The 129,407-nt window shown below is 42.1% G+C and overlaps 2 protein-coding genes across 2 annotated transcripts in view; both read left to right on the forward strand.

Moving 5' to 3' along the window:
* The window catches only part of LOC148372974 (thrombospondin type-1 domain-containing protein 7A-like), a 339,221-nt gene extending 310,483 nt beyond the window's left edge, over positions 1-28,738 (forward strand). The window contains exons 24-29 of the mRNA XM_088327730.1: positions 7,148-7,321; positions 12,611-12,709; positions 17,749-17,831; positions 17,914-18,124; positions 22,413-22,500; positions 28,045-28,738. Coding sequence (XP_088183856.1) covers positions 7,148-7,321; positions 12,611-12,709; positions 17,749-17,831; positions 17,914-18,124; positions 22,413-22,500; positions 28,045-28,138 — 749 coding nt within the window. The 3' untranslated portion in view covers positions 28,139-28,738. The remainder of the gene's footprint in view (positions 1-7,147; positions 7,322-12,610; positions 12,710-17,748; positions 17,832-17,913; positions 18,125-22,412; positions 22,501-28,044) is intronic.
* A 15,901-nt stretch (positions 28,739-44,639) lies between these two features.
* On the forward strand, positions 44,640-118,216 carry LOC148372977 (neurexophilin-1). Its single transcript, XM_088328131.1, has 3 exons — positions 44,640-44,855; positions 111,333-111,708; positions 117,280-118,216. Exons 1-3 carry the CDS (start codon positions 44,808-44,810, stop codon positions 117,681-117,683), a joined length of 828 nt encoding a protein of 275 aa, XP_088184257.1. The 5' UTR covers positions 44,640-44,807; the 3' UTR covers positions 117,684-118,216.
* The last annotated feature ends 11,191 nt before the right edge of the window (positions 118,217-129,407 follow it).

Below are 129,407 nucleotides of genomic sequence, written 5' to 3' on the forward strand. Positions count from 1 at the left end.
AGGGAGAGAGCGTGAGAAACAAAAAAGATAAAAAGAGAAGTCGTGAGAGAGGGGAAAAGAAAGGGAGAGGAAGAAAGAAATCCAAAGAGAAATAGAAAGACAGAAGGAGAGAAAAGAGAAAAGAAAGCGCAAAGGGTAGGAAGAGAGAAAGAGAAAAGAGAGAAAAGGAAAAAATGAAGTTAGAGCAAAATAAGTTAAAAAGACCCAGAGAGTGAAAGAGACAAAGAGCAACAAAGGAAGATAAAAAGAGAGACACAGAGAGTGAAAGAGACAGAGAGTGGGAGAAAAGGGATGGAAGAGAGAGAGAGAGAGAGAGAGAGAAAGAAAGAGAGAGAGAGAGAGAAAAGGAAAAGAAGAGAGAGGGTGGGACAAAGAAAGACAGAGAGGGAGAGAGCGTGAGAAACAAAAGAGATAAAAAGTCATGAGAGAGGGGGAAAAGAAAGGGAGTGGAAGAAAGAAATCCAAAGAGAAATAGAAAGACAGAAGGAGAGAAAAGAGAAAAGAAAGCGCGAAGGGTAGGAAAAGAGAAAGAGAAAAGAGAGAATAGGAAAAAATGAAGTTAGAGCAAAAGAAGTTAAAAAGACCCAGAGAGTGAGAGACAAAGAGCAACAAAGGAAGATAAAAAGAGATACACAGAGAGTGAAAGAGACAGAGAGTGGGAGAAAAGGGATGGAAGAGAGAGAGAGAGAGAGAGAAATAAATACAAGTACAATGTCTTTTTGAGAGGCACCTGGCTTTGGCAACATCAAGTTGACATATTTCAACCTGCAGCTTGTTTTTCTCTTGCACTTCTCTGAGTGTTGTCTCGCGGGCCGCATTCAATCCCTTAGCGGGCCTGATCTGGCCCGCGGGCCTCCTGTTCGACATCTGTCGTGTAAAGTGTGTATTCACTTTCCTGTATTTCTTCCCCGCAAATCTTCTATCATGGGGATGACAGCCGCCTGTCACTTGTCAGCTTGTGACGGGTCTTTGCCCCCAAAAGCCCGCGGGGACACAGCAGCGGAATTAGTCATCCTTTTTCATTACGCGCATCAGCGTGATACAAGACAGCCGAGCCAAGAGCTAATTTAGCGCCCCGCTCGATAAGCAAGGTGAACGTTAACACGGCGCCGCTCGCCTTTAAGTCCGCGGTGTTGTGTCAGCAGCTCTCCCTGAAGGGAAATTAGCAACGAGATAGCGTTGCCAAAAAAAAGGCAAACACAAAACTGCTGCGGCTCCGTTTACAAAATGTTTAATTTCACTCGTCACGGATTGTTCAGTATTTTGGGGCGGAATAACACGACTGGGTTGTTTTAAGTAGGGAAAGGCGGTGAAAAAAGCAGGGACGGTAACATTTACTGCCAAGGTTGGGTAGGGTTACTTTAACTGGATTACTTTCAGTGACTTTTGGATTACTCCAATACCAAATATGCTAATAAAAGACAAAAGAAACTAAATATGAATAAAATTTCTCAATTTTGTGCAGGCTTGGGGCAAGCTGTTTGGATTTATTTTCATTTTGCTTCTGTCGCATTTTATGTTCGTTTTGCCGGAGATCAAAGCCAGGAGAGAAAGCTTACCACGTGTTGTGAGTCATCATTTGATTCATATTTAGTTTCTTTTGTCTTTTATTAGCATATTTGGTATTGGAGTAATCCAAAAGTCATTGAAAGTAATCCAGTTAAAGTAACCCTCCCCATCTCTGTTTGCTGCACAAAGTTCAAAGTACATCAGAGAATTGTACAGTTTTCTGAATAAGCTTACTGTTTTGGTTTTAGTAGGCATTTGAGCTGCATTCCTGAACCAGCTTTTTGTCCCCACATTGAGTTAATTCTTTGTAGCACCACCTTTTGCTGAGATCACAGCTGCAAGTCGCTCGGGGTATGTCTCTATCAGTTTTGCGCGTCGAGAAACTGCTATTTTGGCCCATTCCTCCTTGCAAAACAGCTCGAGCTCAGTGAGGTTGGATGGAAAGCGTTTGTGAACAGCAGTTTTCAGTTCTTCCCATAGATCCCAATTGGACTGAGGTCTGGACTTTGACTTGGCCATTCTAACATCCTGATATGTTTTTTGGTGAACCATTCCATTGTAGATTTTGCCTTATGTTTTGGATCATTGTCTCATTGGAACACAAATCTCCGTCCCAGTCTCGGGTCTTTTGCGGACTCCGTCAGGTTTTCTTCCAGAATTGGCTCCACCCATCTTCCCATCAATTTTAACCATCTTCCCTGTCCCTGCTGAAGAAAAGCAGACCCAAACCATGATGCTGCCACCACCATGTTTGACTCTGGGAAGGGTGTGTTGAGGGTGATGAGCTGTGCTGCTTTTACGCTAAACATAACATCTTGCATTGTTGCCAAAAAGTTCAATTTCGGTCTCATCTGACCAGAGCACCTTCTTCCACATGTTTGGTGTGTTTACAAGGTGGCTTGCGGCAAACTTTAAACGACACTTTTTATGGATATATTTATGAAATGGCTTCCTTATTGCCACTCTTCCATAAAGGCCAGATTTGTGCAGTAAACGACTGATTGTTGTCCTATGGAAAGATCTCTGATCAGTTTTCTTCTTGGTATGAGCTGAAAGTTTAGGGGGACGACACGATCTTGGTAGATTTGCAGTGGTCAGATACTCCTTCCATTTCAATATTATTGCTTGCACAGTGCTCCTTGGGATGTTTAAAGCTTGGGAAATCTTTTTGTATCCAAATCCAGCTTTAAACTTCTCCACAACAGTATCTCGCACCTGCCTGGTGTGTTCCTCGTTCTCCATGATGCTCTCTGCGTTTTAGACAGACCTCTGAGACGATCACAGTGCAGGTGCATTTATACAGAGACTTGATTACACACAGGTGGGTTCCATTTATCATCGTTAGTCATTGATCGTTAGTCAGGGGACAGACAGGACTGGGTACAAATAGTGACAGGGAGCCAATCAGAACCCGGTAATCATGACATTATGCCTTTTTGGCTGGTGCGATTTATACTTTGGAGAGACTTATACAGTATATGGTCTCTAAAAATAAAGATTGATCAAAGCAGTGCAAAAAGGGTTGAGAGGTTTTCTTCTTCCTAGGGGGGGCATGATAGAAAATAACTAAGAAACACTGCCTTATTATAAAAGTTGGCACTCTGGACCACCCGAAAGTTTTAGGGGTGAGAAAAAGGTTCCTCCTGGCGGGTAGGCGGCCAAACGGATCGAATTCGAGTTGCACGGGAATTCGAAAACACTCGTCCGTGAACCTTTGACCCGCTTTACTTTCTTTTCCTCATTTGAAAAGCCGCATTTGCCAGCTGTCGTCAATCCAACCTCCGCCACATCCATGTTCTTTTCTCCCTTTTTCTACTTCCCTCCCCCTTCGTCTGCTCGAATGAAAATCGAAAGATTCCGCTCACGTCTGGCCTCATTCATCTGTTTCCCACGCAGCTCACCTTCGCCGATCCCGCCTGTTAGCACGACGACAAGCTAAAAGAAACGAATAGAAGCGCGGGAGGGGGACGAAACCGGAGGCCCCCCCGACCAGTGTTCCCTCTAAGCTGCTCGCATATTCTCTGCGCACAAGAAAATCTAGCCAGCGCACAAAAATCAGGGCTCAAAATGACTAATTAAGAAGCGACTTAAGTCAAAGTTACAGTGCATGAAGGTAAAAATACACGGGTTCCCCTGACGTTGGGTCCTAAATGCGGTATTTTGAAGTCGAGTCGAAGTAGAACGAAGTTGAGTAAAGTGAGTAGAGTTTGTCGAGAACCGGCTCTTTCGGCTCGGCTCACTAAAAGGAACCGGCTCTTTCGGGTCCTAAACGGCTCTTCGGGTTGTTTTTGCTTCTTTATTCCCAAAAAATACACGGGTTCCCCTGACGTTGTGTCGTAAATGCGGTATTTTGAAGTCGAGTCGAAGTAGAACGAAGTTGAGTAAAGTGAGTAGAGTTTGTCAAGAACCGGCTTCTTCGGCTCGGCTCACTAAGAGGAACCGGCTCTTTCGGGTCCTAAACGGCTCTTCAGGTTGTTTTTGCTTCTTTATTCCGAAAAAATACACGGGTTCCCCTGACGTTGGGTCCTAAATGCGGTATTTTGAAGTCGAGTCGAAGTAGAACGAAGTTGAGTAAAGTGAGTAGAGTTTGTCGAGAACCGGCTTCTTCGGCTCGGCTCACTAAAAGGAACCGGCTCTTTCGGGTCCTAAACGGCTCTTCGGGTTGTTTTTGCTTCTTTATTCCCAAAAAATACACGGGTTCCCCTGACGTTGTGTCGTAAATGCGGTATTTTGAAGTCGAGTCGAAGTAGAACGAAGTTGAGTAAAGTGAGTAGAGTTTGTCGAGAACCGGCTTCTTCGGCTCGGCTCACTAAAAGTAACCGGCTCTTTCGGGTTCTAAACGGCTCTTCGGGTTGTTTTTGCTTCTTTATTCCCAACATGACCAAATATGATGTAAAACTATGCACAAAATGACTTAAAAGAAGGGGGGAATAGAAGAAAAAAATGCCATTTAGGACCCGAAATAGCCGGTTCCTCTTAATGAGCCGAAAAAAAGAAGGAACATTTTAGAAAAAAAGCCAGAAAAAAAGAGAAAGGAAAAAAGTAAATAGAGAAAAAAAAGTAACAGCTCGGAAAAAATAAACACAATGAGACTTTTTTTTTAAATAATTAAATAAAAAAGTAGAAAAAAAACGCGGAAAAAAGAAGAAAGAGTTTGTGTTGCATTCAAATAATTTAAAAATTTAATCAATTGAATCTTGTTGCCAACATTGTACTTCCACTAAAAAATGTGATTAAGTACAGTTCTGTATCTTGCAACTGACTAAATAAGCCCCCCAAAATGTTAATATTATGCAACAAAATCTCATCTCATCTCATTAGCTGCACCACTTATCCTCAGTAGGGTCGCGGGGGTGCTGGAGCCCATCCCAGCAATCATCGGGCAGTGGGCAGGGGACACCCTGAACTGGTTGCCAGCCAATCGCAGGGCACACAGGGACAGACAACACGCTCTCTCATTCACAACTAGGGACAATTTGGACCGGCCAATCCACCTGAAATGCATGTCTTTTGGATGTGGGAGGAAACCGGAGTGCCCAGAGGAAACCCACACAGGCACGGGGAGAACATACAAACTCCGCACAGGAAGTCCGGTAGCTGGATTTGAACCCACACAGGAGATTCCAAGACCTTAGAACTGTCCTGCACACGCGCTAACCACTGCACCGCCGTGCTGCCATGCGACAAAATATATCAGAAAAAAAAAGAAATGGATATCTTGTCAATTCATTCAAAAGAGAAAAATAATTTTGCATTGCCGGAAACTCAGCAAAATGTCAAGTTTTGGACATGTTTGATAATGAATTATCATGTCACACTTGGGATTGCCTTTGCTCGCTGTTGTTTCAAGCATTGCTCACCGACTTTGTGTGAACGCTCATACCCCTGGAAAATTACAGGGAACATTGCCCCCGACGTCCGTCTTCAATTATCTGCCAAAAGATTGGAGCTAATTGATTCTGTCCGCACTTTTTTTGCAAGCCATCGCTTGAGCCGCCGAGAATTGAAACACATAATTAACCTTTAAAGCAGTTAAGAGGCTGTGAAAGGTGGAAAAAACTGCAGCCGGTTAGGACGAGTAATCGTGCAGGCGGATATTTTCCTGGAGGTGTGTAACAGAATTGAAATTGCAGACATCAATAGCCTGACGCAAAGTTCAAAGATAAGAGTCGTAATTGCAGCGCTTTGTTTTGGACTTTAGTGCGCTCGCATAGTCAAACAATGGCTCATTATTGCTTAATAATTAGCTTTCTGTTTGATACAAAATAAATTAGCAGTTAGCATAGAGCATTGGTGTTGGTGGGTAAAACACGTTTAGGTATTTTCCTAGCTTTAATTTTGACAATTGTTAGGATTGAAACGAATATTTTTTTTTTACTACAATCAGTAAACAAATTTGCCTCTAGGTGTTGCTTTTGCTCCACCATAAATATTTTTCTCTGAAGAATGCTAGAATTCCCTACACTGATAAAAAAAAACTTCAATTACGTTATTACTTTGAGTTCTTTGAGTTCTGATATGAATTACCAATCCCAGGAAAATGAAATCAATGAACTAGGCCAATTGAAATAGAAAACACAATTTATTACCACAGACAATTATTGATAGGGAAAAAAAGGTGAGGGGAAGCGCAGGAGATTATGGGAGTTTTTGACCGCTGAAAATCTGGAAGTTACTAGCACAAAAAGCCCGAATTGATATCGGACAGATGGGGTCGATACCGGACACGAAGGGACAGACAGCATAGATAACGAATCAGGGTATCGAAGATTAACAGGAGAAACTAGAGGGGAACGAAAACAGGAGAAAATAATAAACAGGACAAAAATAGACGGAAACAAAACTACAAACCGAAATTAAACAGCACAAAATAAACGTGAACAATACCGGACACGAAAATCCAACAGGAAAACAGGACCGAGTCAGAACCCACGTCTTACGGGGCAGAGGTTCGTTGACGGGCTGACAAAGGAAGCAAGAGAGTGCTGAGCTCATTATAGACAGAAAGCCAATCTCTCAATGAGCCGCAGCTGGCACCACACGGGCGGGGCCAATTGGGCACCATGGCAACCGTGACACACACGGGCATGGCCAAATGGGTGCCATGGCAACCATGACAAGGTATATCTGTGGACCAGCAAAATTCATGATTTACACTCGATTTCTTCTTTTAATGGTGTGGAAAAATTTAAAAATTGGCTTGGAAAGTCCTTCAAAATGTGCTTGAATTTGGCTATTAAAAAGGTGTACGCCCCCTGAAACGGGCTGGACTACGGCTCTCCAGGTTTCTCCAGTGTAGATCTCCAAAACAGGGTTCTCTACTCAACATAAATAGGTCCTGGAACTGTAAAATTAGGATAAAGACTTTTTCAAATACTTTTTAACTCCGGTCATGTTAAAAACCTGCTTTAACTTGACTTTGAACATAGTTTTGCCATTAGGAAGTTCAAGGTTTACAGTTTCTTAGATTTAACTCAAATTACGACTCCAACAAGAAATTTTATGACAAAGATATTGTGGTTATTTTAATACCACAATATTCCTTTTATTATCATTGTCCCTGGATGAACCTAGAATCCAGATTCGACCGTTTTGGAATTAACGGTTTCTGAAACTGAAAAATAAAATATCTTCTCAGGTGAGTGCTATCTGATGGAGTGGTCCGACTGGAGTTCCTGCGTTAGCATCTGCGTCAAAGAAGCCGGCGTGGACTTCGGTTCGGTCCGGGTGCGGTCACGAGCCGTGGTGGCCCAGGAGCCGGAGAACTTGCAGCTGTGTCCGGACCAGGCCTGGGAATCTCAACCCTGCACAGGTATGCAGTCAATACCAATTCAAGCTGGATCTACAAAATCCATTGCCCAACCTCTCTCTGTTATGTTCTCGCTCTGTCTCCCCCTCTCAATCAATATATCCGTCTATCTATCTGTCTGTCTGTCTGTCTGTCTGTCTGTCTGTCTGTCTGTCTGTCGGTCTGTCTCCCTCTCTCACTCTCAATCAATCTATCTGTCTGTCGGTCCGTCCGTCCGTCCGTCGGTCCGTCCGATTGACCATCTGACCGACCGTCCGTCTGACCCTCTGACCGTTCGTCCATCTGACCGACCTCCCGCCCGCATACACAAATGACAAGAACAAGATTCAGAACTAAATTGTCAACTTCTACACCAGAAGTTTGTGACTCCTCCTTCTATGTGAAAAACTAACATTGTTGTCATTGTAGTCTTGTCCTCTGTCAAAACCTAGTATTGTGTTTTTTTTGCGACAAAAATGTGTTTCTCTTCCTAAACTTGAGCTAAGTGAGGCTTATTCTGCTTAAAGAGTCGTCGTCTTCTCGTCTGTCGGTCTGTCGGTCTCTCCGTCTGTCGGTCTGTCGGTCTGTCCGTCTGGCCGTCTGTCCGTCTGTCGGTCGGTCCGTCTGTCGGTCAGTCCGTCGGTCCGTCTGACCGTCTAACCGCCCGCCCACCCACATACACAAATGACAAGAACTAGATTCAGAACTAAATTGTCAACTTCTACACCAGAAGTTTGTGACTCCTCCTTCTATGTGAAAAACTAACATTGTTGTCATTGTAGTCTTGTCCTCTGTCAAAACCTAGTATTGTGTTTTTTTTGCGACAAAAATGTGTTTCTCTTCCTAAACTTGAGCTAAGTGAGGCTTATTCTGCTTAAAGAGTCGTCGTCTTCTCGTCTGTCGGTCTGTCGGTCTCTCCGTCTGTCGGTCTGTCGGTCTGTCCGTCTGGCCGTCTGTCCGTCTGTCGGTCGGTCCGTCTGTCGGTCAGTCCGTCGGTCCGTCTGACCGTCTAACCGCCCGCCCACCCACATACACAAATGACAAGAACTAGATTCAGAACTAAATTGTCAACTTCTACACCAGAAGTTTGTGACTCCTCCTTCTATGTGAAAAACTAACATTGTTGTCATTGTAGTCTTGTCCTCTGTCAAAACCTAGTATTGTGTTTTTTTTGCGACAAAAATGTGTTTCTCTTCCTAAACTTGAGCTAAGTGAGGCTTCTTCTGCTTAAAGAGTCGTCGTCTTCTCGTCTGTCGGTCTGTCGGTCTGTCGGTCTCTCCGTCTGTCGGTCTGTCGGTCTGTCGGTCGGTCCGTCTGTCAGTCGGTCCGTCTGTCAGTCGGTCCGTCGGTCCGTCTGACCGTCTAAACATACACAAATGACAAGAACTAGATTCAGAACTAAATTGTCAACTTCTACACCAGAAGTTTGTGACTTCTCCTTCTCTGTGAAAAACTAACATTGTTGTCATTGTAGTCTTGTCCTCTGTCAAAACCTAGTATTGTGTTTTTTTTGCGACAAAAATGTGTTTCTCTTCCTAAACTTGAGCTAAGTGAGGCTTATTCTGCTTAAAGAGTCGTCGTCTTCTCGTCTGTCGGTCTGTCGGTCTCTCCGTCTGTCGGTCTGTCGGTCTGTCGGTCTGTCGGTCTGTCGGTCTGTCGGTCTGTCGGTCTGTCCGTCTGTCCGTCTGTCCGTCTGTCCGTCTGTCCGTCTGTCCGTCTGTCCGTCTGTCGGTCTGTCGGTCTGTCGGTCTGTCCGTCTGTCCGTCTGTCCGTCTGTCCGTCTGTCCGTCTGTCCGTCTGTCCGTCTGTCCGTCTGTCCGTCTGTCCGTCTGTCCGTCTGTCCGTCTGTCCGTCTGTCCGTCTGTCCGTCTGTCCGTCTGTCCGTCTGTCCGTCTGTCTGTCCGTCTGTCCGTCCGTCTGTCCGTCCGTCTGTCCGTCCGTCTGTCCGTCTGTCTGTCCGTCTGTCTGTCCGTCTGTCCGTCCGTCTGTCCGTCTGTCCGTCTGTCCGTCTGTCCGTCTGTCCGTCTGTCCGTCTGTCCGTCTGTCCGTCTGTCCGTCTGTCTGTCTGTCCGTCTGTCCGTCTGTCCGTCTGTCCGTCTGTCTGTCCGTCTGTCTGTCTGTCTGTCTGTCCGTCTGTCCGTCTGTCCGTCTGTCCGTCTGTCCGTCTGTCCGTCTGTCCGTCTGTCCGTCTGTCCGTCTGTCCGTCTGTCCGTCTGTCCGTCTGTCCGTCTGTCCGTCTGTCCGTCTGTCTGTCCGTCTGTCTGTCTGTCTGTCCGTCTGTCCGTCTGTCCGTCTGTCCGTCTGTCCGTCTGTCTGTCTGTCCGTCTGTCCGTCTGTCCGTCTGTCTGTCTGTCCGTCTGTCTGTCTGTCCGTCTGTCCGTCTGTCTGTCTGTCCGTCTGTCTGTCTGTCCGTCTGTCTGTCTGTCCGTCTGTCCGTCGGTCCGTCGGTCCATCTGTCAGTCGGTCCGTCGGTCCGTCTAACCGCCCGCCCGCCCACATACACAAATGACAAGAACTACATTCAAAACTAAATTGTCAACTTCTACACCAGAAGTTTGTGACTCCTCCTTCTATGTGAAAAACTAACATTGTCGTCATTGTAGTCTTGTCCTCTGTCAAAACCTTGTATTGTGTTTTTTTTGCGACAAAAATGTGTCTCTCCTCCTAAACTTGAGCTAAGTGAGGCTTATTCTGCTTAAAGAGTCGTCGTCTTCTCGTCTGTCGGTCTGTCGGTCTGTCGGTCTGTCCGTCTGTCCGTCTGTCCGTCTGTTGGTCGGTCTGTCGGTCGGTCCGTCTGTCAGTCGGTCCGTCGGTCCGTCTGACCGTCTAAACGCCCGCCCGCCCACATACACAAATAACAAGAACTAGATTCAGAACTAAATTGTCAACTTCTACACCAGAAGTTTGTGACTCTTCCTTCCATGTGAAAAACTAACATTGTTGTCATTGTAGTCTTGTCCTCTGTCAAAACCTAGTATTGTGTTTTTTTGCGACAAAAATGTGTCTCTCCTCCTAAACTTGAGCTAAGTGAGGCTTCTTCTGCTTAAAGAGTCGTCTTCTTCTATGCGAAAAAAAAACATTGTATTCTTCTGCACAGAAAACTGTGTTTTCTTTCCCTACATCAGAGCGTAGTTGTCTCATATCATGAGAGGTACTTTCAATTTTCTCTATCAATTGTCACGACCGGAAAAAGCAGTGAACCCAAATGCGTAACATCTCACACAATGCTTTGTTAAGGGATCGGGAAGTCAGGGCAAAATCCACTGATATCTTCTCTCCTTATTGAGTGTCTACTTCGGTTCTTAAACTTAACAAATAACGCAATGAGTCTTTTTTTGAAAGCCAGCGTTTCCAATTTCAAGGACTGAATTTTCTACGAGTTGGCTAGGGACTATCAAGTCCCACCAGATCCAATTTCCAGCATTTCACCGGCGATGTCGGGCAAGGCTCAAGTGCCTCTCGATGACGGGCGCAGATAGCCGAGCCTGTCTTTTCGATGTCCAAGGTTAAATCGCTCATTTCCTCTTCGCGGAGTCTTCCGAGACAAAACCGATATTGTCTCTCGGCGTCGGCGATAGACACTCATTAAGACGAGGCTCGCGGATAAATATTAAAACACTCGGCTTCACTCTTGAAGTTCCAACCGTCACGCGGCCGCGGAATCTCATTTGCTTTGTGCGTACAGTGTTCCCCTCGCCATATCGAGAAAGGACTTTTGCATCCTTGGTGCATTTTTTTCTATTTATTTGGGTTTTTTTGCGTACATCGTGAGATTTTCGTGTCACTTCAATAGTGCCTGAACATTCAAACCCAGTCGTGTCACGACCAGAACGGAATCAGGACCCAATTGCGTAACGTTAACCACAAGTTTTATTGAAAGTCAAGTCATGTTTATTTGTATAGCCCTTAATCACAAAGAGTCTCAAAGGGATGCACAGATCAATTACTATTGCAAACTACAGACTATTATGACACCATCCCCTCATCTAAAACCTACATGAGGGCAAATAATACACATATTAATAAAAAGGAAGAGCTGCGGCAAGTCGCTCTCGCAAGTGGATCTTCCGTAGCGGGCGATGGCGGTGTCAGGGACGGAAAAACAGGTCGATAGCCGGGACAGGAGAGCAAAAAGTGGTCGGGGTCAGAAACGGGTCGTAAGCCGGGACGGGAGAGCAGACGTGGACGGGATCAAGTACAGGTTGAGCCGGAGACAAATGGGGAGATCAGGAACGGGCAGGTGGAAAAACAAGTGCAAAAACGGTTATCTATCTACCTAACTGTATCCATCTATTTCTCAATCTTTTTATCTATCTTTCTTTTGACTTTCTTTCTTTATCGCTGCCTCTTTCTTTCTCTCTCTCTGTCTCCATCTTTCTCTCTTTCTTTCTCTTCCTCTCTGTAGCTGTCTCTTTCTATAGCTCTCTGTCTTTACAGTATATCTATGACTCTCTCTGTGTCTTTCTCTTTCTCTCTCTCTTGCTGTCTCTCTCTCTGTCTTTCTTTCTGTGTCTTTCTCTCTTTCTTTCTTTCTTTCTCCCTCCTTCTCTCTCTCTAGCACTCTCTCTCTCTCTCTCTCTCTCTTGCTGTCTCTCTCTCTGTCTTTCTTTCTGTGTCTTTCTCTTTCTTTCTCTCTCTAGCTCTCGCTCTCTTTCTCTCTCTCTCTAGCTCTCTCTCTTTCTCTCTTTCTGTCTTTCTCTCTCTCTCTCTTTCTCTTTCTTTCTATCTCACTGTCCTTCTCTCTCTTTCTTTCTCTTTCTAGCTGTCTCTCTCTATAGCTCTCTCCGTGTATTTCCTTCTCTCTGTGTCTTTTTCTTTCTCTCTCTCTTACTGTTTCTCTCTGTCTTTCTTTCTGTGTCTTTTTCGTTTTCTTTCTCTCTCCCTCCTTATCTCTCTCTCTCTCTCTCTCTTTTCTCTGTCTTTCTATCTCTCTCTTTCTGCCTTTCTCTTTCTCTCTTTCTGTCTTTCTCTCTCTCTCTTTCTCTTTCTTTCTATCTCACTGTCTTTCTCTTTCTTTCTCTTTCTATCTCTAGCTGTCTCTCTCTATAGCTGTTTCTTTCCTGCTAATGCTCTCTCCGTGTCTTTCCTTCTCTCTGTGTCTTTCTCTTTCTCTCTCTCTCTCTTGCTGTTTCTCTCCCTCTGTCTTTCTCTCTCCGTCTTTCTCTCTCTCTCCCTCTCTTTCTCTCTAGCTCTTTTTCTCTCTCTCTCTCTCTCCCTCTTTTAGGTTATTAGACAGATTTACCGTGAAAATAAAGAGAATACCGTATTGGCCTTTAAGCGTCATTTCTCCTTTTCTTGCGGCTGGCGTTTTAGACGGCGAATGTTTAGAGTACAAGTGGGTGAGCAGCTTTCGGCCCAACTCCTCGCGACCTCTCATCTGGTGTCAGCGCTCTGACGGACTCAACGTCACTGGTAAGAACATTACAGTCAATCCCCGCAAAATGTTAAGAAGCTTCACTTTCGTAGCAACACTTTTCGACTTAAATTGGTCATCACAACATTGGTGAGCTGAGAAGTAAAGCACTTTTTGGAGCAAAATTGCTGGTTTCATTTTGATGACTACAAAGGAACACTAAAAATGCTAATAATATCGATATTGTAATGACAGAAATTTCAGAGTGATAAGTTTAGTCTGTTTTTCATATCGGATAGCTGACATCGGATACCAGTTTCTTATTTTGACTATTATATCTGACTGTTGTTTTGACTATTAGATAGATAGATGGATGGATGGTTGGAAGATGGATGGATGGAAGATGGATGGATGGATGGAAGATGGATGGATGGATGGAAGATGGATGGATAGATGGATGGATGGATGGATGGATGGAAGATGGATGGATAGATGGATGGATGGAGGATGGATGGATGGATGGATGGATGGATGGATGGAAGATGGATGGATGGAAGATGGATGGATTAAAGATGGATGGATGGAAGATGGAAGGAAGATGGATGGAAGGAAGATGGATGGATGGAAGGATGGATGGAAGATGGAAGGATGGATGGAAGATGGAAGGATGGATGGAAGATGGAAGGATGGATGGAAGATAGATAGATGGATGGATGGATGGAAGATAGATGGATGGATGGATGGATGGAAGATAGATAGATGGAAGATAGATAGATGGATGGATGGAAGATAGATAGATGGATGGATGGAAGATAGATAGATGGATGGATGGAAGATAGATGGATGGATGGATGGATGGAAGATAGATGGATGGATGGATGGAAGATAGATGGATGGATGGATGGAAGATAGATGGATGGATGGATGGAAGATAGATGGATGGATGGATGGATGGATGGAAGATAGATGGATGGAAGATAGATGGATGGAAGATAGATGGATGGAAGATAGATGGATGGAAGATAGATAGATAGATGGAAGATAGATAGATAGATAGATGGATGATAGATAGATGGATGATAGATAGATAGATAGATAGATAGATAGATAGATACTTTATTCATCCCCGTAGGGAAATTCACACTTCCAGCAGTCTACCCGGTTGTTTATTAACAGATTAACGTGATGCCCTAGGGGTGCTTGTAGCGGAGTGGATGACGTCACGCTAGTCCAAAAGTTCGACATCCCTGCGGCAGATGGAAATCTTTTTTGGTGAAAATCCAGGGATACACCACCTCGTGTTAGCGAGTCCGTCTCCTCTCCGATTGCCCCCTGCTTTCGTGTCTCTGTATAGCGGCGTTGAAGCCGGATAGCTCCGGGTAGCTACAGGTGGCTACACGTTAGCGTCCGGAATGCTAAACGTGAGCCACGTTTCCGCAAAACTCAGCAACTGCGCTCCCTGTGCGCTTCGATGTTTTCCACCAGCACTCGATGATCTTATTATTATGAACTGTTTACATCACTATCATCGTCACTGTCGGCCAATCGTGTTGCTGTTCTTTGAAACAGAAACAGTTTAGGGCGGATATGCTAACCTAGGCGATTTAATCAAAAGAAAAGGCTCAGAATTTCTAATGAGGGGGTTTCCATTAATGTCTCCTCTCCTAATTTTGAGTGTCTACTAAACTGACGTCAGTTTTTTTGAATGAAATAGTCATGTTTATTTGTGACGCCCTTAACCACAAAGAGTCTCAAAGGGCTGCTCAGATCAAAGACTATTGCAAACTACAGACGATTATGACACCATCCCCTGATCTAAAACATACATGAGGGCAAATAATACACAGATATTGTCAACATAAAATATAAGTTATTCATGTGATATATAATAGAAGTGTGTTTTAAGCTGAGATTTAAACATTTCCACTGAGGTTGCAGATCCAATCTCAAGAGACGAAGAGCATTCCACAGCAGTGGGGCCCGAATGGAGAACACTCTTAACCTGCGGATTTCTTCTTGGCTCTTGGGATCACTAGTAGGCTGCGGAGCGGAACATAGGGGCGGAATTAAATCTGAAATATATGAGGGAGCAAGTCCATGCATGATTTTGTGTAATACCAACAAAACCTTAAAATCACATCTTAAGCTAACAAGGAGCCAATGCAGGTTAGCTAAAATCGGGGTCATGTGATCAAATATTATATAGTTGGCCTGTGTACTGTATAAATTGAAATACACACACAAAAAAAGAATGTGCCCCGCCCTAAAACTGTTAAAAGTGAGAGCTACCACTTTAATAAAAATCACTAGTTTGATCTATTTATGGTGATCAGGTTATTGTGTTATTTTTGTGTTGTTATTATCGTGGTACCTCTCCTATTACACCTCCTGGGGGCAATAGCGAGAGAAGCGATTAATCGGTGCCCACTTATTCTTAGCATTTGAATGGTAAATGTGAAAATTGTCAAAAGTTGTCTTCATTTTCCTCATATTGAGGTTTTTGAGTTTTTCCTTGCCCTCGTGTAGGCTTTAGATCAGGGGATGGTGTCATAATAATCTGTGGTTTGCAATAATCTGTGGTCTGTACAGCCCTTAGAGAGTCCTTGTGATTAAGGGCGTCACAAATAAACATGACTTGACTTGACTTGACATGTTATGCACCTAGAGAGGTTAACTAACTTGGTTAAGTTGACTGCTAAAATTGGTCACCACAAAAACTTTGTCCTACAAAGTAAACGAAGATGGATGTTGATAAATCCACTAAAAAAATGCTTAATTTAATGGTGATTTTATTGATAAATACCAATATGCATTTCTCATCTCATCTCATTAGCTGTACCGCTTATCCTCAGTAGGGTCGCGGGGATGCTGGAGCCCATCCCAGCAATCATTGGGCAGTGGGCAGGGGACACCCTGGACTGGTTGCCAGCCAATCGCAGGGCACACAGGGACAGACAACTCACTCACTCAGTCACACCTAGGGACAATTTGGACCGGCCAATTCACCTGAAATGCATGTCTTTGGTATGTGCCCGGAGGAAACCCACGCAAGCACGGGGAGAACATGCAAACTCCGCACAGTAAGGCCGGGAGCTATGCATTTCTCAATTTCCTTGAAACTTTTTCATTGCTTATATTTTTTGCTCAGCAAGCTAGATGTGTTTACCTTTGGGCGAACAAATTGATGGCCCCTGAACTTCAAATATTCAAAATAAAAAATGACACTACGCATTTTATTTTGTATTATTTCGCACCTCCTAGTGGTAAAAATACGTAATTCATTAAAATGATCAATATTGATTTTAATAATTACCAAAAATTCATGAACTATCGTATAATTTGCATTTGTTTGGATAATTGTAGGTCAAGAAATTTTGTTATTTTTACATAACATGCAGCACGGTGGTTAGCGCGTGCGCGGCACAGTTCTAAGGTCTTAGGAACCTCTTGCTACCGGACTTACTGTGCGGAGTTTGTATGTTCTCCCCGTGCCTGCCTTGGTTTCCTCCCACATTCCAAAGACATGCATTTCAGGTGGATTGTCCGGTCCAAATTGTCCCTAGGTGTGAATGAGCGAGTGAGTTGTCTGTCCCTGTGTGCCCTGCGATTGGCTGGCAACCAGTTCAGGGTGTCCCCTGCCCACTGCCCGATGATTGCTGGGATGGGCTCCAGCCCCACCGCGACCCTACTGAGGATAAGCGGTGCAGCTAATGAGATGAGATGAGATGAGGTTTACTGAAAGAGAGTTGGCATGATTGTCCACCATCTTGTTCCTATGGCTACACCCAAAAACCAAAAAGCTTGCGAAAAGCTGGGCAAAAAAAAATCAAGAAAAATGGTTCAGTTCGGTCACTTTGAGTCTCGTGGTTTGTATTATTTTTGTGCTTTGCAGCATTCGATTTTCAGTTGCACTAAATAATGCAGCAATATCTAAAGGTCAAATGCAGTGGAACCTCGGTTTTCGAACACCTCTCAGTTCGAACAAATCGGTTTTCGACCAAAAATTTCGAGAAATTCTTGCTTCGCTGTTCGTTCAAAAAATCGGAGTTCGAACGCTAGGGTGCGATGCTGAGCGGCGTACGGGTGTAGATTGCCCCCACCCCCTTGTGAAGAACTGTTGTCAGGTGAGCGCGCACTCCTTTTTGCTTTCGTTATTAATATCGGTGAACGGAGTGTTTTAACCCCTAATTATGCCTCGGTGCAAGCAGCAAAGTTGCTACAGGTGAAAAAAGAAGAGTAGTCCGTACAACTATTGCATTTAAGAAAGAAATAATAGCAAAATATGAGGAAGGTATGTGAATTTCCAATCTTGCTATACATACAGCATGGCTTCTGCAGACCACCACAAAGGTAAGAAATCCTATTCATAAATCTTTTCTTCATCCTTTAACCGCTCACCACTTGTTGTGGAGACCCGGGTGCTAAATAACGTGTAAACGACCTGATTTTTTTATTTTTACACATTCATGTTAGCGTTATCTTTCGTACGGAAGATTACGCTAACGCGAACGTACGATTAGTCTGGGTTAGCTTCATCTTTACGTTCGTGGTGAACATTCAGGGTGATGGAACAGATTAAAACGATTTTACATTACTTTTAATGGGGCGGCAGTAGCTCAGGGGGTAGAGCGCTCGTCTTGGGATCAAGGGATCCCAGTTCGAATCCCGGCTCGTCCGTGTTACATGTCAAAGTGTCCTTGGGTAAGACACTGAACCCCTAATACCCCCCAATAAGCAGGTTAGCGCCTTACATGGCTGCACGGCCGCTATTGGGAAATGTGAAGCACACTGTAAAGCGCTTTGAAAAGTCTTGACTTGAAAAGCGCTATATAAATGCAGATCATTTCATTTTCATTTCATTTCAAAAACGATTTTCCGTGATCGACCAAATCGGTTTTCGAACAGGGTTCTGGATTACAGTCGAGAACCGAGGTTCCACTGTACTACACAGTGTCCCTTTAAGTGTCTCTATCTGCCCTGTCCCTGCCCAAAAAAGAAGACACAAAACCCTATAAAGGCAAATCCATTATCATTTACATAAAACGATGTTCATGTCCATTATTTTATTTCGGATTCTTCTTGAATTTGTCTTCTTTAGGAGGGTGTCTCCCCACCAGCCCAGTGATGGACGACAGTGCGTGCGACCCACCATGCATACCCCCAACATCTTACTGCAGTGAGGTCTGTCCACAGGAAATGAAAAACACAAGACAGGAAAGAAACCAGCAGCAAAAATTCACCAGTCCTTTACTGCCCTCTGCAGGCGGGCGTGTGCATGTGCGAGGAAGGCTACACAGAAGTGCTATCAGGCGGGCTCCTGGACCAGTGCGCCCCCATCCCGGTCTTGGAGATCCCTACTGCTGGGGACAAAAAAGGGGACGTCAAGACCAGCCGGGCCGTCAACCCCACGTTGACCACCACCACGCAGCCGGGGCGCTCGGGGAGAACCTGGTACCTGCAACCCTACGGACCAGGTCAGAAAAATTATTTACTATGATGAACATACCTGGCAACCTCAGGATTGGAATTCCCCTTACTAAGCGATAGTCTAAACCAGGGGTGTCAAACCCATTTTAACTTGGGGGCCACACGATAAAGTATTCTCCCGGGGGTCGGACTAGGAGATTAGAGGGAAAGAAAAAAAGAGAGAAAGAAATAAGAAAAAGAAAGAGAGAGGGTGGGACAAAGAATGAGGAGAGAGAGAGAGAAAACGTGAGAAAGGGGGAAGGAAGTGAAAGAAAGAAAGAAATCCAAAAGAGAAATAGAAAGTGAGGAGAGAAAAAGAGAAGGGGAGAAAGAAAAAGGGGAAAGCAAGAGTGAGAGAGAGAGAGAAAAGAGAGAAAAGAGAGCAAAATAGGGTAAAAAGACACACAGAGAGAAAGAGGCAAAGAGGAACAAAGAAAGAGACGGAGAGAGTGAAAGAGAAAGCGAGATAGAGTGAGAGAAAAAGAGAGCTAGAGACAGAGAGAGAGAGAGAAAGAGAGCTAGAGAGAGAGCTAGAGAGAGCTAGAGAGAGAGAGCTAGAGAGCTAGAGAGAGAGCTAGAGAGAGAGAGCTAGAGAGCTAGAGAGAGAGCTAGAGAGCGGGCTAGAGAGAGAGAGAGAGAGAGCTAGAGAGAGAGAGAGAGAGAGAGAGAGAGAGAGAGAGAGAGAGAGAGAGAGAGAGAGAGAACGTGAGAAAGGGGGAAAGAAAGTGAGAGAAAGAAAGAAATCCAAAAGAGAAATAGAAAGTGAGAAGAAGAGAAAAAGAGAAGCGGAGAAAGAAAAAGGGGAAAGCAAGAGTGAGCGAGAGAGAGAAAGAGAGCAAAATAGGGTAAAAAGACACACAGAGAGAAAGAGGCAAAGAGGAACAGAGAAAGAGACTTAGAGAGTGAAAGAGAGAGCGAGATAGAGTGAGAGAAAAAGAGAGAGAGAGAGAGAGACAGAGAGAGAGAGAGGCAAAGAGGAACAAAGAAAGAGACAGAGAGCGACATAGAGTGAGAGAGAGAAAGAAAATGTGAGAAACAAAAGAGATAAAAAGACAAATAGTGAGAAAGGGGGAAAGAGAGAGAAAAAAAAGAAATACAATGAGAAATAGAAAGAAAGGAGAGAAAAGGCAAAGGGGAGAAAGAGAGGGGAAAGAAGCAAGAGTGAGAGAGAGAACGAGAGAAAAGAGAGAGAAAAATAAGGTAAAAAGACACACAGAAAGAGGCAAAGAGGTACAAAGAAAGAGAAAAAGAGAGACAGAGAGCGAGATAGAGAGAGAGAGAGAACTACAGCGTCTTTGTGAGATGATTGAAAATAATGTATTCTCAATGTAAATGGTGAACACAATGCCACCATGAAATTTACAATATAATTATTAAATGTCCTTCAAAGTCCTGATTCATCATCAGATACACCAGAGTTGTTTTCCTCTATATGCTTATTGTGTTTCTTTATAGCTTCCATTCTCTGGTACCCTGATTAAAAATAGTGTGATAATAATATCAAATGGAATGCTTTATCGTAATATTATTTATATCACTGGTGGTTTCGTGGTTGAAATTCTGCACTCTCATCGCCGCAACCCGGGTTCGATTCTCGTCGCATTTAATGTTTCGTGGTCGTCAATATTTACGGTAAAATACAACCGTAAAACCCCATTGTCATATATTTGTGTATAATTTAATATATCATATGTTATGTGTAGGGCAGCACGGCGGTGCAGTGGTTAGCGCGTGTGCCGCACAGTTCTAAGGTCATGAAATCGAACCTTCCTGTGTGGAGTTTTCATGTTCTCCCTGTGCTTGTGTGGGTGTCCTCTGGGCACTCCGGTTTCCTCCCACATTCCAAAAACATGCATGTCAAGTTGATTGGCCAAACCAAATAGTCCCTAGGTGTGAATGAGCCAGCAAATTGTCTGTCCCTGTTCAGGGTGTCCCCTGCCCCCTGCCCAAAGATAGCTGGGATGGGCTCCAGCACCCCCGCGACCCTATTGAGGATAAGCGGTACGGATAATGGATGGATGGGGCCAGAAATAATAAATCCTGAGACAAGACAAAGACATCATCAAGAGAGTACACCCATGAATGACATGCGCATGTCAAGACCAGGACAGAGACAGGACCCACTTGCGTACGTTTCTCTCAGTTTTATTGGGAAGACGGGAAAGGATTGCACACACGATCCGGAGATCGCTGGTCACGGCGAGCAGGTTGCTCAGATGCGGAAGTGGTATTTCCGGGGCGAGCGATGGCGGTGTCGGGAACGGAAAAAACGGGTCAGTAGCTGGGACAGGAGAACAAAAAACGTGCTCGAGATCAGAAAATGGGTCGAAGCCGGGAAACAGACGGAGGCCAGAACAGGAGTGAGTCAGGGTCGAAAAGCTTGCCTAGCGTGAACTGAGGTTCGCAGACGGACTTACAACAGGTGACAGAAAGACGGGGGTTTAAATAGTGACAGGGAGCCAATCAGCGTCCGAGGCAGTTGGCGCCGAAAGAGCGGGCACAGGTGCCTCGCATCAGTAATCATGACAGCGCACAAATTTTGAGTTATTCTGAGGTAAAAAAATGAATAAATATAGTACCTGGGACTGAAAACAACCCATTTTTAAAGGTCCTTTAGTTTGTTTAGTATAGCACAATTCATACACAAGGCAATTCAAAGTGCTTTACAGAAATGGCAGTCAGGTTAAAAACACACAATAAAAGACATTGAAAATGTAAAATGTGGTGTGAGGGTCAAACAGAGTTGCTGGATACAACTGGAATGTTTGATGTTACATTACACATAGTCCAGTGTTTTTCCGAATTGCTCAGTCCACAATTGAATGGATTTGGGAGTACAGTCCATAAACATGCCCGATTAAAGTCACCGTCGACGATAAAGCTCCGTTGGGGTGTGCAAGCTGCTGTTTATTGATAGCAGCGGGCAGGAGATTTAGCGCTATGCTAACGTTAGCATCCGGTGAAACAGTAGCGGTGAAAAGTAAACAGCAAATTGGTTCATATGGGACCAACATGTCACAGATGTACTTTGGTGCTAAACCATGAAAAGACTTATACACCAGCAGAGCTGTTTTAAAGTCTATTCTCTGAGCGACAGGAAGCCAGTGCAGAGACCTGAGCGCAGGACTAAGATGGTCGTACTTCCTGGTTCTAGACAGGACCCGAGCAGCAGCGTTCTGGATGTTCTGCAGCTGTCTTACAGCTGGTTTAGAAAGTCCAGTCAGAAGGCCGTTACAGTAGTCTAACCTGCTAGAGATAAATGCATGGATAAGTTTCTGGTTTAGACAGTTTAGGTCTGAGTCCATTATTACCCCGAGATTTCTAACCTGATTTTTAGCTTTTAAACTAAGTGATGACTGATGACACTTTTTGTGGGCCAAAGACAATGACTTCAGTCTTGTCTGAGTTATACAGCTCCACTGACGACTATTGATAGATAGATAGATAGATAGATAGATAGATAGATAGATAGATAGATAGATAGATACCATAGATACCATAGATAGATAGATAGATACTTTAATCATCCCCGTAGGGAAATTCACACTTCCAGCAGTCTACCCCGTTGTTTATTAACAGATTAACATGATGCCCTAGGGGTGCTTGTAGCGGAGTGGATGACGTCACACGCTAGTCCAAAAGTTCGACATCCCTGCAGCAGATGAAAATCTTTTCTTTGTATCCAGGGATACACCACCTCGTGTTAGCAAGTCCGCCTCCTCTCCGATTCCCCCCGGCTTTCGTGTCTCTGTATAGCGGCGTTGAAGCCGGATAGCTCCGGGTGGCTACACGTTAGCGTCCGGAATGCTAAACGTGAGCCACGTTTCCGCAAAACACAGCAACTGCGCTCCCTGTGCGCTTCGATGTTTTCCACCCGCACTCGATGATCTTAAGTTGTCGTGAGTTCGCATTTACCATGATTACGGATGGTACCGAAGACTTATAACGCCGCTAGCCGCTTCGCTAGCTCCGGCTCTTCTTCCACGATAGGCCCCTTCATCACGCCAACACGAGAATTCTTCAGGGCAAGGAGTTGATTCCTTGAATAAACGCATTTTTGTGCGCTAAAACCCATGTCCATAGGATAGAAGTAATCCATAGTGTAGTTGTGAAAACGGGAAGAAAAACACCGAAGATGGGAGCAGACAATAAAACAATAGGGCAGCTGCTGGAAAAGGCAGCCGCTCGTGGCAGCGCCGCTGATGTGAAAAAATGTATTATAAGGTCCATTGGTTGTGACTTAATGATAAAAGATCATGAGTTGAGCCACTAACTTCTCCTGGTCTTGCTCCCCAGATGGTAAGTTGAAGATTTGGGTGTACGGCGTGGCAGCAGGGGCCTTTGTCTTGCTGGTCTTCATGGTCTCTATGATCTACCTGGCCTGGTGAGTACTCCCCATCTTTCTCCTCTTCATCCTCCTCCACCTCATCATCATCTTCCCGGTCATCTCCATGGAGGGCAGCAGTTACTGTGCCAGGCTTCACCGCTCGCTGGCCTCTCAGGAGCGCCTCGCCAACGGGGGGTCCGACCTGGCGGGGCGGAACGCTCACGAAATGGTGTATACTTGTCCCGATTGCCAAGAGCTAGCTCAGAATAGCGGCGGCTAATGAAAAAGGCCCCTCGCCTGAGAAAACCCTGCCTTCCTGCATGCCGGTCCTCAAGTGCCTGCAGCCCCAAACCCAATTCGCCATGCTTGCCTGATAGCAGAGTCAGCTGGTCGGAGAAGGTGAGGAAACTAGAGTAGGGTCAATTCCGTACGATATTACAATTCTAAACCAGTGGTCCCCCAACCAATGTTCCCTGTCATTTTCCTTACGGGTCTGAGCGTTCACACAAAGTCGGTGAGCAGCGCTTGAAACAACAGTGAGCAACCATAATCCCAAGTGTGGCAACTAATCCATTATCAAACATGTCCAAAACTTGACATCGAGTTACATTTTGCTGAGTTTCCGGCAATGCAAAATAATTTTTCTCTTTTGAATGAATTGACTCATGTACTATTGCAAACGTCGTTTGTTCTTACAATTCTTTCACAAGATATCCATTTCTTTTTATTTCCTGACATGTTTTGTCGCATAATATTAACATTTTTGGGGGCTTATTGAGTCGGTTGTAAGATACAGAACTGTACTTAATCACATTTTTTAGTGGAAGTACAATGTTGGCAACAAGATTCACTTGATATCATTGGAAATTATTGGAATGCAACACAAACTTTTTCTTCTTTTTTCCGTGTTTTTCTCTACCTTTTTTTAAATTCCTTTAAAAAAAATCTCATTGTGTTTATATTTTCCGAGCTGTTACTTTTTTCTTTTTGTTCTCTATTTACTTTTTTTCTACATTCCTTTCTTTTCTTTTTTTCTGTCTTTTTTCTACATCTTTCCTTCTTTTTTCTCTTCCTTTTGTTTCTTTTTTTTTCCTCAGCTTTTCACTACTTTTTCATTTTGGTATTTTTTTTTTTTTTGTTCTATTCTCCCCTTCCTTTAAGTCATTTTGTGCATACTTTTACATCATATTTGGTCATGTTGGGATTAAAGAAGCAAAAACAACCCGGCAGTAGCTCAGGAGGTAGAGCGCTCGTCTTGGGATCAAGGGATCCCAGTTCAAATCCCGGCTCGTCCGTGTTACATGTCGAAGTCTCCTTGGGTAAGACACTGAATCCCTAATACCCCCAATAAGCAGGTTAGCGCCTTACATGGCTGCAAGGCCGCTATTGGAAAATGTGGAGCACATTGTAAAGCGCTTTGGGAATTCATTGACGCGCTATATAAATGCAGATCATTTCATTTCATTTCAACCCGAAGAGCCGTTTAGAACCCGAAAGAGGCTCCTTTTAGTGAGCCGAGCCGAAGAAGCCGGTTCCCCGACAAACTCTACTAACTTTACTCAACTTCGTTCTCCTTCGACTCGACTTCAAAATACTGCATTTAGGACACAACGTCAGGGAAACCCGTGAAATTTTACCTTCATGCACTGTAACTTTGACTTAAGTCGCTTCTTAATTAGTCATTTTGAGCCCTGATTTTTGTGCGCTGGCTAGATTTTCTTGTGCGCAGAGAATGTGCGAGCAGTGCGCAATTGTACACGCGCGCAGCTTAGAGGGAACACTGCCCCCAACTACAACCTTTGGTCCACCTCCCTGAAAAATACCAGAGAACATTTCGATGCCTATGTCTTTTTTACATAGAAAATAAGTCCGAGTGTGCATTTTTGGTTGTAATGGGATTCAAACCCAGGTCACAACGGTGAGAGCACTGAGCTCTTACCACTGGTTGACCAGTGATATTCACCTTTAGCACACCATAACCACCTGACCAACAGCATTAAACCATAGAATTTCAGCTGGGCATTCTGTTGTCACCCTTGTCAAAATTGCTTTATTCATTTTAAGGTTTTTGAGTTTTTCCTTGCCCTCATGTAGGGTTCAGATCAAGGAATATTTTAATGGTGGTCTGTGCAGCCCTTTGAGATTTTTTTCTGATGAAGGGCTATACAAATAAAAATGACTGTGCTTGGTTTGGCATGTTCCATGGACTTTTTCTGTGTTCTTTGGTAGTTTTTCGTTCTACAGTATTCTGGCTTTTGTTCTGTGAAGAATCCAGAAGGGTTATTTGATTTTGGCTTTCTGGAAAATAAGATATTTTTTTTACTTAGTCACAGTTTTTCTGTCACTAACTGACCCCGGCCCCTCATCAAAGAGAAAAGTGAAGTGGCCCTCACAGGAATACGTTTGGGGACTCCTGGTTTAAACAAAAAATCTAGATCTAGATGTTGCTTTGCTGTCCTCGTGCGGTCGAATCATGCCATTGCATCTCCCTCCCATTCATCGTGTGTTGACTTCATTCTCCAGCAGGGGGGAGTATTGTCACTTTTGAGAAGTCAATGAAAAGCGCTTCATTAGCCTCACCCCAGAACTTTGATATTTATTGTTTTCATTTAGGATTGTCATGTCTATAAACTTGCCATTATTTGCTGTTTATACCTAAATTTTGTTAAAAAAATACAAATAAAACGATCCGAATATACGTTTTAAATATATAAAATCGGGATTGAACTAAAATGACCAATATTTAGATAAACACATGAATTCTAAATGAATAATTGAATAGATCACTGATTAAATGAATAACTAGAAAACTAAATAAATAATGGATAAATAAATTAATGGTGAAGAAAAATATTCAAAATAACCAAAATACAAATTAGTTATATATAAATAACTGAGTTGGTGAATAACTAAAAAAGTAACTACAGTATATTAATTAGCAAATATGTAAATAGATGGCGTAATAAACTCTACGTATATATAGATGATGGAAATGCATAAATTATAATAATAAGAAGAAGAATAACAATAAGAATGACATTAATTCATGTCTATTGTTGTGGATTAACTGTAAATCATTAGCCTTGGAGTTGACAATAGCCTATTGAGTGTAGACATCTGGCGGAAGTCATGGCAGGATGTAATTGCAGGAAGTCACGGGCTGTTGTGCTGAGCCATCAAACATAGTTTGTTTGGAACACACTATAAATGCCGACGTGAAGAGAGAAACGATGAACATTGCTCAAATATTGAATGCTGAATAAAGAGCGTTCCCTCTTTTCCATATCTCCTCTCTGCGTATATTTTGGGGCGATGCCCAACGACGTCCACTCCAAAACTACATTTATAAATAAACAAAAAGAGCATGTTTTAATATAACAATATTGAAAAACTCGTTCTAATGATGTGGAATGTAAACGAATTGGAAATTATGTATAAAATATGAAGGAATATACAAAAAACAAGTGTATTAATAATGCATTTCAAAAATAGTGAAACAAGAAAAATATTGTGAATTATAATTACCAGTACTAAAAAATACTGATAATTAAAACAAATCACAGGTTGCAAGCATTACTCAATGAAAAAAGGAAAAATATTTTAAGAAAAAACATGTACTATCTATGTAAAAGAAATATATAAATCTACATTGTGAAAAATATATTGATTTATAAAACTAAAGCGACATACAGTAGCGTATAAAAAGACGTTTATAAAACCATGTTAATTAAAAATAATATAAAACAAATATATTTTGCAACGCATGGAGCAAAGTTTTGCTTATAATAATCCATATTGCAAAATTACTTGAAGTTAGAATTTAGAAGACACTAAAAAAAGGAGACAACATCCATTGCTTTTGACAGTGCAAGGAGAAGAAGGGGGAACACGAACCTCGGATAAAATTTTGGAGAGATCGTCATTGGGCGTCGCCCCCAAAAATACGCAGAGAGGAGATATGGCAAAAAGGGAACGCTCTGTATTGCATTCGGACACGTTTAAAGTTCCAGATATTCAACATTGACCTTTATAGTGTTATAGTGATTGGCCGATAGTGACAGTGATGTAAACAATGCATGTTTGTCAAAACAACGAAAAACAGTGCGCAATAATAATCAAAATAACGAACCGGCATTGAACGCAGCCTCTTTTGTAGTAAAATAAACACAACAAACTTATTATTTTGTTTTTGTTTTAATTTTTCCAATATTTTGTAGAAAAGGCACTGTATGCAAGTGTACCTGATGTTGCATCCAACGCCAAAGACTGCATCGAATACAGGGGTGTCAAACTCATTTTAACTCGGGGGCCACACGATACAACAAACATTCTGTCGGGGGCCAGAATAGTAGATTAAAGAGAAAGAAAAAGAGAAAGAAAGAAATAAGAGAAAGAGGGAGGGAAAAGGAGAGATGGCGGGACTAAGAAAGAAAAAGAGAGAGCGGGAGAGAGCGGGAGAAACAAAAGATAAAAGTTGTGAGAGAGGGGGAAAAGAAAGGGAGCGGAAGAAAGAAATCCAAAGAGAAATAGAAAGACAGAAGGAGAAAAAAGAGAAAAGAAAGCGCCAAGGGTAGGAAAAGAGAAAGAGAAAAAGGAAGTAGGAGCAAAATAAGTTAAAAAGACACAGAGAGAGAAAGAGACAAAGAGCAACAAAGGAAGAGAAAAACAGAGACACAGAGAGTGACAGAGACAGAGTGGGAGAGAAGGGGTGAAAAAGAAAGAAAGAGAGAGAGAGAGAGCATGAGAAACAAAAGAGATGAAAAGAGGAGTTGTGAGAGAGGGGGAAAGAAAGGGAGAGGAAGAAAGAAATCCAAAGAGAAATAGAAAAACAGAAGGAGAGAAAAGAGAAAAGAAAAAATTGAAGTTAGAGCAAAAGGAGCTAAACAGAAACAGAGAGAGAAAGAGACAAAGAGCAACAAAGCAAGAGAAAAAGAAAGACACAGAGAGTGAAAGAGATGGAGACAGAGAGTGGGGGAAAAGGAGTGAAAAAGAAAGAGAGAGAGAGAGAGAGAGAGAGAGAGAGAGAGAGAGAGAGAGAGAGAGAGAGAGAGAGAGAGAGAGAGAGAGAGAGAGAGAGAGAGAGAGAGAGAGAGAGAGAGCATGAGAAACAAAAGAGAAGTCATGAGAGAGGGTGAAAGAAAGGGAGAGGAAGAAAGAAATCCAAAGAGAAATAGAAAGACAGAAGGAGAGAAAAGAAAGTGCAAAAGGTAGGAAGAGAGAAAGAGAAAAGGAAAAAATGAAGTTGGAGCAAAAGAAGTTAAAAAGAGAGGGAGAGAGAAAGAGACAAAGAGCAGCAAAGGAAGAGAAAAAGAGAGACACAGAGAGTGAAAGAGACAGAGACAGAGTGGGAGAAAAGGGGTGGAAGAGAGAGAGAGAAATAAACACAAGTACAGTGTCTTTGTTCGAGGCACCTGGCTTTGGCAACATCAAGTGGACACATTTCAACCTGCAGCTTGTTTTTCTCTTGCGCTTCTCAGAGTGTTGTCTCGCCGGATTCAATCCCTTAGCCTGATCTGGCCCGCGGGCCGCCTGTTTGACACCTGCGATCTAATAGTATGTTTTTTCTGTTTTTTTTCCCTCCCTCGTTTGTGCTATCGGCAGCAAAAAGCCAAAGCGGCCGGAGCGGGCGAGGCAGCAGCAAAACAACCGCCTCAAACCTCTCACGCTAGCCTACGACGGCGATACGGACATGTAATCGACCAATCGGACGGACTCGTGTCCTTTTTTATGATCACAGCATGAAGGCAAGACGGCAACTCCTCCTTTTCTCACTTTTTTCCACCTCCGTGACCTCTGCAAGTGTCGAGTCCACTGCCTTGAAATTTTTTTGAGTCAGGATACATCGCAGCATCCTCGCCCCGCCCCCTCCCGTGCTAAAAACGAGGAGGGGCAGTGCTAATCTCCCAATCAGGATTTGGAATCCCTTCCTCTACTCTGGACAAAAAATGGAGGAGACGCTCACTCTGACTCTCTTTTCCTCTCTCTTTTTTTTTTTTCCCTCTTGCGCTTTTGTGGTTGTTGTTGGGACTGTGGTATCCGTTGCCATGGAAACTGCATCCCTCTCTGTCTCCATCTCGCCTCCACCCTGGCTATGTTTCAGGCGCTAAAGTGCACTATATTAGTGCAAAACATGACCGCTGATGCCAAACAAAACAAATAGTCAAGAAAAAAAAAAACACGTGGAGCAAAGGAGCCTTAGGGCCACTCTTGAAAAATACAAATATTTACCCATTTAGTGACTTGCGAAACTGTTCGGCCCCCTTGAACTTTGTAACCATTTGCCACAGTTCAGACTTCAAAGATAAATATATAAAACTGTAATTTCTTGTGAAGCATCAACAATAAGTGGGACACAATCATCAAGTGGAACACACTTTATTGGATATTTTAAACTTTTTTAACAAATAAAAAACGAAAAAGTGGGTGTGCAAAATTATTCAGCCCCTTTGAGTTAATACTTTGTATCGCAACCTTTTGCTGCGATGACAGCTGCAAGTCGCTCGGGTTATGTCTCTATCAGTTTTGCACATCGAGAAACTGATATTTTTGCCCATTCCTCCTTGCAAAACAGTTCAAGCTCAGTGAGGTTGGATGGAAAGCGTGTGTGAACAGCAGTTTTCAGTTTTTTTCCACAGATTCTCTATTGGACTGAGGTCTGGACTTTGACTTGGCCATTCTAACATCCTGATATGTTTCTGGGTGAACCATTCCATTGTAGCTTTTGCTTTATGTTTTGGATCATTGTCTTGTTGGAAGACAAATCTCCGTCCCAGTCTCAGGTCTTTTGCGGACTCCATCAGGTTTTCTTCCAGACTGGTCCTGTGTTTGGCCCCATCCATCTTCCCATCGATTTTAACCATCTTCCCTGTCCCTGCTGAAGAAAAGCAGACCCAAACCATGATGCTGCCACCACCATGTTTGACTGTGGAGATGGTGTTTTGAGGGTGATGAGCTGTGCTGCTTTTACACCAAACATAACATCTCGCATTCTTGCCAAAAGTTTTGATTTTGGCCTCATCTGACCGGAGCACCTTCTTCCAAATGTTTGGTGTGTCTCCCAGGTGGTTTGTGGCAAACTTTAAACGACACCTTTTATGGATATCTTTAAGAAATTGCTTCCTTCTTGCCTCTCTTCCATAAAGGCCAGATTTGTGCAGTATACGACTGATTGTTGTCCTCTGGACAGATTCTCCCACCTCAGCTGTAGACCTCTGTAGTTCATCCCGAGTGATCAGTTGCCTCTTGGCTACATCTCTGATCAGTTTTCTCCTTGTATGAGCTGAAAGTTTTGGGTGGCGACCTGATCTTGGTAGATTTGCAGTGGTCTGATACTCCTTCCATTTCAATATTATTGCTTTCACAGTGCTCCTTGGGATGTTTAAAGCTTGGGAAATCTTTTTGTATCCAAATCCAGCTTTAAACTTCTCCACAACAGTATCTCGGGCCTGCCTGGTGTGTTCCTCGTTCTTCATGATGCTCTCTGCGCTTTAAACAGACCTCTGAGACCATCACAGTGCAGGTGTATTCATACACAGACTTGGTTACACACAGGTGAATTCTATTTATCCTAGTTAGTCATTTAGATCAACATTGAATCATTCAGAGATCCTTACTGAACTTCTGGAGAGAGTTTTAATAATTTTGCACACCCACTTTTTCATGTTTTATTCGTTAAAAAAAGTTTAAAATATCCAATAAAGTGCGTTCCACTTCATGATTGTGTCCAACTTATTGTTGATGCTTCACAAGAAGTGACAGTTTTATTTTTTTATGTTTGAAGTCTGAAATGTGGCAAAAAAGTCACAAAGTTCAAGGGGGCCAAATAGTTTTGCAAGCCACTGTATATTGCCCCATGAGGATATAATCCCACTACGATGACAAGGAAGATGAATTTTGTCACAGATATGTTTCAAAATTCCCCCAAACAACAAAAATAACACATTAACATTTTAAAAACAATTCTACTTTTGACAACAACAACAAAAAGTATATATGTTTATTCCCTAATGTGTGCTGTATTTTTTAAAATTTCCTAAAAATAAAAACGTTTTCCTTTAGTCATAAAGTCTTAGAATAAATAAACTTCCTAATTTCCTCTAAATAATAATCATAATTACTACTATATTATCATTTATTATTAGTATTATTCCAATGTTCTGTTTGTATTTTTTATTTAAGAAAAAACGTTTACATATAACTTTATTGATACTACTTTTTTTTAATCTTATAGTTACTGTACATATACTTAAATATTTATATTTAATATTTATTTTTGCTTCTACATATCATGCGTCAAAGACTTAGCCAATAGAATCCTTCCACCTGAGTTTTAAGCAAAAATTTTAAATAAATGATTTCAGTGTGGCCCTAATACACCTTTGTAGATAATGTTAAAATATTTATAGATTTTTTTTATTTAATTCTTAAAAAAAAGTACCTTTTTTTGTGTTTTGTTGAGGTCGTCTGGTTTTTCTGTGCCAGGATAAAACTTTGAACAAATATTTGTCTGAATTTCAGAAAATTGTGGCCCTGATTTTTGAAATTTGGTGGGTGGCTCATATTCATTCCAAAAATCAGATCTGCTTTCCAGTTTTAAGTTAGCTCAAACTCTTAGTGTCAATTTGTAATTGTATCATGGAGCAAACCACCAAAAACTCTCGAAAATCGCCTTTTTCTAACATTTTTGGGCAAAAATTAAAATATTGAAACGAAAGTAAAAGTTGGGCTGCTGCTAAAGCCAGGTAAATATGAAGTTTGGTAAGCTAGTCTATTTTGACCATCCATCCATCCATCCTCAGTAGGGTCGCGGGGGTGCTGGAGCCCATCCCAGCTATCTTCAGGCAGTGGGCAGGGGACACCCTGAACTTCTTGCCAGCCAATCAGAGGACACATAGAGACTGACAACCAATCAATCTCTCATTCACACCTAGGGACAGTTTGAACCGGACAATTAACCTGACACACATGTTTTTGGAATGTGGGAGGAAACCCACGCAAGCATGGGGAGAACATGCAAACTCCACACAGGAGGTCCAATCTCATGACCTCAAAACTGTACCGCACACGCGCTAACCACTTCGCCGCCGCGCTGCCCCTTTATTTTAACCAGACAAAACAAAAAGTTTAAAAAATCTGTGAGGTTCGTGTCAGGTGAGGCACAGTCAGATTTAGAAATGAATTAACCTAAATTGTATTCATTTTTTAATTGGCAGTGTAAGAAAACACCATATAAGCTGTAGCATGGAACCAAACACCTTAAAGGTGGTGGGTTAATAGCTTGAGGTGTCCTTAAATAGTTTAGAATTTAATTTATCTATTAAATATGTGTTAACAATGCCTAGCTGAGTTTAAAGAGCCTTTATATATATTTTAATCACCACGCCTATCTGTTTTATTTATACTTTTAATCGTTGGTGTTCCGACAACGAAGCGCATGACGCTGAAGAGAAGGAGGGGGTGTTATCACATCCGTGTTGGTTGTTTTCATTTATTCTGGGATGAAAATGGTGAAAGTAAGACAATGGCTGTTTCAAATACAGTCCTAATGCTAACCGAAACCCCCCCCAAAATATAAAAAAGGAAGAGCTTATTCGAGTGTGTCTAAGAATTTAACATACAGTGGAACCTCGGTTCTCGACCATAATCCGTTCCAGAACCCTGTTCGAAAACCGGTTTGTTCGATCACCGAAATCATTTTTCCCATTAAAAATAATGTAAATTGTATTAATCTGTTCCAACACCCTGAATGTTTACCTTGAATGTTTAACGTAAACATAAAGCTAAGAAAACAACGAGTTTCGTTTTGCTTGCTAATACTATCTCTAATTCTACTCTTTGTGGCTTTGGTGTCCGCCAAATCAGAATACTTGGTCTCACTATCGCCCTCTGCCTTGAGGCAAGAGGAGTGCGTGCCTCACTCTGCTTCTGCAGACATCCAGCACAGCACTAGATTGCATTATAATTTTATTGATATCATATATAATAAAGGGCAGCACGGCAGCGCAGTGATTAGCTCGTGTGCGGCACAGTTCTGAGGTCATGAGATCGAACTTCCTGTGTGGAGTTTGCATGTTCTCCCTGTGCTTGCGTGGGTTTCCTCTGGGAATTCAGGTTTTCCAAAGACATGCATGTTAGGTCAATTGGCCAGTCCAAACTGTCCCTAGGTGTGAATGGGCGAGTGATTGGTTGTCAGTCTCTGTATGCTCTGTGATTGGCTGGCAACCAGTTCAGGGTGCCCGAAGACAGCTGAGATGGGCTCCAGCACCCCCGCAACCCTACTGAGGATAAGCGGTGCAGATAATGGATGGATGAACATATAATACAATGTTTTTAAAGAAAATCTACAAATTGTGCGGGTAAATGAGAAAGAACTTCCACACTGAATACATATAACCATTATGTATGTTATTCATTTTATATTTACAGGTGAAGCACAGCCTCCCCTTGCCTCCCCTGACTGTCACTGGTTTAACATAAGCGCATAATGTTTGCTAGGTCTGTTTATCAGAGGCAGAGCCCTAAAAAGTCGCAAAAAGGTCTGCGCCTTGATGTGAAGCAGCCGTTGGACCATCGTCTTGGTTCCTCGGGTCCTCCAAAGACACTTTCCTCTTGTTTCTTTTGTGCGATTGTTTCTGGATTGAAAGCTAGCATCTTAAAGGGATTATAAAGTTTTCTTTTCTTCATGTGCAGGATGTGGCAACGTTCGCCGAGTTGCCATAGAACCCGTCTGTGCCCCCGTATGTCAGAAAAATGCAATAACTGTCAATGATCTTTTCTTTAATCTGCCTTACTGACGACCACTTGCAGTTTTCTACTTGATAGGGTCCAATTAACATGCAGTCACAGACAAAATGTTGTTTTTTGGGGGTTTTGTACAGGATATGCTTCACTTTTATTTTGAAGGTCGAACGTAACGAGAAAAAAAACGACCGTAGACATGGTTTACTTTGTTGGATTTGTAAAAACAAACAAAAAAAGGGATTTTTTTTATTTTTTCGTTTTCCTCGCGAAGGAAAAAAAAAGGTACATGTACATTTATTTTGTATTACACAGAAAATGTTTAGTTTCAATATTGGAGAAGTGGCTGTATGATATTTTTTGCTGTCCTGATGCAAGATCCGTGGTGAAAAAAAAAACAGAATGAGCAAGAAGATGACAAAAAATAAAAGAGAAAAGCTCGTCCCGTTTTTGTACAGGTTGTTTGTTTGTGCGGACAGAAAAGGCGAAAATAAACAAGGACACGGTTGTGACAACACAAACTGTTTTGTTTCTTTTTTTTTGTGTATGCTGGCGAAAAAAACGTGAATTTTGCTTTACTTTTTGTCTGGTTGTCAGACGCTCTCCTACTTCCGAACATTGGAGTTACGAAAAACTGTAAATAGGAACATTTTTTCCGGGATGTTGAAAAATATCCAGAAATTGCTGTAAGTTAAAGTTTGTATTGTGTGCACCTTTTTCCGAGTAGAGGACAGTACTGTAGTACTTCCTTCCGCCACTACCAGCGTGTGGCGCTGTGAGAGGTCACCCAGCATCCACCCCGAAGAAGAAATCCGCTTCCTCTTCCTAGTTGGTGTGTAAACATTCTATACTGTATCTCCAGCGCGCTAAGAACTTTGACATTTTTATTGTTTAATATCTCGTGCATTCATTCAATGCGATTTGTGTAAAGTGCAAAGAAGAGGCGAGCCCGTTTTATTTGAAATGAAAGTGGAATAAGAAAGCTTGATGCGGTTGAGAAAATGGGTGAATCGCGTTTTTTTCCGCCACTTTCTACCAGTGAGGAGGAAGTCGCCCAACTCTTGAAGCTCATCTTCCAAAAGTAAGTTAAACTTGAATTTATTTATCTTAATAGAGCGTATTATTTTATCAAATGTTTATTTTTCGGTACAAAACAATACAGGTTACCTGTACAAGCCTTAAACAGACATATCCAATCATTTCACATACAAAATATAGCACTGAAATAATCGTAAGTAGAGCAGCGCCTGGTACTATTGAGAACACAAATTGAACATTTTTGTAATACATGTACAACATTTAGATTTTAGAAAACACGCATACCATCCAAAAAGTGATACTTTTTAATAAAATTTCATTCAAGACATGTGAAATGGTTTTTAAAGGGACAGTGTGTAATTTTGTCCTGCTAGATGTATATCTGTATTGGTAGATCCATATAGTCCAGTGCGCCTTACATATAGGAAATATATCACAAAAGACTATGTTTGTGGGGTGCACCTTATAGTGCAGAAAATACGGTATATATTTGTTATTATATGTTTACCTCTTAGCTCAGGAGGTAGAGCGCTCGTCTTGGGATCAAGAAGTTTGCAAGTTTGATTCCCAGATCTCATCTCATTCTCATCTCATTAGCTGCACCGCTTATCCTCGGTAGGGTCGCGGGGGTGCTGGAGCCCATCCCAGCCATCTCCGGGCAGTGGGCAGGGGACACCCTGAAATGGTTGCCAGCCAATCGCAGGGCACATAGGGACAGACAACTCACTCGCTCGTTCACACCTAGGGACAATTTGAACCGGCCAATCCACCTGAAATGCATGTCTTTGGAATGTGGGAGGAAACCGGAGTGCCCGGAGGAAACCCACGCAAGCACGGGGAGAACATACAAACTCCGCACAGTAAGTCCGGTAGCTGGGTTTGAACCCACACAGGAGGTTCCCGAGACCTTAGAACTGTGCCGCACACGCGCTAACCACTGCGCCGCCCTGCTGCCCCGATTCCCAGATCCTCCGTCTTATGTCGAAGTGTCCTTGGGCAAGACACTGAATCCCAAATGCCCAATAAGCAGGTAGGTAACCTTGCATGGCTGACTCCCTATTGGTGTGTGAGTGTGTGTGTAAATGGGTAAGGATGAAAGCACATTGTAAAGTGCTTTGGGAGGTCTTCATTGACTTAATAAATGCAGACCATTTACATCTACCATATTTTACATTTTTAGTTTGCATTATTTTCTTCAAATTCATGTTTTATTACACATTTTCATTCAAATTTTCCCCCTTTTTTTCCTCAAAGGGACAGTGTGTATTGTTTTCCCCCTGGATGTTGCTGTGTTGGTAGAGCAACCAAAAACAAGTGCCAAAAAGCACAAGGAAGAATTCAAACTACGTAGACTTGAAGTGACCAAAACGCACCATTTTACTTCTCTTTTTTTTTTTTTTTTGCTCAGGGTTTTGAGGTTTTTGGCAACCCAGAGCAGCAAGATGACGGACAATTATGTCAGCTGCTTCTAAGGTGAGGCTCCTCCGCTGTACATCAAATTTAGGAACAGAATCGATGGTTAAGTTCAACTCACACTGGAAAAAAATCTGTCTCACTGCCAGCAATGTCAACCAAAATCTGGCACCCGTCCTCACAGACCGGATACAACTGTCCGATACCCCATACTCCCAAAGCACACTCTACAGGGATCCCTGAGAAACACAGTCAAATGTCTTCTCCATGTTCACGAAACACCTGTAGACTGGATGGGCAAACTCCCATACACCCGCAAGAACCCTACTAGGGTGTAGAGCTGGTCCATTGTTCCACGTTCTGAACGAAAACCACATTGCCCCTTCTGATTTGACTTCCTCACGGACCCTTCTCTCCAGTACCCCATAATAGACCCCACCAGGGAGGCTGAGGAGTGTAATTCCCCTGTAGTTCCAGTGCTAGTTCTTCTCCTTGAACAAGGAACCACCACCCAATTCTGCCACTCCAGAACACCAGAGCCTTAATGAACTCTGGGCAGATCTCATCCACCCCAAGGCCCTCATAGGGTGGCAGTGGCTCAGGAGGTAGAGCGCTCGTCTTGGGATCAAGAGATCGCAGTTCGAAACCCGGCTCCTCCGTGTTACATGTCGAAGTGTCCTTGGGTAAGACACTGAACCCCTAATACCCCCAATAAGCAGGTTAGCACCTGAATGGGGCGGCAGTAGCTCTCTCATTCACACCTAGGGACAATTTGGACCGGCCAATCCACCTGAAATGCATGTCTTTGGAATGTGGGAGGAAACCGGAGTGCCCGGAGGAAACTCACGCAAGCACGGGGAGAACATACAAACTCCGCACAGGAAGTCTGGTAGCTGGATTTGAACCCCACCAGGGAGGCTGAGGAGTGTAATTCCCCTGTAGTTCCAGTCCTAGTTCTCCTCCTTGAACAAGGAACCACCACCCAATTCTGCCACTCCAGAACACCAGAGCCTTAATGAACTCTGGGCAGATCTCATCCACCCCAAGGCCCTCATAGGGCGGCAGTGGCTCAGGAGGTAGAGCGCTCATCTTGGGATCAAGAGATCGCAGTTCGAAACCCGGCTCCTCCGTGTTACATGTCGAAGTGTCCTTGGGGAAGACACTGAACCCCTAATACCCCCAATAAGCAGGTTAGCGCCTGAATGGGGCGGCAGTAGCTCAGGAGGTAGAGCGCTCGTCTTGGGATCAAGTGATCGCAGTTCGAATCCCGGCTCCTCCGTGTTACATGTCGAAGTGTCCTTGGGTAAGACACTGAACCCCTAATGCCCCCAATAAGCAGGTTAGCGCCTTACGTGGCTGCACGGCCGCTATTGGGAAATGTGAAGCACACTGTAAAGCGCTTTGGGAAGTCTTGACCTGAAAAGCGCTATAGAAATGTAGATCATTTCATTTCGTTACCACCATGGAGCCTTTTAACCACCTTGGTAACTTCAACCCCAGAGATATGAAAGACAACCTCAAAGCCCCCATGCTCTGCTTCCTCACTGGAAAGACGTGTTGGTGGAATTGAGAAGGTCTTCAAAGTATCCAGCCCACTGCTTCACAACTTCTCAGGTCGCGGTTGGCAGTGCCCCATCTCCACTATACACTGTCAATGGCACACCATGTTCCTAACCCAACCCTTAGAAGCTGGTTGTTGGACCCGAATTTCCTCGAAGCTGTTCGGAAGTCGCCTTCCATAGCCTCGCCAAACCCCTCCATGCCAGAGTTTTTGCCTTTGTGACAGTCGAAGCTGCAATCCCCCTGGCCCGATTGCATGAGCGCATCCTGCTGGACACTTGCACCAACAGCAGGTTTGGTGTGTGATTTATTTTTGAATGGCGACTTTCAATTAAAAAATGGTGGTCTTAAATGCAACTACAGACGCCGCCCTACTTAAGAACGAGATCTTCCGGACGATTGTTTGTAAGTTGAATTCGTTCGTAAGTTGCTTCAGTCCTATATTTTGTATGTTTAAGGCTTGTATAAGTAACTTGTATTGTTTTGTACAGAAAAATAAACATTTAGTAAAATAATATGCTCTATAAAGATACATTTAGTAAAGTTAATTTACTTTTAGAAGATAAGCTTCAAGAGGTCCTCTGTGTTAGAGACCGAAAAATAGCGATCCAACCATTTTCTCAACCGCATCAAGCTTTCTTAATCCACTTTTATTTCAAAAGAAACAGCTCGCCTCTTCTTTATACTTCACACTAAAGGAAAATCAAAATACAAGCATTGAAGGAAATTAAAATATAAGCATAGAGTGTTTTGTTAGATCAGGGGTGTCAAAGTCATTTGAACTCGGGGGCCACACCATAGAACAAACATTCTGTCGGGGGCAGGACTAGTAGATTAAGGAGACAGAAAAAGACAGATAAAGAAAGAAGAGAAAGAGGGAGGGAAAAGGAGAGAGGGTGGGACAAAGAAAGAGAGAGGGGGAGAGAGCGTGAGAAACAAAAGAGATGAAAAGTCGTGAAAGAGGGGAAAAAGAAAGGGAGAGGAAGAAAAAAAATACAAAGAGAAATAGAAAGACAGAAGGAGAGAAAAGAGAAAAGAAAGCGTAAAGGGTAGGAAGATCGAAAAAGAAAAGAGAGAAAAGGAAAAAGGAAGTAAGAGCAAAAGAAGTTAAAAAGACACAGAAAGAGAAAGAGACAAAGAGCAACAAAGGAAGAGATAAAGAGAGACACGGAGAGTGACAGAGACTGAGAGTGGGAGAAAAGGGGGGGGGAAGAGAGAGGGAGAGAGAGATACAAGTACAGTGTCTTTGTGAGAGGCACCTGGATTTGGCAACATCAAGTTGACATATTTCAACCTGCAGCTTGTTTTTCTCTTGTGCTTCTCTCAGTGATGTCTTGCGGGCCGGATTCAATCCCTTAACGGGCCTGATCTGGCCCGCGGGCCGCCTCTTTGACACCTGTGTGTTAGATGATGCTGCTTATTGTATGAAAGTATGAGGATATTTGCATGAGCGCTTGACGGGTGGAACAGGATGTGAGGTGCGAAAAAGTGCAAGAATGGAATGTTCTAGAACAGACGGTAACTACCACAAACAGGGTGATGACTCAGAGGCAGTTGGTAAACAACTGCCAGGAAACCACAACTAGGAGGGGGCCATCACGAGATCCTGCAGGGGAGGAAAGACCAATCAGAGCGAGCTAAGGATAACTGCAATATACACATAGCCAATATTATTATGCTAGGATTTTTTTTTTTGCTGTACTATTTGCATATTGTATCGTATAAATTAATGCTGGGCTACTCGGATGAGGTGCGCCTGCTGGTGGGAACAGAGACGCACAAGATTGTGTTGAGAGGGACCTGAGACCCAGTTGCTTGTATTAGATTTGTGTGTTAGGAATACATCCACTCGTGTGTGAAATGCCGGCTTCCTGATGCCTTTCTGTTGCAGAACGAGCGCGCATATTGTTGGATGAGTTGCGTTTGGGTAAGGTCAGAAATTGGAGTCAGATTACTAATGTAAGTGTGTATTGATAAAGTAACAATTCCAACAACACCAACCATATTGAATGGATGCACGAGATATTAAAGAATAAAAACGTCAAAGTTCTTAGCGCGCTGGAGATATAGTATAAAGTATGTTTACACACGAATTAGAAAGAGAAAGCAGCACCACATGTCGGTAGCGGCGGAAAGAAGTACTACAGTAATGTCCAGTAAGGTTCACACTATACAAAATCTAACTTACGGCAATGTCCTGATCATTTTTGACATCTGGAAAAAATGTTCGTATCTACCGTTTTTCGTTAGTCGGATGGTCGTGAGTTGGGCAGCGTCTGTATGAAAAAAAAATCGTAATCTGAAAATTCACCGTCCATTCTGAGATATGATTTTCACTATGTCGCAGGTCTGTCTTTATCCTCTGCATAGAGCCAATAACAATACAGTGGTTCCCTCATATTGAAAGGAAGCAATTGGTCCTTAAATAACATTCGATTGAGTTGCAAGGTGACGTTTTCTGGCTCCCGTTAGCGTAGCCCAGATGCTATCGGGCCGCATTGGAGTGCGCGGCGTGGCCATTTAGCAGATTGATTTTGACCTTTGCGCTTATCTTTGCGCTTACTGCACTTCTTCAATTCCGTTTGTTTATCTAAAAGCTTTTGGCTAGCTTCCAGAATAACAAATTGAACGCGTGAGCATCCTTGTTTTCCGAACGTCCGTTGAAAATGATCGGGAATTCTACTCGGCGGTTGGGTTTTGTTAAAGATTTTTTTGCTTGTGTTGTGTGTTGTTAATTGGCTTTTTCGTGACGGGTCGTTTTTTGTGTTAAGATTGAAGGCCAGATATAACTTTATTGATTTACTTGTAGGGGCGGCATTGTAGAAAGACAAAGAAGGTCATGTAAGTGAACCGTTGGCATTGAATAAATACATGGATGGAACAGTATTTTGTGCATTCTAACCAAAAAACTATGAGTAATGTGTTTATCATCAAAATATGTAAAAGGGTAATACATGTTGCTATTTGTATATTCGTTTTTTTTTTCTATTCATTCGATTTTTTCTTTATTTAATTGTCTCTTAAAGGCGCTGTTGCCATAGTGACAATGGATATACAGGTTTTTGTTCAGGAACAGTAACATGTATACTCTTTTGCCTGACAGGAAGGGTGCTGTTGCAGGTCAGGTGCTAAAATTGTGCCTGTCAGTCATCAACCTAGGCATAAACTTAGAGCTAACTACATATAATAAATACATAGAAAGAACAGTATTTTGTAACATTGTGTTTTTAATTCATTATATTTTCGATTTATTTATCAATCTGTAATTTTCTCTGTATTTTGTAGTTTTTTTCGAGACTTTTTTAGTCTTTTTTGATTGTTTTTGTATGTTTTTATAATAATCGTAATGTTAATTGTAATAATGAGCGAGTGATTAGTTAAATACTGTCTAAAAATGACAATAAGAAACCTAAAGTACTTTCCAAAGTAAAGTCAGTAAGGCTAATAAAGTGTCAATTGTCTCTTAAAGGCTCTGTTGCCATAGTGACAATGGATGTACAGGTTTTTGTTCAGGAACAGTAACATGTATTGCCTGACAGGAAGGATGCTGTTGCAGGTCAGGTGCTAAAATTGTGCCTGTCAGTCATCAACCTAGGCATAAACGTAGAGCTAACTACATATAATAAATACATGGAAAGAACAGTATTTTGTACATTGTAAACAAAAAACAATGAGTAGTGTTTTATCAACAATAGGCTTACTAAGAAAATATCTAAAATGGGAATACATGTTACTATTTGTATATTTGTTTTATTTTCTTTATTCATTTTTTATTCAATTTTTCTATCAATCTGTAATTCTTTCTGTATTTTGTAGTTTTTTTCTAGACTTTTTAGTCGTTTTTGATTGTTTTTGTATGTTTTTATAATAATCGTAATGCTAATTATAATAATGAGTGAGTGATTAGTTAAATACTGTATAAAAATGACAGCAAGAAACCTAAAGTACTTTCCGAAGTTAAGTCAGTAAGGAAAATAAAGTGTCAATTGTCTCTTAAAGGCTCTGTTGCCATAGTGACAATGAATGTACAGGTTTTTGTTCAGGAACAGTAACATGTATACATTTTCTCCTATTTTCACGTGTTTATGTCAATTTGTGGTCTTGCCACAATAGCAAACCACTTTACCAGACATTACACCTGGAATCGTGCTTCTCTGTAGTTGAAAAAAACTCCACAACACTCAGCTCATCCTTTTTGCCTCTGTCATTTTTAGCTTCTGGTTGAGGTAGCGAACAGATTTGGTCCACTCTTTTGCCTGACAGGGTGGATGCTGCTGCAGGACAGGTGCTAAAATAGTGCCTGTCAGTCATCAACCTAGGCATAAACTTAGAGCTAACTACATAAAATAAATACATGGATAGAACAGTATTTTGTACATTGTAAACAAAAAACATGGCGGTTGATTGGTTAGCGCGTGTGCGGCACAGTTCTGAGGTCATGGGGTCAAATCTCCTGTGCAGAGTTTGCATGTTCTCCCCGTGTTTGCGTGGGTTTCCCTTGGGCACTCCGGTTTCCTCCTACATTCCAAAAACATGCGTGTAAGGTTAATTGTCCTGTCGAAATTGTCCCTAGGTGTGAAAGAGCGAGTGATTGGTTGTCAGTCACTGTGTGCCCTGTGATTGGCTGGCAACCAGTTCAGGGTGTCCCCTGCCCACTGCCAGAAGATAGCTGGGATGGGCTCCATCACCCCCGTGACCCTACTGAGGATAAGCGGTGCGGATAATGGATGGATGGACGTGTCGGTTGCATCTTTTTACATTATATGTCTGATTACTATATATTACTGTCATGATTACCGATATGCTTCACCTATTTATACCCATTCTTATTCTTCCCTTGTTGTCAGTCTGTCTGCAAACCAAGCCTTTTTTTTTCGACCCTGACTCCAACCTGTTTTTGCTCCTGTCTGTCTTTCGACCTTTTTTTGTCCCGACCACGTCTACTCTCCTTTCCTGCCCTACGACTTGCTTCCGACCCCAACCACCTTTTTGCTCTCCTGTCCCGGCTACTGACCCGTTTTTCAGTTCCCGACACCGCCATCGCTCGCCACGGAAGTCCCACTTCCGCGTTCAGAGCAACCTGCTTCCCACGTCCAGCGATCACTGGATCGTGGGGGCAACCCTTTCCCAATAAAACCGAGAGAAACGTAACGCAAGTGGGTCTTGTCTCCGTTCTGGTCTTGACAATTACAAATACTGTATAAGGGTAATGCTCGAGGCCATTGTCCAACTAAAGTCCGGTTATTTGAGACGTTGTTAATTAATTGTAGTGGTGAAACCAGATATCGTTCTATTAATTTTTGCTCTACAAAGTAGATTATTTTAATTTAAATTATTGTATTTGTTTTTTATTCATCCCTAGCTTGTATTGTAGTTTGATTTCCATTCCAGTGCGCCTTGTATGTACAATTTTTCGAGGTGCACCTTATATTTGGGAAAATACGGTATATATTGATATTATTGTGATTTCCTCTACTATATTTTGAATTTTTTTTACACATTTTCCTTTTTTTTTCTTCCTTCCTTTAAAGCACAGGTGTCAAACAGGCGGCCCGCGGGCCAGATCAGGCCCGCTAAAGGATTGAATCCGGCCCGCGAGACAACTCTCAGAGAAGCGCAAGAGAAAAACAAGCTGCAGGTTGAAATATGTCAACTTAATGTTGCCAAAGAAAGGTGCCTCGCACAAAGAGACTGTACTTGTATTTATTTCTCTCTCTCTCCCTCTCTCTCTCTCTCTCTCTCTCTCTCTGTGTCTCTCTTTTTCTCTTCCTTTGTTTCTCTTTGTCTCTCTTTCTTTTCTATCCGTTTTCTCCCACTCTGTCTGTGTCTCTTTCACACTCTCTCTCTCTCTCTCTCTCTTTCTTTCTCTCTCTTTCTCTCTCTCTTTGTCCCTCTTTTCCACCCCTTTTCTCCCACTCTCTGTCTCTATCTCTTTCACTCTCTGTGTCTCTCTTTTTCTCTTCCTTTGTTGCTCTTTGTCTCTTTCTCTCTCTGTGTCTTTTTAACTTCTTTTGCTCTAACTTCCTTTTATCCTTTTCTCTCTTTTCTTTCTCTCTTCCTACCCTTCGCGCTTTCTTTTCTCTTTTCTCTCCTTCTGTCTTTCTATTTCTCTTTGGATTTCTTTCTTCCGCTCTCTTTCTTTCCCCCTCTCTCACGACTTCTCTTTTTATCTCTTTTGTTTCTCACACTCTCTCCTTCTCTCTCTTTCTTGGCCCCGCCCTCTCTCCTTTTCCTTCTCTCTTTCTCTTATTTCTTTATCTCTCTTTTTCTTTCTCTTTAATCTACTACTCCGGCCCCCCGACAGAATGTTTGTTCTATCCTTGTGGCCCCCGAGTTAAAATGAGTTTGACACCCCTGCTTTAAAGGGACAGTTTAGATATGTGACCGCTGGATGTTGCAGTATTGTCTAGTGCAGGAGTCCCCAAACTTTTTTCCTGTGAGGGCCACATAACTGTTCCCTTCTCTGATGAGGGGCCGGGGTCATTTTGTAACAGAAAAAGTGTGATGATTGCAGGAGTGCCTAAATGTAAAAAATTACTGTACATCTCACCTGCAAAATAGATGGTAAATGTCAATCTCACACGACACCATTTACTTGTTGACATTAAGAGTGATTTATTAAAAAAGTCTCATTAAATCACGTGAGGTCCCGAGAGACTTGCCCCAAACACCCTTCTCTGACCTGTGAGACTATGTCATCTAGTGGAGATATACTGGTACTTCACTTTTTCTGCTTTACAAAATCCCAAAATATAACATTTTAACTAGTCAGCAACCCTTGTTGCGCCTATGAAATAGTTACTAATAGTTAATAATGAAAATAGTTTTTAACTAAGGAACATTTTTTTGCTAACGTCCAACTTTATTATCAAATACAAATACACATACATGAAAAAAAAAATCAAAATGCTTTCTGGTATTGTTCAGGGGCCGGGCCAAATGTGGAGGCGGGCCGCATTCGGCCCGCGGGCCGTAGTTTGGAGACCTCTGGTCTAGTGCAACCAAATGCTACAAAGCATTAGGAAGAATACAGACTGCGGAGACTCGAAGTGACCAAAATGCACCCTTTTACTTCTCTTTTATTTGCACAGCCTTTTTGAGTCCTCTGAGTACCCGTAGCAGCGGACGATTCTGTCGGCTGAGGATCGTGTTATGTAAAACAAATGCTAATTTCACAACCGGTATTTAAAAAAATGTTTTTCTTTTAACCACCAGGAGGCATTAAATTATTCACAATGTACTTTTTATGAGATATATGAATTGGGGCAGGAATTGTGTGTCAGTTGCAATTCTGTTTATCTCCACTGGAGGGCAGCCTGACGACATCCCAAGTTCCCCGAAGATCCCCCCACCCTCCGCATCATCATCTAGACCCCCTTCCTAACTCTCATCCCGCATCCTTGTGTGTGAGTATAAAGCATCCTCTCCACACTCTCAAGTGAAAACAGCGCAACATCCTTTCTATCCCGGACCAAAAAGACCCTCAGCCGCTTCATTACCCTAGGACGCCCTACTGCTCCCCCGCTCCGGCCCTGCACTTTTATTCCAAGTTGGGTCAGTCGGGGAATTTCTTTTTGGAGAGGACGACCGACAGGCTGAAGATCGGTGGCCCGAAGATGCCGACCACATGGTGTTACTGGGCTCTGCTATCAATCGTCTCTCTGGTGAGTGATTGCCGATTACCAACCTTGAGTTAATCGTTGAGTTAATCAGGGCAAAGGGTAGTTTGTACGAGTAGGCGATATTGAGAGTTTTGGTATCAATCCGATCCAAATAAATACCGGGTGTATCGATTAATACCGATTCGATACGATTCAATATCGATAATCACATCACAGTCTGTACATTTTTTTCTGTTTTTATTAAATAAGCAAAAGGGCTTGTCGGGCTGATAGAAGATTGGATTTGGCTGCTTGGAGTGGTCGGTAGCCGCAGTACAAAATTTGGCCGGCAGAGGTCGTTAGAGACTCCACGGAAGCAAATGTTTTTTCATTTGATTGGTATTTATCTGGGGTGTCTTGACACGAAACCTAGCCAAAGACACTTGCGGAGGTCAAAGGTACAACTGTTTAAATTTTCACAAAAATCGGTTCGGGAGCCTATAAGCCACATAGAAACACAGACACACATCGTGATTTATGAAGTAGTTAGAACCAAAATTGCAAATGTAAAATTATTTAAATAAAAAGTAGAACTATTTCTATTGCATCTCTTTTAGGACAAAAGCTATGAGTTAAATCAACAATGTAACAAAAATACAAATACTGAATAAAAATGACAACAATAAACCTAAAGTACTTTCCAAAGTAAAGTCACCAAGGCAAATAAAGTGTCAATTGTCTCTTATAAGCTCTGTTGCCATAGTGACAACGGATATACAGGTCTTTGTTCAGGAACAGTAACCAGTACTGTATACAATTTTCTCCTTTTTTTTCCATGTGTTTATGTCAATTTGTGGTGTTGCCACAATAGCAAACCACTTTACCAGACATTACACCTAGAATTGTGATTCTCTCCACAACGCTCAGCTCATCCTATTTGCCTCTGTCATTTTTAGCTTCTGGTTGAGGTGGCGAATTGGCCCACTCTTTTGCCTGACAGGAAGGATGCTGTTGCAGGCCAGATGCTAAAATTGTGCCTGTCAGTCATCAACCTAGGCATAAACGTAGAGCTAACTACAAAATCGGTGGCCGAGCGAAGCCTCTGTATCGATCCGATCAAAGTACTTGCTTAGTATCAATAAGATCGATATTTTGATAAATCCGCCCACCCTTAGTTGTTTCTCAAAGCTTCTTGTGAGGATGAATTCTATTGAAACTTGTATTTAACATATAATTACTGTATTTATTTATGTATAACGCACATTTACTTTTACTTGCAAAATAATTCAAAATTTGGGTGTCTGTTATACAAAAGTTTTCAGTATATTACCGTTTCTGTGGAATTATTGATTGGTCGAAAAACACTGCCCATGATCGCAAAATGTGTAATGCAAGGGGAATCGAACTCGGGTTGCGGTGGTGAGAGCACTGAAACCTAACCATTAGAAAAACAGTGATATGGATAACATACAAAAAGGAGTTCGCTTTTTTTCCCCAGTACCCCTGTATAGACCTTACCAGTTTTAATTAAGTAATACCATAAATCAAGATTTATGACATCAATAACGAAAACAGTGATTCATACTTTATGCCCATGACAATAATATTAATGTTAATAATTACAATAAGGTTCAAATTATTAAGCTAAGGGAGTCAGGTTAATTTTAGTTGTTTTTAAGCAGACAGATTACGATTTGTTTTAACTGAAAAATACAAAGAAATCAAGATTTATGACATTATGACGATAAAGAACCAATATTTCATAGCTAATGCTCAAACTTGTTTTAACTGAAGAAAAACAAATTCATTTTTAAATCACGTTTTGTTTTCACATTAAAATATATAAAAATATATAAAATAGTCTTGATAACTTTGATTCTTTTTGCTTTCATTGGAAATAAATGTGAAGATTTTTGGCCATTTTGTGTATGATTTATGCCATTGACAATAATAATGATGTTAATATTTTGAATTAGGGTTGAAATTAGTTGGTTATAGATATAAAAGAAAAACAGCTGACTAGTGTTAAAATAAACTGAGAAAAATAAATAAATCAACATTTATGACATTATGATAATAAAGAACCAATAATTCTTTGCTAATGCTCAAACTTTAATTGAAGAAAAACAAATTCAACTTCAAATCATGTTTTGTGTTTACATTTAAATGTAAAGCTGGCAGTGATTAACAAAATGGTCTTGATAACTTTGATCGTCTATGTTTTTATTTTGAAATAAATGTGAGGACGTTTTGCCATTTTGTGGAAAGTAACACAATGATTTATGACAATGACAATAATATCAAAGTTAATATTTATAATTAGAGTTAAAATTATTTGGTTATAGATATAAAAGAAACAGCTGACTAGTGTTTATTTTAACTGAGAAAAAAAATCTAGATTTATGACATTATGACAATAAAGAACCAAGAATTCTTGGGAATGCTTAAACTTACTTTAATTGAAGAAAATCAAATTCAACTTCAAACCTCGTTTTGTGTTTACATTTTAATGTACGGCTAGCAATGATTAACAAAATAGTCTTGATAACTTTGATCGTCTATGCTTTTATTTTGAAATAAATGTGAGGACGTTTTGCCATTTTGTGGAAAGTAACACAATGATTTATGACAATGACAATAATATCAAAGTTAATATTTATAATTAGAGTTAAAATTATTTGGTTAAAGATATAAAAGAAACAGCTGACTAGTGTTTATTTTAACTGAGAAAAAAAATCTAGATTTATGACATTATGACAATAAAGAACCGAGAATTCTTGGGAATGCTTAAACTTACTTTAATTGAAAAAAATCAAATTCAACTTCAAACCTCGTTTTGTGTTTACATTTTAATGTACAGCTAGCAATGATTAACAAAATAGTCTTGATAACTTTGATCGTCTATGCTTTTATTTTGAAATAAATGTGAGGACGTTTTGCCATTTTGTAAAAAGTAACACAATGATTTATGCCAATGACAATAATATCAAAGTTAATATTTATAATTAGAATCAAAATTATTCGGTTATAAATTTAAAAGAAAAAACAGCTGACTAGTGTTTATTTTAACTGAGGAAAACAAATTATTCTAGATTTATGACATCATGACAATAAAGAACCTATAATTCTTTGCAAATGCTCAAAGCCCAAGTATCAAATTTCTTTCCCTGGACAAATGGAAAGTTAGATGTGATAATGTGTGTTTATTTAATTGTCTCGATTACGTACTTACAGAAAGAAATTTAGCTCAACTTAGCATGATTCGGACCATTAAAGCACTATTATGTTGCTGATGCTAAACTTAAATTGCTTTAAACTGCTATTGCAAATTAATATTAACAGTGTTAAACAACACCTGTGCCTTTTTGTTTGGTAAATATTTAATCGAAACACTAAATCCAGTAAAAAGACAGAAACAGTCCAAAATTGGGTTCAACTACGCATCACATTTATACTAATGCTAAGCTTATGTCAGGACCAGAACGGAGACAGGACCCACTCACGTAACGTTTCTCACAGTTTTATTGGGAAGAAGGGAAAGGAGTGCACACACGATCCAGAGATCGCTGGTCGCGGGGGGTAGGTTGCTCAGACGCGGAAGCGGGACTTCCGTGGCGAGCGATGGCGGTGTCGGGAACGGGAAAAAAACGGGTCAGTAGCCAGGATAGAAGAGCAAAAACGTGGTCGATATCAGAAAATGGGTCGTTATTCCGGACGGGAGAACAGACGTGGTCGAGATCAAAACAGTTTATAATTCAGGACGGGAGAGCAGATGTGGTCGAGATCAAACACATCGTAGCGGGAGAAAAAACACAGGATAGGCGAAAAAGGGCTTGCCGTGTAAAAACGGAGATTCGCAGACGGACCGACAAAAGCGGACTGACAGGACAGAGTTTGAATACTGACAGGGAGCCAATCTATCAACAAGCTGCAGCTGGCGCCACACGAGCGGGGCCAATTGGGCGCTATGGCAACCGTGACACACGGGCGGGGCCAATTGGGTGCCATGGCAACCGTGACAGCTTACTTTGGTGTGAGTGCTATTGTGAAGCGATATTAACTTCTTAAAATGACACTTGTGCCTTTTTGTTTTATTAAACCCTTAAAGGGACAGTGTGTATCATTTACTACTTCCAAGTGGTACCAAAAAAAAATCAAACATTGAAACAAAATATATTGATTTGAATACTAGGCAAAAATACAACACATCAATGTTATTTTATTTTTTTTTTTTTAATATCATAGGTCGAGAAATTTGTATTTCTTTTACACATTGGTATCTACTTTTAGGTAATCGCCACGCTGTGGTCCGTAGCACTGGCCCTCAGTCGCAGCCAATACAGTGACATCTAGTGGTCAAATATTACCGTATTTTCCGCACTATAAGGCGCACCTAAAAGCCTTTATTTTTTTCAAAAGCTGACCATGCGCCTTATAATACAGTGCGCCTTATTTATGGATCAACATTAAGTTTTCCAACTAACTTGCAGCCGCCGACTAGATTTTCCCCCGAACGCCAAGTAGTACGCGGTGGATGCTGGGATTTATTTACCAGGCTCAAACGGCAATCAAAGCCTGCAATTGGCCGAAAAAGACGTGTCAATCATCAGTTGAAACGATCACTATTGGCTAAAGTTATTCGGAGGTCAAGAGGCGGATCCTTTTTATCATTTACAGACTGCCATTGGCTCAAACGGCAATCAAAGCCTGCAATTGGCCGAAAAAGACGTGTCAATCATCAGTTGAAACGATCACTATTGGCTAAAGTTATTCGGAGGTCAAGAGGCGGATCCTTTTTATAATTTACAGGCTGCCATTGGCTTAAACAGCGAAACAAAGCCTGCAATTGGCCGAAAATACGTATGCGTATAGCATGTGGCTGACGGCATAGAGAAAGCATTTTTTTCTATTCTGTATTCGTAAATATTGTATTCTCCTGGATTTACTACCCTCACGGATATAAGAGGACCACGGCTGCACATTATTATGAACACAACGACTTCGGTGAGCTACTCCGGCTTTCTATATTATCCCTGTATCTTGTTTCAGACTGAACTCGATGTTTCTGTGATAAGCGGTGCAGATAATGGAGTGTCTATTTTTAAATTCAACTCAATTCCAAGTGTTTATTGTCATATGCACAGTAAAGTTGCGAGCGAAAAAGAAAATAGATACGAAGGAATGGTTATCATTTATTGAATCCCAAGACTTTAACCTTCCGAATGATGGAACGATGCATTTGAATGACATCTTACGGACACCGCATCCGCACGTGTTTTCGACACGTATTTGCGTCTTTGCAAGCTTTGGGAATGTTAAGGGGGTAATAAGTTGGACTGAACTATCTGACTGTTTTGTCCACGTTCCCATTGTAGCGCCTTATAATCCGGTGCGTCTTATGTATGTCAAAAATAGGACCAAAAACTATTTTTTCGGGGTGCGCCCTATAACCCGGTGCTCCTTATAGTGCAGAAAATACGGTACACATTAAGGCTTTAATCAAAACACAAAACACAATAAAAATGAAACGAAATTCTTTTTGCAGAATATTAGGAAGTCCTGTTTACATTTTTTTTAAAAATATGAAAACTAATTAAAAAGGGAGACTAAAACCTTTACAGAGTAAAAACCATCAAAACAGCAAAAAATCGGTTAAATGAAGCAAAATCTGGACTATTTAAGCACCAATGTGTTGCTAATGCTAAGCTTAATTTCCCTTCTAGTGCTATTGTAAAGCAAAATTAACAGTGTAAAATGAGCTTTTTTTTTAACTCTTAAACCTGAAAAACAATCAAAAACACTTCGCAGAGTAACAACAAAAAAAACAGTTGGCCAAAAATGAGTTAATAGAAGCATGATTTGGATTGTTAAAGCAACAATTGGTTGCTAATGGTAATCTTACTTTACCTTTGAGTGCTATTGTGAAGTGACATTATCTGTGTTTTGTCTAGGTTCACACTGCAGAGCTGAACGCTCTATTCCGATTTTTCTGCGAAATCCGTTGTTTTGTGAAAACCTTACACATTTCTATCTAAATGCGATTTATAAAAGACTTCATCTTCCTGTGTGTACGCGTCACAACTCTCACACATGCGCACAAGAAGACTTGTGACGTCACACTCAGTGCACTAATGTTTGCGGAAGTACTCATGGATTTTAACAGTGCCCCCAAATATGAATTGAATCCAAAACCTCACTTTCCCCTATTGAATGCTGTCCGTATGGTGGGATTCGAATGTAAATATGGTTAACTCCCACAAGAGGATACTATCGCTTTAAGAATAAACTCGAGCGAATCCACAATGTGATATTGGCTCTCCCGTGAGTTTCAAACTAAACAAGTGTTCGTCTTCCATGAATGTGTGATTTAATGCTTTCGTCCACCGTGGTTGTTGATTTCTCCTCTGCCTGGTTGAAGGCAGAATAAGTGATGTTTAGCGCCTAGCAATGACGTGCAGGTCGTATAAACGCATCTCGACTGTTCACATGGCAGTCGCTATCCGAAATATCGGATATGTATCAGATTTAGGACCACATATCAGTGACCTGGCCCTGTTGTGAGAGTTCAGACTGACTTTACAGATCGGATACTGTGCAAAAAAAAAACTAATTTCTTTGCATTGTGAACCTAGCCATTGTTTTGTTAAACCCCTTAATAAAAACACAAATACCAATAAAAGGAAAACCTAAAACATTCGTCGAGAAAAAAATGAAATAAAAACAGCAAAAATCAGAGCATGATTTGGACTGTTAAAGCCCTAATGTGTTGCTAATGCTAAGCTTACATTGATTTTGATTGCTTTTGTGAATTGATATGAACAATGTAAAATCGCTTTTCCGTTTTGTTTTGTTAAATCCTTAATCAAAACATGAAACCCAATTTAAAAAAGCCCAAAACCTTCGCACAGTAAAGACTAAGAAAAAAACAGCAAAAAATTGGATTCACCGAAGCATGATTTGAACTATTAAAGCATCAATGTGTTGCTAATGCTAATCCTACATTGATTTGGATTGATATTGTTAATAGTGGAAAATCACTTTTCCGTTATGTTTTGTTAAATCCTTAATCAAAACATGAAACCCAATCAAAAAAAGCCTAAAACCTTCGCAGAGTAAAAACTAAAAAAAAAACGGCAAAAAATTGGGTTCAACGAAGCATGATTTGAACTATTAAAGCATCAATGTGTTGCTAATGCTAATCTTACATTGATTCGGATTGCTATTGTTAATAGTGGAAAATCACTTTTCCGTTTTGTTTTGTCAAATCCTTAATCAAAACATGAAACCCAATCAAAAAAAGCCCAAAACCTTCGCAGAATAAAAACTAAGAAAAAAACAGCAAAAATTTGGGTTCAACGAAGCATGATTTGAACTATTAAAGCATCAATGTGTTGCTAATGCTAATTTTACATGGATTTGGATTGCTATTGTTAATAGTGGAAAATCACTTTTCCGTTATGTTTTGTCAAATCCTTAATCAAAACGTGAAACCAAATTAAAAAAAGCCCAAAACATTCGCAGAGTAAAACTAAGAAAAAAACAGCAAAAAAATGGGTTCAACGAAGCACGATTTGAACTATTAAAGCATCAATGTGTTGCTAATGCTAATCGTACTTAGCTTTTGAGCGCTATTGCGAAGTGATACTAACACTATAAAACGACACCTGCGCGTTTTGTTTTCGTTAAATCCTTTAATCAAAACACGAAACCCAATAAAAAAGGACCGACTAAAACCTTCACGGAGTAAAAAAAAATAGTTAGCAAAACCCTTGGCGGCAGGCATAAACCTTTAATTGAAGTACTAAAATCTTAATCGACTGCGTAAAATCCAAGTCGAGAAGCTAATCTTGTACTAAAAACTCATAAGAAAGCAAAACCCTCACTTGGAGACTGAACCTTTTGTGAAATACTCTCTCGAACCTCTCTGCAAAGTGTTCGTGTCCCGAACCAATAAAGAAAGTCTTAAAGTTTTATGACGTTGGCATAAATGTAAACGTAAACCTTGAGAGAATATTACTTTGAAGAAGTCAAATAGGGACTGGGGGACCCTAATCTACATCGGAGACCTCAGACCTTTATACTCAGTCTATGAAGGGACACTGGGTAATATTTGACCTCTAGATGTCGCTTTAATCCAACCCGCCATAAATTTCTGAGTCTGTCAAAACAAGAAACAAGTATCTAGGTTAGGGCTGCAACAACAAACTGATAAAATCGATTTAAATTGACTATTAATTGATTTGTTGTGTCACGTGATTGAGAAGCCACTAAGCGCATTAAATTACCGTAAATTCCGGGCTATAGAGCGCACCTGATTATAAGCCGCACCCAACACATTTTTAAGAGGAAAACCGAATTTGTACTTACACAAGCCGCACCTGTATATAAGCCGCATGCGCCCACACTAAGACATGTAACACAATCATAAGATTAGCCCTTAGAGTCCCGCGATTGTAACTGAATACAAAGTACTCAATCCAAAAACCACAGCCGGCAAAATGAACAGAAAATGATACCGGTACTTAACGTTTGATGCAGACCTGCAGAGTCCGGGTACCCGTTGAAACTAATACAAGGAAAAAAAGTCTATATTTCCAAAGGTAAGGGTGGGAAAAATATATATCCACTATTGTCCGCCATGACAACAGGTCTCACTCACCTTTACCCCACTTCCCGTCAGCCCGCGTTTGCTCCGCCTCTCTTTTTTTAATTCGCAAAACATATCAGAATAAGTGTCTCAAATAAATACATTACAAAAATATACATGTGCAAATACATATTATACATCGGTTACACATATTTACAAAGAAGACGGTACACCGAGAGAGTTTTCAAAGCTTTAATTATAATATTATAACTTTCATCCCAAACCGTGCCTGTGAAGGGAAGCAAAACGCTACTAGTAACACTCTCGCATCACAGTAGACAGGTCTGTTAAAAAAAATATACCGTACTTGTAGAAACCACAGTAAACCGTCCTCATCTTCCTCCTTATAACTGACGTCATCAAAGTCGCCTTCCCCAGTATGGGAAATTGACATACAGACGTTGACCCTTATTCTAAAACACGCTAGCGACACGCTCGCAAAGTAAAGTTTACGTGCAGCAGCTCTGTTTCCTTCTTTATTGGACTGCTTGTTTGCTTTTGGCTTGAAAGCTACGTCATGTGCCTTTCTTTTTTGCAATTTGCATTGTGAGGATATTTCTACGCTAATTTAATTTGTGCACAAGCTAAGAAGTTGCAGTCTTCCTCAGCGCATATATTCCACCGGTCTAAATCGTACCTTTTGTACTCCAGCGCCGCTGGCTGCCGTTAGAAAAATGACATGAATTGGCCGTATCACTGAATAAGCGCAGGGTTGAAGGTTTGTGAAAAAAGTAGCGGCTTATAGTCCGGAGTTTACGGTAGTTACATTTTATTTCGGAGCCATATATGGCTCCCGAGCCATAGGTTCCCTGCCCCTGTCCTAAACCAAGCCAGAGATAGAACATGTCCAGAATAAATAGTTACAATTTAAAATGGGAATTAAATTAATAGCAATTTCATCTTAGGACCAAAGAGGTAGGCGGTGTGTGAGTGTGTGTGTGAATGGGTAAAGTGTAAAGCAGGGGTGTCAAACTCATTTTAACTCGCGGGCCACACGAAAGAAAAAACATTCTGTTGGGGGCCAGACTAGTAGATTGAAGAGAAAGAAAAAGAGAGATAAAGAAATAAGAGAAAGAGGGAGAGAAAAGGAGAGAGGGCAGGACAAAGAAAGAGAGAGAGAGGGAAAGAGCGTGAGAAACAAAAGAGATAAAAAGTCGTGAGAGAGGGGGGAAAAGAAAGGGAGCGGAAGAAAGAAATCGAAAGACAAGTAGAAAGACAGGAGAGAAAAGAAAGCGCGAAGGGTAGGAAGAGAGAGAGAGAAAAGAGATAAAAGGAAAAAAAGGAAGTTAGAGCAAAAGGGGTTAAAAGACACAGAAAGAGAAAGAGAGACACAGAGAGTGAAAGAAACAGAGAAAGAGTGGGAGAAAAGGGGTGGAAAAGAGCTTTCTCTTGGAAGCGAGAGAGAGAGAGAGAGAGAGAGAGAGAGAGAGAGAGAGAGAGAGAGAGAGAGAGAGAGAGAGAGAGAGAGAGAGAGAAATACAAGTACAATGTCTTCGTCCGAGGCACCTTTCTTTGGCAACATCAAGTCGACATATTTCAACCTGCAGTTGGTTTTTCTCTTGCGCTTCTCTGAGTGTTGTCTCGCGGGCCGGATTCAATCCCTTCGCGGGCCATATCAGGCCCGCGGGCCTCCTGTTCGACACCTGTGGTGCAAAGTGTATTGTACAGCGCTCTGGAGGTCCTCAGTGACTGGTCTACCTCCATATAAATTCAGTCCATCCAGCATTTACCATTGAAAATCTCATCTCAGTAGGGTCGCGGGGGTGCTGGAGCCCATCCCAGCAATCATCGGGCAGTGGGCAGGGGACACCCTGAACTGGTTGCCAGCTAATCGGAGGGCACACAGGGACAGACAACTCACTCGCTCATTCACACCTAGGGACAATTTGGACCGGCCAATCCACCTGAAATGCATGTCTTTGGAATGTGGGAGGAAACCCACGCAAGCACGGGGAGAACATACAAACTCCGCACAGGGAGTCCGGTAACTGGATTTGAACCCACACAGGAGGTTCCCAGGACCTTAGAACTGTGCCGCACATGCGCTAACCACTGTGCCGCCGTGCTACCATCATTGAAAATGTTCCTCAAATTCAGTTTTTGGGGAAGGGCTTTGCGGGTTTTAGGAGAAAGTTTGGGCCTTGACTGTTTGCGACGAGCCAATTGCTTTAATCCGCGCTCGCCGCTAACCTCGCCACCCCTCCCGCTCCGATGAGCGCGTCAACAAAGCAATCGGCGTGGAACAGCGGCCGTAATCCGCCTAAAAAAAACTTCACTTAAAAAGCTCCCGCGGCGTTATCAGTGTTTAATTTGCATAGTGATGGAAAGAAGTCAATTACTATTAATTATTCTCTACAACTTCATTCCCATTATCCAATTGAATTTGCCGTCTTGAAAAGCATAAACTCAATTTCACAGCTGGCTAAACTCCATAATCATTTAGCCCCCTACCCACTACCGAACCATACTTGTCCCCCCCACCCTTAATGCCGCATCTTAAACTCCTGAGGAACAAGCGCTACGTTGTCGGTATTAGCCACGTGACTCGTTTTGGTGCACTAATGTGTTACAACTTCATCCTCGCAGGCAGGGTTGGGTAGGGTTACTTTAACTGGATTACTTTCAATGACTTTTGGATTACTCCAAGACCAAATATGCTAATAAAAGACAAAAGAAACTAAATACTGACGCTTTGTGTTAACGTGCGTGACTCCCCATTTCCCGTAAAATAAAAGCTTGTGTGAGAAACGTCACGCATTTGGGTTCTACTCCTGTTCCGGTTCATGACATTTATATACAGGGATGGGTAGGGTTACTTTAACTGGATTACTTTCAATGACTTTTGGATTACTTCAAGACCAAATATGCTAATAAAAGACAAAAGAAACTAAATGGGGGCAACAGACGCAGACCCTGATTGGCTGTTGTTAAACCCCCACCTTCCTGTCAACATTCGTCAGATCGTCTGCGAACGTTAGCTACATGCAAGGCAAGCTCTTTTGACTCCTGACTATCCTGCCCTGTTTTCCGTCTGATTCCCGTTGCCGACCTGTTTTCTGAACCCGTTTACGTTTTTGCTCCTCTGTACCGGCCAGGGTTGGGTAGGGTTACTTTAACTGGATTACTTTCAATTACTTTTGGATGACTCCAATACCAAATATGCTAATAAAAGACAAAAAAAACTAAATATGAATAAAATGCCTAAATTTTGGGAAGGCTCGGGGAGTAACTGAATACATGGAACGGCAAAAATGATGTTTTCATTTTTCCAATTTGTTTCCCCCTTCACTGTCGTAACTAATAAAGTAACGCTCAAAGGATTTAAATGTTTTTCTCATTGGTTACGGATAACAAAAATACTTTATTGCATTGATTATTATGGCCCGTCTGTGTCATTTCGTGCCTGTGATTGGTCTGTTGCCACATGTGCATGCCTGTGAGATACGATTGTGGGAAGTTGCTGCCGCCTTGTGGGTGTTTTGGAGAACTATGTTTACTTTCATGTTTTTTTTTTTCTTTTTCTTTTTGATATATTGCCACAAAGCCCGTTTTCTCTACCTTGAGTTCTGGTAATTTGAATAATCAGATATACCGAATGCAATGGTCGGCTAGAGGAAAACTTCCTACAATCTGGTAGATCTATTGACTGTTATTAATCACGTGATAACATCCGGGCAACCCAAATAATGGTCACACTACTGGTTGGGTGTAAACCGGTTGTTTGTTTGTTTATGTTTATCTCAATGTTGTTGTGATTGACATGGGAAATATGGCGATCAAACACTACCGGTTACATAATGAAAATAAAAACAATGAAAATGTGATATTTGATGAGTGTTTGTAAAGCGTTTTGGTAAACAACAGTTAAAAAAATGGTCTGTGTTCATTTTAATGAAAGTGAAAGAGTTACGTTCTGACAATAACAACATACTTTAGCTAGCGGCATCGAACGGCTTTTACAACAAATACACGAAACCACACACAATTAGCCGTGTTTAGGTAATACAAACAACCGCTCGCTTTTGGTATGAGTACAGAAGAGAATATACTGTACTTACGTCGTGTCGCCAAAGTCCTTCACGATAAACAGCGCCACATAAGAAAGGGGTGAGGTGGGAGGAGTTGAAGGAGGGGGGGTGAGCGAAGCGGTGACTCACCATGACTAAGCATTGTGTCAGGGCCTCCCCCTCCCCTTCACAATAAGAGTGTCCACACCCTGTCCTCAGTTGACATAAGCTCGCGCTTGCTCAAGTCAATAAATGCTTTTATTGAGAAGGTAAGGTATATTTTTTAGACCCGCGAAGCTCTGAACCCGCAACTAGCGAGGTTCCACTGTAATGCGATCTTTGGGGCTTTTTTCAGCCGATGAATGGCCCACAATCACGGGCAAGCGTTTTAGAGTGCCTGGGTCAAACCCAGGGCTCGCTTTGCGTTTATTCTTTCATGGACAAGGGTTGGGGTTCATGAATGAAAGAATGGATCGTCTTGATTGTCATTACAACATAATACAACAAAATTGTAGGGCTTCTCCTTGCAGTGCAAGAGGCCATGTTGCTCGCGGCCAGCTAGCTGATTGATTGATTGATTATTGCTCCAGCGAAGGTCGGGGGGTCCCGTCCCTGTGCATTGAGCCGACCAGATGAACCAGGTTTTTCCAATGCTGGCGGTCTTGTGCCAGCTGTTCTGCATCCTCTACAGCAACTCCGTGTTGTTGGAGGTCGCCCGCAACGACGTTGAGCCATCGAATGCGGGGTTTCCCTCGTGGTCGTCTCCAGCCTGAGGCCTTTGGGTCAAATTGGAGAATGGCTGGTGTCGGATGGTCTGGTGGTAGACGAAGGACATGGCCAAACCAGCGGGTGCGGCGTTGTGCGACCAAGGAAGATGCTCGGGGCTGGCACGTGCGGGCTCTTAGCTCTTTATTGGAGACTCGCTGGGGCTACCTGATGTTCTCGATGGTTCTGAGAGCCCTGCTATCAAAACCGTCGATTCTTGTGGCCAGGGTGTCGTTCAGGGGCCATGTTTCTAAGCCATAAAGCAGGATAGAGAGTACGGCGAGGTTGTAAATGCGGAGCTTCGTCTTGCGTGCGATGGTCTGGTGCCGCCAGAGTGGTTTCCAGAGAGATTGCAGAGCAGATGCTGCCAAGGCTCTTCTGCGGAGAATTTCTGGTTTTAGGTCCCCATTGTCTGTCACCATGGACCCCAGATACACAAATACCCTTAATATTAACATAACATGTACCTAAACAACCATACATTCCCCAAATATTAATAAAACCTGTACTCGGAGCTACCAAATATTATGAATCTTCTGTCATTAACTACACCAGTTGATAGCAAATTTAAAAAAACATGCATTTATTATGAAAACTATGACAATTGAAAAAATAAGCAATGTTAATCTTTACTTCTCTAGATTGTTAGGTTCTCTTGGTTTAGATACAAAGGGTAGTTCAATATATTTCCTGTGCATCCTTTAACAAAGAGTGCCGTCTAGAGCAAGGGTCTCCAACGTGGAGAGCAATGCTAGCTGCACACTAGCATTGCGTAGAAACAGGTCTCTATGATCATTTAAATAAAGCAATCGGTTTTCCACGAGGTGTAACCACAGGTCGCCCGTTTCATGGCTAATGGATCTGGCCTTGCTGAGATACACGCTCAACTCTGCTTGGAGTTGTGAGAGTCGTTTTGTAAAAGTAGCTTTTGCTTCCTCTCTCGCCTCCGTAGCTCTTCAGACCCGGTAACAATCCATGGAGCACTCGGTGGTCTCTATAATGTGTTGATTTTGTATCGATGTCGGTAATTGATGATCACAAGCTTCAGTTGGGGGTCGTGGTGGAATGCCGATTTATGTTTGGATAAAGTCCAAGGACAAAATTTCCCAAAAAAATACTGAATTGAGGAGCTTCAATCCACCGCAAGAGTGTGTCAGTTTTATTAAGTACGTAGAAATAAACATTGATGTTAACGTTCTTCTATCATTTGAACATCAAACAAAAAAAATGTAGACCGGTGGGACCCAACCAATATGGCCGACTATCTACTTCCTGGTATGCGTGAGACGTCAAACGAAAACTTAACTTAACTTCTGCTGAATTTTCTGTCGTTTAGTCAAAATCGGTATATTGCTAACCACACATAGTCGGAACTATCAAATACACTGGTCAGTCTGAGTAAAACCTGCTACGACCTGCTAGCAAAACACATTTATAGCAAACTGCAGAAATTAGCTGTTAGTATTTATGGTGGACCCAAAGGCAGGAAGCAGGAAAGGGCAAGGTGCTCAAAAACAGATGGCATTTAATCACAAAATAATCAATTAAGTAACAAAAACTGTCTGAAACAAAACAAAAACAAAAAAAAAACCTAAAAAATCAGGATAACACTGGAAAAAAAAATTAATGACACTGAAAAGGCTAATGCTGATCTGGACGGAGGAATATGAATATGGAAAATGTGTGCAGCTCAAAATGTCATTTTAAAGGGTGCAGGATAATTAGGAACAGGTGTGTGGTGACTGGACACCTGTGCCCAGTTCCATCTCCGGTTGGGGCCCTCTGGTGGTAGGGGGATGTAAATGTACTTTATTTATACAGCTGTCATGGTTGCCACGGCGCCCAATTAACCCCGCCCACTGACACCAGCTGAAACGCGTTGACAGATTGCTGCCGGACTACTTAAACGCGGTCTTGCGAGTTGCCTGGTGTCAGAGCGTCTGTGATACTTCTGCTAGACTCTGTGTGTTATTCCAAGTCCTGTGAATCTTGGTTTTTGCCTGTGTTTTGATCCTGTTTTATTTTTGGCCCGTTCTGTTTGATTTCAATCTACTTCCGCGACTATCAATCCCCGGATCGATTGTGTACGCATTCCTCTTCCTCTTGTGAGTAACGTTACGCGATTGGGTTCTCATTTTGTTTCCTGACCTGGTTCGGGACAACAGCCCTTTACAGCAGTCCTTTCAGTGTATCAGAGTGCTTTACAGTAATACAAGAAAACAATAAGTAAAAAAACAAAACAAAAAAATAAAAACAGTAAAGGACCTGAAAAACAATCAAATACAACAGCATTGAACAAGACCCTAACATGAACTACAGTATTGCCTCGATTTTTGCAGTTCAATTGTTTTATAACCAGACGTATCAATCAAATTTTTACGAAGTGAGAACCATATTTACAGTTTCCCTCTTCTGGGATATTTTTCCCGCACAACAGAAATGAATGTTACATGCAAACTCCGGCTTATTTGCTTAAAAAGCCTCATGCATATTGGTTAAGTTCCCAAGGCCATTTCCGTGTTATTGTCTGCACCTATGGCAAAAGTGCTACAATCCATACATGATGAATGCAACAATTGTATCCATCTATTTGTCATGTAAGTCTATGCTTATGAAAAGCCACATACAGACAGGGTTGGGTAGGGTTACTTTAACTGGATTACTTTCAATTACTTTTGGATTACTCCAATACCAAATATCCTGATAAAAGACAAAATAAACTAAATATGAATAAAATGACTAAATTTTGTGCAGGCTTGGGGAGTAACGGAACACATGGAACGGTAAAATTGATGTTGGCTAGCTGTTTGGATTTATTTTCATTTTGTTTCTGTCGCATTTTATGTTAGTTTTGCCGGAGATCAAAGAGATCAAAGCCAGGAGAGATAGCTTACCACGTGTTGTGAGTCATCATTTTATTCATATTTAGTTTCTTTTGTCTTTTATTCGCATATTTGGTATTGGAGTACCGTATTTTCCGCACGATATAATTCTTACGTTGCTGTCCACACAGTTGCCAGCAAAAAAATAAAACACAAACTAAGAAATGTTTGGCATTTCTTGAATCCCAAGACTTTAACCTTCCGAATGATATTTGGAACGATGCATTTGAGTGACATCGTACGGACACCGCATCCGCACGTGTCTACGACACGTATTTGCTTCTTTGCAAGCTTTGGGAATGTTAAGTTTGACTGAACTATCTGACTGTTTTGTCGACCTTCCTATTGTAGCGCCTTATAATCCGGTGCGCCTTATGTATGGAAAATATAGGACCAAAAATTATTTTTTGGGGGTGCGCCCTAAATAATGTTGGCAAGCTGTTTGGATTTATTTTCATTTTGTTTCTGTCGCATTTTATGTTAGTTTTGCAGGAGATCAAAGAGATCAAAGCCAGGAGAGAAAGCTTACCACGTGTTGTGAGTCATCATTTTATTCATATTTAGTTTCTTTGGTCTTTTTTTAGCATATTTGGTATTGGAGTCATCCAAAAGTAATTGAAAGTAATCAAGTTAAAGTAACCCTACCCAACCCTGCATACAGCAAACCTTGTCATTGAGAATGTTACTTCGTTGATTTTTGTAAATGGAATACGTTAAATCATCCTTTGATTAATATCAAAAGTGAAATTCAGAAACAATGTCTATGAGAAATCGTTTTTTGGGCTAACCACACAAAGTCGGAACTCCGGTGCAAGAAAAACAGATCACTAACCACACAGCGCACTTCACATGTTCCCGTGATCAACATGTCCTCCCCTCGGGAACCTCTCCAACCTCTTTGAAGCTCATACAGCAAAAACACTTGATTATGCGTTTTGTCCCTTGGCAACCTAAGAAAGCGCGGGCTAGTTTCTCGGTCCTCGTCTTCAAACCGGTTCCGTCGGCGTAGCGCGAGCTCGGGGTCACGGTGGTAATCGTACCCCCGACTTCTCCGGAGATAAAGCACGTCCACCTGTGATTTCCCAACACTCGGATTTGTCATCATCTCTGATGCCTTCGGGTAGCACTTTGATGCAATAGCTAAACCCAAACACTTAGTGGGGGACTGCGAGCTGCAACAAACTGAGTGCAATCCCTTTAAAAATTCAGGGGAAGTGCTCGACGTTAAGAAGGGACATGAACCTAAAACCTTTTGGGCGTTTTGAAGACCAAGGGGTCACCAATGTGGGTAGCTAGGTAGCTTTCTAAGAACACCTGAGTAGCCTGCAGCTCTCTTCTGAAAATAGCTCACCCGTGATGGGTCATTGGGATTTTCTGGCAATGTCTTCAAAAACATAATCAGTACTTCCAAAATATTTTGAAATTCAGCCCATAATTTAGATGTTAATCCCTCTTTGCCCTCGTATAAGGCAGATGTTTTAGGTCAGTGGTCCCCAAATACGGCCTTCAGGCCAGATACAGCCCACCTCCATGTTTGGTATGGCCCCCTGACCAAGAGAGCAGTGAGAATTTAGATTTTTTTTTCATATGCCGTATTTATTTGTATATAATGCGCTTTTTTAAACCTTAAAATAGAATTTAAAGTTGCAGCACGCAGAAGTTCAAGTCCAGCCTCCCTGTGTGGAGTTTGTGTCAGGACCAGAACAGAAACAGGACCCAATTGCCCTATTGTCGGCCGCGTCCACAGACACGTCTCACCTTTCCTCCACTTCCCATCAGCCCGTGTTTGCCCCGCCCCTTCTTTCTCATTTGCTCGTGCAAAACATTTTATAATACGTTTCTAAAATAAATACATTACAAAAGTATACAGTTGCAAATACATATTATACACGGTTACACATATTTACAAAGAAAGACGGTACACCGAGAGAGTTTTCAAAGCTTTAATAATAATATTATAACTTTCATCCCAAACCGTGCCTGGGAAGGGTAGCAAAACGCTACTAGGAACACGCTCGCAACACAGTTGACGAGTCTGTCAAAAAAAACATACCGTACAGGTAGAAATCACGGTAAACCGTCCTCATATTGCTTATTATAGCTGACGTCATCAAAGTCGTCTTCCTTCATTTTGAGACTTTGTCACATAGACGTCGTCCCATGCTCCCTTATTCAAAGACACGCTAGCAACACTTTCGCAAAGTAAAGTTTACATGCAGTGGTTCTGTTTCCTTCGGACTGCTCGAATGCGTCTAGCTTGGAAGTTGCGTCATGTGCCTTTCTTTTTGCAATTTGCATGATGAGGATATGTCTACGCTAATTTAATTTGTGCACAAACTAAGAAGTTGCAGTCTTCCTCGGCGCATATATTCCACCGGTCTAAACCTTACCTTTTGTACTCAAGCGCCCCTGGCGGCCGTTAGAAAAATTACATAAATTGGCCGCATCACTGAATAAGCCGCAGGGTTGAAAGTTTGGGGAAAAAGTAGCGGCTTACAGTATAGTCCGGAATTTACGGTAACTCTTGTCTTTTGGACTCTCAATAAGAGTTACTGAAAACCTCCGCACAATTCCTAAAACATGACTAAAATTCATTGCCAAGGTATATTCTGTAACTTTCAAGTCCCTCAGTGTTTTTTTTTGTATTATTGGAAACTTGTGAGGCATCCGAGACCACCTCTAATGTTCACCTTACATCACCTAGACTTCAACATCTTAGTGAGGGGTCCTAAACCTCCAACAGTTAACATTAAACGCTTTATGGAGCTCCTGAAGCCTTAGTAGGTGTCTTAAAACATTTTTAGAAGTCCTAACCATCAAAATCTCCAAAACACAAACCTGAGTCCACTAGGATGAAGGTCCTTGATTTCTTCAGTAGCTTCCCTCCTCCAACAACCCTAATTCAAAGGATCAGATCATGAACAAACTACCATGACCTGAGATATAATATCGAAAATCATACTAGGACTCCAAAAACGGAGCCTTTTAATCATGTTTGGCCGAACCCATTCATTGAGGGCCGCATCTCCTGTGTGTTTGCGGAGGGTCCAATCACTGGTATTGTTGAGTAAGTCTATAATCAGCAGATGGAAGAAAAGAGCCCTAGGTGGGAGAGATTCTCCATCGGAATCTCCTGGATGATGGTAGACGATAGTAAAGACCAATGTTCCCTCTAATTTTCCACGGGTCTGAGCGTTCACACAAAGTCGGTGAGCAACGCTTGAAACAACAGTGAGCAACCATAATCCCAAGTGTGGCAAGATAATTCATTAGCCAAACATGTCCAAAACTTGACATCAAGTTACATTTTGCTGAGTTTCCTGCAATGCAAAATTATTTTTCTCTTTTGAATGAATTGACTCATGTACGATTGCAAAGGTTGCAGGGCCTACAAACGTTTGTTCTTACAATTCTTTCACAAGATATCCATTTCTTTTTTTTTCCTGATATATTTTGTCGCATAATATTAACATTTTTGGGGGCTTATTTAATCGGTTGTAAGATATAGAACTGTACTTAATCACATTTTTTTGTGGAAGTACAATGTTGGCAACAAGATTCACTTGATATCATTGGAAATTATTTGAATGCAACACAAACTTCTCATCTCATCTCATCAGCTGCACCGCTTATCCTCAGTAGGGTCGCGGGGATGCTGGAGCCCATCCCAGCAATCATCGGGCAGTGGGCAGGGGACACCCTGGACTGGTTGCCAGCCAATCGCAGGGCACACGGGGACAGACAACTCACTTGCTCAGTCACACCTAGGGACAATTTGGACCGCCCAATTCACCTGAAATGCATGTTTTTGGAATGTGGGAGGAAACCGGAGTCCCCGGAGGAAACCCACGCAAGCACGGGAAGAACATACAAACTCCGCACAGTAAGGCCGGGAGCTGGATTTGAACCCACTCAGGAGGTTCCCACGACCTCAGAACTGTGCCGCACACGCACTAACCACTGCGCCGCCGTGCGCAACACAAACTTTCCCTTCTTTTTTCCGTGTGTTTATTTTTCCCGAGCTGTCACTTTTTCCTTTTTGTTCTCTATTTACTTTTTTTCCTACATTTCTTTCTTTTCTTTTTTTCTGGCTTTTTTCTAAATGTTTCCTTCTTTTTTCTCTTCCTTTTGTTTCTTTTTTTCTCAGCCTTTCACTACTTTTTCATTTTGGTATTTTTTTCTTTTTTGTTCCATTCCCCCTTCCTTTAAGTCATTTTGTGCATCATTTTACATCATATTTGGTCATGTTGGGATTAAAGAAGCAAAAACAACCCGAAGAGCCGTTTAGGACCCGGAAGAGCCGGTTCCTTTTAGTGAGCCGAGCCGAAGAAGCCGGTTCTCTACTAACTTTACTTGCGGCAGTAGCTCAGGAGGTAGAGCGCTCGTCTTGGGACCAAGGGATCCCAGTTCGAATCCCGGCTTGTCCGTGTTACATGTCGAAGTGTCCTTGGGTAAGACGCTGAACCCCTAATACCCGCAATAAGCAGGTTCGCGTCTTACATGGCTGCAATACAAGGCCGCTTTTGGGAAATGTGAAGCACACTGTAAAGCGCTTTGGGAAGTCATTGACTTGAAAAGCGCTATAGAAATGCAAATCATTTCATTTCAACTTCGTTCTACTTTGACTCGACTTCAAAATACCGCATTTAGGACACAACGTCAGGGGAACCCGTGCATTTTTACCTTCATGCACTGTAACTGACTTAAGTCGCTTCTTAATTAGTAATTTTGAGCCCTGATTTTTGTGCGCTGGCTCGATTTTCTTGTGCGCTGAGAATGTGCGAGCAGTGCGCAATTGCGCGCAGCTTAGAGGGAACACTGATAAAGACTATTCTATTCTACTCAATTAATGCTAAATTAGGTTTAGAAGTCTTAAAATCTTACTTGGAAACCAAGTCGCCCAAGCCTTGGCAAAGAACTTTTAACGCAGAGATAGGAAATCCTGGTCCCGAGGGCCAGAGTTCTGTCTGAATTCCCATGTCCTCGTCCTCGAAGACAGCTCATTGTTTGATTAGGATCAGACTTCTTTAGAGTTTGCCCATGAGCTGCAGCTGTTTTAAAAAAAAAGGGAGGCATTGAGTACACAAGCACTATGTTTCTACGCCCTTGTTCTAACGGGATTCTTAAATCCATTAGTTAAAAGCCCGAAAATGCTTTTATCCTGGTCCCTAAACACAGAGTTCAATTTTTAAGCCAACCTCCCGAATATTCAAATGGAAATTCTTATTCTAAGCTCCCAAAAACCATAATGGAAAACGCTTGAAACCACATTTTGTTGTTTGTTTAGTTAGGACCAAGAAGTTTGAAGCTAAGAAGTTTCTATCTATCTATCTATCTATCTATCTATCTATCTATCTATCTATCTATCTATCTATCTATCTATCTATCTATCTATCTATCTATCTATCTATCTATCTATCTATCTATCTATCTATCTATCTATCTATCTATCTAGACATCTATCTAGACATCTATCTAGACATCTATCTAGACATCTATCTAGACATCTATCTAGACATCTAGACGTTATATCTATCTATCTATCTAGACATCTATCTAGACATCTATCTAGACATCTAGACGTTCTATCTATCTATCTAGACATCTAGACATTCTATCTATTTATCTATCTATCTATCTATCTATCTAGACATCTATCTAGACATCTAGACGTTCTATCTATCTAGACATCTATCTAGACATCTATCTATCTATCTATCTATCTAGACATCTATCTATCTATCTAGACATCTATCTATCTATCTAGACATCTATCTAGACATCTATCTAGACATCTATCTAGACATCTAGACGTTCTATCTATCTATCTAGACATCTAGACATTCTATCTATTTATCTATCTATCTATCTATCTATCTATCTAGACATCTATCTATCTATCTATCTAGACATCTATCTATCTATCTATCTATCTCCATCTATCCATCCATCTATCTACCTTGGTCATATCCCTCAAGAGGGGTGACCGACAGCCAGACAAAAAATACAATAACAAAGAAATTAAAATGAAAATATATTAAAATGGAAAAAATAGAAGAAAAAAAACATGCACAAACATTTTTGGACCAAATGCCCAAACACCCAAACAAATTAGGCACCTCGGCACCCAAGTTGGTCATGCTTTCGTCCCTCCAGATGAAACGGGACACCAGAAAGCGGCCTTGTCACTCGGGTCAGGGTGACACGACACACTCTTCTGTTCAACAGCAGGGTCCGACAGCTTTCACTGGTTTACCCCTGCCGCATCATAGGGGTGACCTGCCCATCCCTTAGAACACGTCCAAACATCTCACTATCCTTCTACAACACCTCTCCACTCATTCCTATCACCAACAAAAACTCTAGCTTTCACTAGATTTCGAACTCTTTCCTACAGTGCGCTCATAACACCATCCATCCACGTCAATCTTGGTCTCCTTCCATTTACTCCTGCTCTGTAGATCCTCTTCAACATTCACTCCTCATCCATCATCTCCATGTGTCCAAACCAACCGAGTACTCTTTTATCCACACGCTTGCTCAGTTCCACTACTACTCCAGCTAAGAACTACGATTTCTAATTGATGCAAAGTACTGGTTTTATATATACCGTAAATTCTGGACGATAAGCCGCTACTTTTTTCCCTAACTTTCAACCCTGCGGCTTATTCAGTGATGCGGCCAATTTATGTAATTTTTCTAACGGCCGCTAGCAGCGCTCGAGTAATACCATTAACTGCCCTGTCAAAGCTATATTATTATTATTAAAGCTTTGAAAAACTCTCTCGGTATACCGTCTTTCTTTGGAAATATGCATTACCCATGTATAATATGTATTTGCAACTGTATATTTTTGTAATGTATTTATTTGTATTTATTTTAGACACTTATTCTGATACGGGTGAACGAAAAATGAGGGGCGGAACAAACGCGGGGTGCCGAGTTTAAGTGGGGACCGCTAAAGGTGAGGGACAGACAAGGAAAGAAGAGGGGGTAAAAAGTTGGTTAAAGAAAAAAGGAGTAAATGTGTTCATCTGATATATTTTTCCCACCCTTACCTTTGGAAATATACACTTTTTTCCTTGGATTACTTTCAACGGGACCCGGACTCTGCAGGTCTGCATCAAACCTTAAGTACCGGTATCATTTTCCGTTCATTTTGCCGGCTGTGATTTTTGGACTGTGGACTTTAATGAAGGACATTTAGTTTCAATCGCGGGACTTGAAGTCGGGTTTGGGTTAATTTTGTGTTTGTGTTACATGTTTAAATGGGGGCGCATGCGGCTTATATACAGGTGCGGCTTGTGTATGTACAAAATCGGTTTTCCTCTTAAAATGTGGTGGGTGCGGCTTATATTCAGGTGCGCTCTATAGCCCGGAATTTACGGCATTTCTGATATATCTGGTTGTAATGGCCTTACTTCTGTATGTTGCTCTTATGTTATTACAAGGTTGTTATTATTGGGAGTGGGGTTAAAACCGGCTCAATCAGTATGTTGCTCTTATGTTATTACTATGTTGTTACAAGGTTGTTCTTGTTTGGATTGGGGTTAAAACAGGCTCAATCCACTAGCAAAACATCTTCCTTAAAAAAAGGGCACCTCTAAAAATATATATTTAGTGTTAGTAATGGCAAACAATCCTGTACGTAAGTAAAGACCATCATCATGAAAAGATTCCTAAAGCTCTGCGCGGATGAGGCGGTTGTCCCCTGCACAACAGACGCTGTTTTCAAAGATGCTTCACATTGTGTCAATCATGATTTTGGGATCATGAGCCCATTCAAGATGGTGACATCGGTTACGCGGCATATTTTTGCGACTTGGGGGCGTTAAATAAAGGTTTTGTGCTGTCCTATTTGTTCAACACAGGAAAGGTGGATGTCGGTAAGAAATAAAGCACGCTCAAAGAAGACAGTATGCGTATGAAAAAGATACAGTGGAAAAGTACTGATGTGATTGCAACACTAGCAGGCTCACTGTTGTAGATCAGTGCCAAGGTAATAGACTACTTTTTGTCCGTTTCTGTTTGTTATAATATAATAGGACCAGCTGACATTCAGAGGCATACAACATGTTACCACTTATAGACAAATTCATCCTCTAGAAGGGCATCTGAAATGTCTTCAGATGTCACTGTTGTGTTTTTGTCAGGGCGGACCAGAACAGAGCAGGAGACCCCAGAGCGTTCGTTACAAGTCTTTTATTTGGGGAAGCGTACAGGGTTAGCGGGAGATGCGATGACCGTCGAACGTCAGCAGCAACGCCGTGAAGACAACTTCGGGACACGTAGCCAATCGTAGCGTGGGACGGAAGCAGGTCGAGTTTACCGGGACTGGAGAGAAGATCGTAGCGTGGAACGGAAGCAGGTCGGATCGGAGGCAGGCAGAATCAGGTAAACAAGTCAAAAATACACAGGAAAATCAGGTGAGTCAAACGGGGTAAAAAGTAATCCTCAGACGAAGAGGTCTCCGCGTAGCATACTTAAAAAGGGAACATAAACCAATCAGGAAGTGCATTCCAGCGCGCCAGATGATTACCCCAGGTGGCTCCACTTGGGTAATCATGACAGTTTTGTATTTAAAGAAGTGGAAAAGAGCAGCTTGCTGTTTTCCCTTGTGTCCAGCACAAAAGCAGAATATTGCGACCTAGCGCACAAATCATAACATATATTTGATAATTGACGCCTTTGGTTGTGCGCCGTTTTCCAAAAAGTGCACCAACTCACCGATGCCTATTGCCAGGGTTGGGTAGGATTACTTTAACTTGATTACTTTCAATGACTTTTGGATTACTCCAATACCAAATATGCTAATAAAAGACAAAAGAAAGTTTAGTTTTGCCCGAGATCAAAGAGATCAAAGCCAGGAGCGAAAGCTTACCACGTGTTGTGAGTCATCATTTTATTCAGATTTAGTTTCTTTTGTCTTTTATTAGCATATTTGGTATTGGAGTAATCCAAAAGTAATTGAAAGTAATCCAGTTAAAGTAACCCTACCCAACACTGCCTATTGCCAATGGAGAATACACCAATGTGGCTAGGTGTGTACGGGGCTTTAGCTTCGATATAAAATATGTTATGTTTTACAAAGGCAATACTAAAAAGCAGACACATTGAGTTGAAAAGTTTTTGGTGACAAAAGGAATTAACAAAAGGTGCTCTGCACATAAGAGGGGAGGACAATGGAATGTGTGTTTAAAGTTTAAATAAGTATGTTTAAGGCTTGTTTAGGTAGCCTGTTTTGTTTTGAAACTGAAAAATAAACGTATAATAAAATAATATGCTCTATAACAGGAGTGTCAAACTCATTTTAACCCGGGGGCCACATGATAGAACAAACATTCAGTCGGGGGCCGGACTAGTAGACTAAAGAGAAAGAAAAAGAGAGATAAAGAAATAAGAGAAAGAGGGAGGGAAAAGGAGAGAGGGCGGGACAAAGAAAGAAAAAGACAGAGAGGGAGAGAGCGTGAGAAACAAAAGATAAAAAGTCGTGAGAGGGGGACAAGAAAGGGAGAGGAAGAAAGAAATTCAAAGAGAAATAGAAAGACAGAAGGAGAGAAAAGAGAAAAAAAGCACGAAGGGTAGGAAGAGAGAAAGAGAAAAGAGAGAAAAGGAAAAAATGAAGTTAGAGCAAAAGAGGTTAAAAGACACAGAGAGAGAAAGAGACAAAGAGGAACAAAGGAAGAGAAAAAGAGGGACACGGAGAGTGAAAGAGACAGAGACAGAGTGGGAGAAAAGGGGTGGAAGAGAGAGGGAGAGAGAGAGAGGAATAAATACAAGTACAATGTCTTTGTGGGAGGCACCTGGCTTTGGCAACATCAAGTTGACATATTTCAACCTGCAGCTTGTTTTTCTCTTGCGCTTCTCTAAGTCTTGTCTCGTGGCCGGATTCAATCCCTTAGCGGGCCTGATCTGGCCCGCGGGCCGCCTGTTTGACACCTGTGCTCTACAACATTCCACAGCAGGCTGAATGATAAAGCATAGTACTGAAAAACAAAGCTACACATCAGGCGCTGACATTCTGTGGTCTGTGAAGCTCTTTGAGACTCTTTGTGAATAAGGGCTATACAAATAAACATGACTCGACTTGACAAATTGAAAAACAAAAACCACCGTCCAGGAATAGACTCACGGGTGGCAAGAAATTCGAAGTCTTGAGCTTGTATAAAAGGTTGTCGGGAAACAAGTGTAGACAAGACATTAACAGGAAAAGCAACGATTTGACAGCTTCTGCTATCGGCACAGTCCTTATTTGCAAGATCGGTAATTTATGTCAGATGTGGGGGATTAGATGGATGTGGATCTCTTCAATGGCCCGCTGGCGCCCTCCAGAGGACTGTGGTGTGTTGGATCCTAACAAAACCGATACGACCAGTATCAAACTCTTGCTTTAAATGTTTCCATTGTTTTAGATCAGGGGTGTAAAACTGATTTTAGCTCGGGGGCCCCTGGTAGAAACCCGAATTTCACAGGGGCTGGACGAGCAAATCAGTGGCATAAAAAGTGTGCCTTTGCTGGAGGGCTAGGGGTCTTTTCGGAGATAAATAATGATCCAGGGAGGTTAGATTTGATAATAAAATGATCTCATCTCATCTCATTAGCTGTACCGCTTATCCTTATTAGGGTCGCGGGGGGGCTGGAGCCCATCCCAGCCATCTCCGGGCAGTGGGCAGGGGACACCCTCAACTGGTTGCCAGCCAATCACAGGGCACACAGGGACAGACAACTCGCTCATTCATACCTAGGGACAATTTGGACCGGCCAATCCACCTGAAAATGCATGTCTTTGGAATGTGGGAGGAAACCGGAGAGGAAACCCACGCAAGCACGGGGAGAACATAAAAACTCCGCACAGTATGGTCAGTAGCTGGATTTGAACCCACGCAGGAGGTTCCCACGACCTCAGAACTGTGCCGCACACGCCTATATGATCGTTGTCTTTTATTTATCCAGTTTTTTTTCCTTCACTAAGAATGAATCTCTTGTAGTGTTTATCGAATGTACATCAACCTGGGAAGACTCATACAGACTGGAAAGTGACCAAATGTCAAGAACCAGAACAGGATCAGGACCCAAATGCGTGACGTTACCCACACAAGCCTTTTATTTTACGGGAAATGGGGAGTCATGAACGTTAGGCAGCAGTCTAGCGTGGAATGACAGGAAGCAAGAGGCCGACGAGATCGATACCAATTGCCCGGGTTGATATCGGACAGATGGAGTCGATAACGGACAGGACGGGACAGACAGGATAGATAATGAAAAACGATATCGAAAATAAACAGGACAAACTAGACGGGAACGAAAACTGGAGAAAATAATAAACAGGACAAAAATAGACGGAAACTAAACTGGAAACCGTGACACAAAATAGCAATACAAGAACAAATGAAAATGATTGAATACATTTTTTAGATTGGCATTTCCCGAAGGTTTGGGGCCCCTATTGAGCCTACTCAACCCAATTAAGTCTTCCTGCTTTTTATTTTTTTATGAAAATGTTCACTTGAATATGGGAACTTCGCTGTTAGATTTCATTTATATTATGGAAAGGAGCTAAAGCTTTTTATAACTTAATTTTGTACTTTTCGGTCAGGACCAGGACAGGAAGAAGAACACATTACTCATAGTTTATTGGGGAGAAGAGAAAGGAGCGCACACTCGATCCGTAGATCATTGGTTGCGGGGAGTAGATAGCTCGGAACGCGGAAGTGGTCAAAATCAAACAGATTGTGGCGAGAGCAAAACAGGAGCAAAACACAGGAAAAACGGAGATTCTCAGGGCTTGACGTGTCAAAACAGAGTTTCGCAGACGCTCCGACAAAAGGCGACTTACAGGACAGCGTTTGAGTAGTGACAAGGAGCAATCTGTTCAGCTGGTGTCCATGGGCGGGGCCAATTGGGAGCCGTGGCAACCGTGACAGAAGCTGGCGCCAAACGGCGGGGACCAATTGGGCGCCATGGCAACCTTAACACTTTTCCTATTGCCTTAAACAGCGTGTCTGTGATTTTTATTTTAAGTAAAATAACATTTATATGGTTTCCTCAATATTCTCTGGTTGATTAACGGTAGTCAGCAAATAATAATAATAATAATAATAATAATAATTTCCTTGTATTGTCATTCTGTGTAACAATGTACACAGAACGAAATGTCGATACACCTGACCCGTTGTAGCGAGCCGATACAGCTACAGTGGGTGCTTTCCGAGTGGCATTACCTGAAAAATGACAATCACCTATTGGTGGTTAGCTATTACTGGAACCCATCTGCAGGCTACCCGTGTGTTCTTTGGGGGCTACTTAGGGTCCACATGCACCAGATTCTGGACCCTTGGACTCTTGCAGACTACCCGTGTGTTCTTTGGGGGCTACAAGCACCAGATTCTGGACCCTTGGACTCTTGCAGGCTACCCGTGTGTACTTTGGGGCTACATAAGGTCCACACGCACCAGATTCTGGAACCTTGGACTCTTGCAGGTTACCCACGTGTTCTTTGGGGGATACTTAGGGTCCACACGCACCAGCTTCTGGACCCTTGGACTCTTGCCGGCTACCCGTGTGTTCTTTGGGGGCTACATAGGGTCCACACGCACCAGATTCTGGACCCTTGGACTCTTGAAGGCTATCCTTATGTTCTTTGGGGGCTACATAAGGCCCATACGCACCAGATTCTGGACCCTTGGACTCCCGCAGGCTACCCGTGTGTTCTTTGGGGGCTACATAGGGTCGACACGCACCAGATTCTGGACCCTTGGACTCTTGTAGGCTACCCGTGTGTTCTTTGGCGGCTACATAGGGTCCACACATACCAGATTCTGGACTCTTTGACTCTTGCAGGCTACTCTGTGGTTTTTTGGGGGGCTACACAGGGTCCACACACACCAGAATCTGGACCTTTGGACTCTTGCAGGCTACCCATGTGTTCTTTGGGGGCTACTTAGGGTCCACACGCACCGGATTCTGGACCCTTGGACTCTTGCAGGCTACCCGTGTGTTCTTTGGGGGCTACATAGGGTCCACACACACCAGCTTCTGGACCCTTGGACTATTGCAGGCTACCCATGTGTTATTTGGGGGCAACATAGGGTCCACACGCACCAGATTTTGGACCCTTGGACTCTTGTAGCCCACCCGTGTGTTCTTTGGGGGCTACATAGGGTCCACACATACCATATTCTGGACCCTTGGACTCTTGTAGGCTACCCGTGTGTTCTTTGGGGGCTACATAGGGTCCACACATACCAGATTCTGGACCCTTGGACTCTTGCAGGCTACCCGTGTGTTCTTTGGGGGCTACATAGGGTCCACACCTACCAGATTCTGGACCCTTGGACTCTTGCAGGCTACTGTGTGTTTTTTTGGGGGCTACACAGGGTCCGCACACACCAGAACCTGGACCCTTGGACTCTTGCAGGCTACTGTGTGTTTTTTTGGGGGCTACAAAGGGTCCACACACACCAGAATCTGGACCCTTGGACTCTTGCAGGCTACCTGAGTGTTCTTTGGGGGCTACATAGAGTGCACACGCACCAGATTCTGGACCCTTGGACTCTTGCAGGCTACCCGTGTGTTATTTGGGGGCAACATAGGGTCCACACGCACCAGATTCTGGACCCTTGGACTCTAGCACGCTACCTGAGTGTTCTTTGGAGACAACATAGGGTCCACACGCACCAGATTCTGGACCCTTGGACTCTTGCAGGCTGCTTGTGAGTTCTATGGGGGCTACATAGTATCCACACACACCAGATTCTGGACCCTTGGACTCATGCAGGCTACCCGTGTGTTCTTTGGCGACTACATGGGGTCCACACGCACCAGATTCTGGACTCTTGGACTCTATTCCACCAACCACAATGAAAATATTGTGTCTCGACTTTAATGTTTACAGACCGTAGTACAAAATTGGACTTGACTCGCCTTGAAAATCCAATGCAGTCTTTGCCAGACTTGATATAAACACACTATGTATTTACATTAGCGTAGCATCCTATATAATCCATCACGTCAGAGCCCATATAATAGTCTGTAAAAATTGCTGCCCGGGGTTTTGCCCGCTATCTGTGCTCCCTTCCCACATTTCCAATCACACTCACTTGCACTGCAGAATTGAGGCCTATGAAAAGTGACACACGCACTCTGTCTTCTGCATCGTTCGTCCTATTCAAGATGGTGTGTGTGTGTGTGTAATAGGACGTTTGTCGTTTTAGAACTCGGCGGCACTTGTTTATCTTGAAAGCGCCGTACGTGTGTTATCTGCCAGCTCGCCCGCGTGGAGATAGCGTCGAGTTTGTCCAACAAGCTAGGAGGACTTTGCCGCGTGTTGTGGTCGTGCGTCTTCCTGGATGTGCACGTGTGTTATCTGGTCTTCTGCCTCCCGCCCGGGATGCTGCTGCACACGACTGGAAAAAAAAAAAACCTGGAATATTATTAAAGTAACTCCAACAGACTTTCTGCTGCTAAACGTGTCGGCGTTAAATGTAAATGCTAATGAAGTGTCCAAGCCTTGAGCAATAAAATGTTCCATTGCAGCGATAACGACACTTTTTATTGGAAGGAATGTTACCTTTTTTTTTTGCAGCGTGTGAGAAATACAATTAAAAAAGAGGGAAAGAGAGAGAGAATTCGGAAAAAGGGAGGCTGGACGCTGTGGCTTTACGATAAGGCAAATTAGCATCATTGCACTCAGTTGCTGTTTAAGCGTTTTGTTAAATTGTTCAAATAGAAAAAAAGAATCTTCAGGAAAATAGGGCCACCTATGTGAATTGTATCCTTTTTTTCTCAGACGATTTAATTTCACTTGAGAGCAATGTTCCCTCTAATCTGCCCGCACATTCTCAGCGCACAAGAAAATCTAGCCAGCGCACAAAAATCAGGGCTCGAAATTGCTAATTAAGAAGCGAATTAAGTCAAAGTTACTGTGTATGAAAGTAATAATACACGGGTTCCCCTGACGCTGTTTTCCAAATGCGGTACTTTTAAGTCAATGTCGAAGTAGAACAAAGTTGAGTAAAGTCAGTAGAGTTTTTCGAGAACCGGCTTCTTCGGCTCGGCTCACTAAAGAGAACCGGCTCTTTCAGGTCCCAAATGGCTCTTCAGGTTGTTTTTGCTTCTTTAATCCCTACACGGCCAAATATGATGTAAAATTCTGCACAAAATGACTTAAAGGAAGGGGGGAAATAGATCAAAAAAGACAAAAATACCAAAATGAAAAAGTAGTGAAAAGCTGAGAAAAAAAGAAACAAAAGGAAGAGAAAAAAGAAGGAAAATTTCAGAAGAAAAGAAAGAAACAAAGGTAAAAAGTAAATAGAGAAAAAAAAAGAAAGTAACAGCTAGGAAAAAATAAACACAATGAGATTTTTTTAAAGGAATTTAAAAAAAAACAGGTAAAAAGAATAAAAAGTTTGTGTTGCATTCAAATAATTTCCAATTATACCAAGACAATCTTGTTGCCAACATTGTACTTCCACTAAAAAAATGTGATTAAATACAGTTGTGTTTCGTGCAACCGACTAAATAAGCCCCCAAAAATGTTAGTATTATGCGACAAAAGATATCAGGAAAAAAAAGAAATGGAAATCTTGTGAAAGAATTGTTGTAAAAACAAATGACGTTTGTAGGCCATACAACCTTCGCAATAATACATTAGTCAATTCATTCAAAGGTGAAAAAAAAAATTGCATTGCCTGAAACTCAGCAAAATGTAACGTGATGTCAAGTTTTGGACATGCTTGCTAATGATTTAGTTGCCACACTTGGGATTGCCGTTGCTCACTGTTGTTTCAAGCGTTCCCTTGGAAAATTAGAGGGAACATTGCTTGAGAGCAAATGAATAATTTGAAATAGAAATATTTAACCCTTTGAGTGCAGAGGTGGGTACTAGGTTTACTTGAGTAGGTTTTGGGAATTTTTGTACTTCTAGGAGTATATATGAAATCCGGACACTTTGACTTTTACTTGAGTAAATTTGTGAAAAAAAACTACTTTTACTCGGCTACATTAGGCAACATTGAAGTCATTACTTCTTTACTTAATAAATCCCTTCTACGCGAGTACGCGTCTGTCTGTCTCCGCTAAGGCGCATATATTATGAAGCAGAACTACGGCAGGCTCTATCATGTTTAACCAATCAAACGTAGCAGCCTCGTCACATGACCATATTCAACTTCAGCGGTGGGGAAAAGTATTTTACGGATGAAACAGATTGAAAATATTGTTTAGCAATACCGACTATGAAAATACAGAAGAGAAGGAGCACCCCTGGCCTCATATCAAAACATGTTTCCCTTAAAAAGGGTGCCAAACACCAGCTACAATATTCAATGTCTCTTTTGTTTGAGTTCATGGCCTAGCTTGTTGTTCTTCTTCCAGAGCCTGTTAAGATAAGCAGTGTCCCTGCGTCCTAGAGGCATTATTTTTGCTGGGGACAAAGGTTTACCGCACCCCAAACTTCTTGTGAGGCAGATCCGCCATTGTTGTTTTGGTCTCGCGGTTCGAGTTTTCGTCTGCACGCCGATCTCCGGTTCGAGTTTTGTAGTGAAAGTCCGTTTCTTTTTAGAGAACCGGCTTTTTCGGCTCAACTCATTAAAGAGAGCCGGCTCTCAAACGGCTCACTTGCTTTGATGATTGATATTACGAATTATGTTGTATAAAGAAGTTAAGAAAAAAAAGGAAGTATAAAAGGTGAAAATGAAAAAAGACAGGTTTGTGGTGATCCCTTTTAATCAGTATATTACCAACAATAACTTAATGCAGAAAATGAATTCATAATTTGAATAAGAAAATGTATTATTCTACTTGATTATATTTGCATGTATTTTTTCCTTCTACAGTGAACGTCCAAGCGACTTCATTTTTGAACTTTTTTTCATTCATGTCGAGCAACTCAGTGTCTCACAACAAAATGTTCATTAACAATATATATGATATCAGTAGCCTAGATGGTAAGGCGCCCGCTTTGAGACTGGGAGGTCGGTGGTTCGCGCCCCGGCCGAGTCATTCCTAAGACTTAAAAAGTGGTCGGCGGCGCCCTCTGTTGGCTGCGGCTGCATCGGCTCGCTACAACGGGTCAGGTGCAATCGACATTTCGTTCTGTGTACATTGTTACACAGAATGACAATACAAGGAAATTATTATTATTATTATTATTATTATTATATTAGGAAACACGTGTGCAATATAACATGTTAAACTACATAAATAAACATGTTTTTTTTTTTTGTTTTTTTTTGTTTTTTTTACTTTTAATTTCTCACACCAATACACTTGACACGCTCATAAATAACAGAAGGAACAACAGAGAAGAAAAAATACTATTAATAGAAAAGAATAAATGTTCATACAATACACCCATACAAGAAGAAATATATATATAAAAAAATAAAAATATACACCAAAAAAAAGAAAAAAAAAAAAAAACATAATAAATAGGGGGAGGTGTTTAGACATCAAGTCAAATTTGTGTGATAGGCTTCCATCTTTTCTCGAATTGGTCGAGTTTCAGTTGAAGTCTTGCAGTGATTTTTTCCATAATGTACATTTGCTTTAATTTGTCTCTCCATTGTTTTATGTCAGGAGGTTGTGGTTTCAGCCAGGACACTGTGATCATTTTCTTTGCTACCAGAAGCATTACCCTTAGTATATATTTCTGTTGACCAGATAAAAATTCTTCTGGCAAAATTCCTACTACGTAAGCCTTTGGGTCCAACCGCAACTCCCAGCCAGAAATTAATTTTATTTCTCTCTGGATACTTCTCCAAAAATTTAATATTACAGGGCAATTCCAGAAAATATGCGTAAAGTCTCCGACCCCCCCACAATTACGCCAACATAGATTTGAGGTATTTTTATATTTTGAAGTGATAGAGGGTGTATAGAAGAATCGCATTTTTACTTTCCATTCAGACTCCCTCCATGTCGGGCTGTTGGTTATTTTGTGTCCCTCTTTAATTTTTTTTTTCCCATTCGTTGTCTTTTATCGCTACATTAGTTTCTTGTTCCCATTTTTCCTTAACTGCCATGTCCTCATTACTGAGATCCATTCTCAGGGCTTTATATAGTTTTGATATAACCCTCTTTATTGATTGTCCTTTTGTATATGATATTAATAATTCCTCTACCTTAGTTGGCTCCTTACATATTTTCCCCCATTCCTCGTGTTTCTGGAGGTAATGCCTTAGTTGCAAATATTTGTAAAAATCATTTCTGGGTAGGTCAAATTCTTGTTGGAGTTGTTCGAATGATTTCATTGCCTGTGCTTCCAATACTTGGGTCATCAACATCAGTCCTTTTTGGGCCCATTTTTGAAACCCTACCTCCATAACCCCAGGTTTAAAATAAACATGTTTTAAAAAAATTTTTTTTGTATTTTGTAAGGGAAAGGGCAAAGCCGACTTTACTTCCTCAGAAGGCTGGCCTCCTTCAACATCTGCAAAAAGCTCCTGAAAATATTCTATGAGACAGTAGTGGCAAGCGCGCTCTTCTATGCGGCAGCGTGTTGGGGAGGCAGCGTCAAGAAGAAGGATGCCTCTCGTCTCAATAAACTGGCTAGGAAAGCGAGCTCTGTTGTGGGCAAAGAGCTGGACAGCCTAACAACAGTAGCTGAGAGACGAGCACTGAAAAAGCTGAGGTCAATCATGGACAATCCATCGCATCCACTACACAGCATTATCTCCAGACAGAAGAGCAGTTTCAGCGACAGACTGCTGTCACTGTCTTGTACTACGGATAGACTGAAGAGATCTTTTCTTCCTCATGCCATGAGGCTCTTTAACTCCACCCGGCAGAGTAAAGGCCCACATTAAACCACACCACCTACATTGGATATTACCGAATCTTACTGCAATATGTATTCTGTGTAGCACTATTTAGTTACTCTATATAACACGCTACAGTGGGCATTTGCACGTCACACTGGGTATTTGTATATTGTATTCTTTTGGCTTTATTATTGTATTGTTCTCAGCTCAGGGATGCTGCTGGAAATGTGAATTTCCCTTAGGGGATGAATAAAGTATCTATCTATCTATCTATCCATCTCTAGTTTGTAAGGGCATGGAGCACACAAAATTTTAGGGACCCTTAGATCTCTGTTGGGACCCATCGATTTTTGAGCATGCGAGTGTAGCGACCCTCGTTCATGCACGACACAAGGTTTCACAATCTCTGGTTTATTGCCTGCATTCAATAAACAAAACAATACAAAAGTCAGGGGCTTCTGTTCACGACTGCAATTATCTTCAACGCTTACAAACTTATTTAAGCAACGGCAAGCAGACAACATGCGAGCACATTAATAATGAAACTTCGATAATAACAATGAACATAACTTTCACACGTACCTGCATTCAATAAACAAAACAATACAAAAGTCAGGGGCTTCTGTTCACGACTGCAATTATCTAAAATATTAAAGATACAAAAGAACGGGTCATCACTCAACAGGCCGCACCTCGTGGCGTGTTTGCATCAAAACACGTTGCATCTTCATTTCAAGCTGTATTGCTTAACCTCTTATTTAGTGCTTTTTTAATATACATCATTTAGAACAACTTATATATCTTTATATACAAAAATAATTTCGAAAGCAGCTCAAATGTCTAGCAAAATATGCATTTTTTTTATCCAACTGATATTGGGCACATCTTACCTTCAACGCTTACAAACTTATTTAAGCTACGGCAAGCGCTGAAGCCCATAAAGTGCCAAACGAAAAGAACAGTCGCAGACGCCCATGACTTAACAACTGAATGAGGTACCGGAATATTAACAGTAATACAACAAAAACACAGATTTTGTGAGAATTCAAAAAAACATTCAAAACAATCAAATTTCAACTCTGTTACACCCACCCCCACCGAATTCTGGACAAAATCTGACACTTGGTTATAAAATCAAAATCAATATATAACAGTAGTCATTGGGTCACACATATTAGGACCGACTTGAGAAGTATCCTTTAAGGATGCAGTGGACAGAGAAAATTCTCTGAACCAGCCACCGGCTATAGAATGCCTTACACATTCCACATTCACCCAAGACATATATAAGACATAAATGAGCACAAAACATTATCTCCAAAACCAAGTTATTTCAGAAGAATTTTAAAGGGAAAAAATGTCATGCCCCAAGAGCTCGAACTACTGTGTTACGCATAGTCTAAACATTACACTGTAGATGTCTGGTGACATCTTGTCTAGCCATAGTGTGAAGAAGCCTGTTGACTGGTCGTATAACACGACCCAGGCGTGTAGTGCGGTGTGGTGCAGACTCTGGTTGATCAGTGTGGCTAACGTTACCTCCAGAGACAGCAGCCACTACAGATTGAACATGATCATGCTCACTAAGAGTCGAAATGTCATCCCTAACAGCAGTGTCGTGAGTATGAGTGGTCAAGGAATGACCAGAGTGATCAGAACTTTCAGAGTTCAGCCCATGCACCCACTCTCTGGTTCTCTCCCCAGACGCAGGCGTGAGATCTGTGTAGTTGTCAGGGCCTGAGATGCTTACAAGACTCTGCGCATCATCTGCCGTACATCCAGACCGGTTTAGCTGAGCAGGCACTCGAGCGTGAGATTCTTCGGAGACAGTGGGACTGGTCATTGAAGAACAAACAGAGGCAGATGATTGTGCAGAGGACAAAGACAAATCAGACTGGAGAGAGGGCTGGTCTTGAACTGGGAGAAAGTTAACCAACATCAGCAGGTTACGGTGAACAACCTTCTCATTCCCTGTGACGGTGTCTTGAATTTTGAATGTGTGTGTTTGAGGGTTCATCTCAATAACAGTGTAGATGGTAGACTCCCACCTATCAGCCAATTTTCGCTTGCCCCTCTCATTTTTGTTCGCCACAAGGACTCTATCTCCAACTCCAATTGACGGCCCTTTTGCTGCCCTGTTATAGAGTCGAGTCTGTCTGCCCTGTTCCTTTTTTGCATGTTCCTGAGCAATTGACATAGCCTCCCTCAGGTCTTCAGACAGTTTTGCAACATATCTGCCGTAGGTGGTAATGTCAGGGTCAGACAAAATGTTCCCAAACAGAGTGTCGACTGGGAGGCGAGGAACTCTCCCAAACATCAAGTAAAATGGTGCATATCCAGTAGTTTCATGAGCAGTGCAATTGTACATGAATGTGAGTGTTTGTAAACGTCTTGGCCAGTCCTGCTTTGATTCAGGGGGCAGAGCTCTGATCATATTGCCCAAAGTACGATTAAAACGCTCAACACTTCCATTTCCCATCGGATGGTACGGGGTAGTATGTGACTTACGCACCCCAGACAATTGTAAAAGTTCTGCGACCAAATTGCTCTCAAAGCTTGGGCCTTGATCACTGTGGATCCTCTCCGGAAAGCCATAAACACAAAAATACTTTTCCCATAGAACTTTAGCTACTTGCCTGGCTGACTGGTCTCTACATGGAAAAGCTTGTGCCAATCTGGTGAAATGGTCTGTTATCACTAATACGTCAACAGATTTGTTGTGTGAATCTTCAGCGGACCAGAAATCAATACAAACAAGTTGCAATGGGCGGGAAGTGGCAATGCTTTCCAGAGGGGCCCTCCCTGCAGGCTCAGTGACTTTGCTGACTATGCAACGCTGACATTGACGAACATGCATCCTCACATCTCTGTCCATATGCAACCAAAAGAATCTCTGTCTGGCGATGCTCAGGGTTCTTGACTGGCCTTGATGGCCCGCACTGTCATGCACCCCTTTTAAAACTTCAGCCTTCAGGCAATCAGGGACCACTAACTGATGGCGTTTTGCATTTGAAATCTGATTACGGGATACTCTGTACAAAACATCATCACTCAGAACAAACTTCTCCCAGTGCTTCAGGAGGCCCAGAACTTGACTTGTCTCGTGTGCCCTTTCACGTCTAGACGGTCTTCGAGACCGTTCCACATAAAACCGAAGACGAGACAAAACTCTGTCCCTGGACTGAGCCTCTCGCAGGTCATCCATAGAGAAGGCAGGCAGACTGGGTAGTGTATCTGGAATAAGGTGGGGCATGTGGCTTATCAGTTGAGCTGCACGAGTTCTCGCACCGGAGGCCCATTCAGTGTGTGACTGGACAACAGCAGCAACTTCTTGATTGGATACAGTCTGGGCCGACACGAGTAATGACTGGACATTTGTAGCTATAGAATGGGACAGCTTCTCTGCCATGACAGGCTGATCTGTAGAGTCTCTGAGAGTCTGTTGGACGGCTGTATCAGACAAAACCGCAGCTTCCGCAGTGAGATCATGAAGAGGTTCACTGACTAGTCTGTGGCCAACATTCTGACAAAAAGGGACACGGCTGAGAGCGTCAGCAACCGTGTTTTTGGGACCAGGCACATATTTGATTTCAAAATTGTAACTGGCCAGCTTTGACACCCATCTTTGCTCACAACAGTCCAATTTGGGTTTAGTCATAATGTGTGTAAGTGGATTATTGTCAGTCCAGACGGTAAACTCATGGCCTTTCAACCAATGGCTAAACTTCTCACACACAGCCCACTTCAGTGCAAGAAATTCCAAACGGTGAGCTGGGTAGTTCTTCTGTGACCGGGTCAAAGACTTGCTAGCGAACGCAATTGGCCTAGCCACTGTGTCACCTTCACGTACCTGGGACAAAACGGCTCCAAGGCCATCCAGTGAGGCGTCAGTCGACAGCAAAAATGGACGACTAAAGTCTGGATGAGCCAAAACCACAGAATGGATAAGGGCCTTTTTGAGGTCTGTAAATGCCTGGTCGTGGTCAGCAGTCCAGTCACCTGATTTCAGTTTGCGGCCCACTACAGTGCATTTGGGCTTTCCGCCTGTCTTCCGTTTCTGGCCAGCCAGCAGATAAAACAAGGGCTTTGCGAGTGTTGAATACCCCGGAATGAAGTGTTGATAAAAATTTAACATGCCCAAGAAAGACCGTACACGTTTCTCAGAAGGTGTCGCTCCATCCGACTCCATCAAGTCCGCCACAGTCATTTTGCTTATACTTTCAACTTTTTCTGGATCGGTTGACACTCCATGTTCATCAATAATGTGGCCCAAGAATTTTACAGATTTCCTTAAAAAGTGACATTTCCTGGGGGCCAGTTTCAGATTGTGGGCACGAAGTCTGCTGAACACCATTTCAAGACGTCTGAGTGCAGAACTTTCATCAGGGGCAAAAACTAAAATGTCGTCCAAGTAGCACAACAGACTTAAATAGTTTTGGTCCCCGAAAATGGAAGTCATCATCCTCATGAAACTCCCTGGGCTATTACAGAGCCCTTGTGGCAACCTGTTGTACTCATAAAGCCCCATAGGCGTAGTGAACGCTGAGTACTTCCTATCATCTTCGTGTAAAGGCATGTTGTAAAACCCAGACGTCAAGTCCATCGTACTGAAGAAGGAGTTGCCACCAAGTGCTGCTAAGCAATCAGCCTGATGTGGCAGAGGATGAGCGTCTTTCAGAGTCCTCTTGTTCAACCACCTAAAGTCAGTGCACACACGCATATCACCATTCTTCTTCCAGATGAGAACTAAAGGTGAAGCATATTCACTTGTTGACTTTCGAATGATCTCTTTCTCTTCCATTTCATTCAAAACTTGGCGTAATTTTTGATACTGACTCGGTGGCACACGTCTAAAAGGGAGTCTGAACGGCTTTTGGTCAACCAGATGGATTCTGTGAACAAAGTCCTTCGCCTTTCCGCAGTCAAGGTGATTACGCGAGAAGATGTCTTGGTAGTGAATGATCAGCTCTGATAACTTGTCTTTACACTCAGACGATGCATCACAACAGCCAACATCTAGTTCACCCAGGCCAATAGACTGTAGCTTCTCCTCAGCATTACTTACATCAGAGCAGACAGGGGGCAATTGCACAACGGAAGTACTCTGATGGCCACTGACCAGGTCTAGATCCTCCAAAGCAACACAAGGCACCAAGTCAGCCAGCTTTGCATTGCGTCTCAAAAACAGCGGATATTCTGTGACATTCATGACTTTCAGTGGAACCCATCCATCTGCCCACAGAGGTGTGACGATTCTGGCGACCATTAGACCCTTGGGGGCAGATCGTGCCGACGTAGGTTCTGTCATCGCTGCGCTCCCAGGAGATACTCGTGCAGTTTTTGACAGCTTCCCCCACAAGAGGTACTCACGGCCAGGCTCAAGGCATGTGGCTGAATTGCAGAGCACTGTGCCTATCTTCTCGGGCATTTCACCACCACTCCATCTATGCAAGCCAGCTAGCAATGAAAGAAATTGCTCAGTTTCAGCATTAGTGGATGATGGAGCAGATATTGCTGTCCAGTACGCACCAAACTTCTTTGACTCATGCAATATGTTTCTGATAACATTAGTTCCAATGATTAGGTCATCAGGTTGCCCCTCAACAACAATTGTTGGCACAATCATTTTACAATTATTGATTTCCATTTCGATGTTGAAAGCTGACTTTGGGCACACTCGTCGACCCCCAACACCAATGAGTGTCACGTTGGTGGAAAATTCGTCTTCTGTACGTACTGCTCCAACAGAGAGCATCTTACGCAGAGCAGTCTCACTCACGGTACAGGCCATGGAGCCACTATCCAACATCCCCCCCAAAGTCATACTGCTCCCCACTCTAACTGGTACATAAAACAAACTATCGCGGCCCCCTACAGTATGTGTGTTTTGATAAACAATATTAGGCAACTGAGATTGTGTGAACGTGTCAGAATTAAAAACTGAATTGAAATTGAGATCAAATGGGTGGGAGAACTCATTTTGACCTGTACGGCCTCCCTCTGAATACAGGTCAGCTAGTTTCCCGAAACTGAACTGATTTGGGGAGAAACTTTGTCGGGGCAATGCTGCTTAGAGTGACCAGGGGCTAGGCACTTGAAACACAGATTATTCAATTTGCAATGATATAAAGTGGAGTGATCAGCGCCACCACACACCTTACATGGAGGAGAGTTGAAAGGACTTAGGCGCCTCTGAATACGCTCAGGATTCCGTGGCTCCACTCTAGACAAAACTCTCTCTAGCATGCTCATCATTCGGCCAAGGACATCACTGTCATCTTTCTGAGCAGGCTGTGGGACATGCTGTGGTAGGACATGCTGTGGTGGGACATGCTGTGGTGGGACACGGACAGGCGGTGAGACATGCTGTGGGCGCTGGGCATGCTGTCGAACACACGAAAAATCTGTATATGGATCGGGGTTAACATGGTGGGGACAAATGGACTGGAGACCCGTCTCTATAGAGCCAGAGTAGGAACAACAAGAAGATTCACTGTCAAGCACTGCAGTCGGGTAATTCTTCAGTGGAGGGACACTGCAAGACCTAGTTGACGCCCCTGATTCCCTTTGATACTCATCTATCCTGAGTTGAACGTCCTTAGAGGTCCACTCATTAACAGGCTTGCATCTGAAAATGTTCGATAGCTGTGGATCAGGACAGTACTTTGCAAACATTTTTGCCACTTCCCCACCAAGGTTTTCCATTTTTCTGCCCAAGCGACGCAAACCCTCATCAGCTGTGTCTGCTGCTTTGTTTAGTCTGATCCAGTAGTCAACTGGATTTTCCTTTGGCGTGGGTAGCGTGGTGTAAAAATCTTGCAACGGGAGAGTTGACGAGGAATGACTAAAGTATCGTATTAGAATGTCATAAATGATATCTGGGTCTTGCCTCACATCAAGTGCCTCATCACTTCTGAGAGCTACTCTGACAACGTCTCTTGCCCTCCCTAAAAGCCTGCTTAGTATCTCATCTGCTTTTTCAGCTGTTGTATAAGACTGTTTCCGAAGCTGGGCTTTAGTCATGGTGATCCATTCTTGAATTGAAAACTTGTCAGAACCATTTCCCCTGAAAGTCACAATTTCACGTTCAGTCTTGACATGGACAATTACCGGTGTAGTGTTTACCTGCGTTGTGTTATGTGGTCTGGGGTCGTCTTTAGTCATAGCAGTCGCTGCTTTGCCAGTCATTGGTGTGTCATGTGCATGTGTGCGATCAATGAAACCAGAAGAGAGCAGACTAGCCAATACTGAGTTGCCTATCTGCTCTCCAATTCGGCCTACCATGTCAGTCAGGTGTTGCAGGGCAATGTTATCACTCATTGGGATTGAAGTCTGTGCACTCTCCCTCAAGAACTGTTCACTTGGAGACCAGTTTGGGCTCATACCACGCCCCCTGTCCCTCCCATCACTAACATGTTCTTGGAGACCACCTACACCTTCACTTCCATACCCACTAGTAAGTGTGTTTGCATTCAAACCATTAAAATGGACACCCCTGCCCCTGCCAATAGAAAAGCCATGAAAATCGTCATTTTGACTACTATATCCTTCAGCCATTATACTTTCAGTAGTACAAAGAATAGAAAATAAAACAGGAAAAAAATAAAAACCAGAAATTAACGAATAATTTACGTATTGATAGCAAATGCACAGTGGCACAAATACATAAGACGAAATCAACGCGCCAATGCAGTGCAACAGTACCCTCTAGTGGACACAAGAAGAATATGCAGCAACGCCGGGATCTGCTCAGAGGCTGATCAAAGTGATCCAGTCGTGTAGTCACGGCACCAGTGTAGCGACCCTCGTTCATGCACGACACAAGGTTTCACAATCTCTGGTTTATTGCCTGCATTCAATAAACAAAACAATACAAAAGTCAGGGGCTTCTGTTCACGACTGCAATTATCTTCAACGCTTACAAACTTATTTAAGCAACGGCAAGCAGACAACATGCGAGCACATTAATAATGAAACTTCGATAATAACAATGAACATAACTTTCACACGTACCTGCATTCAATAAACAAAACAATACAAAAGTCAGGGGCTTCTGTTCACGACTGCAATTATCTAAAATATTAAAGATACAAAAGAACGGGTCATCACTCAACAGGCCGCACCTCGTGGCGTGTTTGCATCAAAACACGTTGCATCTTCATTTCAAGCTGTATTGCTTAACCTCTTATTTAGTGCTTTTTTAATATACATCATTTAGAACAACTTATATATCTTTATATACAAAAATAATTTCGAAAGCAGCTCAAATGTCTAGCAAAATATGCATTTTTTTTATCCAACTGATATTGGGCACATCTTACCTTCAACGCTTACAAACTTATTTAAGCTACGGCAAGCGCTGAAGCCCATAAAGTGCCAAACGAAAAGAACAGTCGCAGACGCCCATGACTTAACAACTGAATGAGGTACCGGAATATTAACAGTAATACAACAAAAACACAGATTTTGTGAGAATTCAAAAAACATTCAAAACAATCAAATTTCAACTCTGTTACACGAGTCCCCGGGACCCATCACTTTTCACAGGTCAAATGAACACTGAGATTAGCAACATATTATGAGAGTCTATCTTTAAAGCTTTGCAAATTGACATGTAACACTCACAATCAAATATGTCGTGAACTCCCTCATTGAGCATTTCTAACGCTTGCCACGATGCGTTTTTCTCTTTGAGGTCGTTTGCGTGACAGATGATCGTTTGCACGTCTCCTGGCAGATAACTGATGATGTTTGCCGCCGTCGCCATCAATATTATTTCTGCCTCTTGTCTTTGTCGCTATCGCCCTGACACAACGCCTTTTTCTCGCCGTCACCTAGGGACGGCTCAACACGGATATCGAGACGCAAACGACTGTCTGTGAATGTACCGTATTTTCCGCACTATAAGGCGAACTTAAAAGCCTTTTTTTCAAAAGCTGACCATGCGCCTTATAATACAGTGCGCCTTATATATGGATCAATATTAAGTCGCAAAGTCTTGCAACTAAGGCAAATAGCCGCCGACTAGATTTTCCCCCGAAGGCGAAGTAGTCCGCGGTGTATGCTGGGATTTATATACCGGCGTTTCATTGGCTAACCAATGTGTCAATCATCATTTGAATCGATCACTATTGGCTAAAGTTATTCGGATGTAAAGGGGGCGGATCCTTTTTATCATTTACAGGCTCGTATAGGCTAAGGGGCAAAACAAAGCCTGCAATTGGCCGAAAAAGATGTGTCAATCATCAGTTGAATCGCTCACTATTGGCTAAAGTTATTCGGAGGTAAAGGGGACGGATCCTTTTTATCATTTACAGGCTTGTATAGGCTAAGGGGCAAAACAAAGCCTGCAATTGGCCGAAAAAGATGAATGTGAATAGCATGTTAGGTCGAACTACAGCGGGGGAGGAAACAGTATTTTACTATTCTGTACTGTATTTGTAAATATTTTACTCTCCTGGATTTACTACACTTAAGGATATAAGAGGACCATGGTTGCACATTATTATTGAACACAACGACTTCGGTGAGCTACTCCGGCTATATATTTTCCATGTATCTTGTTTCAGACTGAACTCGATGTTTCTGTGATAAGCGGTGCAGATAATGGATGGAATGGAGTGTCTATTTTTAAATTCAACTCAATTCCAAGTGTTTATTATCATATGCACAGTAAAATTGCGAGCGAAAAAGAAAATAGAAACTAAGGAATGGTTGGCATTTCCTGAATCCCAAGACTTTAACCTTCCGAATGATATTTGTAACGATGCATTTGAGTGACATCGTACGGACACCGCATCCGCACGTGTCTACGACACGTATTTGCTTCTTTGCAAGCTTTGGGAATGTTAAGGGGGTAATAAGTTGGACTGAACTATCTGACTGTTTTGTCCACGTCCCCATTGTAGCGCCTTATAATCCGGTGCGCCTTATGTATGTCAAATATAGGATCAAAAACTAGTTTTTCGGGGTGCGCCCTATTACCCGGTGCGCCTTATAGTGCGGGAAATACGGTACCTGCAAACGGTGCTAGGCTGATGAGGTAGATCGCGATCTACAGGTGGATCGCAGATGCAGTAGTGGGAGATCACTGCAATGTGTATTCAGTTTATTGTATTAATTGGGATACGCTGCCTTCTAGTGGTCGAACACAACATGTGAGCATGAAAGTCAATGTTGTCCATGCTGCAGTAACAAGCTGGAGAACTCCAAAAGTTTTTGATGAGAGGTATAATTTATTACAATTACCAATGTTTTTGAAGTGGTATTTTTTACTTATGATTTAATAAGCATTTGATGATTAAGAGTTCAAATGATTTTTTTATTAACATCTATGTATTGTAGAACGTATCACAATTGTGTTCATGAAAATGCCTTACATATTAAAAAAAAAATATATATATATCATTGAAGTCTATGTTGGAATTTCGATTATTAACCACAAGTGTAAGTATTGTATTTGCTTGGTTTGAATGCAGGGTATTTAATATTTTTCGATTAATTGATCCGCACTATAGTAGAACATTGTTACTTATTTCTAGTAGAGTGTTACTTTTATCATGCAAGAACAAAAACATTGGCAACGGAAAAAAAAACGGACTTAAATTTGATGTAGCCGCCAAAGACCCTATTACATATTTTTTATTTTGAAATATTTGAAGTGATAACTGCTTTGTATTACCAATAAACTGTGATGATTAAAACTGCATGAATATATAAATATTTCAGCGATATTATTTTGTATAGTGTACAATATTGTGAACTGAAAAATTTCAACTGATAACTGCTTTGTCTTACCAATTAACTGTGATGATTTGATAAAGTTAAAACTTATATAAACTCTATGTTGGCAGAATTAAACAAATAAAAACAAGCATTAAGGTAAATAAATTTATTAGCTCTGTCCGGTGACCCATCGGGGCCATCACCTCTCGCCTCGGCCAGGGCTGCGGCCACACTGCGCGCCCCCGTGCGTCTAGTTAACTTTAGTCACACAGGAAACAGATAAATACACCGGAAATGCAACTTCAAAATAAAAGAGTACAAAACTGATAAACGTACAAGAGATGCAATTAGACTGATTATTGAACCGTTACTTCGTGTGTGTGTGTGTGTGTGTGTGTGTGTGTGTGTGTGTGTGTGTGTGTGTGTGTGTGTGTGTGTGTGTGTGTGTGTGTGTGTGTGTGTGTGTGTGTGTGTGTGTGTGTGTGAAAGATTGTTTTTAGTTTTAGGAATCTAAAAAAAAGTGAAATGTTACAACCAAAACGACCAACCTATCATGATTAAAACTGAATGAAAATATAGATTAACATAATTATTTCAGCAATAATATTTTGTATAATGTACAATATTGTGAACTGAAAAATCTGAAGTGATAACTGCTTTGTTTTACCAGTTAACTGTGATGATTAAAACTGAATGAAGATATAGATTTATATTATATATTTGTCGCCGATTTACGATTTCAACGGCGATAACACTAAATTTTGGGGAGCCATAGATCTCTGTTGGGACCCATAGATTTTTGAGCGTGCGAGTCCGGCGCAGTGGTTAGCGCTTGTGCGGCACAGTTCATGTCATGGGAACCCGTTGTGGGTTCAAATCCAGCTCCAGACTTCCTGTGCGGAGTTTGTATGTTCTCCCCGTGCTTGCGTGGGTTTCCTCCGGGCACTCCGGTTTCCTCCCACATTCCAAAGACATGCATTTCAGGTGGATTGGCCGGTCCAAATTGTCCCTAGGTGTGAATGAGCGAATGAGTTGTCTGTCCCTGTGTGCCCTGCGATTGGCTGGCAACCAGTTCAGGGTGTCCCCTGCCCACTGCCCGGAGATGGCTGGGATGGGCTCCAGCCCCCCCGCGACCCTAATGAGGATAAGCGGTACGGCTAATGAGATGAGATGAGATGAGTCCCCGGGACCCATCACTTTTCACTGGTCAAATGAACACTGGTCCTATAAACAATTTTGCCTACTGCCCCCGCTGGCCAGGAAGCAGCAGTGCGGCATCATTAAGCCAAAGCAATCGATAAGTCCCCGGGCTGGGCAAAGTCATCTCGGCGTGACTGCTGACCTTTAAAGCGCACCACAAAAATCACCTTGAGGCCCAAACACACACACATTCTAATCTCTCTTTTGGGATTACAGGTGGGCGCCCAAATCCACCGTGCAATTGTGCCACTAATCCTGTCAGGGGCGCTTTTACACGCCAGCTAATTACGTGTCGAGCAGACACACAAGAAGAACAACTCGCAGGTGTGACGGCATATCGGACCAAATCCCGTCCCGCTTTTTCTCTCCGAGAAATTCTCCGGCACAATTTCGGAGTTGGCAGTCATGGAAGTGCAAATGTGTGCGTGTGTTCCTGTGCAAAGCAGATTCCTGACATCCCTTCATGTGACGGCCGAGCCTCTGTTGAGACTTAACCCAGTTAGCTGAGAAGCTTCCGGAATCACTTTTCCAACCAGCGATAGAAAAGTGCAGAAAACTGGGTTTGAAGTCGAACTTTTGCGTTGTGACGAAGAAGATGCTATCGCTCTATTTAACCCTTATACATAAAATCAGATTCTAGAGCACAGGTGTCAAACAGGCCCGCGAGAAAACACTTAGAGAAGCGCAAGAGAAAAACAAGCTGCAGGTTGAAATAGGTCAACTCGATGTTGCCATAGCCAGGTGCCTCGAACAAAGACACTGGACTTGTATTTCCTTTTCTCTCGCTCTCTCTCTCTTTCTTTCTTTCTTTTTCACTCCTTTTCTCCCACTCTCTGTCTCTTTCACTCTCTGTGTCTCTCTTTTTCTCTTCCTTTGTTGCTCTTTGTTTCTTTCTCTCTCTGTGTCTTTTTAACTTCTTTCTCTAACCTCCTTTTTTCTTTTTCTATCTTTTCTTTCTCTCTTCCTACCCTTCGCGCTTTCTTTTCTCTTTTCTCTTTTTTCTCCCTCTGTCTTTCTATTTCTCTTTGGATTTCTTTCTTCATCTCCCTTTCTTTTCCCCCTCTCTCATAACTTTTTATGTCTTTTGTTTCTCACGCTCCCTCCCTCTCTTTTTCTTTCTTTGTCCCCCCCTCTCTCCTTTTCACTCCCTCTTTCTCTTATTTCTTTATCTCTCTTTTTCTTTCTCTTTAATCTACTAGTCCGGCCCCCGACAGAATGTTTGTTCTATCGTGTGGCCCCCGAGGTAAAATGAGTTTGACACACCTGTTCTAGAGCATGGGTCACCATGTCATGATTACTGATGCGAGGCACCAACTGCTTCGGAAGTTGATTGGCTCCCTGTCACCATTTAAACCCCCGTCTTTCTGTCACCGGTTGTCAGTCCGTCTGCGAACCTCAGCTTACGCTAGGCAAGCTTTTCGACCCTGACTCTCTCCTGTTCTGGCTACCGTCTGTTGTCTGGCTTCGACGCATTTTCTGATCTCGACCACGATTTTTGCTCCCCTGTCCCGGCTACTGACCTGTTTTTTCCGCTCTCGACACGGAAATAGCACTTCCGCATCTGAGCAACCTGCTCCCCGCGACCATCGATCTCCGGATCGTGTGTACTATCCTTTCCCGTCTTCCTGTTAAAAACTAAGAGAAATGCACGCATGTCTCTGTTCTGGTCCTGACACACCAATCCTTTTAAGCTCAGAGCTACAGTAAATTCTGGACTATCGTGCGCACGGCGGCGCAGTGGTTAGCGCTTGTGCGGCACAGTTCATGTCATGGGAACCTGTCGTGGGTTCAAATCCAGCTCCAGACTTCCTGTGCGGAGTTTGTATGTTCTCCCCGTGCTTGCGTGGGTTTCCTCCGGGCACTCCGGTTTCCTCCCACGTTCCAAAAAACATGCATTTCAGGTGAATTGGCCGGTCCAAATTGTCCCTAGGTGTGAATGAGCAAATGAGTTGTCTGTCCCTGTTTGCCCTGCTATTGGCTGGCAACCAGTTCAGGGTGTCCCCTGCCCACTGCCCGAAGATGGCTGGGATGGGCTCCAGCCCCCCCGCGACCCTAATGAGGATAAGCGGTATGGCTGATGAGATGAGATGAGATGAGACAAGTCGCACCAGACCGCAGACAAACAGCTATACAATGTACTGTTGATTTTTTACATTTAAAAAAAATAAGCGGGGTAATGTCTAGTAAAGAAAAGCAACACGAGCTACACTTGTGGGCGAACTGTCTCGACAGCTGTCAATCTTAATCAAGTAGCTCATTAACAAATTTGCATTAACATAGGGGTGCGACAAAATTGTTCTAAAAAAAACTACTGACTAAAATTCAGAAGGCCGTACAATCACAACAGCACTGCATACGACTGATCTTAAACTCTCTCATCTCATGTGCACGCGACAAAGTGATTGACAGGAAACAAAGTTTTGCTACCATTCATGTTATCATACTGTCAGGAACCAGAACAGGATCAGGACCCAAACACGTGACATTCTCACACAAGCCTTTTATTTTACGGGAAATGGGAAGTCATGCACGTTAGACAGCGGTCTGGCGTGGAACGACAGGAAGCCAGAATCTTAACAGCAATTAAGCATGTTCACAATTTCGTTATATGATGTTTTAACAATTTTTACCCATACCCGACACAGTCCAAAATTTACAGCCGGCAAAATGAACGGAAAATGATACCGGTACTTAACGTTTGATGCAGACTTGCAGAGTGCGGGTGCCTGTTGAAAGTAATCCAAGGAAAAAAGTGTATATTTCCAAAGGTAAGGGTGGGAAAAATATATATCCAATATTGTCGGCTGCGTCCACAAACACCTTTACTCCACTTCCCGTCAGCCCGCGTTTGCCCCGCCCCTTCTTTCTCATTTGCTCGTGCAAAACATATCAGAATAAGTTTCTAAAATAAATACATTACAAAAATATACAGTTGTAAATACATATTATACATGGTTACACATATTTACAAAGAAAGACGGTACACCGAGAGAGTTTTCAAAGCTTTAATAATAATATTATAACTTTCATCCCAAACCGTGCCTGTGAAGGGTAGCAAAACGCTACTAGCAACACGCTCGCAACACAGTAAACAGCTCTGTTAAAAAAAACATATCGTACTTGTAGTAAGCACGGTAAAACGTCCTCATCTTCCTCCTTATAACTGACGTCATCGAAGTCATCTTCCTTCAGTATGGGAAAGAGACTTTGCCATAAAGACGTCGTCCCACGCTCCCTTATTTGAAAACACGCTAGCAACACGCTCGCAAAGTAAAGTTTACGTGCAGTAGCTCTGTTTCCTTCTTTATCGGACTGCTCGTTTGCTTTTAGCTTGAAAGCTACGTCATGTGCCTTTCTTTTTGCAATTTGCATGATGAGGATATGTCTACGCTAATTTAATTTGTGCACAAGCTAAGAAGTTGCAGTCTTCCTCGGCGCATATATTCCACCGGTCTAAATCGTACCTTTTGTACTCTAGCGCCCCTGGCGGCCGTTAGAAAAATTACATAAATTGGCCGCATCACTGAATAAGCCGCAGGGTTGAACGTTTGGGGAAAAAGTAGCGGCTTATAGTCTGGAATTTACGGTAACAGCAATGTCCGGATATTTTTCGACATCCCGAAAACATTTTTTCGCATATACCATTTTGCATAAGTCGAATGGTCGTAAGTAGGGGAGCGTCTGTATAAGGGAATTCACATCTTTGTCGGACGGGAGGTCACATTTATATCAGGTTTTTTGTTCTCTCTCTACTTGGTTTTTTTTTTTCCCCAGTTGCTATGTTTCCCCTGATTGCTAATCATGACGTTTGTCTGGTAATGTGCGGGTACGTGTCCTGTGCAATGTTCCCTCTAATTTTCCTTACGGGTCTGAGCGTTCACACAAAGTCGGTGAGCAACGCTTGGAAACAACAGTGAGCAACAGCAATCCCAAGTGTGGCAAGATAATTAATTATCAAACATGTCCAAAACTTGACATTTTGAGTTTCCGGCAATGCAAAATAATTTTTCTCTTTTGAATGAATTGACTCATGTACTATTGCAAACGTCGTTTGTTCTTACAATTCTTTCACAAGATATCCGTTTCTTTTTATTTCCTGATATATTTTGTCGCATAATATTAACATTTTGGGGGGCTTATTGAGTCGATTGTAAGATACAGAACTGTACTTAATCACATTTTTTAGTGGAAGTACAATGTTGGCAACAAGATTCACTTGATATCATTGGAAATTCTTTGAATGCAACACAAACTTTTTCTTCTTTTTTCTGTGTTTTTTTTTCTACTTTTTTTTTTTAATTCCTTTAAAAAAAAGCTCATTGTGTTTATTTTTCCGAAGTGTTAATTTTTTCTTTTTGTTCTCTATATATTTTTTTCCTACATTTCTTTCGTTTTTTTCTGGCATTTTTCTAAATTTTTCCTTCTTTTTTCTCTTCCTTTTGTTTCTGTTTTTCTCAGCTTTTCACTACTTTTTCATTTTGCTATTTTTTTTCTTTTTTGTTTCTATTCCCACCTTCCTCTAAGTCATTTTGTGCATCATTTTACATAATATTTGGTCATGTTGGGATTAAAGAAGCAAAACAACCCGAAGAGCCGTTTCCTTTTAGTGAGCCGAGCCGAAGAAGCCGGTTCTCGACAAACTCTACTAACTTTACTCAACTTCGTTCTCCTTCGACCCGACTTCAAAATACCGCATTTAGGACACAACGTCGGGGGAACCCGTGAATTTTTACCTTCATGCACTGTAACTTTGACTTAAGTCACTTCTTAATTAGTAATTTTGAGCCCTGATTTTTGTGCGCTGGCTAGATTTTCTTGTGCGCTGAGAATGCGCGAGCAGTGCGCAATTGCGCACACGTGCAGCTTAGGGGGAACACTGGTCCTGTGTTATCTGTCTTTCATGTTTTGGTTAGTTACAGCTTGTTGGAGTTTAGCATATTTGTGTTGTTTCTTTAAGGTTTTTGGTTCCATTACAGTAAGTTTCATTGTTTGTTCATTTAGATTTAGTTAGCTTTTCAAGATGTGTAGTCGAGCCTGTTGGAGTAGCTTTGATGCACAGTGGAACCTCGGTTTTGGAACGCCTCTCAGTTCGAACAAATCGGAGTCCGACCAAAAATTTTGAGAAATTCTTGCTTCGCTGTTCGGTCAAAAAATCGGAGTTCGAACGCCGGTAATGCGTGAGTGCGTACGCTAGGGTGCGATGCTAAGCGGCGTACGGGTGTAGATCGCTCTTTCCTGGCCAACTGTTATCGCGTGCGGACGTGCTTCCTTTTGCTTTTGCTTTTAATATAGGTGTATGAAGTGTTTTAGCCCTTTTTTTTTTTTTTTTAAAACGTTCATGTTAGCGTAATCTTTCGTAAAGAAGATTACGCTAACGCGAACGTACGATTAGCCTGGGTTAGCTTTATGTTTACGTTAAACATTCAAGGTAAACATTCAGGGTGTTGGAACGGATTAAAACGATTTACATTACTTTTAATGGGAAAAAACGGCTTCAGTGATCGTACAAATCGGTTTTCGTACAAAGAAATGGAACGGATTATGATCGAGAACCGAGGTTCCACTGTATATGAAACGTTTATTTTTCGGAACAAAACAATATGAAATGATCTGCATTTCTACAGCGCTTTTCAAGTCAATGACTTCCCAAAGCGCTTTCCAATGTGCTCCACATTTCCCAATAGCGGCCTTGCAGCCATGTAAGGCGCTAACCTGCTTATTGGGGGTATTAGGGGTTCAGTGTCTTACCCAAGGACACTTCGACATGTAACACGGACGAGCCGGGATTCGAACTGGGATCCCTTGATCCCAAGACGAGCGCTCTACCCCCTGAGCTACTGCCGCCCCAATACAGGTTACTTATACAAGCATTAGACATACTTACATAAACCTTGAAGGATTTTATACATTTGACTATAAAGGATTTTACACGATTGTATACAAATTACATTTAATGCAAAACATATTGACTGACTGGGCTGTAGTACTAGGTCAGGGCCGGCTGGCGGAAGATGTTGTTTACAGGAACGGCAGGAACAGGATGTACTGCTGATAAGATAATCAGCACACTCTGACAGTTGGCGCAGGCGTTGTTTTGAGGAATTACAGACATCGGGACGCTCGTCTATGAGATTGTGAAGCCCACGTTGGGCTTCCTTGACACGCCCATGGGAGGAGCCGGCACACTATTAAGTAGGGTAGTGTCTGTGTACTCCTGAGAACTCTTTGTGACATAATATATTTGAGACATCTAAGACCAGTGGTTAGCGCATGTGCGGCACAGTTCATGTCTTGGGAACCTCCTGCGTGGGTTCAAATCCAGCTCCAGACTTCCTGTGCGGAGTTTGTATGTTCTCCCCGTGCTTGCGTGGGTTTCCTCCGGGCACTCCGGTTTCCTCCCACATTCCAAAGACATGCATTTCAGGTGAATTGGCCAGTCCAAATTTGTCCCTAGGTGGGAATGAGCGAGTGAGTTGTCTGTCCCCGTGTGCCCTGCGATTGGCTGGCAACCAGTTCAGGGTGTCCCCTGCCCACTGCCCGATGTTTGCTGGGATGGGCTCCAGCACCCCCGCGACCCTACTGAGGACAAGCGGTGTAGCTGATGAGATGAGAAGACCAGGGTTGGGTAGGGTTACTTTAACTTAATTACTATCAATTACTTTTGGATTACTCCAATACCAAACATGCTAATAAAAGACAAAAGAAACTAAATATGAAAATGATTATGACTCACAACACGTGGTAAGCTTTCTCTCCTGTCTTTGATCTCTTTGATCTCTGGCAAAACTAACATAAAATGAGACAGAAACAAAATGAAAATAAATCCAAACAGCTTGACAACGTCATTTTTGCCGTTCCATGTACAGGGTTGGGTAGGGTTACTTTCACTGGATTACTTTCAATGACTTTTGGATTACTCCAATACCAAATATGCTAATAAAAGACAAAAGAAACTAAATATGAATAAAATGACTAAATTTTGTGCAGGCTTGGGGAGTAACGGAACGGCATTTTCATTTTGTTTCTGTCGCATTTTATGTTCGTTTTGCCGGAGATCAAAGCCAGGAGAGAAAGTTTACCACGTGTTGTGAGTCATTATTTTATTCATATTTATTTTCTTTTGTCTATTATTATCATATTTGGTATTGGAGTAATCCAAAAGTCATTGAAAGTAATCCAGTGAAAGTAACCCTACCCAACCCTGGTTTTGCCGGAGATCAAAGAGATCAAAGCCAGGAGGGAAAGCTTACCACGTGTTTTGAGTCATCATTTTATTCATATTTAGTTTCTTTTGTCTTTTATTAGCATATTTGGTATTGGAGTAATCCAAAAGTAATTGAAAGTAATCCAGTTAAAGTAACCCTACCCAACCCTGGTTTTGCCAGAGATCAAAGAGATCAAAGCCAGGAGAGAAAGTTTACCACGTGTTGTGAGTCATTATTTCATTCATATTTATTTTCTTTTGTCTATTATTATCATATTTGGTATTGGAGTAATCCAAAAGTTATTGAAAGTAATCCAGTTAAAGTAACCCTACCCAACCCTGCTGATAAATAATGAGATATTAATTTGATTTTTCTTTCTACGTTACCAGGAACATTACGAGGTGTTTCGATTCCATAAATGTTTACTTTACGAGGCGGCGGCAGCACAAAGTGTGTATGAAAAGCCGAGTCGCGGCTTTAATGTAAAAATGAAGGAGAGTCCACTTTGCAGATGCTTGCTCGGCACTTTGTGAGGCGCCACTTGGTTGAACTTGTCCATCCTTAAGGAGCTTTGCGTCAAAACGTAATGGCGACCATAAATCCCAAAGGGGGAAGTCCGGCTCGACGCTCGCCACCGAATTCATCTTCTGATAATACATCACGGCGGCCAAAAGCGCGCTAGACAAAAAGCCGCGCTTCATTAACAACGCTTAACTGCACCGTCGAGCCACAAAACTTCCCCATTCATTCCTCGACTCACCTTGTCGGCGCAAATATTTTACTTGGAAAATGTCCTGCGGTGACTTCCAACGGAGGACGGGGAAATAAGATCTATGCACGTTTTTAATCGTCTCGTCTGTGTGTTCCAAAACAACTGGAGGCCATTTTTCTCCCAATGAGAATATGAGGGATGTGTCTTTCGCGGACGAAGCGGCTCTATAGGCCGGCTCTTGGAAGTGAAAGACGGGAGCCGGCTGGCTACCGGTCAAGGGTCAGTTCATTTTAAGACGCATTGTTTTTGTGTTGTGATTGGTCAAGATGCATTTTTTAATGGATTTTCGTCAACAAAACGGATCTATGAGCCAGCTCTTGGAAATTAACGAGTCTCCACCAATTAGTGGCTCCCCACTATCAAGAGACAGCTCTCCGGGAGACACTTTTTTTCTCCTGTGATTGGTGACCGGTTCTCTAAAAAGAAGTGTACATGATGCCATTTCAATTTGTATTTATGTTTAAGTTCAGCTTTTAACACTATCATTCCTTCTAAACTGCATTTTAAACTTCTTCATGACCTCAATTTTCCCGTTTTACTATCAAATTGGATTTTAGATTTCCTTCTCAATAGAGAACAGTCCGTTCGCATTGGTGAGAAAGATTCATGTTCTATTGTCCTCAACACTGGTACGCCTCCGGGCTGTCCGATGTCTCCAACTTGGTTTTCCCTATTCACACATGATTATCAACCCAATTCTGACCATTCACTATTCGCTAAATATGCGACGACTCACGGTTACTGGCTTTATTTCAAACGGAGACGAAACTGAAATTGATTCACTCTCCACCTGGTGTCATGATAGTAATCTGTTATTGAATGTAGGTAAAACTAAGGAGATGATAATTGATTTTCGTACTAAGCCTCCCCCGCATGTGCCACTGTCAATTAATTGTTAGTAAGGTGGAACTGGTCCATTTATTCAAGTTTCTGGGTACTTACTTGTCAGCTGACCTCACATGGACTGTCAATGCTACTGATATTCTAAAGTCAGCCAGACAAAGGCTCTACTTCCTTCGTCAACTCAAATCATTCGGAGTCCGTCAATCCATTCTAGTCAATTTTTATCGTGCTATCATTAAATCCGTTTTAACTAGGTCAATCACAGTTTGGTTTGGTCGCGTCAATCAGAAAGAATTGTCACGGATGGAATCAGTAGTGAGGACGGCAGAGGAAATAATAGGTACTGGCCTCCCGTCCCTGCATAGTATCTACATCAGGGGTGTCAAACATGCGGCCCGGGGGCCAGATCAGGGATTGAATCCGGCCCGCGAGACAACGCTCAGAGAAGCGCAAGAGAAAAACGAGCTGCAGGTTGAAATATGTCCACTTGATGTTACCAAAGACAGGTGCCTCTCACAAAGACGGTGGACTTGTATTTTTCTCTCTCTCTCTCTCCATCTCACTCTTTTTTCCCCTCCCCTTTTCTCTCTCTTGCTGTCTCTCTCTTTCACTTTGTGTATCTCTTTTTCTCTTTCTTTGTTTCTATTTGTCTCTTTCTCTCTCTTTTTGTCTTTTTACCTTATTTTGCTCTCTCTTCCATTTTTCCTTCTCTCTCTCTTGTCTCCCTTTCTCTCTCACTCTCTTGCTTTCCCATTTTCTCATTCTCCTATGCTCTTTCTCTCCTTCTTTTTTCTCTCCTTCTCTCTTTCCATTTCTCTTTGGATATCTTGCTTTCTCTCTCTTTCTTTCCCCCTCTCTCATTATTTGTCTTTATCTCTTGTTTCTCACGTTTCACGTTCTCTCTCTCTCTCTCTCTCTCTCTCTCCCCCTTTCTCTCTTTCTTTGTCCCACCCTCTTTTTCTCTCCTTCTCTTTGTCTTATTTCTTTCGCTCTTTCTTTCTCTCTAATCTACTAGTCCGGCCCCCGAGAGAATGTTTGTTCTATCCTGTGGCCCCAGAAGTAAATTGAGTTCGACAACCCTGATCTACATTGATTGAACTAAAAAAACGGGAATTGATTTAGGTTATTGTGTATAGTATTATTATGCCAACGGCGCTCCTCCGACCTATTCTACTCTAGTCTTTTTATTTACATATTCTTTCTTTTTAAACTATTCTATATAATTACCTTGTATTATACACTACAATATCTTTGTGACTCTATTCTTTTTATTCTTTTAAATCTATTATTTTATCATTATTGAGTGTTTGCGTGTCAAATCATTTCTTGTATATATCATGTTTATGGTTTATACTGGCTGAATAAATAAATACAATACAATACTTCCAAGATCGGCTCGGGAAGGCATCACACTCCCCTTTGATGGCTAGTGACTCATTTATTTGATAACACAGACATAACACAACACCTCTGATTGGCTTAACCAAGATCACATGAATACATGAAACAAATCTGATTTGTTTAGACCAGGGGTGTCAAACTCATTTTAACTCGGGGCCACACGATAGAACAAACATTCTGTCGGGGGCCGGACTAGTAAATTAAAGAGAAAGAAAAAGAGAGATAAAAAAATAAGAGAAAGAGTCAGGGGAAAGGAGAGAGGGTGGGACAAAGAAAGAAAAAGAGAGAGGGAGAGAGCATGAGTAACAAAAGGTAAAAAGAGCGGGAAAAGAAAAGGAGAGCAAGAAAGAAATCCAAAGAGAAATAGAAAGACAGAAGGAGAGAAAAGAGAAAAGAAAGCGCGAAGAGTATGAAGAGAGAATGAGAAAAGGAAATTAGAGCAAAATAGGTTAAAAGACACAGAGAGAGAAAGAGACAAAGAGCAACAAAGGAAGAGAAAAAGAAAGACACAGAGAATGAAAGAGACAGAGAGGGAGAAAAGGGGTGAGAGAGAGAGAGAGAGAGAGAGAGAGAGAGAGAGAGAGAGAAGTAAAAAAGGAAGTTAGAGCAAAAGAGGTTAAAAGACACAGAGAGAGAAAGAGACAAAGAGCAACAAAAGAAGAGGACAAGAGAGAAACAGAGAGTGAAAGAGACAGAGTGGGAGAAAAGGGGTGGAAGAGAGAGAGAGAGAGAGAGAGAGAGAGAGAGAGAGAGAGAGAGAGAGAGAAATAAATACAAGTACAGTGTCTTTGTGAGAGGCACCCGGCTTTGGCAACATCAAGTTGACACATTTCAACCTGCAGCTTGTTTTTCTCTTGCGCTTCTCTGAGTGTTGTCTCGCGGGCCGGACTCAATCCCTTAGCGGGCCTGATCGGGCCCGCGGGCCGCCTATTTGACACCTGTGGTTTAGACAGAGAACACATCATTTTTTTGTCTAGGGCGGCATTAGCTCAGGAGGTAGAGCGCTCGTCTTGGGATCAACAGGTCGCATATTCGATTCCCGGCTCCTCCGTGTTATATGTCGAAGTGTCCTTGGGCAAGACACTGAATCCCTAATGCCCCCAATAAGCAGGTAGGCGCCTTGCATGGCTGACTCCCTATTGGTGTGTAAATGTGTGTGTGTGAATGGGTAAGTGTGAAGCACATTGTTAAGCGCTTTGGGAGGTCTTCATTGACTTGAAAAGCGCTATATAAATGCAGACCATTCACATTTGATAAATGAGCAATAAGGAAAGTGAAACTTTGTAACACAAACTGAGGAGTCAAGTTCATGTCAAAGGGAGGCAAACTTCTTCTTTTTATTCTTTTAAATCTATTATTTTATCATCATTGAGTGTTTGCGTGTCAAATGTTTACTTGTATATATCATGTTTATGGTTTATACAGGGATGTGATTTTTCCGATTATAGTCGGAATTCCGACTTTTTCACTTGCGTAGCAAACAAGACTGTCTCACTCTTTCCTTTATTGCTCTGGCGCACCCTGGTGGCCGTTAGAAAAATTGCATAAATTGGCCACATCGTTGCACAAGCTGCAGGGTCTGAACTGCATTTGAACTGACCTTGCAGTATTTACAAAAAAAAATCAGGTATGTGGGCAAATTATTTTGTTATTTAAATCTTCTAAAGATGTTAAATTATTCATTTAAGCATGGTTTTGGACAAGTAAATTGCTTAAAACCCAGGAGCTTCGGGGGGGGGGCATCGCCCCCTTGTGCCCCCCCACTGGGCTCTGCCCTGGGCCCCCAAACCCCCGGCTAGGTTTCAGACTTTTTCTCCTCACCTCAATCACATCCCTGTTTATACTGGCTGAATAAAATAAATACTATACAATACAAAAAGAGACGGACTTCCTTTCACTACACAACTCCAACTCGTTCGAATTGATTGATTTGCCGTTTGGTGATAGTCGGCGTGTACCGGATGGTACCCATCATTGACAGATTTCCGTCTTAAAATGCATAATAAACGTACTTTGTACGGCAAAAACGTACAGGTTGACGGGTATGCATACAAACAAGCTTTCTCTGGCCCGCCCATGGGAGGAGTCGGCACACCCATGGGAGATTTCTAAAATATCCGATGGATTCGATTCAAATAATACAAAAAAGTCTCGTTTTTCATTGACGCCACAAAAGCGCAAATATTTTACTTTCAAAAAGTCCTCCAGTGACTTCCAACAGAGGGCGAGGAAAATAAGATCTATGCACGTTTTTAACCGTCTCAATCGCCTATCACGGCGTTCTGTTCAAAAACAACCAGAGGCCATTCTTCTCCGAAGAGTGCGATCGGCGTAGAGCACAGGTGTCAAAAAAGGGGGCCCGCGGGCCGGATCAGGCCCGCTAAGGGATTGAATCCGGGCCGCGAGACAACACTCAGAGAAGCGCAAGAGAAAAACAAGCTGCAGGTTGAAATATGTCAACTTGATGTTGCCAAAGCCAGGTGCCTCGAACAAAGACACTGCACTTGTATTTATCTCTCTCTCTCTTTCTTTTCCACCCCTTTTCTCTCTTTGTGTCTTTTAACCTCTTTTGCTCTAACTTCCTGTTTTCCTTTTCTCTCTTTTCTCTTTCTTTTTTCATACCCTTCGTGCTTTCTTTTCTCACTTCTCTCCTTCTGTCTTTCTATTTCTCTTTGGATTTCTTTCTTCCTCTCCCTTTCTTTTCCCCCTCTCTCATGACTTATCTTTTGTTTCTCATGCTCTCTCTCTCTCTCTCTCTCTCTCTCTCTCTCTCTCTCTCTCTTCTTTTCCACCCTTTTTCTCCCACTCTGTCTCTGTCTCTTTCACTCTCTGTGTCTTTTAACCTCTTTTGCTCTAACTTCCTTTTTTCCCTTTTCTCTCTTTCTCTTTTCCTACCCTTGGCACTTTCTTTTCTCTTTTCTCTCCTTCTGTCTTTCTATTTCTCTTTGGATTTATTTCTTCCTCTCCCTTTCTTTTCCCCCTCTCTCATGACTTATCTTTTGTTTCTCATGCTCTCTCTCTCTTTCTCTCTCTCTCTCTTTCTTTTCCACCCTTTTTCTCCCACTCTGTCTCTGTCTCTTTCACTCTCTGTGTCTCTCTTTTTCTCTTCCTTTGTTGCTCTTTGTCTCTTTCTCTCTCTGTGTCGTTTAACCTCTTTTGCTCTAACTTCCTTTTTTCCTTTTCTCTCTTTTCTCTTTCTCTTTTCATACCCTTCGCGCTTTCTTTTCTCTCTTCTCTCCTTCTGTCTTTCTATTTCTCTTTGGATTTCTTTCTTCCTCTCCCTTTCTTTTCCCCCTCTCTCATTACTTATCTTTTGTTTTCATAATCTCTCTCTCTCTCTCTCTCTCTTTCTTTCTCTCTCTCTCTCTCTCTCTCTCTCTCTCTCTCTCTCTCCTCTATCTCTCTTTCTCTTTCTTTCTTTCTTTTCCACCCTTTTTCTCCCTCTCTGTCTCTGTCTCTTTCACTCTCTGTGTCTCTCTTTTTCTCTTCCTTTGTTGCTCTTTTTCTCTTTCTCTCTCTTGTGTCTTTTAACCTCTTTTGCTCTAACTTCCTTTTTTCCTTTTCTCTCTTTTTTTTCTCTTTTCAAACCCTTCGCGCTTTCTTTTCTCTCTTCTCTCCTTCTGTCTTTCTATTTCTCTGTGGATTTCTTTCTTCCTCTCCCTTTCTTTTCCCCCTCTCTCATGACTTTTTATCTTTTGTTTTTCATTCTCTCTCTCTCTCTCTCTCTCTCTCTCTCTCTCTCTCTCTCTCTCTCTCTCTCTCTTTCTTTACCACCCTTTTTCTCCCACTCTGTCTCTGTCTCTTTCACTCTCTGTGTCTCTCTTTTTCTCTTCCTTTGTTGCTCTTTGTCTCTTTCTCTCTCTGTGTCTTTTTACCTCTTCTGCTCTAACTTCCTTTTTTCCTTTTCTCTCTTCTTTCTTCATACCCTTCGCGCTTTTTCTTTTTTCTCTCCTTCTGTCTTTCTATTTCTCTTGGGATTTCTTTCTTCCTCTCCCTTTCTTTTCCCCCTCTATAACGACTTTTTATCTTTTGTTTTCACGCTCTCTCCTATTCCCTCCCTCTTTCTCTTATTTCTTTTTCTTTCTCTTTAATCGACTAGTCCGGCCCCCGACAGAATGTTTGTTGTATGGTGTGGCCCCCGAGTTAAAAAGAGTTTGACACCCCTTGGCGTAGAGCCTCCGCGTCCTTGGCGGGGAAAGATCATTCACGGCCTCACACAATGCAACTCAGACGCATGAAAGAAGACCTTATTTTCCCTCTATCGATCGGACGGCCCGAGTTACACCCCAAAAAAACGGCCAAGGCTACGCTCAGATGGATCTGCTGTCATGTAGCGGCGAGGGTGTCGTGGCGTAGTTTGCGCCGTCATCCGCGGGATTGTCGGGGATGACTCATCCATCATAAGGGGATGGGGGGGAACGGCGAGGGGTGGGTAAGACTTCTGTCTTGATTTAGGAAAAGCGCCGAAGACGACGGTGGCAAACATCGGGGTTTTGCGGGACGGGTCGTGACGGACGGTAGGAACGCGCACTGACGGCGGTTTAGCCGCTGTCACACTTGGAAATGCTGTGTCATGGAAAACACTTTTTTTTTAAACACGTTGAAGGATTTTTATACATTTTACTATAAAGGATTTTATACAAGTGACATTTATTATATGCAATGAAGATTTTTCACAGAGAAGGCTTAAGTTCAATGACAGGTCACGCCGTTCCGAATGCGAATCTTTCGTTTAGTTCTGTTGATAACAGGACTCTGACGGAGAAGGCCAAGACAATGAAATGAAATGAAATGATCTGCATTTATACAGCGCTTTTCAAGTCAAGAATTCCCAAAGAGCTTTACAGTGTGCTTCACACTTCCCAATAGCAGCTGTGCAGCCACATAAGGCGCTAACCTGCTTATTGGGGGTATTAGGGGTTCAGTGTCTTACCCAAGGACACTTCGACATGTAACACGGAGGAGCCGGGAATCGAACCTGCGATCTCTTGATCCCAAGACCAGCCACTGACGCCCCGAGACGCAGAAGGCCAGGTACTGATTTGATAATCGCTCGGGGTCCAGACATCAAGGAGCCGTGGGGCCCATGTGGGAGGCTTTTCTCTGGCCCGCCCATGGGAGGAGCCGGCATGCCCATGGGAGGAGCCGGCACGCTAGCTTGTGAAAAGACGTGGGCAGAAGAACTTCAGAATATCGAAGATCGAGGGACAATCGAGAGAGAGGCACGACGAAGAGCGACACTAATTCGGCTAATTCGATGGAATTCAAGACGCAGAAGGCCAGGAACTGATTTGATAATCGCTCGGGGTTTATAAATCGAGGAGCCGTGGGGCCCATGTGGGGGGCTTTTCTCTGGCCCGCCCATGGGAGGAGCCGGCATGCCCATGGGAGGAGCCGGCACGCTAGCTTGTGAAAAGACGTGGGCAGAAGAACTTCAGAAGATCGAAGATCAAGGACAATTGAGAGAGAGGCTTGACGAAGAGCGACACCAATTCGGCTAATTCGGCTAATTCGATGAAATTCACTTAGTTTATTATTTAAGAAATTAAATCTTCTCCCGTTAGGCGAATGTAAGTTGTGTTTGGTTAATGGAGTTAGATAACTAATTCAAACAATTTGGTAAATGATACATTTGCAATAGTTTAATTCCTAACAACGTGTAAAAAAAAACAAAGTGTGTGACAATACAGTCATCTCCGAGTGTTTCCTGTACAATGCACGACCTGTATGTATCTGCAGAAAGGACGGCGTCAATGTGTGGTATGCTGGCAGAGTACAAGAAAGCATACACAGTAATTGTCACGGTTGCCATGGCCCCCAACTTGCCCCCACATTGTGACGCCAGCTTCTGCCACAGTTGCCAGGGCGCCCAATTGGCCCCGCCCATGGACAGCATCTGAAACTCGTTGACAGTTTGCTCCCTGTCACTACTTAAACACTGTCCTGTGAGTCGCCTTTTGTCGGAGCGTCTGCGAAACTCTGTTTTGACACATCAAGCCCTAAGAATCCCCGTTTTTTGCCTTTGTTTTTGCTCCTTTTTTGTTTTCGCCTCTGTTTGATTTTGACCACTTCCGCGTTCCGAGCACTCTACTCCCCGCGACCAACGATCTCCGGATCGAGTGTGCGCTCCTTTCTCTTTTCCCCAATAAACTGTGACGAGTGGGTTCTGCTTCCTGTTTTCTGTGCTGGTACCTGACAGTAATCAACAGCCCGGAAGATAATCGGCTGCTCTCTGCCCAGTTTTGAGGACATTGCCGGCTTGCGATACCGTAGCAGAGCCATCATTATAAAATACTCTTCCCACTTCCTCTTTGACACATTCCCCTTTGGCACGTGCTACAAGTCCTTCGAAACTAGGACAAAAAGGCTCAAGGACAGCTTCCAAGGCATTCCCAGGCCAGCCTAGAGACGCACAAAAAGGTCCCCGGTTCGAGACCAAGTGGCCTGAAGAGGGATGGGCACCACCAGGCTGTACTTGCCCAAGACACACCACAGGAAATGGTGTCCTAGAACCCTAGTGTTTAAGGGATCCAACCAAGCGTTTTGGTCACTTTGAGTCTCCGCATTTTGTATTCTTCCTTGTGATTTTTAGCACTTGTTTTCGGTTGTGTTACACCCTACAGTGACATCTAGTGGTGAAATAGCACCGTCCCTGCAGAAATGTGAGGCCTAGGCAGTTCTGGAAGCACGATTCAGATCGAAGAAAAAATAAACTTATAAAAAATAAACTGCTGCGATTGGCTGGCAACCAGTTCAAGGTGTCCCCTGCCCACTGCCCGATGATTGCTGGGATGGGCTCCAGCACCCCCGCGACCCTACTGAGGATAAGCGGTGCAGATAATGAGATGAGATGAGAAAAATAAACTGATGGGCCACAATTTGACATTTCTGTACATCTAGAAGTGTCGAACTCCTGTCTCGCGGGACAAATTTTGTCCTGCCACGTTATTTCATGTATCCTAATGACAATGCTGGGAGAAGCTCAAGAGAAAAATGAGCCTCAATGCATCAAACAATGACTTGCAGTTTTAAATATGTCCACTGGATGTCGCCAAAACCAGGCACTACTCTAAATCACCCGCAGTAGTTGTTTCCCTACTACCATTAATCTACCAGAGATCATTGACGAAACACATCATTATGTTGTGTTTTTACATAAAATAAAACTCACTGAGGTTAGCGCATGTGCGGCACAGTTCATGTCTTGGGAACCTCCTGTGTGGGTTCAAATCCAGCTCCAGACTTCCTGTGCGGAGTTTGTATGTTCTCCCCGTGCCTGCGTGGGTTTTCTCCGGGCACTCCGGTTTCCTCCCACATCCAAAAAAACATGCATTTCAGGTGAATTGGCCGGTCCAAATTGTCCCTAGGTGTGAATGAGCGAGTGAGTTGTCTGTCCCCGTGTGCCCTGCGATTGGCTGGCAACCAGTTCAGGGTGTCCCCTGCCCACTGCCCGATGATTGCTGGGATGGGCTCCAGCACCCCCGCGACCCTACTGAGGATAAGCGGTGTAGCTAATGAGATGAGATGAGATGAGAAAACTCACTGATACACTGTTTAATGCAATACCAAAAGAAGAATATTTTAAAAGAATAGCACAGCAGAAGTCAAAAGAAGCTCATGACCAGAACAGGAGGAGGACCCAGATGCATAACGTTTACTCACAAGTTTATTGAGATAAAGAGGAAACACAAGCGCCAGCGATCCGGTGCTCGCTGGACGAGGGAAGCAAGCCGTTCACGGGATTGGAGCGTGTTCGGAATGCGGAAGTGGCTCTTCCGGAGCGGGAGATCGTAGCGTGGTTAAACAGGAAAAAAAACGGGTCGTTAGCCGGGACGGGGGATCAAAACGTGGTCGGGGTAAAAAAACGGGTCGTCGCCGGAGACAAACGGGGAAATCCGGAACAGACAAGTGGGAAACGGGTGACAGAACGGGACAGACGATAGTCAGAGTCGAAATGCTTGCCTTGTGTAAACAGAGTTTCGCTGACAGACTGACAAAGGGAGAGTGAAAGTACTGAGCTTAAATAGGAGGGGGAACCAATCGGGTAACCAGCAGCAGCTGGTGCCAAACAAGCGGGCACAGGTAAGTGCAATGAATTATCATGACAGCTCCTTTCTCTTATAGATATGAAATCTAATAGTTTTAAATCAATAAACCAATTATTTTATTTAATACTTGTGTGCTATATTTGTTTTATATATATCCCTGACTCATTTAATTGTGAGCAATGTTCCCAGTAATTTTCCACGGGTCTGAGCGTTCACACAAAGTCGGTGAGCAGCGCTTGAAACAACAGTGAGCAACAGCAATCCCAAGTGTGGCAACTAAGTCATTATCAAACATGTCCAGAACTTGACATTACGTTACATTTTGCTGAGTTTCAGGCGATGCAAAAAAAAATTTCACTTTTGAATGAATTGACTAATGTATTTTCGTCGTTTGTTTTTACAATTCTTTCACAAGATTTCCATTTCTTTTTATTTCCTGATATATTTTGTCACATAATATTAACATTTTTGGGGGCTTATTATTATTTTTCTTCTTTTTCCCTGTTTTTTCAGTTTTTTTTAATTCCTTTAAAAAAATCTAATTGTTTATTTTTTCCTAGCTGTTACTTCTTTCTTTTTGTTCTCTATTTACTTTTTTCCCTTTGTTTCTTTCTTTTCTTTTTTTCTGTCTTTTTTTTCCTGAAATTTTCCTTCTTTTTCTCTTCCTTTTGTTTCTTTTTTCCTCAGCTTTTCACTACTTTTTCATTTCGGTATTTTTTTCTTTTTTGTTGTATTCCTCCTTCCTTTAAGTCATTTTGTGCATAATTGTACACAATATTTGGTCATGTAGGGCTGAAAGAAGCAAAAACAACCTGAAGAGCCGTTTAGGACCCGAAAGTGAGCCGAGCCGAAGAAGCCGGTTCTCGAAAAACTCTACTGACTTTACTCAACTTCGCTCAACTTCGACCTTGTCTTCAAAATACCGCATTTAGAACACAACCTCAGGGGAACCCATGTATTTTTATTTTCACACACTTTAACTTTGACTTAATTCGCTTCTTAATTAGCAATTTCGAGCCCTGATTTTTGTGAACCGGCTAGATTTTCTTCTGCGCGGAAAAGCTCTGGGTAGTGCGCAATTGCGCACACACGCAGCTTAGAGGGAACAATGATTGTGAGCCTCCTAAAAGACCCCCAACCCTCCAGCAAAGGCACACTTTGTATGCACTAGACTGGTTCCCAAGTGGATGGCTCTACCATGTGTCCCCCCAACTAAATTATTTGGATATCCTGGATCTTCATCGATCACCACATTAAACATTGTTGTTTATTCCCGTCATCCAGGTGCTAGGAGCCGGCTCCAGATCGGCAAACGTCAACAAGTCCAAAATGAAGTCTTACTGGCCGTCCAGTAGCAGCAAGGCTTCTCAGACTTGGTCGGTGAGCCGCCTTCTGGCCCCCACACTGGACGGCAAGGACAACTTCAGCTCGGTACCCCTGGACTTCCACATGGAGCAGGATTTAGACTCCAAACAGTGGAACTGGCTCTCCAACTCCTCGCTTTCTTTAGCCTCCGGGGGGCGATCCCGCACCAAGAGGAGGCCCATCGTGAAGACGGGCAAGTTCAAGAAGATGTTTGGCTGGGGCGACTTCCACTCCAACATTAAGACCGTCAAGCTTAATCTGCTCATCACCGGCAAGATCGTGGACCACGGCAACGGTACTGTACCTCGGCCTTGGATCCATAAACACGATATACAGGGTTGGGTAGGGTTACTTTAACTTGATTACTTTCAATTACTTTTGGATTACTAAACTAAATATGAATCAAATGACGACTCACAGCACGTGGTAAGTTTTCTCTCCTGGCTTTGATCTCTTTGATCTCCGGCAAAACGAACATAAAATGCGACAGAAACAAAATGAAAATAAACCCAAACAGCTTGCCAACATCATTTTTGCCGTTCCATGTATTCCGTTACTCCCCAAGCCTGCACAAAATTTAGTCATTTTATCCACATTTAGTTTCTTTTGTCTTTTATTAGCATATTTGGTATTGTTGTCATCTAAAAGTAATTGAAAGTACAGTATTTTCCGCACTACAAGGCGCACCAGGTTATAGGGCGCACCCCCAAAAAATAGTTTTTGGTCCGATATTTTCCATACATAAGGCGCACCGGATTATAAGGCGCTACAATGGGAACGTCGACAAAGCAGTCAGATAGTTCAGTCCAACTGATTACCCCCTTAACATTCCAAAAGCTTGCAAAGAAGCAAATACGTGTCGTAGACACGTGCGGATGCGGTGTCCGTACGATGTCACTCAAATGCATCGTTTAAAATATCATTCGGAAGGTTAAAGTCTTGGGATTCAAGAAATGCCAACCATTCCTTAGTTTCTATTTTCTTTTTCGCTCGCAAACCAAACAAACATTTCTTAGTTTCCATTTTATTTTTTGCTGGCAACTGTGTGGACAGCAAAGTAAGAATTTTATTGTGCAGGGAAACGGGGTTCTTTCCTGTGCATATGACAATAAACACTTTGAATTGAATTGAGTTTAAAAATAGACTCATCACAGAAACATCAAGATCATTCTAAAACCAGATACCGGGAAAATATAAAGCCGCATGGCTCATCCAAGTTCTCTTGCAGCCATCACGTTCATTAATGATATGTAACCGTGGTCTTCTTACAACCGCGAGTGTAGTAAATCCAGGAGAGTCAAATATTTACAAATACAGAATAGTAAAAATTGTTTTCTCAATGCCGTAGTGCAACCCAACGTGTGATTCACATTCATCTTTTTCGGCCAATTGCAGGCTTCGTTTCGCCCCTTTAGCCTATGCGAGCCTGGAAATGATAAAAAGGATCCGCCCCCTTTACCTCAGAATAACTTTAGCCAATAGTGACTGATTCAAATGATGATTGACACATTAGTTAGCCAATGAAACGCCGGTATATAAATCCCAGCATACACCGCGGACGACTTCGCCTTCGGGGGGACAATCTAGTCGGCGGCTGCTTGCTTTAGTTGCAAGACTTTGCGACCTAATATTGATCCATATATAAGACGCACTGTATTATAAGGCGCATGGTCAGCTTTTGAAAAAAATAAAGGCTTTTAGGTGCGCCTTATAGTGCGGAATTTACGGTAATCAAGTTAAAGTAACCCTACCCAACCCTGACGATATATAGATACGATCGTTCACAGTTTGGGATTTCTTATAAAAGTCCTTATTTTTTTAGGTCAAACCCTGTATTTTTCCAATGAAGATAACATAAGAATACTCAGAAATACACCTCACAATTTCTATTTTAGCTGCAACTCTCCTTTTTTGATGCAATACCTACATAGTTGTATCAAGTCCAATTTCCAGCAACCAGAAATCCAGCGTACGAATAGTACATTATGTTTGTTATTCATGTTAGAAGCAGTGTCTGAAATAACATCTGCCCGGTTGCCCGGGGCATGCATCTTTTACGTCAGGCGTACAACTTTCAAAACGCCCGGGTGGATGACAACTTTTTCTAGGAAGAAAAAAAAAAAACCCTGAAAGATTATTTTTCAACTCAAAGGTTTGCTTTATTATGATTTCGAAATTTCGATTCATTTAGTAATTTACATACTCTGCAGCCGATCGGAACATGCATCGAATAACTTTGTGTTTCCAGACTTTCCAGAGCGTTATGAGATCGCTCATTTGCATATCATTTAGACGCAGAGAGAACACAAAAAAAATTGATAAGTGGTTAGGAATCAAGCCAAAACCTCAGTCCCAGAAGAAAATTCAAAAGAAGCTAAGAAAATGTATGACGCTACAAAACGTAAATGTACATTGAAAGCATCATGGAAAGAGGAGTTCACGTTAGCTGTATTCTGATTTTGAAATCTTCGTTCGGTTTGGAAATTTCGGAATTTCGGTTCGTTTAGCAATTTGCGTACTCGGCATCCGATCAGAAGCCTGCGTCAAATAACTTCGTGCTTCCGGACTTTCCCGAACGTTATAAAGTCGCGCATTTAATATCATTTTCCAAAGTAGACGCACAAAGAACACAAGAAAAATGGAGAAGTGGTTAGGAATCAAGCCAAAACCTCAGCCCCAGAAGAAAATTCAAAAGAAGCTAAGAAAATGTATGACGCTACTAAACGAAAACGTACATTAAAAGCATCGTGGAAAGAGGAGTTCACGTTTGCTTTATTCCGATTTTTAAATCTTCGGTTTGGAAATTTCGGAATTTCTGTTCATTTAGCAATTTGCAAACTCGGCAGCCGATCAGAAGCCTGCGTCAAATAACTTTGTGCTTCTGGACTTTCCCGAGCGTTATAAGGTCGCGCATTTGCATATCACTTTCCAAAGTAGATGTACAGAGAACAAAATAAAAATCGATAAGTGGTTAGGAATCAAGCCAAAACCTCAGCCCCAGAATATTCAAAAGAAGCTAACGAAATTTATGACGCTACAAAACGTAAACGTACATTAAAAGCATTGGGGCAAGAGGAGTTCACATGGCTTGTAGTAGATGACGCAACGCAAACATTGCACGAATGAAGATGAGTCAATACAGGTACATACTGATGGCAGATGGAAAACAGCGATATCATATACACGCAATGAATGTTATAAGTAGATTCATAATAAACCTAATTTTAAAGTGTTGTTCTATTATATATTCTGATTATCAATCCTAATCCTTTGCAACAATGTTTTTTTTTTGCGATGAGTCAAGTTGTGAAGAATGGGGCAGGCAACTTTATGGTGTCCGCTAACTGGATAACTAGAAAACCCTTCCGCAATGGTGTTAGCACGGCTGAAAACAGTTGAGCTGGTCAAATAATCTATAGAACTGATTATCCCTTGAGCTAGTCCAGTGTATGCAGAATCAAATTTGTGGGTCCGATCAAACTTACAGTATGTCCACAAAATAAGACTTCCATGAAACAAAGACTATTCCATGCCAGAAGTTTCCAGGAAATTGAAGATCTTCTACAACGTTATGTACTACTCCCTTTAGAGAACAGCACAAATAGACTGACCAGAGCAAGAGACTTCGTCTGAAATACAGACGCCATAGAGGTCTCAATTAGTAGCTTAGTTAGATGATACCTGCAAAAACACCAGTGTCACATTTACAGCGACTCAGAGATGTTGCTCTTCAAGGTAGAGTGGCAATTAAAAAAAACGGATCTGAGACTGGTTAATTAAAGGGAAAGATTGGTATGAGGTCAAGTGACAAGATGAAAAGGGCTAGTTAACTCAACAATCAGAGGAAACTTTAAGTAATGATCGGCATCCATAAATTAGCGGTGTAACATTGAAACGCGCTAAAGCACAGGTGTCAAACAGGCGGCCCGCGGGCCAGATCAGGCCCGCTAAGGGATTGAATCCGGCCCGCGAGACAACACTCAGAGAAGCGCAAGAGAAAAACAAGCTGCAGGTTGAAATATGTCAACTTGATGTTGCCAAAGCCAGGTGCCTCGAACAAAGACACTGTACTTGTATTTCTTTCTTTCTCTCTCTCTCTCTCTCTCTCTCTCTCTCTCTCTCTCTCTCTCTCTCTCTCTCTCTCTCTCTCTCTTTTTTTTTATCTTCCTTTGTTGCTCTTTGTCTTTTTCTCTCTGTCTTTTTAACTTCTTTTGCCCTAACTTCCTTTTTTCCTTTTCTCTCTTTTCTCTTTCTATCTTCATACCCTTTGCACTTTCTTTTCTCTTTTCTCTCCTTCTGTCTTTCTATTTCTCTTTGGATTTCTTTCTTCCTCTCCCTTTCTTTTCCCCCTCTCATGACTTTTTATCTCTTTTGTTTCTCAGGCTCTCTCCCTCTCTCTCTTTTTCTTTCTTTGTCCCACCCTCTCTCCTTTTTCCTCCCTCTTTCTCTTATTTCTTTCTCTCTTTTTCTTTCTCTCTAATCTACTAGTCCGGCCCCCGACGGAATGTTTGTTCTATCGTGTGGCCCCCGAGTTAAAATGAGTTTGACACCCCTGCGCTAAAGTGAACCACAGTACAAAGTTGTATTAATAGCGTGTTATAGTACTCGTTCTGAGTACTGAGGAAAGTAGTTGCGTTCCTCTGTAACGTATTAGTCCCAACACTGGTAGAGAGGCCACTTAACTGTACAGACTCTGCCCTACTACAATCGTTCCTAAATTGAATCTGTTCATAAGGTACTTCAGTGCTATATTTTGTATGTTTAAGGTTTATATAAGTACGTTTAAGTAACCTGTATTTTTCTACTAAAAAATAAACCTTTCATGAAATAACATGCTCTATAAAAAAAAAAAAAAAAGTTGAGTTTACTTTTGGAAGATGCGCTTCAAGTAGTAGTAAAAAGTAGCCAAAAGAAAGCATTCCGACCATTTTCTCAACCGCCTCAAGCTTTCTTATTCCACTTTCATTCCACAAGTTTATTCAACTATCAGAGAAAATTATAATCAATGATTTTCATTCATAAATTAGTGGAGTATCATTGTGAAGTGCTAAGTTGTAACAACAGTACAGTCACAAAGTTGTATTAATTATCGGAGAAAATTATAATTAATGATTTTCATTCATAAATTAGTAGAGGCCACTTAACTGTACAGACGCTGTCCTACGACTTCGGGACAATCTTTCCTAAGTTGAATTTGTTCGTAAGGTACTTCAACACTATATGTTGTATGTTTAAGGTTTATATGAAAAATAAACCCTTCATGAAATAATATACTCTATAAAGATAAAAAAAAAGTTGAGTTTAACTTACTTTTGGAAAATGCGCTTCAAGAGGTCCTCCGTAGCAGTAAAAAGTAGCCAAACAAGCATTTTGACCATTTTCTCAACCACATCAAGCTTTCTTATTCCACTTTCATTCCACAAGTTTACTCAACTATCAGAGAAAATTATGATTAATGATTTTCATTCAGGGCGCCGCAGTGGTTAGCGCGTGTGCGGCACAGTTCTCAGGTCATGAGATCGAACCTCCTGTGTGGAGTTTGCATGTTCTCCCCGTGCTTGCGTGGGTTTCCTCTGGGCACTTCGATTTCCTCCTACATTCCAAAAACATGCATGTCAATTTGAATGGCCGGTCCAAATTTTCCCTAAGTGTGAATGATCGAGTCAATGGTTGTCTGTCTCCGAGTGCCCTGCGACTGTCTGGCAACTAGTTCAGGGTGTTTCCTGAAGATAGAAGGGATGGGCTCCAGCACCCCCGCGACCCTACTGAGGATAAGCGGTGCAGATAATGGATGGCTGGATGGATGGATGGGCCCCCGGCACACTGGTTGAAAAAAACTCTGACATGGACCACATGTCTTTTCCAGGTACCTTCAGCGTCTATTTCCGACACAACTCCACCGGGCAGGGCAACGTGTCGGTAGGCCTGGTCCCGCCCACCAAAGCGGTGGAGTTCCACGCCCACCAGCAGGACTTCCGCGTCCATCAGCAGCAGCAGACGGCTTTGGAGAGCAAAGAAAGCAAGATGTTCAACTGCCGCGTGGAATACGAGAAGGTGGAACGAGGAACCCGAAACTCGCTGTGCGCTCACGACCCGTCTCAGAGTTGCCCTCAGGACCAGACCCAAAGCCACGTCTCCTGGTTGTGCTCCAAACCCTTCAAAGTCATATGCATCTTCATCACCTTCCACAGCACCGACTACAAGCTGGTGCAGAAGGTTTGTCCCGACTACAACTACCACAGTGACACGCCGTACACGCCTACCGGTTGAATCACAGGAGGAAGCCGACAAACTCATGCGACCTGGAGGGGCGTTCAGGGAACCTTGGACCGCAATTGCAAAGTTAATCATGTAAATACCCGGACGCCACTCAGACCGCCATTATCTTTTTTTGTGTTTCCTTACTCACCAATCAGACGCCGCCAATCAGCCAAGCCTGAGAGCAAATTTTCACTTCCAGCCGGTACGAGAGCTGCTCAAGATGATTGGAAATCTGTGCGGAAAGGACATACTTTTTTCTTCCTTTTCTAATGTAATCAAATACAAGGTGTTTCCAAAGTGTTATATCCTTTGAATATTAATGAGTAATTATCATTATAGATATGCATTTCCCTGAATTAACTCACAAATATATAATCAGGGTTGGGTAGGGTTACTTTAACTGGATTACTTTCAATTACTTTTGGATTACTCCAATACCAAATATGCTAATAAAAGACAAAAGAAACTACCGTAAATTCCGGACTATAGAGCACACCTGATTAAAAGCCGGTGTTTCGAAAGTGTTATATCCTTTGAATATTAATGAGTAATTATCATTATAGATATTTGTATTTCCCTGAATGAACTCACAAACATATAAATTATATATATATATATAGGGTTGGGTAGGGTTACTTTAACTGGATTACTTTCAATGACTTTTGGATGACTCCAATACCAAATATGCTAATAAAAGACAAAAGAAACTACCGTAAATTCCAGACAATAGAGCGCACCTGATTAAAAGCCGGTGTTTCGAAAGTGTTATATCCTTTGAATATTAATAAGTAATTATCATTATAGATATTTGTATTTCCCTGAATTAACTCACAAACATATAATCAGGGTTGGGTAGGGTTACTTTAACTGGATTACTTTCAATTACTTTTTGATTACTCCAATACCAAATATGCTAATAAAAGACAAAAGAAACTACCGTAAATTCCGGACTATAGAGCGCACCTGATTTAAAGCCGGTGTTTCGAAAGTGTTATATCCTTTGAATATTAATGAGTAATTATCATTATAGGTATGCATTTCCCTGAATTAACTCACAAATATATAATCAGGGTTGGGTAGGGTTACTTTAACTGGATTACTTTCAATTACTCCAATACCAAATATGCTAATAAAAGACAAAAGAAACTACCGTAAATTCCGGACTATAGAGCACACCTGATTAAAAGCCGGTGTTTCGAAAGTGTTATATCCTTTGAATATTAATAAGTAATTATCATTATAGATATTTGTATTTCCCTGAATGAACTCACAAACATATAAATTATATATATATATATATATATAGGGTTGGGTAGGGTTACTTTAACTGGATTACTTTCAATGACTTTTGGATGACTCCAATACCAAATATGCTAATAAAAGACAAAAGAAACTACCGTAAATTCCAGACAATAGAGCGCACCTGATTAAAAGCCGGTGTTTCGAAAGTGTTATATCCTTTGAATATTAATAAGTAATTATCATTATAGATATTTGTATTTCCCTGAATTAACTCACAAACATATAATCAGGGTTGGGTAGGGTTACTTTAACTGGATTACTTTCAATTACTTTTTGATTACTCCAATACCAAATATGCTAATAAAAGACAAAAGAAACTACCGTAAATTCCGGACTATAGAGCGCACCTGATTTAAAGCCGGTGTTTCGAAAGTGTTATATCCTTTGAATATTAATGAGTAATTATCATTATAGGTATGCATTTCCCTGAATTAACTCACAAATATATAATCAGGGTTGGGTAGGGTTACTTTAACTGGATTACTTTCAATTACTCCAATACCAAATATGCTAATAAAAAACAAAAGAAACTACCGTAAATTCCGGACTATAGAGCGCACCTGATTTAAAGCCGGTGTTTCGAAAGTGTTATATCCTTTGAATATTAATAAGTAATTATCATTATAGATATTTGTATTTCCCTGAATGAACTCACAAACATATAAATTATATATATATATATAGGGTTGGGTAGGGTTACTTTGACTTGATTACTTTCAATTACTTTTGGATTACTCCAATACCAAATATGCTAATAAAAGACAAAAGAAACTACCGTAAATTCCGGACTATAGAGCGCACCTGATTAAAAGCCGGTGTTTCGAAAGTGTTATATCCTTTGAATATTAATGAGTAATTATCATTATAGATATATGTATTTCCCTGAATTAAAAAACATATAATCAGGGTTGGGTAGGGTTACTTTAACTGGATTACTTTCAATGACTTTTGGATAACTCCAATACCAAATATGCTAATAAAAGACAAAAGAAACTACCGTAAATTCCGGACTATAGAGCACACCTGATTATAAGCCGCACCCACCACATTTTAAGAGGATAACCGCTTTTGTACTTACACAAGCCGCACCTGCATATAAGCCGCATGCGCCCACATTATAACATGTAACACGATTTAACCCAAACCCGACTTTGAGTCCCGCAATTGTAACTGATGGGGGGGATTTTGTAAGGTTTATTGTTCTATATTCTTTATCAATTATCCATTATCTGCTATCGGTCAAATCATAATACGCTACAAAGCCAAGGGGCCAAGACACTTGTTCCTAGCCAAGAGGCTGAGTCAAGGTCCTAGCCACAGGGCTAAGCAGCGATCAGTGCGAAGTACTCAGTTATACAACTACAGAAGTACACAGACCAAAAACAACAGCCGGCAAATTGAACGTAAAATGATACCCGTACTTACGATATGACGCAGACCTGCAGAGTCCGGGTCCCGTTGAAAATAATCCAAGGAAAAAAAAAAGTATATTTCCAAAGGTAAGGGTGGGACAAATATATATCCACTATTGTCCGCTGCGTCCACACACACGTCTCACCTTTACTCCACTTCCCATCAGCCCCCGTTGTATTCACCCATGGAAAACATATCAGAATAAGTCTCTAAAATAAATACATTACAAAAATCTACAGTTGCAAATACATATTATACATGGTTACGCATATTTACAAAGAAAGACGGTACACCGAGAGAGTTTTCAAAGCTTTAATAATAATATTATAACTTTCATCCCAAACCGTGCCTGGGAAGGGTAGCAAAACGCTACTCTAGCAACACGCTCGCTACACAGTAAACGGGTCTGTCAAAAAAAAATACGGTATTTGTAAAAATTATGGTAAACCGTGCTCATCTTCCTCCTTACAACTGACTGTCAGAAAAACTACATAAATTGGCCGCATCACTGAATAAGCCGCAGGGTTGAACATTTGGGAAAAAAGCAGCAGCTCATAGTCCAGAATTTACGGTAAATCTGAATAAAATGATGACTCACAACACGTGGTAAGCTTTCTCTCCTGGCTTTGATCTCTTTGATCTCCGGCAAAACGAACATAAAATGCGACAGAAACAAAATGAAAATGAATCCAAACAGCTTTTTGCCGTTCCATGTATTCCGTTACTCTCCAAGCTTGCACAAAATTCAGTCATTTTATTCATATTTAGTTTATTTTGTCTTTTATTAGCATATTTGGTATCGGAGTAATCCAAAAGTAATTGAAAGTAATCCAGTTAAAGTAACCCTACCCAACCCTGCATATAATCCATCTAAATCCAAATTTATATATAAATCAAGATTTGTGTGTGTGTGTGTGTTCGTATGTAGCTTATAGGCTCCGAACATCTGATCCAATTTTTGTAAAAATGTACACAATTATAGAGTGCTTTTGTGTCCAATCGTCTCTGGAGTTGAATGCGGCCATGCGGCTCTTTGGCACTCCCTAGTGGCTCCTCGGAGCTTTTTCAACAAACCACGGCCCCAACAACCTCGCCCAAGTAGAATGCCCGTCAACACCAAGCCCAGCAATGCTGGGCAATTATGCTTGCCTAATCAAAACTACTTTATAAATCTCGATTTGTGTGTGTGGGTGTGTTTGTATGTGACTTATAGGCTCCAAAACTGCTGAACACAATTTTGGGAAAATTTACACAGTCGTACTCTAGGCTTCCACAAGTGTTTTTAGCTAGCTTTTATGTCCAGGCATCGCCAATAAATATCATCAAACTCAATAAAAATCTTTCTCTGTCAAGAACCGGAACAGAGACAGGAACCACTTGCGTACGTTTCTCTCAGTTTTATTGGGAAGAAGGAAAAGGATTGCACACACGATCCGGTGGTCGCTGGGAGCAGGTCGCACTGAACGCGGAAGTAGCACTTCCGTGACGAGCGATGGCGGTGTCGGGAGCGAAAAAAACAGGTCAGTAGCCGGGACTGGAGAGCAAAAAAACGTGGTTGAGATCAGCAACAAATCGAAATCCAGAGGAGAGTAGATGTGGTCAAGATCAAAAAACGGGTCGAAGCCGGGAAACAGACGGGAGCCAAAACAGGAGTGAGTCAGGGTCGAAAACCTTGCCTAGAGTAAACTGAGGTTTGCAGACGGACCTACAAAAGGGGACTGACAGGACAGAGTTTAAATACTGACAGGGAGCCAATCTGTCAACAAGCTGCAGCTGGCGCCACACGGGCGGGGCCAATTGGGTGCCATGGCAACCGTGACACTATGTCTGCTTTCATGGGGTCTCTAACGCCCTATGGTGGCCAAATAGGGTACTGCAGCTCCTGACCACCATGAAGGCTTGTTTGTACTGTATATAAAAAGAAAAAAAATAGTCACCTGCTAGCTTAATACTTTTTAATTTACTTTTTACTTACTGTGATATTTACAGCTCAAAGGATATCGATTTTTTGAAACACCCTGTGTATTTCTTCGAACATTTTTCACATTCTTCCACAGAACAAAAAAAGATGACTCCTGTACAGTATTCTTTTGATTACAAAAACTGACATAAAGGAACAAAACGTACTAAATATTTTATAGTAAAGGGACAGTGTGTAATATTAAGTGTCTCCTTGGGGGATACAAAAACTTTTGTTCAGTAAAAACAGCAACATTGGTTTGATTACTAGGCAGAAATGCATGAACTATCATACAGTGTCAGGACCAGAACGGGGACAGGACCCACTTGCGTTGCGTTTCTCACAAGTTTTATTAGAAGAGAGAGAAAGGGTTGCGCCCACAATCCGCTGGATGCGGGAAGCAGGTCGCTCTGAACGCGGAAGTGGAACTTCCGTGGCAAGCAACGGCGGTGTTAGGAACGGAAAACGGGTCAGTAGCCGGGACAGGAGAGCAAAAACGTGGTCGGGGTCGGAAGTGAGTCGAAAGCCAGGTAGGAGAGTAGACGTGATCAGGATCAAAAACGGGTCGAAGCCCGGGGACAGACGGGAGCAAAAAACAGGTGGGAGCCAGGGTCGGACAGGCCTGCCTAGTGTTTTCCTGCCCTCTCTCTTTCTCTTATTTCTTTATCTCTCTTTTTCTTTCTCTTTAATCTACTAGTCCGGCCCCCGACAGAATGTTTGTTCTATCGTGTGGCCCCCGAGTTAAAAGGAGTTTGACACCCCTGTCAAATATTCGGCCCGAAGGCGGGATCCGGCCCCTTGTATGATAAATTTCTGAGTATGTCCAAAAAAGAAGCGAGTTTCTAGGCTGTTTCGATCAAAAGATATGATTTTTTTTAAGGTAAAAACGAAATGATTGCTCCCTCCAGCCAATAGAGGACAGTGCTGAGTTTGTATAGCGTGGTGAGTTGGTTTAGGTACAAAACTGAATTTAAGGAACTAATAGAATAAACTAGTTGACACACTTAATGCCAAACATGAAAATATTTTTCCCCATTGTGAAAAAATGTGTGCCGAAGCAAGTCGCTCACACAATCCGATCGTGATCCGAATACGGAAGTGGATCTTCTGAAGCTGGAGATGGCAGTGTCAAGGACGGAAAAACAGGTCGATAGCCGGGACAGGAGGGCAAAAACACGGTCGGGAGCAAAAACAGGTCGCAAGCCGGGACGGGAGAGCAAACGTGGTCGGAATCAAAAACAGGTCGGAGCCGGAGACAAACGGGGAGATCAGGAACGGACGGGTGCAAGAACGGGACAGGCGGGAGTCATGGTCAAAATGCTTGCCTTGTAACAGCAGAGGTTCTCTGACGGACTGACAACCGGAGAGTGAAAAAATGTGTGCCGACGGTTTAGAATTAAAGTCGTAGATTTTATAGCGCACTCTATTTTTACGTGCGAAACAAGTTGGAAGAGGCAAAGTTTTACCAAATCAGAAATCGAATGTGATCGTTGGAGCGATATTCATGCACAAAGTCTTAGGTTCAAAATAGAGCAGTGGGGGAAACGTTTGTTGACCTGGAGAGAGATGGGTGCCGCCAGGCTGTTCTTGCCCAAAACACACCACAGGAAATGGTGCCCCTACAACCCTAATGCTTAAGGGAGCTTACAACAACACAAATACTAAAATACTTGTCTCGAGTCAGCATTTTTGTTGTTTGAATTGGAAAAAGCCAACAGCTGTTTTTTTTTTTTTTAGTTTAGCACCCAAAATGGTAGTGCTGGCTTTTATGTAAATGTGTTTTGTTTAAAAAAGATACCTTGGCATTTGTGACTATAATATATAAATTTGGAGTTGACATTCTTCTACTGGGAACAGAAATTCTTGATTCGGCCCCAGAGCATAACTGCGTTTGACATCCAGCCTTAAGGCAAAGGTTGGAAGGTTTGAGCGGACATCTGGAACAAGGACAATTCTCTAATACAGTGTAAGGTCCCTTCAATGATCAATGTTCCACTTTGTACTAAATGAATGATGCATTTACTATAATCCTAACAACCAGCACTTTTAAGGAAGTTCTCTCTCTCTCTTTTTCTCTCTCTCTCTCTCTCTCTCTCTCTCTCTTTCTTTCTCCCCTCTCTCTCTCTCTCTTTTATTTCCTCTCCCTCATTCTCTCTATCTCTATCTCTTTGACTTTATCTTTGTCTTCGTCTTTCTCTATCTCTATCGCTTTCACTTTCTCTTTTGATTCCTCTTTCTCTTTTGCTTTCTCTTTGTCTTTGTCTTTTCCTATGTCTTTGTTTTTGTCTTTGTCTTTGTCTTTGTCTTTGTCTATCGCTTTCACTTTCTCTTTTGCTTCCTCTTTCTCTTTTGCTTTCTCTTTGTCTTTGTCTTTTCCTTTGTCTTTGTCTCCCTCTCTCTTTCTCTTTCTTTCTCTTTCCCTCCCCCTTCTCTCTCTCTCTCTCTCTCTCTCTCTCTCTCTTTCTCCCCTCTCTCTCTCTCTCTTTTATTTCCTCTCCCTCATTCTCTCTATCTCTATCTCTTTGACTTTATCTTTGTCTTCGTCTTTCTCTATCTCTATCGCTTTCACTTTCTCTTTTGCTTCCTCTTTCTCTTTTGCTTTCTCTTTGTCTTTGTCTTTTCCTTTGTCTTTGTCTTTGTCTTTGTCTTTGTCTTTCTCTATCTCTATCGCTTTCACTTTCTCTTTTGCTTCCTCTTTCTCTTTTGCTTTCTCTTTGTCTTTGTCTTTTCCTTTGTCTTTGTCTCCCTCTCTCTTTCTCTTTCTTTCTCTTTCCCTCCCCCTTCTCTCTCTCTCTCTCTCTCGCTTATTTTTCTCCCTCGCATTCTCTCTATCTCTCTCTCTTTGACTTTATCTTTGTCTTCGTCTTCCTCTCTATCTCTATCGCTTTTGCTTTCTCTTTTGCTTTCTCTTTCTCTTTTGCTTTCTCTTTCCCTTTGTCTTTGTCTTTGTCTTTCTCTCTATCTCTATCTCTATCACTTTTGTTTTCTTTTTTGCTTTCTCTTTTGCTTTCTCTTTGCCTTTGTCTTTGTCTCCCCCTCTCTTTCTCTTTCTTTTTCTTTCTTTCTTTCTCTCTCCCTCTCTCTCTCCCTTATTTTCTCTTTCTCATTCTCTCTATCTCTATCTTTTTTACTCTATCTTTATCTTTGTCTTTGTCTCTGTCTCTATCTATTGCTTTCGCTTTCTCTTTTGCTTTCTATTTCTCTTTTTCTTTTGCTTTCTCTTTATCTTTGTCTTTGCCTTTGTCTCCCTCTCTCTTTCTCTTTCTTTCTCTTTCCCTCTCTCTTTCTCGCTCTTTCTCCCCTTTGCCTATTTCTCTCTATCACTGAATTCACATCACTAATAGGTTGCGCTTGTTGTTATAAATGCACTGTTTTATTTACATCGCCTTCGTTACTTCCATTGTAACCAAACAAATCATCAAAATGTCTCATAGAACACATCCTTTAAAAAAAACAGGGGGAAACTAGGCTACCATATAAATGAATGATTATTAAAGAGTGAGTCTTTTTTTGAGTTACTGTTCTATGTTGCAATCTGTCGCCTATCAAAATGTGTTTATTGTGTGTCATGTGTCTAAAGGAGCCCCTAAGCAATCACTTTGAGTGATGGAATAAAAAAGTACACGAAGAAAACATGAGAAGCGGATGATTTCCTGCTGTGTAAGGCTTGTATAAGTAACCTGTATTGTTTTGTACTAAAAAAATAAACATTTCAGAAAACAATATGCTCTGTAAAGATAAATAAAGTGAAGTTGAACTTACTTTTGGAAGATGGGCTTCAAGAGTTAGGTGACTTCCTTCTCCGTAGTAGAAAGTGGCCGAAAAAAAGCGATCCGACCGTTTTCTCAACCGCATCAAGCTTTCTTATTCCATTTTCGTTTCAAAGGAAACGGCTCGCCTCTTCTTTACACTTTAAAAATGTCAAAGTTCTTAGCGCGCTGGAGCGTCAGTATAGAATGTTTACACACAAACTAGGAAGAGGAAGCCGGATTTCTTCTTCGGGGTGGATGCTAGGTGACCTTTCACAGCAGTAGCGGCGGAAAGGAAATAAGTTCTTGTATTTAAAAGTTTTTTTCACAGCACTGAAGAGTCAATATTTATAATTTATTTTTATTTGCGTGGTTAGTTTTCCAGGGATTCTGTATTGCTTGACTTTAAAGCTGCTTGGTATAAAAAAGTTCATCTCATCAGCTGCACCGCTAATCCTCAGTAGGGTCGCGGGGGTGCTGGAGCCCATCCCAGCAATCATCGGGCAGTGGGCAGGGGACACCCTGAACTGGTTGCCAGCCAATCACAGGGCACACGGGGACAGACAACTCACTTGCTCATTCACACCTAGGGACAATTTGGACCGGCCAATTCACCTGAAATGCATGTCTTTGGAATGTGGGAGGAAACCGGAGTGCCCGGAGGAAACCCACGCAAGCACGGGGAGAACATACAAACTCCGCACAGGAAGTCTGGAGCTGGATTTCAACCCACACAGGAGGTTCCCATGACTTGAACTGTGCCGCACATGTGTTAACCACTGTGCCGCCGTGCTGCCATTAAAAAGTTTAAATTACTAAATTAAATTAGTTCACTGTCGCATGAATTAGTTAAGGCTAGTATAACACAGTAGTACAATACATTTTTATTTTCATATACATTAATATCGGTAGTTATCAGTTAAACCAACACCAAATAATCTGAAGAGTCGTTTGGGAGCTGAGCCGAAAGAGCCGTGTCTGTCATGACCAGAACTGAATCAGGACCCAAATGCGCAGCGTTGACCACAAGTTTATCGATAGAACGAGGAAGGGCAGCGCTTGCGATCCGGTGCTCGCTGGATGCGGGAAGCAAGTCGCTCACGTAATCGGATCGTGATCCGAATACGGAAGTGGATCTTCTGAAGCCGGAGATGGCAGTGTCAAGGACGGAAAAACAGGTCGATAGCCGGGACAGGAGGGCAAAAACCCGGTCGGGAGCAAAAACAGGTCGCAAGCCGGGACGGGAGAGCAAACGTGGTCGGAATCAAAAACAGGTCGGAGCCGGAGACAAACGGGGAGATCAGTAACGGACGGGTGGAAAAACGGGTGGAAAAACGGGACAGTCAGGAGTCACGGTCAAAATGCTTGCCTTGTAACAACAGAGGTTCGCTGACGGACTGACAACCAGAGAGTGAAAGGACGGGGCTTAAGTAGGACAGGGAACCAATCAGGTAGCCCGCAGCGACTTGCGGCAAATGAGCGGGCACAGGTGATGCTAATCAGTAATCATGACAGGTTCTCTCAAATAAACAGGAATTCTCATCTCTAATAGGTTGCGCTTTACAATTATATACCCGACATACATTTTCCCCAAATTTCATACGTTTTTCAATATGTGCGGCCCTGATTAAAATAATTTATCGACAACATAAACTATGAACACAATACCGAAATAAAATGTACAATGTATAATTTATTATATAATGTAATCCGCTTGAAAAAGGTCTGAGACCCCTTCTTTACAGTGAAACGACCTTCCTGCCATGTCGCACTGATTGAAAACCTAAAGCCGAGCACCAAGATGGCTGCTTTTCTTGTTGCCATTTCTATCCGCAACGTCGGGCCGCTCCTGAAGGACGAAGCAACACAAAGACGAGAAATTTACGACGGCAAGGAACAAAGCTTGGAGCGGCCCGCCCGTAAATCGCACGCATTTTTTCCCTTCCCCTCAACGGAGGAGACGGAATGACGAATGTGGCTCGACTTTTATTCCCGTCGCTTTCCGTCTTCTCGGCGGAACCTCGTTAACGGCGACACCGAGCCGGAGCGAGGCCGACCGCGTCGCTAAATTATACACGAAGTTTCGTTTTCCGAGCCCTTATATTCAAACCGTCCCGTTTTAATGTTTAGCCGTCCGGTTTTATTGACTTATTTGGAATGCCGGGAGTTGGTACAAACAGCTTGTGTCAAACGACCGAAGGTGGAACTAACTCACCTAGCACAAAATGGTTGCCGAGGAGCCTGGGTGATTTTTTTGTTTGCTGCAGCATTTCCTTGTCATGATTTTGGAAAGAAATATCCTGTTTCATGTTTTTATGATTTTCAACACTAATATGTGTAACATATTGGGCAGCACGGCGGCGCAGTGGTTAGCGCCTGTGCGGCACAGTTCTAAGGTCTTGGGAACCTCCTGTGTGGGTTCAAATCCAGCTACCGGACTTCCTGTTTCCGGTTTCTTCCCACATTCCAAAAAAACATGCATTTCAGGTAGATTGGCCGGTCCAAATTGTCCCTAGGTGTGGATGAGCGAGCGAGTTGTCTGTTCCTGTGTGCCCTGCGATTGACTGGCAACCAGTTCAGGGTGTCCCCTGCCCACTGCCCGATGATGGCTGGGATGGGCTCCAGCACCCCCGCGACCCTACTGAGGATAAGCGGTGCAGCTAATGAGATGAGATGAGATGTTTAACACAAATACAGTGGGACCTCGGTTATCGCGCTTAATGGGGAAATTCTTTTTTTTTAATTATTTTATTTTATTTTATTATTATTATTTTTTAGACCCGGTTAATGGGGACCAAAACCACCCGCGAAAAGTGAAAATCCGCGAAAAAAATGCTAAAAAAAAAAAAATCTTTTTTTTTTTTTAATTCTTCTGTTTTATTTTATTTTTATTTTTTTTAGACCCGGTTAATGGGGACCAAAACCACCCGCGAAAAGTAAAAATCCGCAAAGTAGATTGGGCAGAGAGCAACCGACGATTTTCTGGGCTGTTTTGAAGACCCTCTGGAGCGTTTTCCTGTCTGCTGCTGTGCACCCAGCATACCACACCGTAATGCAGTATGTTAGAATGCTCTCCACTGTGGCTTTGTGAAACGACACCTGCAGCTGCTGTTTTAGATTTTTTTTCCTGAGCACTCTCAGGAAATGCAGTCCTTACCAACCTTCTCAACGTTTCCTCAGATTCAGCCACAAGCGCTGTGTCATTTTTAAACAACAACTGACTTACCTGCCACACCGTTCCACTGTAACAAGCTCAAAACTGCTATATTCTGATGGTGAAGGTCCTCTTGGGTTATTGAGTGGAAAACG

Source organism: Urocampus carinirostris, chromosome 2 (assembly GCF_059441175.1).
Source record: "Urocampus carinirostris isolate Australia breed hairy pipefish chromosome 2, RoL_Ucar_1.0, whole genome shotgun sequence".
Classification (NCBI taxonomy): Eukaryota; Metazoa; Chordata; class Actinopteri; order Syngnathiformes; family Syngnathidae; genus Urocampus; species Urocampus carinirostris.

What these genes read in the sequence shown, in the direction of transcription:
- LOC148372977 (XM_088328131.1), top strand. Translation starts at nt 44,808, where the DNA reads ATGCCGACCACATGGTGTTACTGGGCTCTGCTATCAATCGTCTCTCTG. An exon ending in TGCTATCAATCGTCTCTCTG is followed by an intron (nt 44,856 to 111,332) that starts GTGAGTGATTGC and finishes CCCGTCATCCAG; the next exon opens with GTGCTAGGAGCCGGCTCCAG. An exon ending in GATCGTGGACCACGGCAACG is followed by an intron (nt 111,709 to 117,279) that starts GTACTGTACCTC and finishes TGTCTTTTCCAG; the next exon opens with GTACCTTCAGCGTCTATTTC.